Source organism: Accipiter gentilis, chromosome 14 (assembly GCF_929443795.1).
Source record: "Accipiter gentilis chromosome 14, bAccGen1.1, whole genome shotgun sequence".
In the NCBI taxonomy this organism is placed as follows: Eukaryota; Metazoa; Chordata; class Aves; order Accipitriformes; family Accipitridae; genus Astur; species Astur gentilis.
Genome location: NC_064893.1, coordinates 24,256,933 through 24,401,111, shown reverse-complemented (window position 1 = coordinate 24,401,111; position 144,179 = coordinate 24,256,933). Strand labels below are relative to the sequence as shown.

Below are 144,179 nucleotides of genomic sequence, written 5' to 3'. Positions count from 1 at the left end.
ACTTGCTCCAAATTTATACAGTCAAGTATTACATATACATAAGGTTTCTCAATATGCAGCAACTTGCTCCAAATTTATACAGTCAAGTATTACATATACATAAGGTTTCTCAATACGCCTATACATATGCATGACCTATCCCCACTTCATATTAAAATTAGTCCCAAGGAGTCATTTTCATAAATTCCTCCTGACTGCGCTTGCGCAGCCCCTCCTTGTGGTGGTCGTCGGGGGTCGTGAAGATGAAGGCAGACAACTCCTCTTCGTCACTGCTAGTAACCTTTTACTCTTGTGCAGACTCAGATGTTCCTTGGCTCTGATCCAAACCACAGGGTCGGTTTTAGCTGGTTCTTAAGGCAAGTCTCTAGTTCTTCTCAGGAACTGTCCTTTGTGAGGAACTGTAGGACTTCTTGCCTCAGTTAGTTCATACAATAATTGGCAAAACATTAAACCCTATCAGCTTGATTCTTTGGGCTGCACAGCAATCTAGATTATTAAGCAGTGTTTTATCTACTAAGATTCCCTTAACCCCTCTTCTCTCAGTCCCCCCTTTTCTAGAAAAGTAGTAAATTCTTCTACTAGACCTAATTCTAATACAGTGTTTCCCTATCTAGCATTCTCTCAAAATATTTATTAGACTCAAGTTTCTATCATAATTGGTTCTTCTTCCATTCACTGTAGGAATCAATCTCCTGTGTTCTGAAAACACCATAAACCACATCAAACTGCTATACAAAGGATTATAGACAAAAGGATTATTATTATCTCAGTGGCAAACAATTGCTTTAACCACATTAAGTCTGGTAACCAAGAGGTTAGCTCTTCCCACAGCTCAGAAAATCCCCAAGAGGTGTCATCTTGAGTTACTTCATGCAGGATTTTTGCTTGTTGCCTGATCTCCCGTAAGTCATCAGTAATTCGCCCACTCTGGTCCACATACATGCAACAACTAACATTGATCACTGTGCATACCCCTCCTTGTGAGGCTAATAATAGATCTAGAGCCATACAATTTTGTGATACTATTTTTGATAAACCAATAGTTTCTTCTTGGAGCGCTCCAATAGCATCTATGGCTTTATTCTCAATTATCTCTATTACAGCTGAGATGTTTACTATAGCCTTTTCTAACTCGCTAACCCTCAGAGATGGGATTAGCCATGGCACGAAGCTATGATACCCCATCGGCCTTTCTATTAAGGGGTTACTCGTCCTTCAGTTTGATTGAAGCGGCTCTTCGTTTTCTTCTCATGGGATTCCGTGGTTTTTTATCAATAATAGTAATGTTGGGAACCAGGGCACCTAAAGTACCTGCTCCCTGCCACCCAGAGGCAAAGTCTTCTGGGCTGTTGTACCACATAACCAATACCACCCTGTTCCTAACGGAACCGGGAGGCCAGCGTAATTAAGTAACTGAAATGCTGGGTCAATAGTTGTCATGTTCAATGAGATGGATTTATTGCAACTTGAATATTCCCCAGCAAACGTACCATTCCCTGAGCTTAACAGGCAACAGACTCCTGACATATTGGCTATTATTGTTTTCATTTCCAACCTTTGGCCCCACTTGGCTTGGGGATCTTTCCTGAGAGTGGTATTTTTCCAGAAAGTAACATTTGTCCAAGAGACATTCAATGGCAATGGGACACCTATCAAGGGCACTCCATGACCAGAATGCCTTGGCATTTGGGTACAAACCCAACAATCAGTCTTGTTTATAATTTGAGTAATGTTCCGTGTCAATTGTACATACAAATTCTCTTGCCAAGCAGCCACACTAATTGCCTGTAGGTTTACCAGGATTATGCAAATCTTAATCCACATTCTATCTTTGCAGTTTGAGCTTCAGGGGTCCCTGGACTTCAGAGGTGCAAACCTTTCATGGAGCTTTTTTTAATCTAGTGTGATGTACCCAGGCATTCTGTTCTTTGATCTTGATTGCTGTAAAGGAGGTGAGGAGTACCTGGAACAGTCCTTCCACTGTGGTTCCAGAGTTTTTTCTGTAAGAGGCTTTATATACAAATAATCTCCAGGTTGTATATTGTGCACAGGTCCATCTAAACCTCTCCCCCAAGTCCCAATCCCATGCTTTCTGATTCTATTGAGCTGCTTGCCCAATGCCACCATGTAGGAAGTCATAATTTTGTCCCCAGCTTGTACGGACATCCCTCTCCGTATTCCACAGGGTTGTCCATACAAGATTTCAAAGGAGCTCAGTCCTTCCTTCGCCCTTGGTCTTGTTTGTATGTGCAAAAGGGCTAAAGGAAGAGACTGAGGCCAGGCCAAGTTTGCTTCTTGTCCTAATTTCACAATTCGCTGTTTAATTAAGTGGTTCATTTTTTTCCACTTGGCCACTCGACTGAGGGCGATATGGGGTATGAAGCTGCCAATCTATGCCCAAATGATGGCTAATTTGTTGTACCACTTTTGAGACAAAATGTGGTCCTCTGTCAGAGGATATAGTTGCTGGATATCCAAAGCATGGTATTATCTCTTGTACTAATATTTTAGTTACTTCCCAAGCTTTAGTTGTTCTGGTTGGGAATGCTTCTGGCCAACCTGAAAAGGTATCAGTTAATACTAATAAATATCAATACCCCCCCTTTTCTTGCAAGTTCTGTAAAATCAATCCGCCATTGTTGTCCGGGCCTATTTCCTTTCCCAATTTGGCCCATTTCTGGCCTGGGGGTATTCTTAGGATTAGTCTGGAGGCAAAGGTCACACTGTTGAGTCACCTGTCTCACCTTCATGTACAAATTTCTGGCCACAATTTATCTTATTAAATGTTTATACAAAGCCTCTATTCCCCAATGTCTTTTCCTATGTTCCTCCCATACTAGATACCATAGTAGGCAAGAGGGAATGATTAGTTTCCTTTGTGGGGTATGAGCCCACCCCTCTTCATTATATGACCCTTCTAGATCTGTAAGAAGCTTCTGATCTTCCTCAGTATACTCTGGCTTACCTTCTAGAGAGATTCTCCTGTCAGGGACTAGAGCCCCTTCTGTTTTTACCTCTGTTTTAGCTCCTTGTTTTGCCTCTCTGTCCACCAGCTCATTTCCTTTTTCTAAATCTGAGCTCACTTTCTGGTGTGCCTTAACATGCATGATTGCCACTTTCTCAGGAAGTTGGACAGCCTCCAATAGCTTCAAGATTTCTTCTACATGTTTGATATTTTTCCCTTGAGAGTTCAATAATCCTCTTTCTTTCTGGATTGCTCCGTGTGCATGTACAACCCCGAAGGCATAGTTTGAGTCTGTATAAATATTCACAACTTTGCCTTGGGCCAATTCCAGGGCGCAGGTCAGGGCAATTATTTCTGCCTTCTGTGCAGAGGTATTCACGGGCAATGGCCCCGACTCTATTATTACTTCTTGACTGGTAGTAATGGCACATCCCACACGTCACCTACCACTAACTGCTTCTGTCTGTGAACCAGTTTTCTCCGTTTTCCATAGGCCTGTCCCTCAGGTCTGGACAGCTTGCAGATGTTGCTTTGATAGTTTCCAAGCAGTCATGATGCACCAGTTCTCCTGTGTTTCCACTGAGGAAAGCTGGGTTGACAGTGTTAGTAACTACGATCTCCACATCATCCTGTTCTACCAGTATAGCCTGATATCTCAGGAATCTCTGTGGAGAGAGCCAGTATCCACCCTTTGCTTCCAGTACTGCTGATACTGTATGGGACACCAAAACGGTCATTTTCTGGCCCAGAGTGAACTTCCAGGCTTCCTGTATGTTCAGTATCACAGCTGCAACTGCCCGCAGGCATCTAGGCCAACCCTTTGCAGTCGCATCTAACTGCTTAGAGAAGTAGGCAACTGGCCATCGATATGGACCCAGATCTTGTGCTAATATTCCCAGGGCAATGCCCTGCTGCTCGTGAGAGAAAAGAAAAAACAGCTTACTCCTGTCTGGGACTCCTAAGGCCGGGGCTGACATCAAAGCCTTTTTCAGTATCTCAAAGGCTCATTTGGTTTCCTTATTCCACTCAAGGTGTTTCTGCTCAGTGGCTGTTAGTGCATACAGTGGTTTAACAAGCAGTCCATTTAGATCCACAGTCAGCACCACCCAGTCATCCCCAGAAAAGTCCGTAACTCTTTTACCATCCGAGGTCTCTGGGTTTGGCATATTGCTTCTTTGCGAGCCTGTCCCAAAGTTCTTTGTCCAGCACTAATTTCATAGCCCAAATAATTCACTTTGGGCTGCATCACCTGGGCCACCTTCTTAGATACCTGGTACCCCTGGAGCCCCAAGAAATTCAGCATCCAGGTCATACAGTTATTTTCTGTTTTGGTGGCAATTGGGATATCATCCACATACTGTAACAATTTTCCTTCCTCAGATGGGATTTCCCAGGATTCCAAGTCTTTCGCCAGCTCATTGCTGAAAATGATAGGACTATTCTTAAATCCTTGTGGCAACACTGTCCAAGTGAGCTGGGTCTTCCAACCATTCTTGGGGTTTTCCCATTCGAATGCAAGTAATTTTTGGCTGGCTTCATGGAGAGGGAGGCAAAAGAAAGCATCCTTCAAGTCTAAAACAGTAAACCAGGTTAGTTCGGGTGTCAACACAGTCAGCAAGGTGTATGGATTTGCCACTACCAGGTAAAGGTCCTCAGTTATCTTATTCACAGCCCTTAAGTCCTGGACCACTCGATATGACCCATCAGGTTTCTGAATGGGTAATATAGGAGTGTTGAAATCAGATTCACACTCTTTTAATAATCCTAATTGCAAAAGTTTTTCTACTACCAGCCGGGTTCCTTCCCTGTGTTCCTTCTTTAGGGGATATTGTTTAATTCTCACCGGTTGTTGGCCTTCCTTGAGCCTGACTTCCAACAGGTGGAGCATTTTTCACTCTTCCAGGTACATTGGTGGCCCATACCCCAGGGTACACCTGATCTAAGACTTCCTCGCTAATTTTTCCTTCTGAGTGGAGACTGGTTAAAGTTAGACTCAATATCTGAATATATTGCATATCTTTTACCTCGAGTAATTTCTCCCTTCTCAAATACAATCTTTGCCCCCAATTGTTCCAACAAATCTCTCCCCAAAAGTGCCTTTGGGGAGTTAGGCATATACAAAAATTTGTGCATGCCCCATTGTTTTCCTAATTTATATTCTAAAGGCTTACAAAAATATGCCTTTTCACTTTGGCCAGTCACCCCTTTTACCATGACATAATCATCTCCCAGGGGCATCAAGGCTTAATTCAAAACAGAGTACGTTGCCCCTGTATCAACCAAAAATTCTACCTCTTGTTATTTCCTCCCTAGCTTAATTATAACCAGTGGATCCACTAGGATGGATTCCCCAGGCCCCTGTCAATCTTCCTTCACATGGGCTACTGTTCTTACTGCCCGATTGCTTCACCCCCTCTCCTTGTTCCTTGGACATTCCTTTTTCCAATGACCTAATTTCTTACACAAAACACATTGATCTTTGCCTAGTCGGGACACGTCTCTTCTAGGCCTCTTTTCCTCCTCTTCCTGGATGACTGCCATTAGTTTCCTTTGCCCTTGACTATATTTTTCCTCTCTCTACTAAATACCCTCCATGCTTCATCCAACAATACTTCCAAATTTCTACTTTCTGTAGGGCATAACTTCTGGAGTTTGTGCCTTATATCCCCTGTGGATTGACCCCAAAACAGGGAGGCTAATTTTTGTATCCCTACCTCTGACCCAGGATCCAGCAGTGTGCTGCGGTGCATTACATCCCTCAGTCGATCCAGGAATTTGGATGGGGACTCAGAATGACCTTGTTTGACTGCATATAAAGCTGACCAATTTATAGTCTTGGGGATTTCCCTCTCCATTCCCTCCATGATCCACTCCTGATACTCCTGCAGTTTTTCCATATGCGCAGATCTATTAACATCCCACTTCGGATCTTGGAGAGGGATATATTCCTCAACGTCCCCTCCGGTAATCCTATAATGATCTTCAGCCAAATTCCCTGCTGTTTTTAAAATCAGTTGTTTCTCTGTCTCAGTCATATATTCTAATGATAGCTATATGTCTTTCCAATCAGGGTTACGCTGTTTTACAATAAACTGGAAATGTTTGGTTACGCTTACCTGATCACTCCTGTAATCCTTTGCAGCCCTTTTCTATTCCCCTAAATCAGTGGTGGAAAAGGGTACCTTGATTAGCATCGTCCCACCATCAGGCCCTACCGCCTCTCAGAGAGGTGCTTGGCAAGGCTGTTGCGGCAGATTTCTTCCTATTACAGGAAGATACAGGACTGTCCGGGGGCTGGAAGTTCTGTCCGAGTCCGCCTCCTGCCCCTGTGGTCGAGGGGGAGCCTTACACAAATCGGTTACATCTTGTTGGTACCTGGTGAATTTTGTTTGCTTTAGTACACCTTTGTCCAATACTACATGCCGAGCAACACCACCTCAGTTTACCTCTAAGCTCTGTTATTTTCTCACTCAAGTGTGAGTACCATGATGGGGTCCTGTGGTGGTACCATCCCACAGTTCCTTTGCCACTCTGGATTATTTCAGAGGGTAAAAAAAACATATCTGCATGAGACTTCATCCCACTTTCCTTCTCTCCTTAAAAACATCAGTTGCAAAAGAGTATTATAATCAATTGCCCATTGAGTGGCCAATTAGCTTCGCTTTCCAATTTATACAAAGGCCACCATTAGTTACAATATTTAATAAGGGTCTTCCTGCTTTCCATGCCTCCAGTCCTGACAACAATACCTTTTCAATGAGCGAGTACACACCCTAAAAGACTCTTTTCAAAATTCCCCCTTGAGTGTTACCCATTTTATAACTTCTATTGATTCTTACTTTTGCTCTTGCTAATTCTTTTAGTGAGTTTCCACACAAATCGCTTCTCACACTTCCTTAGTTTTCTCCCAGTCCTCTTCCCACACATCCCAGATTTCTGGGATCAGATTTTCCTTTCCACACACCAACATCACTACTTCAGATTCTTGTTGGGTTCTTTCCCAATTATGAAACTGGGGTTTGGGGAAAGCACTTCAGGCACTCTGCCTTCTGCCTACTGGATATACAATACCACCTTTTCCCACAAAATCTGCACTTCAACAAAACCCAAGCATGGTGCCAGATTTCATATAGCCTAAGAACAAGCCCACATGTAAAGCAGGGAAATACCCCTATTTGTCCACCAACACTGGAACTTATAGACATCTGAAAGCTGTTCCCAGTCTAAAGCCACTTTCCACCCCACAAAAATAATATATGCTCCCTTTAAATAATACTGCTCATTCCCCCTTTCTATCCAATGCCCACTTTCATTCAAATACTCCCAAGGTTCAAGTCCAAACCAGGGAAGGAGTCATTCCTTTCACCCTGTTCCTTCATCAACATATATTCATAAATTATCTAAACACAAACAGAAAAACATGATTCAAATTATACTATTCATCATCCCAGTTAACATCCATCCAACAGCTGCAAATATAAAGATACACCAAGCGCAATTGCGAGGAGGTCCTCTTACCTTTCTCCTGCCTCTTTTATACCACTCATCGGTAGGTCCATCCTGGCTCCCGGCACTGGGATGCAGCAGTGAGCTCAGATTTGCTTGATCTGCTCCCAAGATGGCTAGCAGCCACCCTATCAGTCAGCAAATCCCCTTGTTAGTATACAGGGTACCCTCCTCCCATACGGGGACTATGCTGCACACCAGACGTCTCTGCGTGATTTACCAGCTGCCCCGGCCATGTGTATGACATACAGGCTTCCCTTGTAAAACATACCGTGTTTAGTCCACGGCTTCAGAAGGTTGTTGTCTCCTCCTGCGGTGAGCAGCTGGGAGCAGAGGCTCCTCCGAGAGAAGTTCTCGGGGCATGCCTAGGGGCGTCCGCTCCAGCGGATCGCGCAGCCAAGCAGAGTCTCCTGCCTGGCTCACCAAACTGACATGTTGAAAACAGATTTCACAGCCTGTGAGATTGTAAATTAAGTATGTTTATTCAGTGCTGGGCAGCACAGGGGGTTAGTCCCACCAAAGTCATGCACGCCTGACGAGGCAACTAGCTCCAAATTTATACAGTCAAGTATTACATATACATAAGGTTTCTCAATACGCCTATACATATGCATGACCTATCCCCACTTCATATTAAAATTAGTCCCAAGGAGTCATTTTCATAAATTCCTCCTGACTGCGCTTGCGCAGCCCCTCCTTGTGGTGGTCGTCGGGGGTCGTGAAGATGAAGGCAGACAACTCCCTCTTCGTCACTGCTAGTAACCTTTTACTCTTGTGCAGACTCAGATGTTCCTTGGCTCTGATCCAAACCGCAGGGTCGGTTTTAGCTGGTTCTTAAGGCAAGTCTCTAGCTCTTACCAGGAACTGTCCTTTGTGAGGAACTGCAGGACTTCTTACCTCAGTTATTTTATACAATAATTGGCAAAACATTGAACACTATCTATCAGCTTGATTCTTTGGGCTGCACAGCAGCCTAGATAATTATTAAGCAGTGTTTTATCTACCAAGATTCCCTTAAACCGCCCCCCCCTTCTCTCAGCCGAGCAAGCCGCATGCCTGACCCTGCCGCCCATCAGGTCTCCCGCAGTCTCTGCACCCTCCGCCTCGGCAGCGTCCTGCGAGCAAAGCCCAAGGGAACAGTTAGTACCGGGCCCCGCAAGTGCGTGGGACACAGCGGGCGCTGCCCTCTGGTGCATCAGACACGATTTGGCTTGAACAGTGAGAAATCAACACTGTCGCTCTGACGGGGAAAAAAATGTCATCACGTCCACCAGAGAGGCCCCGGGTGGCCCACGGCCGCACACCCGCGCCACGCTCCCGCCCCCCCCCCCCCCCCCCCGGCGGGTCCGGGTGACCTCGTCTAAGACCTCCCCGGGAACGGCGGCCGCTCGTCGGGAAACAGGGCGGTAGCCCAGAGAAGAGCACTTGGGGACGGGGCCCCCCAAGGCGGAGCCGAGAAGAGGCGGCCATGCTGCCGGCCCACACCGCTCCCTCAGCGAGCGGGCGGGTGACGAGGCGATGCCGGCGGCCGCCAGAAGCCCGACAAGGCGGGGTAGGGGCCCCAGCAAGAAAGGGCAGAAGGGGATAGCCCGGACCCACCATCGCCCGCCCGCCCGCCCCCCCCCCAGAACCCGACCCACACTCACCTCAGCCACGCCGGAGCAAGAGAGCGATGGGCGCCGCGCGAGGGCTTTTATAGGGGCCGCCGGCCCCGCCCCGGGCCCGCCCACGCTGAGGCGGGAGGGCGGGCGGGCGCACGGCGCCATGTTGGGCGGTGCTGCTCGGGCAGCCGGCGGGAGCAGTCGTTTGTCCTGCCCTCCCCTTTCCTGCCCTCCCCTCCCGTTCCCTGTGGAGGGGCTCCCGCTCCTAAGGGAGGCGATGGCGTGAGTCGTTCACTCCGCGCTCCGACGGGCTCGGAGCCGGTAGAGGTGGCGCGAGGTGCGCCCGGCAGCGGGGCCGCCATTTCGCGGTGGAGGGCAGGACGGGGCGCGGGGCGAGCTCGGCCGCGCCGCTGCTCGCTGGCCCCGTTCACCTCATGGCGGGGAGCGCGTTTAGTGCCTGCAGCCCGCTCCAGGGCCGGTAGGGTGCCCGGGCTTGATGTAAGGAGAACGGGTGAAGGCGGGCGCGGCTGCAGGCCTACCGCCGGGCTGCGGCACCGCGGGGCGGCACTGGGCCCCGGTGTGGGTGTAGGGGAGGTCCGGAGATTGAAACTGGGCAAGTGCTGCCTGTGCCCCAGGCTTGGGGCATCGGTACGTCTACCGCGCTTTGCCAGCGTCGGCGAGTATGGCTTTGGAAATTTAATTTTCTCTTCGTTTTCTTCTTACAAAGGAAAAAAAACAACCCCGGCGGGTTCAGAGGTGTTTAGTGACTTGTCCAAAGGCACGTGCAAATGCAGTGGCAACATGAAGCCTGTGACCCAACCTTAATCCAGAGCAGGAGCCCCCAAACCATTAATTCAAGGACTGCCCACTTACACCACTGTATTTCTGCCAGCTCAGGCTCCCTGCTGATGGGCGACTGGGTTGCACCTCAGGTTTGTGTCACTGGGGGGATGCCTACCGCAGTTTGGGGGACCCTCGCATCACAGTAGCAGTTATTTTACTATTGGGTGGCCCTAGACAGGCAAATTATGTTGCATTAAGTAGTTTGCCACTGAGTAACACGAGGAATGGAATAGAGGGCAAAGGATGTGTCTTGAATGAGAACAGCCTGCCTTGTAACCTGAGCGCTGCCATGTGCAGTGATTTTGGTAATCCAAGCACTGCCACATGCAGTGATTTTATAGCTATAAATTCACCTTGGAGGGTGAATCCAGTCATCCATATCTAGTGGAGACCTGCCACATGACATCTTTGAAAACACATTGAAGGTATTTTCAGTGCCCTACACTCACAGAGTGTGTACATCTATTCAGAGAGGTCAGTCAAGCACAGCATTTCATCCCTCACCAGTGGTATAGCAGGGGATACCACCGTATGATTCAGGAATAAATGTTCTGCAGCCATGACCCCCCCCTCCCAGCACCTCCTGGGGAAGGTAGGAACTTTTGTCACTAGAATAAGACCAACTAAAGAGATGGGGTTGAAATGGAGTCAGAGTGCAAGAGGCAGGGGAAGGCACAAAGCCATATGCAGTTTTACATAGGCAGGGTGGTCTTTTGGGCTAAACACAGGAGTTCAACAACCCTGTGTTCTGCAGTAAGCAGCTCTGGGCTAGGCTAGCTCAAAATCATGTAATTGCTGCACTCTTTGGGGTTTTTCTGTTTGTAAAATACACACTGGTTACACTAAGGCACCAGGCATAGGTGTTCACTTGCTCACTCTGACTGGTATGAGGTGTTAGCATTGTGTGACTTGTCACATCAGTGCTTCAGCAATCCAGCTGTTACTTTGGTATCAGGCTTTTACTAATTAAATAGGGATTCAGTGACAAGGGGACCAGATCAAGCTGATGGCAAGGTGAATATGTCCTGTGGGACCAATGGAAGGGGTAGTTCAAGGATAGTGCTTGAAATGCGATGAGAACAAGAAAAGGCACATGGTCGATTTGTCAGCTAGTTTGCAAACATAGAGCGAAGGCTCTGCAACTCTGCCTAGAGAAGCCACAGGAGGGATTTCAGACACCCTGAAATGAGTAAGCCTGTCTTGTTTTATTCACCTCCTTGTCTAGTAGTATCTACAGACATACATACTGCAAGTACATAAATAGGCCTTATAGTATGTTTGGCATAACACTGCATAATTCAGCTACCATTAAAATGCCTTTTCCAAATTAAATGTGTTTGTAGGCAACTAATTCTTGAAAGCAGCTTATCAAACATGACTTGTGGAATAAATCTCAATCCCATTAATCCAAGTTCCAGAACACCAAAAGATGAAAAGACAATCGAAGGACATTTTAAGAGGATTACAGGGAAAACTAATCTTGTTACACTGCAAACCCATGTCACATGTACAACGCAAAAGGAACTGTAAATGTGATTTGTGTTGCCTAGCTTGGCAAGGAAGGAAAAATGGGAAGGTCTGGGATGTTAAAACAGCTGCGGCAGAGCTTAGTATCAAATTTATTTGATTTCCCTGGGTTTTATTCTCTTTGGCAGAACCACATTGAAAATCTCTTTAGCTAGAGGAGTTCGTCAACTCAATCAGGACTTGTCGCAAGCCTCACTGAACTCTGGAAGTTCCTCAAGAGGTGGCTGAAGTCAGGACATACTCAACTCCCAATTCTCCTTGTTATTTGCTTGTAGAGGGACCTCTTCCGTGGAGCATTGCTGGCCAGAGCAGCCAGCATGTGAAAGCTTTGCTTCACAGCCGATTAGCAGGAGTTTTGGCCGCAGGACAGCTACGTACTTTTCTTGCACAAGGTGGTTATTCACTGCAGCCGCAGGCAACAGCATGCTGGGCTGGGCCTCTCCAGTCTTGTGTCCCTGTGTTTGCTCTTGTATGAGTCATGCAGAAGCAGTTACTCTGTCTAACTTTACAAGACTGGCCAAAGTGAAGGTAAAAGGTTAAAAGGCAGTTAGTCACATGCATTTTTTAAAAGTACCACAACTTCTGAAGAATGCTTTTGTATTATATGCCAGCCTTCACAGGCACACATTTTCAGCTTCTTCTAAATGCCAACACTGACTGCTAGCACAGAATCATTCTTTTCTCTAGGAAGCAGAAACCTGATGAATGAAGAAATGCTTCTGAATTGCTAAACAAGACCTTGTTAATCTCATAGGATGATTAAATATTTTACATGCCAGCATTTAACTGCTACATTGTTATGTTCAGGGTTGTTTTTTTAAATCAGAACCGAATATGAAGAAATGTAAACTTCAGTTGGGATGTAATTTCTGACTTCCTGACATAGTAACCTAAACTAAAAACCCAGCACCAGATGCCTCCAATATTCAGGAAATTTCTTATACAGTTTGTAATTTTCCAGCATAAAATTTTGTAACAGAATTAAAAAAAAAGGTATGCATCAAGAAAGCCATGAAAAGATCTCTCTGAACTGTTGGGTCAGCAACTTCACCATGGAGCACTATGATAATCAAAATAAAACAGCACACTGACAGGGTATTGAAAAGAATCTTTGTGAGCATCTGCCAAATCATACACACTCATCTTCTGGCATATGAAAAATGCTAAACACAAAATTCACGGAATGGATTAAAGGGCAGTAAGAAAGAAACTGCCATAATTTAGTTGTGGAGCCAGAATTTTTCTAGCCTGCAACTAAAACTAGAAACAAAGGAAGACTGAATGACCCAGCTGAGTTTCAGGAAAAGAGACCCAGCAGGAACATGTACTCAGATTTACAAGTTTAATAGGCATTTTTGCACATAAATTACATTCTCTTTTTTTTTCTTCCTACAGACTGTCACGGGTTTCCTTCCAAAAACGATAGAAATGGATCACAGCTACACTGTGACTGTAGCAGGAACTTTGGGCCTATTTACAGCAGCAGGTTTAGAGGTCGGTAGCTATGGATCACCAGGGACACAAAGCACACTCAGGGAGAGATGCCAACATTCATTTTCTGATGAACACAAATCTTCCTTAGGGATGCTGCAGATTTTTAGGGTATGACCATTGCAGTGAGTCTTAGGGTGAGCCAGAACACTCCACCTTGCAGGACTGGGTCCTTTGCTGCTTTTATGCACCTGTTCAGGTTTAGCCTTAAAATTGATCAAAATGTTTTAACAGTATTTCCAAGCTCAGATAAAGCATTTAAAACGTGGAAACAATAAATGCCTGTTAGATGAGCAACTGCCTTGTTAACAGCTTTGTACTAAGGATACAGCAATTTCTGATGCTGTGTGACACCAGTAAGAGAGTAAGCCTCTTTATGAATTAAAATCACTAGCAGGAAGGGAGGGGTGAGCATGCCACACAGCTAAAGGCTAAATTCCTAGAAGAAAGTGCCAACAAAAAATACCAACAAGAAAATGGGGAGTAATGGGAGCATTGACAGGGAATTTGGAAACATCTGTCTGTGAACCACAGGGTTCATTCCCTCTCTCCCTCCAGAGGACCATGGGCTCAAGCACTTTGAGACACTGTATATGCAAGCTTGTGCACATTCACAGTTTGAACACTTATCACGTGCTTGTTTGCAGTGGGACTAGCTTTAATATCCAGCCTAAACAAAACCACACCATGTTCAGCATGTGGCGAAAGGCCGTTAAAATCACTGAAGTTATATCCAGTTGACTGATGAATGACAAGAGGTCTGCATTTGACCCAGTTTAAGTATCAGTTTAATCTAGGTACATCTTCCCTATCTGCATACAATTATGGACCAGCAGAATGGAGAGGGGTTAGACAGTAAAAGGTCTTAAATAACATTTTTTCTTTTAAATAAAAATCAGCATTGGATTTCTACATCAGCCCTTTAGCACATGGAAATACAAAAAGTTAAAACACCAGTTACCTTTGAAGTACAGTACAAGAGAAAGCACAACAGAGTTATTGCTAAGAATGCTTGGAAGAGACAATTATTTAAATGTATTTAGCCTTTGTGAGTTTGAAGTAGCGTATTTTCTTCAAGTTTTTATCCACTTTAGTTATTAAAATAATTTGGTGTCTCAACATTTTAATACATAAGCTCCTCTGTATCTACTTAACAAGCTTTAAAGGAAATTTACACACTTCTTATGCAAATGCAGTGGCAGTTTGTAGGACAGTTATACCAAATCTTATTTACAACAAACTACAAATGGATTTATTTTTCCAGTGATGCCTTCCTTGCCCAATTGTTTTTTTCCAGGCAAGAGCCAAATAGTCATCTTGGTTAAAACCAAGCTACTGTGTGAAAACAATGAAAGCCATACTTAAGCAATCAGACCACAATATATATCCCTAATGTGATGTATTTGCTTGTGGCTTTAAAATGGTAGAAGAGCAGTTTGAGAGATTGCACCCATGAAAAAATGGGAAATAGGGATTAGTGTCTGTAGAGATGCCCAGTTGTCCCCAAACAGATTTTGCACTTGGACTTTGACATGAAACATATCAGAGGTTTTGTCCCTTAACACAGGGTTGGGATTACCTTCTTTGGGAGCACTAATCTCCCTTCTGAAAAGAGAAAAAAAAACCCTGGCATTTAAACATAAAAGATTATCTTTTGGTTGGAAATAGTAAAGATAAATGAAAGAGTGGTAGGAGAGGAAAGTACTGAAAGCATAATCTGAAGAATATTTTCTGTATGATTAACATGGGACATTTAAAAATCTAAAACACCATCTATTAGCAGGATGTTAAAAAAATACTGTGAAATTTGAAGTGGGCTTATAAGTAAAGGTTAAAAGCACTATAATTTTTTCATTTCTAATCAAATACAATTTTGTTGCATTAGGATACTCCCTTACAAAATAATGTTTTGTCAGAGAATAAAATACACTCTTGGATAAGTATTATTCACCATCTGTATGCTTTTATTTAGTTCTAATCCAGAGATTAAATGAATACCCTAGAGATTTTAATTTGCTCTAACAACTTAATTCTTTCCCCCAGCTTCCTTCCATGGGATGTTCAGGTTCTTGCTCAGAAGCTCCTGAGTATTAATTAAGCATATGGATCCAATCAGCAGCTAAAGGGAAGCAATACAGCATGTCACAGCCACAGAGATGAAGCTGAGTATTTTCAGATTTGTAACCACCCCTGGAGCAGCATTTCTTTGAGCTTAAACAGAGGAGTTGTCTAAATAAAGCCACTTAAATATAGAAGCCCTTAAGGACAATATTACATTGATTCACGCTTTTTCTGTTGGTTTCTATCTGCAGACTTTCAAAATAAAAGCAGTAAACCATTACATGGTTTCTTTATAACAGAAGATTAATGAAGCACTATACACACATCCTATCCCTTCCTGCAGTTAGGCACTTTTGGAACCTCCACCATTTGTCTCTATACATTAGGACAGAATAAAACTATTTTTAACTTTGATCAGTGGGTTAGAACAGAATTTTGGTTTGAACCTTAGGTAACATAATAAGTGCAGTGGAACTCCAAGTACAGCTACATTTAACTCTGTTACTAAAATTTGGCCAGAGAATTAAGAACAAGGGTAACTACCCTGCTGACTCCAGACTCGGCTAGTCCTTTCAGATAGGATTTATCCTAAGGAAATATCACCTGTCTATATCCTAAAAAACCCCAACAAAAAGTTATGGGAATTATTTTAATATTATGGAACAAACAGGTATCCCAGTGAATCCAGGTTGCTTCTCATTCTGTAGACACATTTTAGCTATCCTATAGGTCAGCATTCCCCAAAATAAATTTTGCTCAAATCCTTCTTTTCATTACGATCTCCAACCTGTAACCAAGAATGATGGATCATGAAAAGTCATGTTTCTTCCTTTGGGGAGCCAGGACTTCCTACTAACAAATAAAATATTCTGCTTTAAAAAATTTCCTGACCAATTTTCATTATTCCCCTTTAACTTATGTGAGGCAGTTTTTCTCTCAAGCATAGCAAACTGACCTATTCAAGAAAGCAGATAATATTCCAAAATCCCTGGATGAACACGGACTACCTTCCTTCTTTTACACCAACTTTAGAGTGCAACTTGTTACTTAGGAGACTTGAACAGCAGCCTTTAAGCTTGGTAAACCAGCACTGGCAAAAGCTTCATTTGTCAGGTTTCAGATCCAGCACATCTACAAAGCCACTCTTCAGGTTCTTGCACATTATACAGGGGCATTGCAATGAGACATTTGACTGCACCTCTTCAAACAACACTGGCACAGTATCATTCTTTTGAAAAGAGTCATTATTTGTAGCGTAGCTGTATACTTGTTTGAGTAAGAAAAGGCTTGAAGGAAAGCAATACAAAAGCTACTAGAATTTAGAGGTTGGCTTAAGGCTTTGAAATTTGAGAAAACAGTACTGAGTGCTATCTTTCCAATACCAGAAAATAACATGAAGACTGGAGTCTCTCAAAGTCTAGACATGTGAAGGAGTACAGGCAGACAGGACATTTTCTTTGGTGAAGGAAAATGTATTACCTACACTGTCTGGTCTCTGCTGATCTTATTTACAAGCTGAACGACTGGAAAATGAACATAACTATTTCCAGAATCTGGTTTCCAAACTCTTCAGCTACTTCCTTTAAGCCTGCATGCTCCACATTTGGAAGCAGGATGGGCAGGCATTAAAAAAAGGCTCAAATGAACAAGACTGAAATGCACTGAAATTCAGTGACTCCTTCTGGCACATCACAGCTGCTGTTCCCCAGTAACCTGCCTCCTCGGGAATCGCCCTCAGTTACAAGTTACTAAATCAGGAGTGGAAGCCCCTTAGGATCAGACCTCCTTTCTCTGCCCTTCGAAGCAGCGGCCTAAGGGCAGCCCTACTTGCAGAACACTGGCTATAAAACTTACTTAAGAGGCTGGGACAATAAAGTGGTAAATTCCGAAAAGAAACAAGATCACTCTCTCAGTTGTTAGCACAATAGTTAATGAGCCTGATAGATGGGACTACATACTTTGTTCCCCTTACGCCCATTTGAAAGTGATTAAAGGGAAGTTCTCTGTAGCTGAACAGAACTCAGTATTTTGAGTGCAAAATTTCACAATTTACTAAATGTACAGCAGATCCTGGAACACTCAGATTAGTACTGCCATCTTGCCAGATACTTTTGGAAACATAGGAAAAAATGCATTAATTTACTAAAATGTTTGTGGCAATTTAAGCAAAGTCAAGTAAGATAATGGGGAGAAAAAGGCTTGGTGAAATGTGCTTGTGGGAGAACAACCCTAACCAATTAAGACCTGAATATGAGAAAGTAATTTTGGAACAGACCCTATACTTACAGTTTTCTATAATGGGATCATTACTGAAATGAAGCCTGAGTTAATGTACACTGATACTCATATTCAGAAGCTCCTGCTCATTCACTTGCCATCAAAAAGTTTCTTAAGATCAAAAACAAAATTTAAAAGTTCAAAGAAAGAATCCAAAAAGGCGAGGTGTCTTGCAGACAACACTTTGCTAGTATTCAGAAATGTATACTTTGTACCAGTACTAGCCTGCTAGACTACTGCAGTCAGAGAATTTCACCTTCACCTCAGTTTTCTCATATATGTATTCTTTGTAGAACACTTCAGTATCTGTTGAACAAAAGCATCAGATAAAGCCTTCAGGTGATTACATATAATATGTAGTCATTCTTCCTAGCCATTGCTGCATTAAGCACAGAGGAGACAACAGAAAAAGCCAGCAATTATAGTGCTGTAGGAAAAACACACTTTTATCTAGAACTCACTTCGGCTTACCTAGAATCCACATAGTGACCCGAAGTCTTCCATCGTGAGGCTGTGATTACAAGGTCTTTCACAAAAGAACCTTCTCTTACATAGAACCTCCAAGATGATAGATGCATTTAAGAGTATTGAAAACAGAGGTATCTATAACAAAGTACCTTAATTCAGGTTCATATGAAACATGGCATTATCAACAAATGAATGCTGCAAAATAGTCAGAAGAATAGGCTCTAGTCCCATCCAGTGAGAAAACTCCTAAGTAGCAGCGGATAAAGGTAGGGACACCAATTACACCGCTATCAACGTGGTATCTGTTTTCCAATATAAATTCTTTAGTAAGTAGTGTCTAAGTTGTAAGAATTTGCAATACAAAGCCTCAGCCTAGCAAGTTTCTTTTAATTTTTAAATGTACAACATTTTAGTTCTACAAATGTAAAAAAAAAAAACAAAACAAAACAAAACAAAAAAACCCAGAAAACCAAAAAACCAAACAAATGAAAAGCACCCCCCCAAAATTTACAATTGTTTTTCACTTATAATGATCAAAACCAACTTGATTCAATAAAATTTGGTATGCAGTTAATGTGGCCCAATTGCTTTTGATAATGCAAATGAAATGGCCGAGACATTTAGCTTTGAGACACAGCATATGCAGTAACTGCTTTCTATGACAAGAGTTACTACACGCACTGCAAACAGGCGTTTAGGAAGTGCTGCTACAGATTACCAGTTAAGTACACACTGAACGTAGTTCACATCCAAATAATACACTGTCATGTGTCAGTCTACGGTGCCAGTTTTTGTTTCTAGAGGGAAAGTTTTGTTTTGAAAAGTACTACCCCCCCAAATTACTAAGTGCAAGGCAAGGTTATGACTCAAATTACAAGCAAACAAGGAAACTTAAAAGTAGAGACTTAAACTTTGAAATCATACCAACCTGTTGTGCCAGGTTTCTTGTCATAATCACAACTTCAGTTTAAGCTCCCATTAATACAGTTGCACTAACACACTGTGGCACAAATAACAAAATGTACCCACATTACTTTTGAATTTCCTTGACCTTGCCAGGTTTTCACATCCTCCACATTACTAAATAGTAGTTATTTATATGTAATTGATAACCATTGTACAGTTACTCCATAGCTTTACAATACTGCCCGTACTATATCACAAGCATTACAAATCCTATAAAAAAGCAGCCCCTGTAGTGGCATACAAGAATAAATTAACCAAAAAAATTTAGTATTACCATTTATTGGTGACAAACACTACGTTTTACTTACATTCCATGGGGAGAAAAAATTCCAGCGTAAACAATGAACTGAAGCAGTACTTAACTTGCAAGGCTATCGTGCTTTACCTGGACCATATGCAAAAAACTTTATTGCGCACAGTTCAGTGCGCAATAACACAACATCAAAAGCAACACAGTTTATATATAAACATAGGTAATTTTTTTCAGCCCTACATGGAGATGTAATTAAACAGTATAAAGCACTCAAGGAAAATCAATCTGCGGTTTTATATGCACTACATTGAGATCATATCCTGTAATGTAGTGAGCTGTGTGCCATCTATACACACAATCCTTAAAACATAGATCAGAGATCATTTAAAGTCATGTTGCATTCAAGTTCCCCTACCCCCCACTCAAGAAAACTAGAAATTAACCAAAAATGATCAAACAAAGTTTAAAATGCCTAAAGTGTTTTAATTTATTCAACCGTTGGATAATTAAGCTAGGTTTGCGAAAATATTGGACTTTTTAAAATGGTGGGCACACAATTTGTTTCCAGTGAAACTTTGCTATTTCAATAAAAACAAAATAACCACATACATGGATATGATCTTCCCAAGTTAGTTCACAGATAACATGTCAGTCTCAGAAGACAAAGTTTCTAAACTGTGCTATTGTTCTAGATACAATTAAGAAACTTTTAAATGAAAAATTTATAGTGTCATTTCAATCAAAACAACATAATGAAACTAAAAATTTATCACTGTTTGAAGAAAAAGCAACGGTTATGATTTAGACACTACAGTAGGTTGTAAAGACTGTAGCACTCTAAAACAGTTAGGTTACATTAATAGGAAGCATTTGATTTTCTCTGGTGCTTTCAGGTTTGGGTCCAGTCAAAAGCCTTTTTTAGGCAGTGCTGTCCAGTGTTTGTCCCAAAGTGTTTGAGTTAGCCGGTTTGAGAAGAGGGTCACTTTCCATTTCTTGTTTCACACATCTACAAATGAGAAAACACCTGTCACTTAGGCGATAAAAGACACTTTCCACAAATACAATGCTTCTAAATCAGATACAAAGAATTTGAGGTGCATATAACAATTTGTTTCCATATAACTGACCTCCATTTTTAATCAAATAGCACTTTGTTAATTCTACCATTTTGACAGCTTATTATCTAAATGAGAGGCTAAACTTCCCCCCCCCCCCCTCGCTCAAAGGGAGTAATTTGCAACCCCTTCATGTTTCTGCTGAAAAGAAGCTGTAAAACCTATACATTGTTTACATTTTACATACTGTCTTGGTTTTGGCTGGAATAGAGTTGATTTTCTTCCTAGTAGCTGGTATAGTGTTATGTTTTGGATTTAGTATGAGAATAACGTTGATAACACACTGATGTTTTCAGTTGTTGCTAAGTAGTGTTTATACCAAGTCAAGGATTTTTCAGCTTCTCATGACCAGCCACCAAGAAGGCTGGAGGGGCACAAGCAGTTGGCACAGGACACAGCCAGGGCACCTGACCCAAACTGGCCAACGGCATATTCCATTCCATGTGATGTCATGCCCAGTATAAATTGGGGGGAGTTGGATCACTGCTCAGGAACAAACTGGGCATCTGTCAGCGAGTGGTGAGCAATTGCATTGTGCATCACTTGTTTTGTATGTTCCAATTCTTTTATTATTATTGTCATTTTATTATTGTTACTATTATCATTATTAGTTTCTTCCTTGCTGTTCTATTAGACTGTTCTTATCTCAACCCATGAGTTTTGGGGGGTTTTTCCCCCCTGATTCTCTCCCTTATCCCACTGGATGGGGGGGAAGTGAGCGAACACCTGCATGGTGCTTAGTTGCTGGCTGGGTGTCCTGGTTTCATCTGGGATAGAGTTAATTGTTCTCCTAGTAGCTGGTGCAGTGCTGTCTTGAGTTTAGAATGAGAAGAATGTTGATAACACAATGTTTTGTTTTCAGTTGTTGCTAAGTAATGTTTAGTCTAAAGTCAAGGATTTTTCAGCTTCTCATCCCCAGCCAGCGAGAAAGCTGGAGGGGCACAAGAAGTTGGCACAGGACACAGCCAGGGCAGCTGACCCGAACTGGCCAACGGGGTATTCCACACCATGTGATGTCCCATCTAGTATAGAAACTGGGGGGAGTGGGGGCAGGGGGATCGCTGCTTGGGGACTAACTGGGTGTCGATCGGTGGGTGGTGAGCCATTGCACTGTGTATCATTTGTACATTCCAATCCTTTCGTTACTACTGTTGTCATTTTATTAGTGTTATCATTATTAGTTTTTTCTTCTCTGGTCTATTAAACTGTTCTTATCTCAACCCATGAGTTTTACTTCTTTTCCCAATTTTCTCCCCCATCCTACTGGGTGGGGGGGAGTGAGTGAGCAGCTGCGTGGTGCTCAGTTGCTGACTGGGGTTAAACCACAACACATACAGAAGATTTCTAGGGAGAGAGGAGCAGCTACAACACTTAAACACACTGAAAAGTCACACTATTTGCAAATGTATGTAAAAAAAATAGTTTAAGCAGAGGGATCACAGTCAAAATTACTCTGTATCACAGCCCTTATGTTTTATGCACTTGTTCCTGCTTAGTAATTTGCATTTGACACATGAAAATTACAAGCTTGGTCATAAAACCTACCCTCTCATCCTTCTGAAGAAGCCAACAGCCCTTGGCATTTTAACTTTTCTGGCAAAGAAAAAAAACCCTCACATTTTATTTGTTTATACAACATCACAGGGTTAAAGGTTTCCATTAATGCAAGGGAAAGTCAATGGGTCACACTCACACAGACATTGGTCCATTTCCTGTTCTTGGCATCTCTGTGGTTTGTTGGTCCAACTCAGACAGCAACTTTAAAATATTCAATGCAGCCTAAAGAAAAGAGAGAGCATTCAGCAATTCAATCTGAGTCCATTTCATTAATTTAGTGAAAGCAGGACAGGGACTCACTTAAAACAAAGTAAATGTTCTAATTTGGGTAATATACTTTTTAAGATGAATAATTATGGTGGAAAAATATGCAATAGTGTAGAATTTCACCTTGCTACATTAAAAAATAGAATGGTGCTATGGCTAGGGGATTCCCATTGCATTTGTTTTAGCAACGGGGGAAAATTAATTCAGCAGTACTATTAATATCAAGGGAAAATACATTAAATTAGTAATGGCTCCAACTGTACAGAGCTTAAGACAAAGGATACTAAAGTACACAGAACCAAAAAGTCCTTTGCAGAAAATGAAAACAAGCTGCACAAGAATAAAAAAAATACAACACAGATAGGCCATGTGTGACTGTTTAGAAGAAGAGTCAATGTGACATGGCTAATGCAAAAGTAAGTCACCTCCTTTGAGAACTGACAATTTTTTTTAGCTTTATTCAGATCAATTTCAGGTGCACCTTTTCAGAATATCCCTGATTAGTTATGACACATGCATTAGTGAAAACTGAGTATCTGAACAGAGGAAGGTTCTCACATTGGCCCAGTCGCAATGTTTAAGCTCCGAACTGGCTGTCCTTTTCCCTTCTACCTACTGCACTGACTTGTGTGCTTAGTCTTACAGGAGCTCTTTACAGCAGAATGTAGAGAAATGTCAAAATTAAACAACAAAGATCAAAGAAATCTGTATCAAATTACAGCTATTAAAAATTACTGCAAATTTTTTTTAGTATAAAAATCAGTAAAATCAGGTTTTCCTAAGTGTATTTACATATTGCAAACTATTACTTTAGTCTGCAGTCAGTACTCAGGTCACCACTGGATACCAGAAGATCAAAACTCTTCTCAAATTATACACTGTATACCTATTGTTAGCAATATGTAATGTCTTTTATAGACAAAGTCCCTTACAGTTTACAGTCCAGAAGACTCATTCTTCCACAAAGAAATATTTCAGCTACCGTTAATAAAAGATGTTATTTTTAAAGGGAGCTTAACAGATTTAGAGTGTCTACTGCTATCTAAAGGTGAATTGCATTTCTTCCATTTTGAATTCCGTTCCAGCAGAAAGTCTGGTAACGTCAACCCAAGTATTACAGTTCCCATAATGATGAAATATCAGCCCATTCTGTTACAGAAAATAAGCTGATATGCTCTTCTGTTCCTTTTCATATGTTTTTCTTTAATATGTGCTTATGCAAATAATATTAAGATAAAGAAAATGTGGGTTTTGTAGACCAAAATTGTAGGCATACATTAAGCATTTTAAAGGTTATCTAGATTAGATTCTGGTATTATTAATCAATTATTTCAGCAACCTGTGAAATATTAGAAAAAAAGATGAGCCAAGGAATTGTACAGCATTTAATTCATTGCTATCCAGCAGTAATATGAAACCTTGGTCTATCTGCTGCATCCCTTAGTTCACTGAAGGCCAAAGAGAAAGCATTTCAGCAATATTCATCATACCATATCGTGGCAAGATTCTACATCCTTTCCAATTCCATGGCTGATCAGTGGTGGCTGAGAGGAACAGTTTATAAGAGATACAAACTCGTTCTTGTTATTTTTTGGAAAGTCTTTATATTCAACCTGAAGTAAAAAGAAGGATTTAGTTCTTTCCAGTTAACCAAGTACAGGAAATATATCACAATTGCTATAGATTATTTGCCTACGTATGAAACTGAACCTTACTTTTAGTCATTGTCAGTCAGTAGAACCATTTACTTTGAAGTTTGACTTCACTTGCAATGTTTTTTAGTAATCATGAGAGCTCTGCAAGCCTTCTGAATAAAAGTGGCTACTTAATAAGAATTGTTGCTGGGACCTTTATTCTGATTATAGCTATCTGCATTTAAAATTTTCCCTATTATACTTTTTAATCCACTGAGCTCCTTTAACATATTAATATAGGAACTTACATGCAATTCTGATTAAAGGGACCAAACACAAGAAAATGTACAGCTTAAAGCAAATGTTAATGTATGAAACATTATTAAAAAAAGTGATTTCAGATCAGCCAAGTTCAAGTTCATACTATGTTCCTACATCGTGACAATTTTCAGAAAATGCTACTTTCAATTTTATTCTTCCAAGACTTCAGAGCAGCACTGAATTAAGGCTGAGGATGCAGTACAGAAATGTACATTTGAAAACTAAATAAAAAAGCCCTAAAATTCAGTACATTTCATAGGTGAAGTAAACATTTACATGAATTTCAGCTTAACAAGCAGCTTCAGAATAAATACATCAGTCACCAGCAGAACTAAAAAGCTTTAGAACAACAGGTTGGACCAGTTTGGATAGCTTTGGAAGAAATCTTGCAAAGCTGAACATTTACCTGGATTCCTTGAACATTGGAAAGATAGTCCAGCTGCTCAGAGGGCCTAGTAAGTGGTCCATGGGGTACGTGGCCTGATGAGTTGTTATTCTTTAATATGGTCTCAGCAGTAGGAGAAGTACCACCATACAATAGCTCTCTAGCAATCATTGCTGTTACTGTAGCCTTGGCAGGATTTGGGGCTGCCCTATTGAACTCTTTGGTGTGGTGTCCTTGGTTGGCTCCTACAGCTTGTGCAACCTCAGGGACCATGGGAAGAATTCCAGCAGGAAGCTGCTGATGGCTGAGATAAGGCATCCTAAATTCATCTTCTTTATTACCTGAGAAGAGAGAGGTACATGCTAAACAAATGCTAGCTATCTCTATGAGGCCTTCTGCTGGCACATGAAGGCATATATAGGCATCAAAAGCCGCTTTTGAAAAAAAAAAAAATTTGTTTCAAATTACTTTTGAAACACTAACAAACTTGGCAAGCTTGATTCACCTTTGCTGGGTCAGAGATTCAGCATCATCAAGACAGAGTTTGGCTATTGAATAAATGACTCAGTGCAACACCTGCTTCTGCCAAAAGGAGCACCTGTACCTCTGGGAGCAGTTTCTCCAGGTTAGTCAAACTTGCAGACACCTCAGTTGCAACCACATTTGAGATATATCTTTCGGTTTCAGAAATTTTTATTTCATCATTTAAGCCGTAGGAGCAAATAATGAAACCATAGAATGGCCAGAGCCACTGTTCACTGTTGTAAAGATAGTGACAGATAGTCCACAAAGTTTAAACTGTATGTTGTGAAAACATAAACAGGTAGGTAAGGTTAAATGTAATGTTAGCACAGTATGAAGAAGCAAGAATGACTATTTAAAAATATCCAACGACAGTGAATCGAAAGCAATTCATTGGCATTATGGCATAAGTTAGCTTTACGAGGGATAAGAACAGCTTTTTATGGGGAACTCACACAGAAATGTGGAGAAAAATTAGAGATGTGCTCAAGAAAGGTAGGGAAGACAGTGCTACGGAAATAAACTGAGGAGTCAGTATTATAGCAGAATAGATAAATGAAGTTCAGCAGGACTGAGCTGTTTCAAGTCTAAAGGATTTAAGTCAAAATTTGTAGATGGAAGAAAGCAGGGACAGCAAAGTTTGAATAAGAAGTCAAGAAGTTTACCTAAGATCTTACGGATGCAGTAAAATGTTACTGAAGTCCAAGTCAATCCCAACTATTTATAATTTAAACAACAAAATGATACTTAAACACATAAAGCACCTGAAACATACTATCCAGAACAGAAATAAGTTGCGATAGACAAACTTTCCATAATGACTCCTCCCAACGGTTTACATTAGAGAAAGCCAATGCCTGTAGACTTGGTGGCCAAGTTTGGTTGGGGATTTTTTTTGTTCCAGCCAGTCACCTGTGGATCTGACCACTATAATCATCAGCTGTCTGAAATAAATGCAGGCACAGTTCCTTGCTCTCAGACATTAGAGACCAGGCACAGATGAAGAGGTTGTTCTGTACTACAGGGCCATTCCTTCTTTCTCCAACTCTGCTTTAGGAAGACCAATTTCAGTTAGTATTGACACCCTTTCTCATCTTCATCCCAGGAACGGTCTTCAACATACTGCAGTTATTCCCTCAACATCTGCAAGGTGATACAGCCAAACTTAACACAGCTAACTCTGCCTCAACAAATTCAGCACCACCCCTTGCTACTCTGCCTCAGGCTTAAAGCGACATTTCTGGGGCAATCTTCCAACCTCCGACCACTCTTCCAAATCTAGAAGGCTGTTGCCAGGTGGCAGAAACCCCAGCCCTCTTCCCAGGGAATCTGCTGCCATCCTCATTTGGACCTTATACCAGAGAAATGTTCTGCTGAGCTGATCTCTCCTCCTCCCCCAACCTTTTCCCCCACAGAAATTGCCCCCACTTCACTCCTGCTGTTGGTTGAAGGAGCCTGGTCCCTGGATCAGAACCAAGCTCAGTCCTAACATTCATTCTTGTCCTAGAAAGCCCTAGACACAGATTAAAGCCTGTCCCTCAGATTGAGGTAAGACAAGCCCAGACACCACACAGGTAGCAGCAGCTGCAGCTCCACTAACTGCTCGACCGACCCATTAGCACACACATACTTTTAGCTCAGCCATCTACCCCCTTCACTGAGCAGATGGCCAAGCAAGCTGAATACTGTATGATTTGGGAGGAATAAGCTCTTCAGGATCTGAACAAAACCTTCCCAAGGGGTAGATTTAGTTTGCAAGCCAGCAGCTGCACACCTCTGCTCATTACAGTGTGTTAAATGACACTATTGAAGGGACTGAGAAACATATCTTACATACACACACACCCCAACAGGACCATGCTTCCTTCAGTAAGGGTACTTACTAGTTGAAGTCTCTTCAGAGCCTGGCTCAAAGAAGGTTACTTTTCTTCCATCACCCGGTTTCTTCACTGGTGTCTTCAAAATAGAAGGAAAAAAGCCAAACGCACAATATCCCTTTAAAACTTCGCCCCGCCACGTTTTAAAGTTTTCAAGATGCAGGTGATCTGACTAGTCAAAATTTTACTGAAAAACTTCTTATTCAAAAACTGCAATTATTACAAAGCTACCAAGAAGAGACAAGTTCAGTGATTCTTATTCACTGAATGACTAAAACTATCTACAGACCAGTGAAGTGGTATTAAGAACACAGATATTGAGAACTAGATACCATTATAAAGTCAGTTAAACTAACATTAGTTATTGGTATTGCTGAGGACAACATACTGGGCACAAATGAGCATGTACATGAAAAGGAGAAAACTAAAACCAGACTTGCTCTTTTAACTTGCTAGTAACACTTGTTGAATCAACAGGAGAATGCAAGGCTCTTTCCCTGCTAAGGGACCTACCAAAGAAAGAGACCTGTAACAAACTTTTGACTGTAGTTGGTGATAAGGCTATATAAAACTATTGCTACCACAGAGTCCTATAACTTATATGTCTGCAAGTTTCTAAGACCAATACATCAATTATCACAGGTTCTGAGCCATTCTATAAAGAATACATTCATTTAGCCTTCTGATGAGACTTCGATTTACTTGCAAAATTGAACCCTTAACGTATCCAAAACGCACGATTTTTTAGTGAACAGTCACCTCAGTACACCTGCTTCCTGGCTAGGGCAGAAAGCATCAATTTACTACACTGTTACTGCCTTGCAAAGCTGCTATTGTTTCAGCTCAACTTTTGCCATAGTATTAAACAGTGGTTGATTCTTAAAGGCTCTTACCTTCTCTTCTGTCTTTAATGCTGGCTTTGGAGGTTGAGGTTGAGGGACTTTGAAACCTAAAAGTTCCAACATATTTTCAGCTGCATTGCGTTTAGCAACTTTTTTGTTTGTGCCCATTCCTTCAGCTGTGTGTACACCAACTTTCACCTGGACAAAAGAGGAAGAAAAAAACAAATCAACTCTTAAACAGTAGTATGAGGATTCACTTATTAGTGATCTGTGTCTCGAGCACACTATGAGTCACAAAATAGTTCAAGTAATCATCATTCTAAGCAAGTTGTCATTTATTATCAATGATCATTGGCTTCCAAGCACAAAAAACCCAAACAGAAGTCACACAAACAACTATATTTCATCATCTCACCTTGTCAACAGCCTAAATGCTCAAAACTGGTACCACAGCAGATATAAATTTTCCAAGCTAAAGTTACAGGTTTAGCAGATTTACTAATGCAATGGAAAGAAAGCAAGTAACTTTCCTGTCTTGGCAAGGATAGGAGGGAGGTCTGGAAAATGCACTTAATTATGAGAGGCTAGTAGATACTCAGTATTAAAAATACTACTATGCTATTGGGATTTGCAATGCAGAGTGCAGAAAGTGCTGCACTCTAAAGCAACACATGAAAGCTCAGGGGAAGGAGGAAATGAAGGATACCCAGGTTGGTGTTAATGAATCCTACATTACAAAATATAAGAAGCTCAGTATCTCTTAAGAGAGTATTAATATTGCTGTTAATTAAAACATTAGTCAGTTACAACAGACCTCTGATGCCCTACGCAGTTTGTTTTTAAACATGATTCAGATCACTTTTCTTGAACTTCTGTCTTCCCTGAATGTATCCCACTAGATATTTTCTTAATAAATTTAATGGAAATTTGGCTGTAATCCTGTTAACTTTGTACATCATCATGACAACCTGATTACCATAAGACAAAAAAAAAAAAAAAAAGGCATCACAGCCATGCAACTAGATTCCTCAAATTAACATACAAACCTGCATAACAAACTCCCTGCGCCTTGGAAGACCACGTTCTGTGATGAGCATGTATTCTGGTTCCTTCTCTTTCTTGGCCTGCTGTATCTGGGCAAGTCTGCTAATGGGATTCATTCCTTGACCATACTCTGGACTTGTTTGCAGCTATGCAGAACAATGTTTAGGAAATAAACCAAAATTTGTGAATATTTGGTTTAATAGACAAAATGCAGCGTGCCACTGAATTAATTAATCTCTAGAATTTAAAAACATTGAAATAAAAAGTTGCTTAATGAACCACCGTCACAGCCGAAGAGAAACACTCAATTTATTTGGCTCTGCTGTCACAGTTGACCACATATAACCTACCACTGGTAACAGTTTTACAAGTTCTAATACTGCTATATTAGAAGAGACAGGCTTGCAGGAGAATTTGCACAAGCAAAATCATGCAAAACCTGAAGCTGTAAAGTCTAAGGCTTGAAAGTCAGAGCTTGATTTTTATGTGCCGCTCATTCTTTTATAAGGTTTCTCTTTCATGCTGAATTTACTGATAACTGTTGTAAAAGTGGTGTCAGAACCCCATTTAGAGTGGGAGCAAAATGTCATTTCATTTGTAGTACCAAACTGCTGATAAACATTGAGCAGTTGAAGAGTGTTTATAATTAACTCAGAAATGCCTCTCATCTGATGATTAGTTATAATAGTCAGATTTCCAGTGTGTTTGTCTCTTACCTTCACTATTGATTTTGTTTTCTTTTTGATTCGTGGCTTCATTTTCTCAACCGTAGGAAGAGGTGGCAATTTTTTCAGTTCTTCTAGGACCGCTATTGCAGCATTTTTCTTTGAGATCTTCTTGCTCTTTCCTTCACCTTCACCCATGAATTCTCCAACTGACACCTTGGTTACAAAGCTCTTCATATGGGGAGGACCACTTTCCTTGGTCACCTGTTTCAGAGGGAAAAACTGAGTGAAAGCGTGATAAACACTTATTAAAAATGGTAGGGCACATTGTTTATAGCAAACTTCTCTCAAGAACTACGGATAAAGAGATTTTAGATTCTCATACAATCCAGAAAGTAGAGAAGTAAATCATAACTCACTCCACTAACATAATCCCACCCAAATAAACATATACTTTAAAAAGATCAGATGCAGCAAGCAGTAAACAGTATTTACATATGTCATTAATCCATCTTATTTAATTTACTGATTTACTCTTTCATTATTAAAATATGACTGTTCTATTTCATCAGTGTGTACTTCCACACAGTTAACATCACCTCATTAAATACATCATGTTACAGTAATAGAACATTACAGAGAAAGCAATTCTTTAGCATCCAGCATTTTAGTTCAGAAATCAAGAATTCTGGAGACATCTAAGAGATAGCTGCCTACTACAGATTTAGTCTTTTAACTCCATTCATAACACATCATACTTCAAAATATCCATAAAGTCAAAAAGTAAGAATGAATTAAGAACTTCCACCCACAACTGGCTTTGTGTGACAGTATGTTTTTACCAGTGATGCTCAGGCTAACCTGCAATAATTGAAAGCTTCACGTAAAATTTCATAGAACGGTTTTAGAAGCAATATAGGTACACACAATTGCGTTTTCTTACTATAATAATTCAGATAGTTGACTTAAATGTTACTCTGCCAGCTCAGGAAAGCAGCATGATAAATTAATATTTTAATGAAACAGAGATGCTCCTATGGAAGCTATTGATTTAAGATAACTAAAATGATCAAGGAGGGGCAAAGAGGCAGCAAGCAGCCAGGCCAAAGGGAAAGGAAAGCAAGATGCACATGAGGTCACCCCATGGCAAGAAAAGAAACCTATTCGTGAGATTGTGCAACTTGCGGGTAGTCCACATCAGTGCTTAATTAAGCAAATACTTCCATAAATGTCTTTCAGAGTGAGCTATACTCTTTTGCCTCGACTCTGCACTTCAATGTTCTAACCATTAACGTGGGGTTGTGTTTTGTTTCTTCACTGTAATACTAATTTTTCAAAAAGCTTGGAAAAAAGATTGCACAGACAACCACAGCATAGCTGTTCACTCATGTTATGATTTTAGTGCATGAATTTGTGAACAGGTGGATTTTTCTTGTTTTTTTCACTTCACCATATAAACTCCAAGACAATCAGGGTGACTGTCAAAGGTAAAAGTGTATTCACAACTAACAAGACATGTTAAAAGTCAGTTGTTTGGGTTATCTAGAAGAGACTCAACTTAATGTGTACCCTTAATATTCTAATAAAAACAAATCTAGAGCTTGTAAAATAAACATACCTCAAAATTCACAGGCAAGTTCCTTTTAAGTGCAATCTCAAAAACTTGGCTTATTTCAGATTTATTGAGATTTTCATCATCTGGTTCTTTTCCGTTAACCTAAAAGAAGCATACTCTATTTAAAATAAAGATCCTATTAAATTGAATTTTATCCATCCAAACAGTTACTGAACTCTCAAAATTTTAAGTAGTCTAACCTTTACTGCCATTTTACATGAATGTGTAGAAATGCAGCACACATACTACAGAATGGAAACTTAAGAAGTTCATTTAATGTGTATGTGTAAAAGCTAGCAAACCTTCACATTTTCATGTGCTTGTTACAGGAAAGAACAAATGGGATAAGGGCCAATAGGTTTAAAAATCTATCTATAGAAAACCAAACTGAAGTGTTAAATGAACTGATTTCCAAATGGAAGTACCTTTATGAAATACAATTTTCATATACTGATTGGACATTTGTACCAAAAGCACTAAGACAGTATCAGATAAGAGAAAGGGCAGGAAAAATAAAGATTCTGAGAATGGGACCAATGTGAATAAAGGATGGCTAATTAGACCCTGGCAGAGTCCTGCCTTTTAACATGCTCCCTTGTAAGTGCTTCATCTACAGATTTTTTTTCTCATCTGAAGAATATACTATCAGGAACTTGCCTTAAATCAAATGGTGTACATCTCTGAGAACTTACACCTGCTAGGAGGACAGCAGTGCCAGGTGAAGCTTACCTACAGGCACTTCTACGTATCTCCAGGTAAAATTTTGATTGTGATTCCAAAAATGTCTTCACTGATGTTGGGATCAACATGAACTAAGAGGCATGGTAATAGCAACAGAGAAATTTTAAGACTAAGTGTCCAGCAGTGATATTGGAAAGATTATGATAAAGATGAACAGCAACAATTTCACCAATTATATCACGCCACAATACTAGTTATGCAACCAGGTAACAGAAATTATTTAAATATTTTATTGGAGCAGTGGAAATATGCTAGAGAGCTCTCATTGATTAAAACTAGTTTTGATGGTATCAAGCATCCCCAATGTCTCTTACCAACAAGTTAGATTAAACCATGAAGGAAATTTTTTTTCCCGCCACTTAAAGCAGCCTCTTCCCATCTCAGAAAAAAATATTAGTAAAATTAATCTGTGGTTTTCACTCCTCCCACTGTCCCATCAGATTTCACACTGTTCTTATGGGCTGACCTTGTATTTCAGGTTTGAGTTGCAAACATTTCAGAAGAGCACATATAGCCCAACACCCTTTTACAATGCTAACATCTGATACTTCTCATCCCACTACTACATCCAGTCTCCAACCTCTACACAGAGGTGTACATAGAGCAAGCTTCAGGTCTGCAAAAACTGAGACCACATGATGGCACCACTCCCACAGGAGCGAGATAGATGCCCTGTGCATTAGACTACATAAGAAACGTGGAGGCAGCACCTACATGAGAGGAACCATACTATACCTCAGCAGAAGGCACAACACAGGTAAAAATTGGCAAAACCAAGATTGAATACAGGAGTCAAAAGTCTTGATCATCATATTCTAAACCTATTTCAAATGCAATTGGTAAGTTCAAAAGGAACAGCATCACATACCCAGAAAAAAAATATCTGAACTACTAAGGTCTTACTTTATTACAGTCTAGGTGTTACAGCAAGTTTATTACCAGCACCTCTAGGAATGCTCTGTCACCACCCTTACTATCAAAACATTAACACAATCACTTCACTACAAAAATTCGTCCCCTCCTTGTAATTTCAGGTATATTCTAGTTTTTCAAATTCTGACATTTTTCCTTGCGAAGATGACCAGGACTTCTCTTTATTGGATTAGATTTTTCCCATGTAACATTGTTTCAAGAGAATACAAATGAATAGTATGGAATTATTTGCCATATTACGGTGTATATTCTTGACATACTCCAAGTCTGTTCACACGGTGTAAAACACAGGTACTTTTCTTCAATACCTTTATCTAAAAAGAGTAAATTAATGGCAAAATAACAATTAACAGTCTATAGCTATTTTAGCAATTATTCTGCCTCTACTTGAGTTCTGGATCAGTTTATTTTATAACTCAGAAATAATCATACACACACGCTCTCCCTCTTTCTCTTTCCCTGCACACCTCAAGGCAGATGATCTATAAAGTCTGCTTTTAAAGTCGTTTGCATGTGTGCCTAAACTAAACTCTCCAAGGAACCTATGCCTCTAAATCAGAATGAGACCACGAATATAAGCATTTACCACTCTTAGCTCTCATCAAATTGTTCAAATCCATCTCTAACAAGTGAAAAAAAGTCACAAAAGGAAACAAAAGTGGTAGATTAAAAAACTCCCAAGCAAACTGTAAAAGTAATAGACTCCTTTAAGAGGGATTCGCCATTTTCTAGGAACTCTTTCAACACGCACTTCCTCAAAGACTGCTTATAAGCAAATTCTAAAAACCAGTCAAGTGGCTGATTAGAACTACATTGACTTCAACATAGGTACCAGTCTATTTTCTTCCATGTTAAGGGTATAAAGAGCAGCTGATATTTACCAAATAAGTTGGCCAAAAGCATAGAAACAATTCTGGTTTTAGTACTTTCAGGCAAAAGTTAGAATTTCTGTTTAAGAACTGGGCTAGAAAGCATAGCTTTCTAGGTTTTCTAAGCCTTAAATTGATGCTTTATCATCTCTGTCTTTGAATATGCAAAGTAACCCCATACTGCAAGTTTGTCAGTGTGTCTTAACTCCAGTTATCTTAATTTAGGTGGGAAGGGACCTTTGGGGGTCTCCTACCACAGTGTCCCACTCAAAGCAGAGCAGACTTTAAAACTAAATTAGGTTATTCAGGCAGGGCTTTGTCCAGTTGAGAGCTAATATTATGAAAATTTTTTTCCTGCCACTTGCTGCTACATTTGCAGCCTGAGAAGATCTGGGAAATGGTCATTCTTACCCTTAAAGTCTAATCATTTTATTCAATTATTTCTTCTTAAGCACTGAATATTTTCTAATTTAAAAATACAAGAGTAAAATCCTGTAAATACAAAAATCTGTAAAATAAAAAAAAATTACAAAATTACCTCCCTCCCCCCCCAAAATACAAGAGTTCAAGCTTAAGCATATTTTGTTTACACACACACAAATGGGACACACAAAAATAACTACATTTAAAAGGAAAATTACTGGCAACATCAACTAATAGGTAGGAAGTATCAGGATTATGTCTGCTTGTGAAATCTTAATTTGCCTCCATTGTATACACACATTGTAATAGCACCTCTTATGATCTTACACTACTGTATCCTTCAAGGACCTTGCCTCACTGATTGGAAGAACAAACAGTGCTCACTTAGTCATAAAATCTTCCTTTTTTTATCTTCATCCTGTCTAGTGCAAAATGCTGTTACAAAAACAGCAATTCCCTCAGACATTCCTAAAGCTACAACATTTGAAAGCCACAAATATTTATGAACTTAGCATTTATCTACCAAACTTTAAATTAAGATCTGATTTATCCGAGTACTCATTATAAAACAGCACACTCTGTTCAAAGGATTGCTCTCCTTAAGCATAGCTGCATTTCTTACTGTTCATTTTGTAGACAAGTCAAACATAAATAGGAAAATAAAATGACAAATGCATGTTTCTCTTGAAAGTTTAAGTGACTTGCCCAGCATATGTATAGCAGGGTCAAGACAGCATTCAGCTCTCAGCCAGCTTGCAACTGTTTTATTCATAAAATTAATTCTCCCTTCTTGCAATCTCTTGCATCATTCACAACAGTATTTCCCTTATGTCCTTAAAAAAAACCCCAAAACAAACAGAACAAAAAATGAGAAGGAGAGACTCTGTACGTTTACTTCCTTTACTTCTTGATTTACACCCCTTACACCGAATGAGACATCCTATAGAAAAGGATACATGGTCATATAAAGACAATTGCAGTGTTTGTTCTGAAGACCTCACATTACTCAACTTTAAACACAACTCTACAAATATTCAGAAAGTCACTTGTACAGAAGCATTTCTAAAAAAGTGAACAGAAAAGAATTCAGTTACATGTGATCCTATTATTTTCTGCAGAGTTGAACTCCTTGGATCCAGTACACAGAACTTTGCTACCTGAGGCAGAAAAATGTGTGGTGACAGTAGGTTACCTTTTAGGAGAGTGAGTGCAAAAGGAGGATGTTATGCATCACTGACACAGAATGAGAATGGTCAGGAATTTGGGGTCCCCCTGTACTGAAGGGGAAGATCCCCTTCAGGCTTGACCTCTCCTACATGAAGACCTCCAGCTTGTCCCTGACCACACTCTGCCTATCACCAGTTCTAGATTTCAGTGCAGAACTTATCTCCACTCTTTCAGCTTCTACTCGCAGCATTAGTCTCTTCTCCTCAACAGCATTTGTAATCCCTTGACTTTTAGTACCCTCCATCATTCAATAATCTACATTACTCCAGGAGAGCTTTCTGTCACCTGAACCACTACCATCAGTGCCTCCTAGGCCTCTTCCCTGAACCATCAGATCCAGTGGTTTTGCCTAATTATCTGGGCAATAATTCCCACAAACACACTTGGAAGTTTTAACTCAATGTCCCTTGGCTTCACAACACATTCCTCAAATCTCTTGCTCTGCCATTCCTGGTAGTTCCCAGCTATTTTTTTTTCCCCAGTCTGAGACCCCTTGTTACCTTCTTGCCCAATTCTTCATTTTCCTTCTTTCTCAGCACGTAGCCAGACTCTGTATCCAGCAAGTTCTCATGCTCCCCCAATTCTAAGTTATCAGTCTAACCTCCACATCCTGTTCCTCACCTCTCTGACAATGTCCTAGTCTCTCTTGCTTCTAGGTTTGTATCGCATGGCCGCCTCCTCAACACGATCTAGATGCCAGCATGGAGTACATCAATAGACGTACTCTTGCTCTTAGTTCTAACATCAAGCCCTCATAACTCAGACAAAATGGTATAATAAGCCCATAAAGGAAAGACTAAATATGCTCTTTCTAGTAGTCTTTGGGCAAAGCAGTCAGACAAAATACAGAGAAGGTGCACACAGTCAGTCCTAAAAGCTACGAGTAACTTTTGTGCACACAATGAGACCTTCTGCCTAATGCAACTTAACAAAAAAGCATGAAAAAACCCCAATAACAGGGTCTTGGAAAGGAAAGTGCTGGGCAGCCATAAATATATGGAGGGATAAAAATTTGCTTCTTATATTCATATCAAAATGTGTGTATGAGTTTACTACTTCCACGAACTTCCTGCTTTTCCAGAACTTCCATGGTTCTTTCCAAAATCATGTAGGAATTTTGCCCAGCAAGCAAACCCATGTCTGATTTCTATGTTGCCCATACAAGAATGCAAGTACCCCATTTACACACTTCTTCAGAAGTTTGTATATGATCTGTACCTGATAAGATATTAGTTCCTATCTACGCTTCCAGTGCTCATATCTGACAGAGGTCTATAGCATTGCTGTGGAAAAATATGACAGCAAAAGAATTAATATAACTTCATTTGGGAAAACTCTAGTTCCATAGAAATCTATGTTTTTAAATCAAAGTGTTGCTATTGACACAAGTAGGTTAACACTACTACACAGAATTAAATTTCACAACTGTCATCTTCCTCTCAATAAGGAAAAAATCTACAACAATATCTCAGTTTATCACAGCAACTTATGCTTACAACAATAAGATTAATTCCCACCTCTGGTTTCTCAGGCAAGGGCTCATTCTGCAGTACTTTCAGTGCTTTAGCAGCTGCATCATGCTTAGCAGCTTGTCTTGTTCTTCCTTTCCCATGAAACTGCTGCCCTCCAATTGAAAGCTCAACTTGATAAAGTAAGGGCCCAACAGGAAATGGGTAAAAGTACCTGCAAAGAGAGAGATTTAAATAAGCAAATAGTTTGGCCTACAAAGTAAACAGAAACATAAATTATACGTGGATGAATCTCTTGGGTATCAGTAACCATGACTGAGCACTGGAGTACTAGTATTAAAAAGCCAAATTTTGATTTAAAGTCTAAAAGATTTTAGGGGGACGGCTTTGAAACAGAGTATCAACATTTCTTGTTTTACAAGACCAACACATTTCTAACCAACTAGAATACAGAAAGACAATGTAACTTCATTTTTATAGACTTGGTGGCCAGTAAGTTTTGAATTCTCAATTCCTATACCCATATAAAATTCTTTAAATGGAAGCTTTAATTTAAATAGCTTTAGAAAAAGCATCACACTGTTTCCTCCACTTTTGCTTTTACACAGAAAGGAAATGCAAGAAATATTTAACTAATATTTAGCTAGTCACTTCATGAAGCTGGCTATAACCAAATGCCCTCAAAAACACTTCTTCATCCCTTTCCCCTCCCCTCCAAAGGAAAAAAAAACCCCAACCCTTAAATAAGACAAATTACAGATATTAATGGGGTCTACTTATCAAAACCTTTTGCCTCATAAGCTGGCTATGTTTCAAGCTGAATATCCCTTTAAGGGACCTTGTATTTTTTGCTAGTTTTCAGAAGATAGCATCAAAGCACTCAGATGATGAGAGCGGATGTTCAAAGATAGGAGACTGCAAAACCAAAAAATTAAACAATACATACCGTGGAGGATAAGTACCACCTCTCATAGTATAGTTGTAAGTGGATCTCATCCCTGTATAAGGATCGATAGGTTTGTACATAGGTTTCTTTCCCAGCTTCATGCAAAGTGCATTCAACTCCACTGTGGGGGTTACGCTGTCTAAATAAAAAGGCATATAAAGAGAGTAGTCCAACTGTCAAAAGGAACTGAAACAATCTAAACATTTATGCTCTCTCAAAGCAGGGGAAAATGAGCTCAAGTTTTGCCATATGCAGTATCTTAAATGAATGAATTTTCAATAGAAATGCTAATGAACACGAAGAAAGTAAGTCTACATGATGCATATTAAATTAGCAGCCTAGTGGGGTTGTGACAAATCCTTTTTTGCTGGGGGCTTTATTTTTTTGTTTTGTTTTGTTGTATTTTGCTTTAAACTTGTGAAGCTACCAATTTATTGATTTTTACAGTGTATCTAATAATGTGGTCTGCAGAACAGAATTTCCTCTTTCCTCTTTCTTTAAGTATTTTTAAATACTTTTAAATTAACAGACATGCTGCATACCTTCTGTGTCTGTTGTTTACTGAGAATGATCAAATATTTCTCTTTGTACTCAATGACCTAAGAAGGGTTTTTATGACTCTTCACTTTCAAATTGTAACTGGCCTTTTCAAAAGGAAGGTATATTGCTACTGAGGACCATAAACATTTCTCTCAACACAGATATCGTGTGGATGAGAACTGACTCCCTGACTATTCTCATTTGAGAAAGTATAGTCATGTAAATGTAAGTTTTTCTATCACAGGCCTCACTGGCTCAAAAATCTGTGTATTTTAGTACAACAGTGTTTTGTTATAGGGCAATCGTCAAAAGAAAATGAAATTATGGAACAGATTCACAGACAAAATAAGTTATTGCTAGCTTCTAATATTTTCACTGTTGACTGTACAAAGTGTTTCTAAAAAAAGAATTTAGGTGATAACAGAATACAACTGGCACAAAAAATAAGTTTTAATCTTTGCTGAACATGCTAATGCTATCCCAATAGTTTTGAATTCAAGTGACTAAGTAAATGCAAAACAATCACATGTGCAGCTGAGATGTGAAGCTAGTTCTTAATTAATTTTATATATTAAATATAACTTAAAAGCAACCTTAGTAAAGTAAGAAGTTCCCTAAACATAGCAAACTAAAACTTTTATACAAATCAACATCTATTTCTCTTTAAAGAAGTACAAATTATGCAAATTCCAAAGTTCTCATCCAATCTCTCAACAGAAATTTAAGTTTTGTTTTGTTTTTTTAAATTAAACATTTCCGAAGAAATCTTTATTGTCAAACTTTTGAATTATCCTATCGGAATTACCAAACACATTCATCTGCCCATGCAAAAGATTATTCTTTGCTGTGAACAAATTCCTTATGGTTTTTTTTTTTTGTTTGTTTGGATTTTTTTTACTCAGTTTTCTTTTTTTTTAAGATTAGGATAATCATCTTTTCCAGGATTTCACCAAGTGCTATAATACTAAACAGTAAGTTAAGCAGTGGGTTCTTCAAGCCTGATTGACTTGATAGAAAAACCCTATACTTTTAACTTGTTAATATGATGATTCTTATCATGTTGCCTACAAAAATCAAAGATTAAATCAAGATGATGTTCTCACAAAACCTGACAATTGCCATTGTTAAATATGCAGAATCACTGGTTTTATTCATCCCTATGCAACTTTAAAATACATACCAAAACCAGAAAGGTGTATTCTATTTTTTTTTTTTTAATCACTTTGTGTGGCAAATACCTGGATTCTTGCCTTCACTACGAGATGGACGAGCTGTAGGCTTAGGGAATTTTGTCCCTTCTAAAGCTTTGGCAGCTGCCGCATGTTGAGCTTTTTTAATACTAGTTCCTTCAGCTTCCCAGTGCTGGTCCCCAAGAGTCAGTTGCACTGTAAACACCTCAAAAATAGAAAACATGAATTTTATTACAAGCTGCTTCAGAATTCACATCATTTATTAGACCCTCTTACACAAAACAATGAGTCTTTTAGTGATGTAAAAGTTGAGAATATCAAAGCCTTCCTCAAGTACCATGTCATCTCCAGATTTTTTGAACACTTGGACGTCGATAGGACTTCCCCAATTACTGAACTAAGAATTTCACAATAACTGTAGCTAGCAACTTTCCCGCATACTGCATGAGATCATATAGGCTAAAAACCCAAAAGACACAATGTGTATAGAGGTGACAGCTACATGGATAGCTAGTATGCCAACATTACTTGGAATGGCAGCCTTGAAATTCAGACTTTTTATTCCCCATAACTCAATCCTTGCTTTAATACTGTGGGGTTTTTTTAATTATATTTTTCAGCAGTTTAAAGACAGGTAAGTTCACATCGCACCATAAAAGCTCCAACATGTCCACAGGTGAGCAGATGCCTATTTGATTACATAGCAAAGCTCTGTGGTTCTGCTTTTTAAGTGTGTGGGGTAAGGAAGGGTATATATTGCCCTAGATGTTCACAAATTAATCAGACAACAGCAAGCCAAGGTCTTCCTGGTAATTAAATGAAATTTAGTTTCAATCAGAATGAAAACACAAGCGAACAGATGCTCTGAATGTTATTCCAACACTTTTTGTAAAGGCAAACCTTGCCTCCTTTGCACATTAAAGCTGACATTACACATACTTTGGTCAAAAGATTTTAGTTCTTAATATTATTCAATTCCAAGGCAATTCGTCTAACATACAACAAGCACTATTCCAGGAAACACCTTAAGGAGATGATGTCAGATTAAATAGACACATCCCAGGCTGATTTTCCTTGTATGCCTTGACCTCAGTTCTCATACAATAGAGATCTTTAATGAGGATTAAGAAGTTTAATAATGCTAAAACTCCCTTCTTCAACGTTCTTTGAAGTAACACAAACTGCTCGTATATTTGCTGTATTCCTGAAAAACTATCTCTCTGCATATGAACAGAACACCAAAGGAATTGTGTATTACCAAGATTTTGACCCACTGTAAAAGATATGTCATCATATGGAATGCACACCACACGCTGGTCTACCCTCGGCATTCTTATAAGCCGAGCGTTCTTCACTCTGAAGAACTAAAGATTCTTTTGCTAAAGTAAGTGTTCCAGAACAGATGAATGTTTAGTGCTGTTCTATCATACTGTACTTCAAGCATTAGAGAACATATACCAAGATCCTTGTTTTCCAAATATTGGGCAATTAGGATAGAAAGTTTCATTTTATTTACAACTAAAACAGAACAACAGCAAAGCAACATTCAGTTATGATGTGGATAAGAGAGAAGAACTCTTAATTTTAAGTAGTAAAAACTTATACCAGGCATATCAACAAATATAGATTAGTACCTTGCCAACTACATAGACACAAAAGCACTACAACTCCTTATGTAGCATTTTTCCTAAAGAAACATAATTGCCATAAATCTTCCTGCATCTCACAAGATAATTTGGACTAAGAAACTATTTTAATCTTTTAAAGTTGGTGGGATTAATTTCAAAATATTAAAATGCACCACAGGAAGAACACATAAAATTTGCAGAACAGGCAAAATGTAGAACAAAAGCTTAACATCATACCAGAAAAGTGACTGTATAAAGATCATCCATATTTAATACAAAATTTTTTAGCAAAGAGTGCAAGGGACAAACTTTGCTTTATAAAATGAAAGTCAAAGTCAAGCATCTCATAATGGAGCTAACATAACTAACTCTTCAAAAAAGCTAAGTAGTTTAAGTTAACAGGTAAGTTCAACTTTATGTACTATGGGAAACCAACATTTTAGTACACATGTAACAGCTCCACACTTCCCTACCATCGGTACTTTGGTGAGCTTCCCATTGCTCTCTATTATTCTGTATTATGTTGCACCAAAAACTTATACTTTGTCTTTCAGCTTATGAAAAAGCATGAACAACAGCAATAAGAAATATTTACCTTAGAATGAGCTGGACCTTGCTCACTCAAAAGCTTATACTCAGGCTGAATCTTGTTGAAACGGGCTAACTCATTCACAAGACACATTGGGGTTTTCTCTTTGGGGTTTGCCATGTTTGAAGGAGCTGAAAGATTACATAAAATCAGATAAATGAACAGGTAGCTAGAGACTCTACTACAATTTTTAATTAAAAATAAATAATCTCATTGGCTTAGCATTTAGTTGTCTGCAATACACCACTTCTCAGAGAAGATTTGCTGGAATAGACAGCTCTGCTCATTAGCCAAACTGGCAACAATCTACTGAACTTTGGGATTTCCAAGTAACGTGCGTGCCTAAAAGACATCATCATTAAATTTAATGTTTTAATGCAAGCCAGAAGTACAAAGTTAGGAGACTCCCACATTTAGCTTGCATCTTATGTAGTACATTTCAAAGAGCAAATCTTCTAAGTATCCATCACGGTCACTTGCTTTGAATAATTTCAAAAAGTCAGTTAGTTTCTTTTTCCTTCTCCTATTTTTCCCTATTATCTATTTTTTATGTATTACCTTTTACTCACTCTCTTATATTTTATTAGCACAATATATTTATCATTAAACTGGTCATAAAAGAACTAAAGATAATAGAACTAAACAAACTGTTTCAAACAACACATTTTTTATATTTAAAACAAGCTACTTGTAGAAAAGATGGATAGCAATGTTTTAAAAATTCAATGTTATATGATTTGAAATATTCTTTACTATTACAAACATTTCAATTAATTATTAGAACTTCGTGGAAAAGTTTGCTTCTGTCCCAAAGAGATTTCATTCAATGGGGAGAAAGCATCACAAGCTATTGCAGTTGGATAAATATCACTGTTAAAGTATTTGTAGGTGCAAGACATCAGGAATATATCATAACAAAGTATAAACACTAAGAATATACACACTTATTAACAGACACTCAATCTTACCTGCAGCTGCATTGGTGGATGTAACTGACGCAGAGGGTAAAGCAGAGTTTTGGATAGGTCTACCTGCATTTTCAGAGGGCAAAGAACTAGTAGTAGAAGGAATACTCAAAGGCTGTGAAAGAGATGGGTTTTTATTCAATATTTGGCTCCCTGCAAGGGCAGCAGAAGGATTCTGAATTTGAACTTGAGACATGTTCACTTCCAACCAGAGCAAATTACTGTAGGTAAACAGCTTTGAATGCAGGCAAACTCAGTGTGATGAAGCCAAATTGCTGACCTAAAATACAAAGATAAAAAAAAGATTATACTAAATATTTAGCATTCTCTAACTAACAATCTGTTGAAATTATTTCTCCATCAGCAGAAAGGGGAAAAGGGGAAAAAGCGTTCCATCAAGCATCCATTGTTTCCGTTTTGTATGCAGTAAGTCACTTATGCATCCAGTTTTAACAGCATATTTCAATCTATATGCCCTATCATTTAAGCTTCAAATTTCTTTCATTTATAAAAGAGAAGTAGTATAGAAGCTTTATTTATGCTTGTTCATTCAAGATAACTATCCATCTGTTTTCCCCATCACTGAATCCACTTACAAAGCATATCCAGTTACTTAAACCGATAGCCACCGCTTATATACTAAACAAAGAGCAACCTTCATGAACAGATTACATTTCGTGCATTCTACCATTTGAAGTCTAAGTTTTTAACTTGGAAGGGCAAGCAATAAATGCAGTCTTTACAAAACAACTATTGAGAGCATGCAACCTTTATTATAATCATATACTTTTTCCCTCCCCAGGCTCACCAAGAAGAATGCCTAGCCATTTATGAGGGGAACACAACTGGTGTCCAGCAGAAAATCCCGAAGTAGCTATGACTGGGAAAAGTGAAGGTGTAGGAGTTCATAAACTTCATAAGCTACATGCATTTTGAAGGTTACTCTATTTAAGCTAGAACATGTTCAGTCACAGTTCAAGCATCAATTTAGAGCCATTTGGCCTTGCAACACTGTAAAGAAGAGTTGAAAGTTCTCATAGGCATCCATGTTCATTTATGAAAAAACGCTTTCAGGTGATGAACTTGCACCAGCCAACATGAAGTATCGTGATAGGTCTTTCTTCCACCAACAAATTAGTATTGGGTTTCTCCTACACACGGATGCAACATTATCTTCATGCTCAAACAGTTAAACCTAAATATACACTAACAGGTTGCCAGTTTGAAGGCTATCATTGCTGCCAGAGCTCAGCTGCCCATATCCGCTTACGATACACATATCAATTTATTTATTAAAAATAAATTTTACAACCAAGTAAATACATTTTGCACAGAAAGGCATGCACACATACACTGGTCACCTACAGATTTTATTAGGGCAGCAAACAAGGGTTTATTCTTTCACAATTTATAGATGAAAAGAAAAGAAATCACTGCTCTAGATACCACTAGGGAGCTATTAGTAGCAACACAACTCCACTAGTGCTCTGTAAGCTTCAAATTCTGAACCTGTGAATGGACTTCCAAATGTAAGAGGAGCAGCAATGAGTCAGAGTGAAGTTTTTAGCTAGTTACTGACAAAACAAACCTAAGAGGAGAACCCAGGTTAATACATTTATGGGTACAAAGATTGATTTGTTTGTTTATTAAATAACAGGAAAGAAGCTACCAGAAAACAACAGATACACCAACAAATGTACCATCTGGAAAATTTTTACTTTGAAAAAACATAAACATGTCAGACTTATCACACTACCGGTTGGGTAACTTTATTTTTTACTAGAGAGCGAAATTAGTTCAGAAGACCTATATGTAGATTATACTCAAAACAAATCCTGTATTTGACTACTAAATTTGCAGAAGTTACACACTGGGTGCATTCTAACTGTGAAAATGGTATTAGGGAGTCTGTCTAAAGGAACTCCAAGAAGTTGTAAGACAAAGATGAAAAGTATGTAGAATAAGACTCCAGGGTAATAATTTTATAATCACAAAGTTTCATTCCCAGGAGCATCACTAGAAACACTGAAAATTTTTAAACATAATACAACAATAATAATTGCCTGGAAAAGACTATAAAGTCTCACAGTGCAATAAAGCAAGCTAATTCTCCTTTCCTGCTGAAGTGCAATGCCCTTCAAAGTAATTGAAGTTAAACAGTTTCTAATCCACACATTTTGAGAAGATGACACCAAAAGTTTTTACTTTGAAGACAGTAACATCAGGATCTTTCAGATCATGCTGGAAAGGAAGTCTGAAATTCTTTTCAGAAAACTCTGCCTACAAGTACTTTCCTTTTAAAGCAAGGCACTATCCTCCATTTATTTGCCATCACCTGGTTTTAGGGAACACAGAATTTCAGCTCCAAAATACATCTGTTAAAGTGCTTTTCTAGTCATACATACAATGCAGAGAAGAACAGTATACCAATCCCTAGTAATTTTTTTTCTCCCAAGAAGGGAAGTCCCTGACAAGGGTATTATTAGTTCCCTTGCTATATTTACAGCAGAGTACTACAGAACCTCCCAGCCGTACAGCTCAGGCTGCTCTCCACCCAGCTCTCTCTCCATCAACAGTTACAGCCATCAGTGTTCAGCCTGAAAAAGCTTTTCTTCAAACACCTCTGGTTAGAATAACATTCTAACAGACAATTCAGCCGTTATTCACAAAAATCTGCGGAGACTTGAGGTCACATCCTAGTGCTTGAAACAATAAGGTTTTTGGAAACCGATCCAATTTCAAATAGACTTCAGCTGTGCACATTCGACGACCAGACAAAAAAATTGCTGCAGACACATCCATAGCTCATAACCTGCTTATTCTCAGCATAGAGACCAATTGCCCAACTTCTTTGGCAGTCTGGCTGCTCAGTCACATCTAAATGGACGAGTAAGGACCTAGGAAAGTGTTTGAAGCACACCTCGCTGGAATTCACCACACCCTCCCCCAACCTTCCAACAAACTGCAAGAGTTCAGCCCTCAGGTACCTTCTGGGAATCCAAAAGGCTTCCAACCTCATAAGAAACCAAGTATTGAGAGCTTAAGCACAGCTCATTTTATGCATCTGCAAGATGGTAACAATCCCACCCACCCTTCTTTGCAAAATGCTTTGCAATTACAAGTGTAGCCATGATTTGATGGCCAAAATTACCATACAAATACCCGGCCTCTGGAGCCATTAATTTAGCAAGAAAGAAAAGATGCACTCAACAGGATTGTGTAGAGTGCTCCCTTCCATGACTGTTCCTAAAGGTGGAGGAAGGAAAAGCTGCAACGCCTAACCAAAAAGAAATTTTAAGGAGTCAATAAGCTGTATCTTTACTTGAAATAGAAATCTGAAACCTGTAGAACACTGCTGTTCAAGGTTTATCCCCAAGACATTCGAGTAGCTGAGTATCTGGTCGTGCTGCTCTTTCACCACAGCTGAACAGAAATTTATTATTAGGAAGAGAACTGAATTGCAATGAAAATAAAACTTTTCCAATTAATGTATCGTTTTTAACTTAAGCGAATATAATGCTTGTTTCTACATAAATTGCTACAGCATTTCTGTGTAAATTGCTACATCACCATCGTGTTTCTCTCTCCTCCGCCAATACACCCATCTCACATGTTTTTATATTCAGATCAAAATCAACTCTACATCCTGTAAGTTATCACCAATTCAGAACTATTTCAGAGTTCATTAGATTGAATCTAGGCAGAACCAAAACTAAGTAGGCATTAAAAACATCTTATGAAATGCTGAAATTCCACTTGACAAATTTCTGACAATTTTAGACACTAGGTAGTAACTTGCAAGATTATACTTTACAAGTTTATATATACAAATATATATGATGTTTTCTTTTTAAAAACACTTAGCTCATACTTTGACAAGCAACTTCAAAGAACAGTCTGACAAAACAAACTGGAATTTTGTTTGTATTTTTTCAGCTACCTGTGAAGTTTATGATACTGTAGTTGATTTGTGTGAAGTATTTCACTAGGGTATAAGAATTCACTGTCCACCAGTGCACATTTAATTATAGGTTATTCGGTGATTATAAAAGGGTTTCCAGTGCTTTTACAAAGTAATATGCCCTCTACCCTATAACAGGCTTACAAAATCCTAACTATCTGAGAAAAAGCACCATGATCTAGAAAGCTGAGGCTAACAACTTATAAAGGCTGTTTCAGTGGATAGAGAAACAAAGAGATGCCAGTATTTCACATGATTTTTCCATGTAATCAGGGGTTAGCTACTTCAAACTTTTCAAGGCAAATACTAGCACAAATAAGTGACCCCTATACAATACTCGAGGCATTGCTAGAACTTAAAACCACTCGCAAACATCGAAAGATAGGTGAATGTTGTACTCATACCATCTTAGCCAGCAGCTAATCACATAACTTCCTCCTTTCCCACCTTTCCACACTTACTTTCTGCTAGCTCAGACATTAATATTTTAAATTTTATTGAGACAATGTTGCACTAGAATATTATCCTCAGGATGGTAATGGTTGCCATCAAACAGTTCAATGACCTATGGACAATAATGGAGATGGATTTTCAGATGACAGAGCACTGTTCCCCACTCCAGTTTTTAGAATTTTATTTTTGTTTTGGCGCACCAATGCCTGGAAAATTCCCAGAAACCTTTGAATACATTAAAACGCAAAGTTCAGAAGTCACGAAGGTAACCAAAAGGCAAACAAAGAAATGCACAAAGATGTGAACATAGTCTCAGTCCACTCGGCCAAAAATAAATTAAAATCTTCCTATATAAAAGAAAGAATGTAGCATTTTCAGATAAAAGTTCTCTTGGGGCTTTTTTGTGTTATAATTCTCAGAGGCATTCAAGATAGAAGCCAGAGGATCAAACAAAACCCTGACACTTCCTGTGGATAATCATGTTTTACCACAACTTGTGGTTTCTTTAATACAATGCAAATAAAAGGTAAGAAACTTTAACGTTTTAAGAAAGTTTCCTGTACCTTTAGGAGATCCAGAGAGTGAAGATTTGGATTTAGTTCTGAATAGGATATTTATGATGGAGAATGCCTAAAAGGAAAAACAGAGAGTTAGCATTCTGCTTCCTAAAGCTACAAAAAGATCTTCTGTAGTAAATGCCTCACCACTACATTGAGTTTGCCTCATCCGTTTGGATGACAAGAATTTGTATGACTATTAAATTCTCACTGACAGACTGCTTAATGGAGTTATGTCTTTCCAAGCAGAAATTCCAACCTGATCCAAGAATCTTCTTTCCTTGCTCTTTCCCCAAACCCAAGTGATTTTTCTTACACAAACAGTGGAATCTCACAATAGTGCTCTTTGCAGGCTTGTAAGAGTCATTTGCAAATTTTCTTTCTGTAGTAAGGCTTCCAGTTCTGTCGAAGTTAACCTTCGTCCTAACAGCCCTAGAGATCAGCTACTGAAATTAGACCCAGACCTTAATTCACAAAGCCAAACCAAAAGCAAGCCAATAACCTGAGAAACTCTGGCAGCTATTAACTGCAAAAATCTGATATAAATTTAACCATTTGGCTGCATTTCCAGTCTAATGATTTCACTCATAAATAGGCATATAAAAAAAAAAAAATCAACCTAGCTAAAACCATTTTAGAATAAAATTGTTTCAGTACTGAATATGAAACCTGTCACTGCATGGACTGCTCTAAATGGAAATCAAAACGTGTTTTATTCTGCTTACAAATATAGCACGAAGTGTTTAATCCTTCTTTTCCATGACTAAAGCCAACTGCGCGCAGATGCTAGCAACATTACTACCAGCAACAAAATGGGTAAGATCTCAATCTTGATTAGGGTTAGAAGAGCATGTAGATAAACAAGCTCTTGAATTTACTTCAGACAGCCATTTCAAAATCCTACAATGAATCTTAGAACTATAACCAGTTATCTTGGAGGAGCTGTGCAGAACAGATGAGGATACAGAGCCTGGAAAAGGCAGACACCGTGCCTATTTTTTCATCTGGAGAGTGAAGAAGGGAGACAAGAGGATTACAGTCCTATCAGTTCAACTTCTCTTCTAGCAGTTTTTCTGAAGGCTTAATTAAGCACCTGGAAAACAAGGAAATGGATAATACTCCCAGACGGGATCAAAACCAAGTTGTGTAAAGATACCAGAATTTTCTCCGGCCATCTCTGGTGGTCTAACCAGGCTCAGAAATGAATCACTTGATCTCAGCAGGAACAAGTACAAGGTTCTGGGCAGGCACTTTGCTGATCAAACACAGGACAGAAAAACCACCAACTGACACCAGCAGAGTGGGAGAAGAGTTACAACCAACATAACATCGTTACCTAACACAAGCCAATGCTGACAGGCTCTTTTAGAAAAAGCAATCATCATACGAAGGTGCAGAAATGGAAGAATAGCCTGAGAGCTATCTGCAGTAGTCCTACTCTGTATTCAGTGTTACCGAGCCTTCAGCTGGAGCACTGCATCCACATACGGGTACCGTGCTTCAAGACAGACGTGGACCCAGTTAGCAAAAACAAAGTAGGAAAAGCACAAAACACTCAGCTTTAGAAAAATATAACCTTCAAGAAAAACACTAAAGGATTTGGGCTTGTGTATGCTGAAGAGGAGAGGGCTGGCTGGGGCCTGACAACCAGCAGTCTTCAAGTACATAAAAGATTTTTGGAGTGGAAGAGAATAACCTGTTCTTCACGCTTAAAGCGACAGAACTAGAGGCAAGAGGCTTAAAAGTGCACCAAGAAAACGCTTTCCTATAGAATTGGTTGCAATGAACTACACTGCTTTGGGCAACAGAGGTGACTTCACCGCTGGCAAACTTTAAGTAATTGATAAACGTCCATTTAGAATGAGGCTGGCATACCTGACACCGTAGAGGGATGGACTACTTCACTCCCTCAAGTCCCTCCTAGCCCGGATTCCCATAACTGCAAACACACTTTTGTGTACTTGACGGTAACAGCACATTTCCGTCTCCGATAAGAGGACGACAATGGCCTTGTTAAACAACAGGTTTAGCAAAAAGGGGGATCTCACATGGGTCTTACCACAGTCTTGCTCTGAACTCTGACAAACGACTTGAAAATACAAGAGAGACTAAATCCTCCAAGAAACAGGTTTTTTTTTCATTGTCAGGACCAGAATATGGAAAGGTGTCCTGTTCCTTAGGATGCACACATTCGGAAGGCTGGAAGTTATGACGTTCTCATTATGCGATGTGTTACGAACTTGCATGCGTACCCTGCTAAAATTTTCTTTGCATTCATTCATGACCCGTCAGCACCAGGCAGGAAGGGCTGTTTACGGAACGATAACAGAGTAGAATGAGAAACAGAACAGATACCAGATAAAACCATCAAGATTCAAATTACAAGGACTTCTTGACATCGCCAACTAAAAATCATGTCATAAACAATATCCAACAAAAAGTTCTAGCTATAGGAAATGAGGTTTTAAATTAAGCATTAATTTATTTCTGAAAGGCAGATGCTTCATAACACAGTGCATCTGAACAGTTACTGACCCTTCAGTCACATAGCAGGGAAGATTAATTGTTCCTTATCAACAACAAGCCCTGTTCTCAAAGCAGGAAAGTTCGTTTATCCCTATTTCACAGATGGGCAACTAGAACACAAAACCCAAGTCCTATCCCTGCAGAAGGATGGAGGTATCCGAGGTGGGGGCTAGGCAGCACTGAAACAACTAAGTGAACTGTGGAATGCACAACATTTACTCACTAACCCCTCTGTCACCTGTATTTTTAGATGCCCGTAGCTCTATTGCCACTCAATGTCAACCAACCCGCATTTGGGTAGAAGCGCGGCATTGCAGTAGCACTTATCTGCCACGCAGAAACAATCTGCTGAGCTGGTCTGACGGAGGAGGCCAATCCCCCCCAGCTCAAATCAGAATTTATGGTCACATCAAAGACAGACCCACTGTTCAACAACAACATTTTCACCTGTTGTTTCCAGACTGGGGAATATTACAGGACATTCATTATCTAGATAAAATATTGGTTAGAAAGATTCCTCCTCTCCTCCCCTTTTTTAAAGGGGTTTTAAATAACTCAAATGTGGTGGCTGAGGCTCCTTTGTCCCACACTCGACCATTTTGGAACATGAAGAACAAATTGCCACAAATTCTAGGAGGTTTGTTGAGACGGTTTGTTTCCTAATATACCTTTGAAAAAGCCACATCAGTGGTGGCTTTGTAATATATAGGGTAAAATTCTAATGCATTTGACTGCTGCAACAGTGTTCAAGAACAACATCAAACTATTTACAATCGGAAAGTCTAATTAAATATTCACTACCAATCAAGATAAAAAGACTACAAATTTTACAGACTTAAGGCTATTTACACAAAATGTAAAACACTAGCTGAACAATGTTTTCTTCTTAGACAAATCTTTGTCTTATAATATTTGGGCAAGACAAGGTACATCTCAAAGGCAACACTGACTGTAGAAAAAGATGATGCTCTTTTCGAGTACCAGTAAGATGAATTTTCAAAGGCAGAAACACTAAATATTAAGCAAATTAATTCGGGAGTGAAAACATGGATTATTAATAAGAGAACAGGTGATGAAAAGCTAAAATTTGAAAGTAAAATCTGAAGGAAAAGAGGGAACTAGCAGATGTACACATAAACCAGACAGTTCCAAACATAATGCAAAATAAGAAACCGGAAAGTGATAAGTCAGTCATGAATAAACACTTAAATGCTTACTTCTATCTGAATTAGTTAATACTGTGACAAAATATTGAATGAATTTTTTTTTCCCTGCAGTAGAACAGGTCAAAAAAGCCCACTGATACTGATTACAGTTAACATGGTAATTAGTGCACAGATCTCCTCTATTGTTCCAGCTGCATCTTCAAGAACTCTTATAAAATAATCAACCCCTCAGCAAGGATCCTAGACAAAGCGATTAAAAAAAATTTTTTTTGCAAGTTCATATGACTTCAGAATAAAGTTGCTGTTCTTCAGTAAGATCTGAAAGGCACAGAGCAGTTTTCAATTTCGCTCTAACTTTGTACAGTTACATCACCCGAAATTTACTTCGACCTACGAATACTTTAATTTTGCTACAAAATATCTAATACTTTGACTGACTGGTACTGACAGTGAAAAAAACAATTAATGCCAAATGTTATGAAAAGTTTCAAACAAAGAAAGAGCGGCTGCTTAAAATAATAATTAAAAAAGAATTGTAACTTGCATACATCCTTTAAGGAGAGTTTTGAAATGAGATTCTGATCCAACATCAGAAAAATAGAAAATATAGTAAAAACTTCCACCCATTGGCTCTTTAAATTTTCATTAGGATGTGACAGACATCCGGTGAATACCTCTGTAAAAATCTGAACATCCAAATTTGTTGCATATATGAGATGATAAATAGACAAATCAGAGATCGCTTTATTTCATCACAGCTATAGCTACATCATTAAAAAAAAATATCACGTTCTGATGTTCACTAGTATTTAAAAAAAATACGTTTCTGTCAGTTTGAGCAAGGGAACTATGTAGTACGCTTGCATGTTCTAGTTAGAAGAGAAAAGATTTTATAAATATACTATTCCAAAAGCAGACAAAGGACTTCATTCAGGTATTTTATTTCACTGCTATATATATACACCTAGCCTTCATCTGCATTCCAAATGATGTTCCTCCCAAGTTTGCCTTAAACCTGCCAGAAAAGCAATGACAAGAATACCCAACAGATGAATAAATCAGAAAAATGGCTGTCAACACATACTAGCTATAGCATCACCTAGATGGGCAACCCAAACGAAATCAAACCCCGTATAACCTCTAGGACAGACAGAAGCAGCGTAAAGATTTAAAAGGAACTTGTTGCCGTTACGTCTCCCGAAACACTAGCGTGGTGATCAAAACACAGCGAAAAGAAAAGTGAGCCTGGCGCGGTGATGGCTGCCAAAGCCAGCGGGCAATGAGGAGAAAGTGCGATGATGCCAGTGTTCAGAAAGAAAGCTAATGCTGCTAATACCAGCTGTCTGAGTGTTTGCACTGTAATCTGTAGAAGGAGAAGGCTGGGGGCGTCTCCTGCTGTTGTCACCATATCTCCACCTTTTATCAGAACAGTCAGACAAGTCTAGTTCAGTCTCGGGAGTTTTCCCACCGCGATCGTGTGCCCCTGAGACTTTGCAGAAGTCTGCGACTGTTGTCACCCACTCTGGGCAACCCGGGGAAGGAGGACGGCTGCAGCCACTTTCCTCCAAGGGGTTCGGAGAGCCTAAACCAGCCGTGCTGCCGCCAACCCCTGTGCCGGGGCCGGGGGGGGAGGACCGGAGACACCACTGTCACCCTCCGAGCCGGAGCCGGGAGCGGGGATTTTGGGGCCGAGCGGGATCGCCAGCATCACCTGCCTGCAGCACCTGGGGTGCCTGGAGCTGCCGCTCGCCCCGCCGCACGGCCTCGGGGGAGCGCAGCCCCGCCGCTGTCACTTCCCTCGCTAGGGACGGACAAGTCCCCCCGCCCCGCCGCCGCCCCCACCTCTCGCCCCGCCGGCTCGGGGGGCGCCGCGGCCGCTGGGGCAGGGAGAGCGGGCGGGCGGGCGGCCGGGTGCCCGCGCTGCCCCCCGCCAGCGGCCCCACCGAGGCTCGGCGGGGACGGCTCCGCGGCTCGCCCGCCGCGACCTGCCCCGCTCCCCCGCCTTCCTGCACCCACCCACCCCACCCCCCCGCCCCGCACCGGGCGCTCCCCCGCGCCGGGCGGTGGGGAGAGGGCCGGGGGCTGCCCACCGGGCCCGCCGCCGCCCCCGGGAGCCGGGCAAAGCCCCGGGGGGGGGGGGGGAGGGGGGGAGGTAGCGGCGGGGGTTGGCGGGGGGGGGGGGGGAAGCAAGGAGCTGGGAGTGGGGGGCGGGCCCGCCCGCCGCGGGGGCTGGTCCCCTCCCCACAGCCCCGCCGGCACGGCTCGGCTCGGCACGGCTCGGCGCGTCCCCCGCTAGGCCCCGCCGCCGCCGCCGCCGCCGCCACCCCCCGCCCCGCTGCCTCGGCGCCGGGGGGAGCCCGGGCCGCCTCCCCCCTCACCTGGCTGCCTGGGCTGCGGCTCCCGGGCCGGCTGGTGGTGCGGGCCAGCGGGCGGCTCAGTCCATGGGCCGGGTCCCGGGGGGGGGCCGGGGGGCGACCGCGGCAGCGGAGGGAGGCGGCGGACACAGGGCAAACACTAAAGAGAATGAGCGGGGCCAGCTCCGGCCGGGGAGGAAGTGACGGCACCGCACCGGGAGGCGGGGCAGGCGGGTAGCCACTGGAGGGCGGCCGAGCCCCCGCGGGCACCGCCCCCCTCCGCTCTCTCAGCCAACGGGCGCGGGGACCGGCTGGGAGCACCGCCTCCTTCGCGACGACTACAAGTCCCGGCGTGCCCGGCGGCAGAGCCGCGGCCCGCCTCGGGGCGGGGGGGGGGAAACTACAGCTCCCGGCGTGCCCCGCGCACGCCAGGGCCGTCGCGCCCAGCCAAGATGGAGGCGCCGGAGGGAGGGAGGCAGCGGGTCGGGCTCCCGCCGCCGGCCGCCTATCCTCCGGGGCCCGGTCCACCTCCTCTCTCCTCCCGCTCCGGGGCCCGGCAGCCCCCGTTCGCTCTTAAGCGGACGAGGGCGATCCCAGGGCCGTGGCCTCGGCGGCGGCGGAGGGGCGTCGTGAGCGGCCGCTCGCACGGCCGGTCCGCGGCCGACGGCGCCCGCGGGGGCGGGTGCGAGGCCCCGGGGGCGGGGAGCGGAGCCCAGCCCGGGGCAAGGCCATCCTCCAGCCGCTGGGAAAGCCGCCACGTACGAGGCGGCGGCGGCGGCGGCTGCGGCGCGGCTGGAGGCCGGCGGGGCGGCAGCGGTGCGGGTCGAGCCGCCCGCCGGCACTCCGCGGCTCGGCGCCCCGTCCGCCCCTCCTGGCGCTTGGGCTGCCTTTCGCTTTAGGCGAAGCACGGGCGCGTACGTCAAATGCCCGTTTTCTACTTCCACCCCTGCGTTTGTGGGAAGGGAAGACTGTGACACGAGAGAAAGGCAGAACTCGCTTGCTTCCCCCCGGGAAGCCTGGTCTGCCTTCACGGAGAGAGGAAAGGAGGCCGAAGGCGTACCTGCATTCAGCACGGTTCAGGTGAAACGTCAGTGTAAAGTTACTTTCAAGTAGGGAGGCGATAGTGAATGTCAGCCAACACAACTAGGGAAGAGTATTTTTTTTAAAAAATAAATCTGAAATTTCAAAACACAGGCGGGTGGGAGGGAAAAATCATGCTGAACCCAAGGAGAGACACAGGTAAAACCGTTAACTACATACATGCAAAATCCTTTCAACAGAGAGTGCCCAGGAAAAAACTCCACAGCTTGTGTGTACAGCTGTACCCAACTGACATTATTTAAGTCAGCAGCTAACGGAGGTACGCTTAAAGTCAAGCTCTACACTTGAATCTAAAGAGTATATGTAACAGGTACGTAAGGGAAATCTGCTTCGTTCCTATGCACAGCTGTAATTTGCCTTGTTTGCATCTACCCCCCATTTCCCAAAGTCCCCACCCAGCTGCACCACCTTAACCATGGCTCTCAGCAATTCTGTGATTGTTTCTGCTGGACTGTTGAAATTACTAGCTGGAGTGAATCCATGTAGATGAGCTAAGTCAAAGCCAAGATATGAATGTATTTATTTTACATTAAGAAAGCAAAAATTCCAGCATGCCACTACTGAAGGCTATAATTTCTAGTAATTTCAGACTTTTCGTACACATTGAGCCTTTAAATACTGTTACGTTGCTTCAGATACCGTAGCTCTTGAAAGAAGAGTGAAAACTATGTTAACAGTAGCATGCAGCTGTCCAGTGAGCTTCTGATGGCAGAAGTTTCCCTTCCTGGGTCACTGTAGCAATTGAAATGCCCTACAAGATTTAAATAAATGCCATCAATTTTTTTAAACTTAAGTATCATTAAGCATTTTAAAGACAACACTCTTCCTAACCTGTATGATTTCTTAAAGTTTTTTATAAACAACTGCTTTTTATAACAAATCTGCACTAGCAAAGAAGCTAGCAAAAACTACAGTACAATATTAAAGAGTCCCCAGCGGTTTTGCTAGAACAGGTCAATCCCTTCTGTCAGAAAAAGATACTATGAGAACTTTTTGTTTTAGAAATATTTTATCTTTCTTAATAGATAAAAATACATTTTAAGTTACAAGGTTGCATTTAAACCCTATGGCACCATTAAGTTGCAAGTCAGTAATTTCTGCCATTGTTCAGCAAAAAAAGTGTCACCCAGCCTACAACATTTACTAACTGAATACATGTAACTTAATGCTACAGTAAATGCAAAAGCCTTCATATTTAGTGGGGAGAATCACAACTACAACATCTAAGCAAAACCAAATTAGAAATAAAAAACAATATACCTAAAGCTCCATATCCATTTCTGTATTTAATACTGATATGGATTCCAAAAATACCATAAAGAAAATACATCATACACTTAAAATCAATTGACAATATAGCATTTAAAAGACATTCTCCAGTATATAAGTATATAGATATATGTCCCATATCACATTTAAACACCTATTCATATGTTCTTGTGGTCTGTTGCATAATAATATGTGCTGTTAGATGCTTTAATTACTCCAAGCCAGCAACAGTTACATTTCAGAAGGAAATGAAATTTCAACTGTTGTGTTGTAATCACTACTGCAAGGCTTAATGTTGTCTATAACAGAAACAACATTTTCGCAGGTTTTTTGTAGAAAGTTAGGTGAAGACAGGGAATTACAAAATTTTCTTTTTTTCCAGATTGAGTTACATTAAAAATTCAGTTTTGTGTTTTCTTTTTCCAGAAAATCATGAATGTCTGGATAAGTGTAAAATCTGCAGGACTAGGACACAAAGTAAGCGCAGCCAGATGATGAAGTTGAACATAATTTAAGCAAATACTTATGTAATTCAAAAGTCCGAGGAACACTTGGCACACCACCTCAAATATCCAACACATTTGTCCTTTCATTTGGAATATATTTACTCCTCTTATTATGTGTATGATTATTAATTATTCAAAAATGTTACAGAAATTTTCCACTCTTATTTATGCAGCAGCTTAAACAAAGACTTATTTCTAGCTAATAATTTGTAAAATATTTGAAACTTTCGTCTTCTTTTATGAAGGAAGCAATAATGTAATTATAATATTTTCAGATGTTCATGTAGAAATCTGATATGTTATTAATATATTTTCTTTGTTAAATACTTCAGAATACCCCTTATATCAGGCACAAAACCAGTGTGAATTTCTCTTCACAGCTTTTAAAAATGAAAGCTTTTTACTAGGAAGCTAAATATATCAACTAAATGCGCTAAACCCCCTTTATTCTGCTTTTCTGACATGTTACTCATTTGTAACAAATATCTTACTTTCTATTAAGATTTATTACTTTATTATTAAAGTACTTTCTTCTATTCTCATCTTGAATACAATACAGTAAGTCCAGCATAAGCTTTGACCTCATGTGAATTAGAAGATTATTATTTTGAGAGAAAATTTTTAAGCCTATCGTCACTTTGCAGCTAGCTGTCAACAGAAGTCACTAAGCTTTTCATGTGTTAGCTGGTACCTACTATTATAGCCCATATTCCCCAGGAACACCTCAACTTTCCTCTAAGTTATATTAAAGGCAATAATGGCTTCATTTAAATAGGTAAGGGTAGAAAGCTAAGGGCAAGTAAAGCATTTATCCTACTTCCTGATAGCTGGGTAGATTTATAGATAGATTTAGATTTTCAGAGAAGTCATGCCTGGAGCGTATTTTTGTCAGTTAACAACTGCACAACTTTAAAAGCAAATGCTTGAAAGAGGAGAAAATGTCTTTGTAATACTTCTGCTGAGGGCTAGAAGAACATGCATGACTCTTCTCATCTTTTTTTTGTTGTTGATGGAATTTTCAAAACAGGTAACAGGTATTGAGAAATACTATTGTTTATATGAAGAAAGGATTAAGCTGTTTTAAGACAAAAATCAAGGTTTGACACTGAGGAGCTTTGGTACAAGGAAACCGCCCAGCCATTTTGGAGCATGGGGTATAGCTGTATCCATACTAGCTTTCCATGAACTACTGTGTACAGTCTAGCAGAGGCAGCTCTGTTTGTCAGGTGAGACAATTTACTCCACCAAATCTAGCTGGATGCCTAAATCTCCATACTGCTACAGCCAAGCTGTTTTTATTATCCAAGCTAGTGCAGGTGTATAGATGCTGTGCTGCAAACTTCTTCCAAAGTTTTGTCAAAATGTTTTCGAAGTGATTCACCAGCATTTTAGCAGCATTTTTGACAGCTTGAAACATGCACTCTTGGGCCTGATAAAGGGAAGCTCACTGAATGGTACAAGAATGAGTGAACATCAGGGAAGGGTGAAGAACTGTAAACAAATGGATTGCTGTGATCAGCTTTGAGCAGGAATCTCACACAATGCCTTATGGTTAACTCATGCTGGTGACAGTAGAAAGACATGCTCTGACAGCTTTAATCTGGCCTACCCCTTCTTGACAATACTACAGCTCTCAGGAAGGCTGTTCTGGAAGGAAAGGTCATGGAATGAGTACAAAAGTACATGCAACAGTCAAAGAAGTGCAGCCTGATGGCAGGCACATTCAAGCAAGCTACTGAGATCCTAAAGAAAATCAAGTTTTCAGAAAGCAGAAGTCAGCTGAGAGAAAGAATGTGCTCTGTCTGGCCTCATCAGAGAGTTTTTAGAATTAAATGCCTGGTTTAATGAGAGGATAACTCTTATCTTAGCATATACTTATATGAAGAAATAGAGAAACAGAACTTTGCTTTAGTATGTGTCGCCAACATTGCAGGAATGCTGTTAGTATTGTGGCCCATTCACAACCCACGAAAACAAGAATACATATTGATCTTGAGGGCAGTGGCATTTTGGTTTGTTTTGTTTTTTTCTTAAACCAACCATAAGGTATTTCTTCTGCTACAAAAGCCTCAGACCATTTAGAAGCTGACAACCACAAGTCAGTCAGTAGGGTCCAAAAAAGGACATTAGACAAGAGTAGTAGAGTTCTGTGGTGTCAGAAGATCCCGAAACAGGTGTCCCTTTGCCCACTTTATACTCAGAAAGGAAGAAGTAATCTTTTTCCCGTTGAATCTGAATAATCTACCTTTTATCAGTTGCAAGGGAGAACTGGCTACTTATTTTCAGAAGTGTTTCAGAAGAAGATCTCAGGTGATGGACAGGAGCTGTCTGTCTAACATGAAATTAGATGGTCCCAAGTCCTCAGAAGATCCATTGACACCAGGTGTTTCCAGCCTGAGCTTTCTAGCTGGTGGAAACTGGTATTTGCCTAACTGTTTAACAAGGGTGGCCTAGAGAAGTTCAGCTATCTTGCAAAAACCTGTTACGACATGGCTTGCATCAGTTTCCACTAAAATTAACAGATAAGTATAGTTGGAACGTTGTACTGCCTTCTGAATCTTGGCAACAGGAGGTGTCAGAAGTAGCAATAAGGTCTCCACCTAAATGAAGGTGAGGGCACTGCCAATAACATTTGCCCGTACTCTGAAGCAGAGATGCATCTGCTTGCCTACACTACATTTGAAAAGTTCATTTCCCTGAAAGGGTAAGTGCTCTATATAAACACTTGCATGCCTTATGAAATCTGCAGAATATGTCAGGACTATATAACATGTCACTAACAGTGTCACAGCCACATCTACAAAGTCTAAGTTACTCAACTCTGACTGAGCTAAAGGACAAGTATGCCACTAGTATTTGTTGATCTGAAGTCACTTAGGCACTTATTCACAGAGAATGTCTGTCCAACAATGAAAAGTCACACATTGCAGGAAGTGCAAGATAGTGAAAAATCAAGATTCACTAATGATCTTCCATTCAGAAGAGCCAATTTTTCTTTGGCTACCTCTCAAAAAGGTTCTGGCTTGTTGCTGTAAATCCTGTCCAGTTCCATCTATGTTGGTACTGGTGAGATAAGAAACATCTGTTTACTTACACATCTCAACAACCTGTCCCCTAAAGAAATCTTGCTTAGAACTGCAAAACTAAGATGGTCTAATATGAGCCCCTTCATATTGCATAGTGCTGAAGAACCCCGTTTCAGCACAAGATTTTTATGCATGTATGCTAGACAGGCTGTCTACTTGAATAGATGCAAAGGTAGCATGTGAGATTACATGACCACCAGTACCAATTTAATTTTGGTTCTTTGAGGCTGACAGGAAAAAAAGGTCCACAAGTTCTTTAGAATTGTTCTCCCTATCATCCAAGGAAAAAGACAAAGCTGCAGAGCAGTCAGAGTTCCAAGTATCCTTTTGGCTTGCAGGTTTTGAATGACCACAGCTCAATTAACACTGACATTCGAGGTAGGCATTCAGATCCTTACAAATGTCAGACATCTCCCATGTGGTTTGAGCCTGTCTATTGAAATGCATTCTGCAAGGCACTTCGACAAACTTTTAACACACACCACAGTCTCTCTTATCAGCATTAAGGCAGATGCTTTTCATGATCACCACTGTATTATTTCACTCTTGAGAACTGCTTTCATTTCATACCTATGAACGAAGAGGGTCTGATACTGCACAACAGACCAGATTCAAGAAAACCTGTTGATGCTGACTAATACATTTTTAGGCACTTAGTAGTTTAAATCCATTGTCTAACAAGCAACTCATTTCTTTATATATTAAGAGGTATGGCCAGCATGCACTCACACAGCAGCCACAGATACTAAGGAAGAACTGAAAGACAGCTGATTCTGCCCTATGTTTCACCCTCAGTAAATTCAGTAACTTTCTTGATACAAGGCCCAGCTTCAACAGGCATTCTAACTACAAAAAACCAGTCCTGATTCAAGTCATCTGCAGAATTTCTGTGGACAAGTAACTAAAAAAAATAATAATCTGTCCTGTATGAAATTGCTTGATATCACAGAAGTCTGAGACTTCACTTCTACTCAGGAGTTTTTCAGTCTCTATAATTAGATTTATTTATATCCCTGCAGTACCAGTGCTCTAAAAGCCTATGGTCTAGTAGTTTGGTGCCCAGGCCATCTGAGAATGCAGGCTCAGGCATTTAACTAGTCACTTAAAACAGCCATAACTATAAGCTAAACTGATGCATTTAGAATTCAAGGCTACCAAACCTAATCAGTATATTTATGAGGAGCCAGGGAGAACATCTGAGTTAAGTTTAACTCTTAAGATCACTGCTTCAGTTTTAATACATCACTAAAAATCCACTTTGAGACCAATACCCGCTCTAAGAGGGTATATTACTTGCTTTCACTGCACTATACTGACATGTCTTGTTCAAAGAGAAGGGGTGCACCTGTTGATGAATATCAAGAGTGCTAATAGCTTTGGATCTTCTGCCAAAGTTTCAGATTTGCTCTGTATGATCCTACAATGTATTTAAACTATTACTTAAGAAAAAGAAAATCCTCACAGTCCCACTATTTTACATTCTATCCTAAGTTTAAAGCATTACCTTTTTTTGAACCAACTACATTCTTCTAAAACAGTAAGCGCACATTGACAGGCATTTTAAACAAGTACTTCTTATTTATTCACAATTTAGATAAAGTTTAAGGAAAGACAAAAGAAATACAAAGGACAACATCAAAATGAAAAGGAATTTTAGTGACCGAAGTGAGTTTCTACAGCCAGTGCTCTCCATACATTTCAAAATGTTATCCAAACACTGCAGATGCAGATTTCAAATAAATCCCATAACAAACTGCTATAACTATTCCCTTTGAAATTAAACTGGGAATGGAAGTTAGCCACCTTTTATCTATGAGTACACAAACCACCAAATTCTTTCAGTTTCTGCTTAAAGCCACATTTATCTTTTACAAGATGGATTCTGCAATACATTTTCAAGTAGCATTTTTCATTTTGTCTGAGCTCTGCTATAAAAAAAGTCAGTGTCAACCTTCTGCAGCTTTTGATCTTGCTTGTGAAATATATGCAATTCAGAGCAGTGTCACACTTGCAGCTTGGAGGTATCCTTGGAGATACTGCAACGCTTCTGCATTCAGACTAGTACTCAGCATTGATGGAACCTTAAAACATGATAAAGCAGAAGTGTAAATGTGTGTATACATTAAACTACTCCTATAACCTGTTAATCACTGTGTCAACATATGGTACAAAGTCAAATGACATCCCGAGAGCAGCAGTTTTTCATTGTGAAAGCAGTTGCTGGAATTACAATTCCTGATGCTGACAGTTTTATGTACTACTTATCTGAATCAAATATGAAAGAAGAGTAGAGAAAACCTTCAGTTATTAAAGCAGATATTTGGATGCAGCAGACATCAGATCTCAGGCAATCTTTACTTACCAAAGTCTTGAACAAAACGAAGACCCTACAGGTTAGAATAGTTACCTGTAAACTTAACTTGTTGAATTTAACATGAGCTGCCTGAAATTTCCCAAGTACATACAACTGAGCTGGAGATTAAGTAGTAGTTATATAACGACAAGTGGATAAATTTTCATTTAAGAAATGGCATATTTAAGCTTATTGCTAAAATAAGTAACATGAAAATATGGCTCTTCTAACATTACTAGGGAAAAAAAAACCCTTACAAAAGCTATATTCCATTAAAGAATAAAAGAGAGCAATACCTTGAATTCCGGTTATGACATAGTTCATTTTGCCGATTATCAAACATTAGCAAAAGAGACCCATTATCAAAAAAAGCATTTCTTCTCTGTAGAATTTAGCATTAGCATGCCATGTATAAAAGTCACCTACCCTGCCTGGGCATGCTGTAGACAGTTTGTGAAGAGACTGTGCCAGATGGATTCTAGGATTGTTCACCATTTGACCTACAGGATCGTGTTCTTTTTTTCCAGCAAAGGCTAGCTGAGAGAATGCAGTCTGATATCCTGGAGTATCTTCTATGTCAATGAAGTGTTCTTCATCAGGGATAGTGTCATCCTCAGGCAGTTCAAAGAGGCCAATGAGGGCCTGCAGCAAAGCAGTCCTATATGTAAAGAGGGGAGGAAAAAACCTGAGTGCTTAAAATATGTTAGGACAGGGTGTATTTTACACAAACGTTCAAATTACTTGGAACCCTTTACAGTTTAGCCCTTGCAGGTACTTGCTTAGCTACTGAAATTGTAAGTGCCCAATCTAAGTTGGACTTGGAAGAATTGTGGATCTATGTATTTTACAGCCATAATGGAGGTGCTCACATTAAAAGCATGAACAATGTCTTTATTTTTTATCAGGTCAAATTGTCATGAAACATACCTAAGAAAAGCAATTCTTTTTCCAGATCACACCTTTTCTCTATTAAAAAAAAAAAAAAAAGAAAAAAAAGAAAAAAAGAGTTCTAGTTCAGGCATCCAGTTATTGTCATTAAATTCAGGCTACCTGACATCCTAGACTGGATTACAATCTTCCCAGGTAGCTATCCCCAAAATCCTACTGTCAAGCTGAGAATTTACAGTCTCTCTGTCAGGTTATGAGTATGCTCAGGTCTCCTGACTAGCAGAACAGTTACAAGTCAAAACTGGGCCTAGCTTTTCAGAAAGAATACAAGCTAAAAGAAAGTAGTTTATTTTCTTAAATGCAGTCCTAGCTAGCCCAGTGAGTGCTACCTCCATCACAAAAATCTCAAACCAGTTCCGGCATCCACTTTGAGAAGAGTTTTATTTGTTGAGAAAAGGAAGTGGTAAGAAAAGCCTGAAACTCAGCCTCATAATAGCAAGCATGCAGAAATCACAATGGAGTTTATCTGAAGAATAGATTTTGATGATAGCTCCCATTTTTAAAAAAAATAATCAAATAGCCTCACTTGAAGAAGTAGTCTACATACCACAGCTTGGTGTACTCAGTGTCCATCATAGGAGGACATTCTGTTAGTATTTTTGTAATGCCAACAGCACAGATTTTCTTTTCAACTTGACCAGACACTTTCTGGATTTCAGGAATTATAATTTTCTCCAAAACCATTCCAAACATCCTGTTATGACATTAAAAGTATTAGAAAACCTTATCAGCCTTACAGTGACAAAAGAAAACCAGAAACAATATGAGTCACTAGGAAAAAGAGAAAACCAAATAATTCACTGTTGCAGTGGATGCCTAGTAGAAATTTGAGCATACAAACTTTTCACAAAGGGAAAGGAATAAAAACATCACTATTTCCTTTTTATGAGCTGCTTAGGATATTAATATCTTGAACTATCAGTGAGGAGCTGTGGGCAGCAAATCAGAAAAATTGCTAGATGACAAAGTCAATCACATTAGAAGAAACATTTGGCTAGTCAAATTAGTGACAAATGCAGTCTAATTTTAGCTGAAGGAGACAACTATTTCCTACTTTAAAAGTAAAAATTACACACCAGTCTTAAATAATAATAATAATGATGATGATAATAAACAATAATATAATCATACTAACTTTGGCTGTATGCTGTCAAATATTTCCTGCAGAGCTAATGGTCCATATTTTATGCAGTACAAGTTAATGAAGACTAAGAAACCTGTAACAAGAAAAAGGTCAAATTAGAACTTGACACAAAACCAAAAGAATAGCTTTAGAGTCAGCAGCAAAATACATTCTAACAAGTTTTTCAAGAGTACAGAAATGGCAGTCTTTATAAATGTTCAGATTTAGTGAAGTACATTGACTTTCTACCTTGAAGTTTGCCTAAAAACTGCTGATCTTTTCACGTACTGCAATGCACTAAAACATGGCAGTAAGACAACTAGGACAAGATTCAGTCCTTTTCCCTCTTACAGCAGTTATAAAGCATTAGAAAAGCCATCTGCAAATTTTTCAGATCAAGGACCAAAATAACTCTCCAATGCTTTTAGCTGAAAACTTCATGCAATGCAGTTTTTCAGATCAGTTGTGAATCCCTTTGCATGGCCTTTGTACCAAAGCACAGATGCAATGCATTAAAAGCACCACTTAAAGTTTGTTTGTGGAAGACATTATAAGCAATCCTATCTTTCTTGCTCCTATCAGGTGGCATTAACCAGATTTTATAGGATTAAGTAACAGACACTGCATAATTTGTGTAGTAATAGTATCATTAAAATAATTTAATCAGTATGACAGTAATCTTCCTGTTATAGCAGGAATAACCAGAATATGCATTTCAATAATTTGTCACAGCTTTGCTAGTTCAACATAAAACCTCATCAATAACTTAAGTCATATTAAGGCAGAATGACACAAATTTATAGAATATTTAACTGTAATAACAACTATATGTAACAAAAGGAAGTGCGATCAGTATTACTCTGTTGTGTGACAGTGGAAGTTTGCTGCTATTAGTTGAAGATTAAATGGAGACACTTTCAGATAATGATATCGTGCAGAATAAGAAAGTAAGAGGAATATACAAGTTGGGTTTTTTTCCTTATTTTAGTTCTATTCCTTCAGTTTTCATGAAGTAAGTGTCACCTGCTGTGGCAACTGCCCTATATGTCACCCTTGGTTACACAAATAATTTGAAGCAAGTCACTGATGTTAAGAGTCACTACTATCCCTTCATCCACATAATCACAGGACATGACAGGATACTTATTCAGTACAGCCGCATGTTCTAAACTGTTGCCATGACCAGCACTGAAGCTCTTCACATAGCAAGGAACTTACTTTTAATAAATTTTGTTGTTTTGGAATTTTGAAGTCTTTGGAATAGAAGAATGAAGATCTGCTTCCTGTACTGGTCAACTGATTCACTGGAAATTTAAAAGAATAGTTATTCAATTCATACTAGGATTTTACTAATGTCGCTTCACAGAAAACATGTCTAGATTTGTTCAAATCTATTTTACTAATAAATGTGACATTTTTCAGTTGTTTAACTACGAAGTGTACAAACGTACCAAATATTAAAGTCTACAGAAATTAGTTTTGAATATAATTTCAACTCATACTCACGGAGGCATATGCTCTATAATACTATTTAGAAGATAGAATCCTTGATGGTCATTAGCTTTAGAGGCAATCAACTTCTGGAAGACACCTAACAATCCAGGCTGTAAACAAAGCAGATGTAAAACTCTATACAATAGTTCTTCATACACGACCTACCAGAAAGTTGGCCCTTACCATCTAAGCCAACACAAAAGCTTTCATAACCTAAACCAGGATTCTGTTTCTGCAGTTAAGGACAAGGAAGACAGATTTCTGTTGGGACCAAGCGATGTTCCTTTGAGCATTAAGATTAACTTTGAGCAAATGAACACCAAAGCCAATTTGAACATGCATGTCTGCTTCATCAATGGCATTGTCTAATCAAGTCTGACTATAGCAGATCATGCAGCAGAAGTAACAGAAGTTAAGTATGCAGAATAAATCTCCCACTGAATTCACTAATCCTCACATCTCCCAGCATTTTGGCTCCTCCTCACTCACTCTTCTCAAGACTATTCTGAGCAGAAGCTCTCAGAGTTTTCCTGATCCACAGGTGTTCAACATGAGGCAAATGAGACAGGAAAATGGTGAAAACTTACCTACTTGCAAAAACTAAGTGCAGGAATTTTACATCTTAATTGACTTAAGCATGACAGTCTAGGATTTATATCTTACCCACATAATGGAAAAGCATCCAAAAAGCCTGCATTCATAGTATTTTTTTGTCTTTCTACGTAAGCACCATTAAAAGTATAAGCACAGATTCTGCACAAATCCAGCTATTCACTGAAGGAGAAAGTTCCTCATAATTTTTAATCTTAAATCAACATGTCTAGAGGCATACACTGTGACTAAATCAATCGAACTTACAATTTTGTCAGCAGCAGCACTTGCTATTGTATTGGCACCCCGCTCTAAATAAGCCTGCAGGAGTCGGACCAAAGGAGGAATGTTTCCTGTCCTTTCCCATAATACTGGCTGAAGTAGATGAGGAAACAATGCCATATAGGATGATGGAATTTCATTTTTATGCATTTCTAGAAGTAGGGACATCACTTGAAACACATATGGAATGAACTCTGGAAAAGAATTGATGACATTTACAAATTCAACAAATACGGTCACTGTTAAATCCTAGGAATCACTTATCTATTGACTGAACCTACAATTTTATGATATTAATTCAAAGATTCCAACAAATAAAACCTTTGAGAAATGTACGGCTTCCCAAATGTAATTATTAAAAAAATTTGCAAGCATTGTATATATGCAATTTCTATTTGTTGATGTTTCAGATTATGGAAAACAAACCACTAGAAACAATACAATATAATCAAGAAAAATAACAGGAGGCTTTAGAGTAGTAATTGTTAGGTATTTTAAAAATACAGTGTGTTTAAAAAAACATTAATACAGTTGATGTACCCTATGGAACAACTCAAACACTTACTAAAAGTGTTTATTAGGACTGTGAACACGCTGTGTTCTCACTTGGATTTCCTGTGTTACAGAAAAACTACCATGAAGTAAATCATAGCCACCAATTATAAGACAGCACAAGCACTTACTGATTTTAATTTACCTTGCACATCATTCTGTAGTATCTCAGTGAACACCATAAACAAAGCCTCTTCAAAGCTTCCAACTGCATCAGGGTTTGCTTTGCACGTTATCCTTATCGACAAGCATATTGATTCAAACATGTAATGGTTAAAGTGAGGTTTGCTTGGATTCTAAAAACAAGTTATAAACAGATAAATCAACCCAAACTTGCAGCCAAGTAATTTATTTAGCAACCTATATTTTTTCATTTCAACTGAAGTCTAAAGTAGCAATTGGGAATAATGATACTTATGATTTATTTATTAATATACTAATGAAATTAATTCCATAGACAAAAGCAAGCATAAAAACCTTTAAAGCATAAAGGAGGGGTGACTTTTATGAATATTTTAAAGAAAAGAAGTGTTTTCCAGCTCTATATAAACTAGCAAGCAGTTGAGTATCACAAAACAAAAACTGGAAAAAATTATTTTTCAGTCCTGTAAATGTCTAGTCAATTCTTTATTGAATGCTTCTTATACTCTGCAGCTAAGTTTAAACTATACATAGTAGAAGTTTTTTGGATAGTTGATGAAGGTATTTTAAAGCATTCCCTACTGTCAATGTTCAAGAATATTAGCCCAGCCTGAACAAAAAACTAAGAGAATTGTACCCACCAAAAGCAGAGTAATTTATTTAATTTATTCCTACATTTCAGTGCCTAAATTTAGTATTAGCCTCAGAAGCTTCATGGAGAAAGAATAAAAGAGTTGTGAGAAAAACAGATTACTGTCATGACGGCCTCTGCACAAGCAAACCTTTATGCTAGAACAAATTAGTATTACAGAATTACAGTATTACAGTATTACACTGTTTCCAAATTTCAGATGAGAGCAGGGGAGAATGATTTGAAAGTATGTCCTAGAAAGAAAACAGGACTTCACTGGAAAGCTGTTTTAACTTATTTTAGTCAAAAAATATTGAAAAGTTTACAGTATTCTAACAGAACACAAACAACAAGGTATATATAAATCTTTAGAAAGACTACTCTAAAAGGTAAAAGTGAACATTTTGCTCAGATAGCCTGTTTGTTTACCTTACTGACAGCCAGCAGTTTCTGTGTAAGCTGTGTGATGACAGAAGGGATATATGGAATTATGGATTCCTGTAGCAAAGAAAAACTCCTCATGATGGCTGCAAATAAATTAAAAGTATTATCTTCGGGAGACAAACATACACTTCTGTCATCCATTATATGCCTAAATCCTTTACCTTTGAAAGTAAAATACCTATTAAATCAGAGCTCAAGGAATTAGATACAGTAAGAAAGAGCATCTGCTGCAAAAGTAATCAATCTATCATCATGACAAAGGATAAAACAAAGCCTCATTATCCCCATTCTATTGACTAAGCACAGAAGATTAAGCAACTTTGGAAGACCATCATTCATCCTGGGCAAGTCTCAAATCTTAGCATACTATTAGCCGTAACCCACTCAGATCTCCTACTGACACTGCTCAGGTAGCTGTCCCGACTACAAAGACTACCATTTGAGAAATAATTTGTCACAATACCATTAGGTTTAGTGTTCCTCTTTGGTACCATAAATTTAGTCAAAGATGACTTAATATAGCCCGGTAAATAACTGCAGGCTGTGCATACCTCTTTAGGATGTTTGCATAAATTAGACGTTTCAAATAATAATTTCAGTACCCTCTAACTATAAGCCTTTACCTCAAGTCAACAAAGTTACTCTTATATTACAGAACACATGAAGCATTTACCTTTCATAATATATTCATTTTCAGATGAGCCAGGGAGTGTCAGTGCTTTAAAAAGGTTTGTTAACAGCACTTCTACGAATGGTGCCATTTCTGCAGCTGTAATGCTGTTAAGTAAAACACAGCTTTTTAATGATTAAAGATATTCACAAACTTCAAGCATTTTACAATATTGTAATAATAAGAAATAAAAGATCCACTGCAGATATTTCTCATCCTTAATGGACAAAACCTACGTAGCAATGAATTTTTCTGCTTGAAAACTTACAGGGTAGTATTATTTGTCCCCCTCATGGTAAACAGTCTTTCAAGAGCATGGGCTGCATAGGTATGGACCACAATACTTTCTGCTTGAAGATGATTGATTAAGAGAGGAACAGATACCAACAGTTGTTCTTTAGGTACCTAAAAAAATATAGCAACAAGTTATACATATGTTACATAAAAATACAGATGGTTCAATACTACAGCATAACCACTCTCAGCTCATCAGCTACAAACTGAAAGCTTGTCAGAGGAAGAAATCTTAGAAGGCTTCTCCAGTTGCTAAATTACACCTTGACAACCAAGAGATACCCATTTCTGTCATCACCTGTATACTTCCCCCAAACATCAATGTTACATTTGATTGTCAGCAAGTGCATATATTCCTAATGCATATTTCTTTTTCCATTTTACTTTGTCTTAAGAAAGACAAAGTAAACCAAGTTTATCAAGTAAGTATCAAGCTTTAAAAAAATAGTCACAGATATTCCCTAAGAGATGAATAAAGAAAATCTAAAATTTAGAAAGAATACACAATGTAATTTCTTGCTGCATCTCACAAACCAGAAAAAGGACAAAGTTGCTGTATGCTCTTTAACAACTACTGCAATGATACAAGCAATCAAGTATATTTAGACTAACATTCATTTGAAAAAAAAGTGTGTCACAGAACTAAGCATGCTAAGATGTTCAGTGCTCCCACAGCATATGAAGAGCATATAGACTACATGTTAATTGGATATTTATAACAATATCATTCACTTTCAAAACTGAAAATTCAGCATGAAGTGTTATATATGACTATCAAACACCTGTTGAGTTAACATATGGCCAAGTAAGATAAATTAGGCTTGGCAAGCATAAAGTAACAAACTACAATATGTTTTTACCATAAGACTAAAGGAAAAACTTACTTGGTTTCTAAAAATCATGATATATTTGATACCATCTGCTTTTAGCACAGGGAATTCATTCACTGCAATAGAAAAATATGTAAATTTTGTTGATCCTTTTCATATAAATGCGATTATGGAACATATACTATATATAGAGGTGACATCAAGTCATGATTTTCCCGCTCAAAAATAACACACACAATGTTTTTCTACATTGCTTAGTTTCTGCATTTCTGTACGGGCACTGTTAGACAGAATCTCAGTTTTAGGCACAAATCGCACCCCAGCACCATTAAGTGTAGAGTCCAATTCCTTCACATTAAATTTCTCCTTCTGGCTCTGATTTTAACAGCCTCCAATTACATATTCCAAGACAACCCACTACGTTCCAAATATCGTAAGATAATTGCTGAAGCATAAAATATGTGGCTTAAATCTAGACATCCATAATCTTATCAATATGGGCTGATACAGGCTACGACCTAGCCTTTAGTATTTTAACTTCTCAGGGTTTTGTATAGCACAGAAGTTTGCCATAACATCTCGAATACAGAAATCAAATTACTTCAATTCAACAAGTTTAAGCACGTAGCTGACAGCAATCATGTGTGTACATGCTCTGATCTTGCGGATAGCATGTGGTAATCCACCTTTGTTTAAAAGCTCATTCATTGCTGGCCAAAAAAATTTGAGTAACACCTGACCCACGGGAAGTAAAGTCTTCTGCCTCAGAGATTATGCTGATATACGAATGCTTGTGCCTTAAGAAACAATGGTCACTGTCAAGACTGTAGATATATCACAAAAAATGCTGTATCAAAATTAACATTAACTTACCACTAGCAGACTTTAAGTCGGGTTGAATGTGATTCACAAAGAATTCTGTCAGATTAACAAGTTCATTGGCTTGTGTTATTCCATGCTAGAAAAACAAAAACCAAACCAACTCTGTTTTTAGATGCTGACCTTCAGCTCATTTTCTTACTCATTTTTATGTGCTTTTAATAAAAGGAATCTGAAATGTGCATGCACATGATGAGACTGTTGAAACTGCCTCTTTAGTAGAGAGCTATCCAATTTCTTTTTCTTAATGTTAAGTATCTAGGTTTTAGCTGTAGCACTACTGAGGTTCAGAGTTACCAGCTCTGAGCTGAGGAATAATAGCATTTAACACAGTAATAATCAACCAAAATTTTACACAGAAAATATCTTACTAACTTAATACTTTTTTTTGTGATAGGCCTTTTAAAAAGGAAACATTTAGGAGTCAAACTCCAATTCTGAATTACAGCAGCAAAATAATGACTACTGAGTTTTCTCTCATGAAAAATGCAACTGATATTTAAAACAGGATTTTCAGATGGGTATGTATCAATCAAGTGTTCTAAGTGATGCTATCCCATATTTGCCACGAAGTAGCACAGAAAAAGAAAGATGTACAACATAGCAGTTTTCTAATTGCTAGAAGACTCTGGTTCACATCACGCAACACTTACAGGTAATTGCTGTGCAGTAGTATACAACTAGACTTTCAGGAAAAGACTGAGAACCTTCAGCAAAATTGCATAAAGATGCTGTACAACATGTTTTACTATGTTTGCCTCAAATCTGTCTTGTAAAGCCACTGAAATTTGAACTGTAATAACATTTAAAATATTTATTAGTATATTAAAATCTGTTCTGTAGGACATCTGATACAATGCTAGTTTCCAAATACAGTTTAGCTTAGGTGTGGCTTTTCAATATATCCAGCCTATTAGTTGCTTTCTCCCAAACAAGTAATGAGATCCATTTCCAGCCATCATTAGTATACACATACCATTTCCAAATCATAAACACTCAAATAACAGGAAACATTGGGAAATATAATGACAAGAACTGTAAGAGTCACTTAAATTCCTTCTAGTCTGCTTAACACTTCTGATCTTCTTCTGTAAAGCTAAATTTGGCCTTCCACGGCTTACAAACTCTGGCTCAGTACCATTTAGATGCTCAGCGGTTCTAGAATCAAGCTAATTTTGTTTCTTCATATGGCTGCTTCATACATGCTAATAAGACCTGCCAAACGGTCACACATGGCTGTTGACTTTGCCCAACCTATCTCAAGATCAGATATCACCAAATTACAAACTGTGATAGGATTATATAATGGACAACTTTTAATCTTATCAACATTAAACTACTACAAATAGTTACTCCCAAGCTGAAGCAGCATAAAATAAATTGCAGTCCTCACGTACACTATAATATTTGAACGCATATGGATTAAAACAAACAGAATGTAAAAGTACCTTCTGCGTTTGAGCTTTGGATGCCAAAGACGTAACAAGGTAAATAGCTGCATCTTTGTGCTTCCAGTTAACAGATGGATTCTTTGCATATTCTTGCAGCATAGAATTAACATATCCAGAAAAAATCCCTGTCACAGGTCCTTCAAAAAACTTGCACAAGCCTCTGACTAGATCACAAGCTGCTCTACGCCTGGTGTCAATATCTGCATGAGAACCAAAGATTCTTTGGATATGAGAAAGTATACAGCTTTTCATATTAATAAACATAATAATAAAAATTAATAGTAACATACAGATTCTCAAGTTACAGCCATACCTTATGTTAATTATTGCAATCCTCCACACTGATGCTTAAGAACACATTTAAGTTTTTTACTTACTGTCATAATAGGGACTATTTGTACAACAAAAAGAGGAATGGACACCTACCAATACTGCACGCATATTCACAGGGTTTAGTGCCCTCTAAAGAAAGTTTCTGTAAGAATGCAGGGAGAGGCTTTTTACTATCTCAACAATTATGCACCCGAATGTACTGGGTCTGGTTGGGATGGAGTTAATTTTCTGCATAGCAGCCCATATGGTGCTGTGTTTTATACTGGTGACTAAAACTGTTGATAACACCCCAGTGTTTTGGCTGTTGCTGAAGAGTGCTTGCACAGTGTCAAGGCTTTCTCTTTTTCTTGCTCTGCCTTCCCAGCAAGTAGGCTGGGGGTGGGCAAGAAGCTGGAAAGGGAAACAGCCTGGATAGCTGATCCAAACTGACTAAAGGGATATTCCATGCCATGTAATGTCACGGTCAGCAATAAGAACTGAGGGGAAAGGGGTTTTGGGGAGGTAGCCATTGCTCAGGCACAGGCTGGGCATCAATCTGCTTGTGGGAGATGGCAAGTCATTGACTTCCCTCTCTCTCCCCACTCCCTTCTCTTTTCTTTCTCTCTTTCACTTTTTTCACTTAAACCCTCTTTATCTCTAGCCTTTATCTCTATCATGAGTCTTCTCACTTTTACTATTCCTATTTTGTCCCCCATCCCATTGCAGCAGGGTGCAGAACGAGCAAGCTGCTGTGTGGTCCTTAGCTGCTGGCCCATCACACCAAATCAGTACATTTTTGCTAAAAAAAAAAAAAATAAAATAATCTGTAAAAATTCCTTGTTTCAAGAAAGGAAAAAAACCCCAGTCAGTTGGCCTTTAATACAATATACTAACAGAAGGGACAGAAGGAAAATAAAGCAAGTCAATTTAAATGCAACAGAGAACATTTCTAAAGTAATCTCTCAAGAACACAAATACTTCTTGCCTTAATTCTCTTAAAAGCAGAAATAGCTAACAAAGAAAAGCTTCACAAATACCTAAAATGCAGCCAATCCTGGATAAGAATGGTATAATGTTTGCTTGAAAAAAGTTCAAAATCATTTTCCTCCAATTTTTTCCTCCATTGCATGTGTACAGTAATTTCTTAAATCTATCATGAAGTGTCATTAATCTAGAAGTCTCCATCAGTAAATTGTTAGTGACACAGAACTGCACATACAGAATTGTCACACAGATCTAGATTTGGTTCCTTTGTGCTTTGACCTGGCTGAAGACCAGACAGCTACAATCAGAAAATCAAGTAGCTCTGTTCGCACAGCACTGTGTTTTCAGGACAGTTACTGTATTGGTTTGAACACAGTGCCGGCATACAAGGGCTGGCTGGTGCCCAGCTGGCTTGATCACAGATTTGTATGCAACACCAGTCAGAATTTCAGTTTAAAGATGATAGACTACTAAATGCAGGCACAGTCTCTCCATGTTATTTAAAACTCTGCACATAGGAACTAAATACACAACACGGCTACTATTCAGCATTGACTTACAAGCTATATTTGCTGAAATGAGAATGTGTGCAGTGCAGAAGACATACCAATCCAATTAAGGAAAAAACCCTATAAAAACATTGTTCAAAACAAAAAGACACTGATGGGCACATCATTGACAGTAGACTTTATCAAAAACTGCATAAAATCTATTGGGGGGGGGGGGGTGGGGAACCTTCCCAATGTAAAAAATAAGTTATAAAAGCTTCAGTAATTGCTTCAGCTCTTTAGAGCTATATTTAAAGACCAAGTATTCTTAGTATAAATCTGTGGATTACCGGATCCTTCCAAATCCCTTCTTATATATTCTTCAGAATTATCTTCAAATGCTTCTTCATCAGCCGCTGAAAATACAAAATACATAGAACTTTACATACTGAGGTGTCTGGTTTTTATGGTAAAAAGGTGTATTATTATTAACTTCTATTTTTTCCAAGTACTTTTCTATAACATTAATAGAAATTAATCAGAAATATCTAGCTAGACTAGCCTGTTCAGCTTGCTCCTGCCCGAAAGAAAGAAAGAAAGAAAGAACATGTTCAACACTAAGTGTATGCAGAGAGGCTTCCAGAGGCATAGACTTAAGAGTGAGAAGCTTCTTATCACTGCATTTTAGATACTAGGATCAATATGAGCCCATCAAAACTTGGAGAAATAGACATTACAAATTAGTAGGCCTGATATCCATGCCTATTTAGACTCCCTGAATTATTCTGATACTCACTTTAAACATGAAAACTTATTGGTGGCACATGACCTAGACTTCCTATACTTTTCAATTTGAGATCACAGTAAGACAGAACAATTAATAGCTATATTCATACAATTCTACAAAGCCCAATAGGACAGCAATCTATTGTAGAAACTTTGGTTTGAATCTAATACTAAAGTATACAAGAGGTAATCCTCAATTCTTAGTACTGCAAAGCAACAAATCATTACAATTACAGTTAGATTTTATTGTCTCTTTGAAAACTTAAGTCTCAAAAAGTTACCTCTAAATTCCATATTGGGAACAATAACTTTTTCACAGATGCTTGTCAACGTGTTCTGGTCTTCAAACAGATGCTTGTAATGTGGCCTCTCACAAACTGAGGCCAGAAACTGGATCGCATTACTAACCAGCTAGAACAACACAAACAGAACACATACAGTTTTAGCATGACTGACCAATTTATAATTCATTACCAAACTTGACAAGATCAGTTTATAACAACTTACCAAGTCATATTTCACTTCCTGGCCTGTTGTGACTAACAGATTCCAGATTGCTGTTACAAAACGTGGCAGGTAGGGCTGGAATTCTTCATCGTATTTTTGAGCATATAAAGCAGCATTATCACAAATTTGTGATTTCAAGAGCTCCAGTAATCCAGCTTCCTCTTCATCCTCACATAAAACAAAACTAAGAACTTAAGCATCCAAACTTCAACACTACTAAATATTAAAAGTATCAAACATATCTGAAGGAAATATTTACACTGTTATTTTACCACGTTCTAAACAGGTCTAAGAAACCCCTCTCACGCCCCTAGAATTAATGTATTTTGCTGATTTGTACCAGAACTGCACTACAAGTTATAAATCATACCTATATTTCAAATGAAAGTACTATGCACTTCAAATCATTTAGACCTGATAAAATTTGTCATGAAATTAATTTACAAACGTAATAAGAAAAAGACAACACAAGGCATTGAAAAAGTATGCTTAGAAGACATCGTATCTTGCTACTTTAAATTAGAATAGTTGTAAAAGTAGTTCCCTCTCCTTCCCCATACCAGCACACATACTTGTGGAATCACAAAGCAAAGTGAATTGGGAAATTGAGCTGGAATAAAAAAAAAAAACCCGAACAAAAACCAAAACACACCAACCAAAAATCCCCCAAATCCAACCAAACACCACCCCAGTTATGTCTACCTCTCACCCCCTAATGCCCACCTTTCAGTTTTAACGCATATCACTTCCTGACTCAGTTCAGCACACAGCTGCATGAATGTCTGTGCTGGGCAACAGCCCACAGACACAAGAGAAAAGAGCAGCAAAGCTTCTTTTAGCAGCAGCATTAGCCTAAAACTGTGAAACTATAGCACAGGATACACTTAAGATGCCTCCCTACATATTGTAAAGAACTTTATGGAGTTGCTTTGGCTCCATCATGTGGCAAACTATTGTACTGTAGCTGGAAGACAGAATTTAAAATGAAAAAAGCATGCACAAAATTAATTTGAGCTTTGATGATCTGGTATCATCTGTCTCCTGTGAAAGTAGTAATTCTTATAATTAGACAAAGACAGCAAATGCTAAACTAAAGTACTTAAGGATGTCATGCCTTCTATGTTCAACTGTTTCAAGTTCTTTAGGATACCCTGTTTTCTAAAACAGTGTGTGAACCAGCTGCAAGGTATAGAAGACCTGAGCACTGTGACTAATTTAATGATCAGGTTACTTCAGCAGACATCCTTGAAACAATCTACTCATTGATGAGTATCTGCAATTTGATTTCTGTGCACAGTTGGGTATACCTGTAACTGAGATACAACTTCAAGAGCTCAAATCTCTTAGACAACAGGGCAACTTCTCTTAAATCCCATTTCCTTATAGTCATTCTACTCCTTTGTTTACCCAACAAAGAAAACATTGCATTGTTCAGAGTTAGACCTAAGTTCTCAGGCAATCCTCTCCACTACAGAGAGACAAACCAGGAGGTTTATGCAGTACTTACATCAGTCTGCAAAAGTTTATTATCTAAAGTTAAAAGACTATGAAAATTTGTCATCCACGTTTCCATGTTATCTTCAAAAAACTCCGGAAGATCCTGTGAAGGAAAAGCATAAATTTACATTTTAATTTCTGATTGCACTGCTTAGATAACATACCTACATTGTAAGTAGTATGTATCGACCTTATAATCTACTGAGGGACAACAAAGTGTGGAAAATAATCTTCAAAATGAAACACTACCCCCTCCCCCCAGATGAAATCCCTCCAGACAGAGGCTTTGGAATACAGTATTTCCAAATAAACTAGTTGCTTACACCCTATACAACCTACAGTTTTATAAAGAATGAACCTTATTGCCTCTTACTCTCAGAACAAGAAAGCACAAGCCTCCCTTTTAACTCCAGCTTGTTCTTTTGCCCAATATGGAAGAACAGCCCAAGCAATCAAGGCATGATCATCACACTTCACAGACTTATGTTTGTGTTGAGACACTAAATATATGTCACCTCAGCAAAGCAACTTTTTACCATTTTCATATTGTGCATTTATTTAATAGTGTTACAAATTTAGATCTCATTTCAAAACAAAAAAGCCCCACACTGCTACTAATAGCATCACTTACCAGAATTACTTGCTACTATAGTGCTATGGAGCTACTAGTTTTAACTGACTTTGATCTACAGGACTGAGTTCATGTCAGTACGGACATATTTATAAAGCAGCACAGTTGAGTACAAACTCAAGCATTTGACTTCTGTCTTTCACAACTCATACTTGGAGAGTTACCTATAGAATACCTCCTTGCTATGATAGGAGCTTAGACTCTCTTGAACTTTAGATAGGGCCAAGCTAACATGTTAATTAACCCCATCCTTACTGTGCCTTTACTCCAGCGTTGATGCAGACTGTCAACTTTTATTTTTGCGATAAAGCATGGCCTTAAAGGCTGCCTCAAATGGATCCTATAAATAAGAGCATAACAGCTTCGTGAGATCAAAGCAGAACTATTAGAAGAGCAACGAGATTCACCTGAAAATTTAAACTGTAGAACAGCTTCGCAATTAGAATGAGAGAAGAAAAGAGAACCTTCAAAGCACTAGCATCATTTGCATGCGTGCTGCAAAGTTCAATAGTGGCCTAGAAAAAGACATAAGATTCAGTCAAGTAACACACACACACAAACCACGTTGACAAGAAGTATTGAAAAGTGTCACGTAAATTATTTTTTTTTAAAGCTAGAATATATAGTTCCTTTTCTTCCCCTTATTGATCCTGTCAGGTCTCATTTCATGACTTTAGTTTGAACATCATTAATAGTTTCAAAGCAACTATTCTTAAGTTTTCATTTTACAGACATTCAAAACAAGCAATTCAGAATGTTAAAATTGGTTTAGAAATGATTCAACAAGAAATACCTTGAAGAGATTTGTCAAGGGCAAAGCAAAAGCATCAAGGACAAGTTTGATCTCTGTCCACAATTCATTTGACTTAAATTCATGGCGGTACCTGACAAGTCAAAGAGAAATACAAGAAAAATAGAATACGGTTTTCACATTTATTATGAAATTAACTTGCATACAATTAATTTTTTGTGCTGAACCTTGAAACAAATACTATCAAGTAAACAAGAACTAAACAACACAGTTCAAGACCATGCAAGGTGTACTATTTGGTAACCACTTAAAGTCTTTTTAAAAGTCAACAAGCATAAGTAGAAGCCACAACTGTAGACTTTGTAAATCTACAAAATTAAAGTCATATGGTAAAAGTTTAGAGTTGAACAAAAATTTTACAATCCATATACTAACTCCCTTATTTCCAATACCTTTTAAACAACGAGTGAGCGGTGCGAAGGACCCCATTAATGACATGGAAATCTCCACTTTGAAAGCGATTCACCATTTCTGTCAGTAAGTCTGGCCATTTCTGAGGAAAGTCTTCCCGACCAATAATACTAATAGCATCACTTAACTGGAAAGGAAACATAACCATTGCACAATACAATAGCAGACTCCTCATTACAAAAAACACAGCAGTCATGCCAGATGTTGCATGTATCTGAGAACATGCTTGTTATTCTTGTCAGATTCAAAAATCATTGGGTTAAATATCTACTACTTTTCACCACAGATAAATAAATCTCACTTTAAATTCAATGAGTACAGCGTCTCACTTTCTAGCATTACTGTATTTAACTGCCTAATGCTAGAACTTACCTATAAGATTATACAGTAATTGCCTTTTTAAAAAAAAAAAAAATTAAAGTAGGTGGAAGTAGCTATAACAATATACTCCAAGTTATTTGGATTGGGATGACTTCATTGGTAAGGAAGCTGAGCTCTGCCAATCGCCAGAGCCTCTAGACATGCTTAAAACATTCCAAAAGTCTCATGGACACAATCAGGAATTGACATTACCTGCTTTTGAATTTGTTCTGGGCTGCTAAGCATCAAGGGCACTATGTTGGCTTTAATGGCTATCCTGTCTGATTCACATATTTTGTTCGGTTCATCCTCAATCTAAAATTAAAACAATAATTAAGTCATGGGCATATCAGTATACTCTAGGCAACAAGCAAATATCAGCATTCCAGAAACCAATTGCTTATACTGAGTTATGTAACTATTACATTATTAAAGAAACTAAGAAGATTTGTTGAAGACATTGCCTACAATGAATCTATAACAGTAGTACCTGAAAAAAGCTGAAAGAAATTACATCTTTCTGTAAAACCTTGAACTAGCTTTTTCTCTAACAGTGACTTTTCAAATCATCAATTCAGCAGTTGTAAGGGTGGATGCATATGCCAATAACATACAAAGTTTAACCAACAGTCTGCTCTTCCACCACACCAAGTCACATCTCTGTCCTCACTTCTGCCAACCTCAAAGATTTACTTTGCGCAAGCTGCCTGAAGCCATACTTTCTAGAAACTGTACATGAAGATGGAGGTTACACAATCAAAACCGTAACATTAAGAGTTATCCAATCAGTTCAAAGTCCAGGCAGTCAGTAGTGCCAAGTGGTAGTAAATTACAAAGTTTCTACTAAAGAAATAAAATAAGAAGGAGGCTCGTCACCAAGCAGAAACAGCAGCGATAGTCATATTATCTGTGATGACAGCACCGAAGTTCAGAAACCTAAAAATTATCAAGCAATTAAAAGAGGTAAGCACTTCCAGAGAGTAATTCAATGATCTTAAGATGCCTTAAACCAGATGGCACTACTACTATCCTTCTCACTTCCCTTCCACCATCTTCCCATAAACTTAAAAAAAAAAAAAAGTAGCAATTCCAAAATTCGAGTTATGCTTAGCTGTAACACCAGTCACAAGTGGTGCTCCCCAGGGCTTAGTACTGGGGCCAGTTCTGTTTCATACCTTTATCAGTGATTTGGAGGAGGGAATTGAATGCACCCTCAGTAAGTTTACAGATGACACCAACTTGGGTGGGAGTGTTGATCTGCTCAAGGGTAGGAAGGCTCTACAGAGGAATCTGGACAGGCTGGATTGATGGGTTGAGGCCAACTGTATGAGGTTCAACAAGGCCAAGTGCCGGGTCCTGCATTTAGGTCACAGCAACCCCATGCAGTGCTACAGGCTTAGGGAAGAGTGATGGAAAACTGCCCAGCAGAAAAGGACCTGGGGGTACTGGTCAACAGCTGGCTGAATACGAGCCGGCAGCGTGCCCAGGTGGCCAAGAAGGCCAACAGCATCCTGGCCTGTATCAGAAATAGTGTGGCCAGCAGGACTAGGGAAGGGATCACCCCCTGTACTCAGCACTGGTGAGGCCACACCTCCAATACTGTGTTCTGGTGCAGGGTCTAGAGCACAAGTCTTAAGAGGAGTGGCTGAAGGATCTGGGGTTGTTTAGTCTGGAGAACAGGAGGCTCAGGGAAGACCTTATTGCTCTCTACAACCACCTGAAAGGAGACTGTGGTGAGGTGGGTGTCTGTCTCTTCTCCCAAGTAAGAAGTGATAGGATGAGAAGAAATGGCTTTGAGTTGCACCAGGGGAGGTTTAGATTGGGTATTGGGAAAAATTTCTTCAGCAAAAGGGTTGTCAACCATTGGAACAGGCTGCCCAGGGAAGTGGTGGAGTCACCATTCCTGGAGGTATTTAAAGGACGCACAGATAGAATCATCGAATGGGGGTGTGTTTAGTGGTGGACTTGGTAGTGCTAGGTTAACGGATGGACTTGATCTTAAAGGTCTTTTCCAATCTAAATGATTCTATGATTCTCTAAACAAGCAGTTATAAAAATAAGACAGAGAACTTGCTTTTCCTCTTCTATCACATTGCACTGAATCAGAAGAATGTACAGAATCATTATATATACATTAAAAAACACAAAAAAGAAGATAAACTTTAAAACCTAAGCTTTACAAATTTATATGATGTGAAAGGCATCAATAACTACCAGGCAAGCTCCGAGCAGGGAAGCAGGACTTACTGCTATACATTTAGATAGAGGACAGAGGTGGTAGAGAGATCAGCAACAGCAAATCCTACTATGGAGTTAGTTATGAGATTTTTCTAAGAACTTAGACCTTTTTACAAAACATGAGAGGCAGCACATAGAAAAGTATTTGTACATACTTAAAAAATAAATTAAAAAAAAGCAAACTCTTCACTCACTCCAGAAGTGCCCTGTACATCTGACTCTCCAGGCTCTACCAAACTGAAGTCCTTGAATAGGCAAAACCCTTTTACTTCCACTAAACTTCGTATCAGTCAAGTTCAAGGCTGCTAAATTAAACAATGTAATCTAGGTAAGCTAGCCTCATGGCTGTATTTTATGCTCATGCAGCTGCTCTTGAAATGAAAGCTCCAATTTTGGACAAAACAATGTGCTTGAAGCCACACAGCAATCATAATAGCCCTCTGGATGCACTTACTGCATAGCATCTCCACCTACTCCAACACAAAATCTCATCCTAAATTACATCAGCAATCCATAAAAAAGAAGCCACTTACAAATTTTCCATAACAGAACATTACTTCTACTTACAATATACTACAGATAAAGATGCAATTTGGTAGAAATGGCTGAGAATACAGTATTACAGAAACAAAGTTCTAGAAATTTCATGCCAGACTGAATGTGCTCATCTGATCAAACATATAACCAGGTTTAGGACTGCTATAGCTTCTTAATATTAGTATGAGGGGGAGGGGAGAAATCACATGCAAATTTGTAAATAGGTACCAGCCAAGGTGTAATGACAGAATACTTTAGCTAGTTTCCCTGCAGTAAAGCAACATTATACATTTGATATTTTTCAGATACAAACAGTACTTTCAGTGAGACAAAGTATAAATAGTATCAACTAAAACCTCTCATCACGGAAGCAGCTGAGCTCTCAAATGTTAATATTTTCTACCATAAATTAAATTTCATGAATGCTGAAAGCTCTGAATCAAGCTCTGACCTCTTCAAAGCAAAGGATAAAATGGGATTAAATGGCAATACTTCTATCTGACATCTACAAACACTTCTAAGTGTTAAACTGGCAAGGCCACCAAAATAAACTGTCCCACACTAATCTATGCCGCAGAAGCATTTACATGAAAGAAGCTAGTATCATCACTTTCAGCTGCAGTGCTGGCTTGAAATGTTTGTAACACCACAACAATAGATCCAGACCAAATTGGCCAGCTCATGTGTATAGACACTTCACAATCACTTCAGTTTAAATAATATTACTGTTAGTTAAATGAGCTTTAAATGTTGTGCTTCTGCAAAATATGCCTATAATATTAGAGAATATTATTTGTTCATCATTTTACCACCCAGGTCTAGTTTTTTTAATAGAATGGACCCCAACAGTCCAGGTTGTAGTCCCTCATCAGTAAATTACACCTTGTGTTTGTTCTCTGAATGATCTACTTTCTTTCACAGAGTACAAACATACACACATTCTTCAAGGTTACTGCAGAATACCTTATTGTAGCTTAAAAGAATTACCAAATCTTACTCACTAGGATACCTACAATTCTCCAGTTCCTTTTAATATAGTTCTTGAACGTTACAGATGCACAAACTTTGATGACATTTTCCTGTGATTTCTCCAGCAGTGTTAAGAGCAACAATGGATAATTCTGGCTTCCTTCAACTGACTCAAGAAACTTTTCCGCTGTAAGAGAATATACTAAGGTTAGCAAATGCTGAACTGATTTTTTTAATGGGAGTCCTATGATTCCTCAAGTGTCTATTTAAAATAATCGATGCATGAACACTTCCCCAGAGTTTCACAAGAACAGAAACACAGAATAAGTCTGACAAAAGGTACTGTAGCTTCTTTACTACTAAGCTGTTTAATGCTTCTGCTATTAACAAAAGCTCTCAATTCAAAGCAGAATGTGGAAATACTGCCTCCTCACCATTTTTAAAAGCCATAACCTGACAGAAGTAAATCCTGGTTTAATGTGAACAGCAGCACTGTTTTAAATAACAACGGTACAAAAAAAAAAAATAAACAGGAATACAGGAAAATAAAATTACAAAAAGCAAACAAAAATTTATATTTAGAGCCATCCCTCATTAGTTTTTGCGGGTTTTGTTTTGAAAGGATACTGAGTTTGCTATACAGAGACAGAAAAGCCAAAAAGAAACTAAGCTTTTCTGGTCACTCATGAGAATCACTTACCAGGACGCCTTATAGCAGGATCTGGATCTAGTGTTTTCTTCAGATACTCAGTTAAAGTCTGTAAATTGGCATCACTCAGCTCCATTTTGGCAGAACCTAAAACCCACAGGTAGTTTTGTTATAAATACAGACACACAAAAAAATCTATCATATAAGCTACACATATGCAAAACTAGATTCCACAGAAGACGCACATCAGCGCTTTTTGACTATACCTCAGAAGGCACAGTCCTACCTTGTACATCTCATCCAATAAAACAACAGCTAGCGTGCACCAAGCACAAACTAGAAAACATTACATTTCTTCAATGACATGTAACTGTTATTGTCTAGTTTAGTGAAACCAAACTCCTTGAACAGGATCACACGTCCAGCAAACCACCAGGTACAGCTATAAGATGATCTCTTGCCCTTTCAGGACAATAAGAGTTTGGTTTTGCTTTTGAGAACTTCTGTCAGCCCCAGAAACCTGTTCCCGGTTGAAAAAGCTGAATAGTTCTGCCCTATGTAATTGTAAATAGAACAATTCAAAGTGTATTGGAGAGTCAAGGCTTGTTTAAAATTAAATACTCATTATCAAATAAAACTCTCAACAGAAAATTATTTTTTTTTTATAAAGAGACAAAAGACTGTGCAAAGCCAGAGAGTTTCTCCACCTTGTAAAATTAACTTAGATTAGGGTGGGAGTTAATTTAAACTGCAATACTTATTACAGAATAACTCTGTGCAATAAGTCTAAATTACTCCTCTGTAGTAATCCTCCCACATACATTCTCCTACTTACCACAGTGATATATTAACTTCACAGCTTTAACTGGAATAATTAAAATTACAGTAACACTAAAATAGCAGCAAGACATGCTTTAATGGGCATGTTGTTGCTCAGGATATCATCATCAATTCTGCCCATCTTTCTTACCACCAGCAGCACAGTTCACTCACTACAAAAGTAATGAGGAAGCAGAGATTTCCATTTTTTCTCTGGAGTTTCTAATTAGTAAGACAGACTGAAATTTGCCTGTCCCACTTCGGATTTGTTTTATGTTGATTATCAGTGCAACAAATACAGTTTATTTTTAAGCACGCTTGCAAAGGCAATGAGTTTTAGTGACATGATTTCTACTTTAACTATAGCATCGATATCATTAAAAGAAATAGCAAGAGTATCTTCTTGAATTAGATGAATGTTAATAAGTAATTGAGACACCAACATATTTTGCAAAAAGTAAAAATCCACCTAAAGAGTCCTGCCTCCCATGTTTCACTCCCCTTCCTTTTTGGGATTACTTGCCTGTAGTCTTGTTCACTAATTCACATCAACCAACAAAATTCCAATAAAGTACAGCATAAGCAAACAGCACCAATAATAGCTGGCTCATCTGTTCTACAAAATAGCCTGTGCATCATTACTATGATGTTGAAACTAATACTTAAGTCTTCCATAACTAAAAAATAAAAATTATCTGCTCCAGGGAAGTTTGTACAGCTGAGGTGCAAACCAGTGCAGAAATCACTTATTAAGACTAAACTTGAGTCAAATGGGAAACCAATCTGTAAAAGAAAACGATAACCCTGAATGGCCTTTTACAAATCCTTCACATACATATATATAATATAGAGGCCCATGCAAAAAACAGACACCTCAAGCTGACTGAGAGTTTACTCTGAAGGCCAAACACAAAGATTTGAATGCATTACTCAATCTCTCATGCAAAAGGATAAATATTTTCACCTGCTACCTACTTACTCTTAGTTCCTTCTCTTCCTCTAGCTATTCACCTAGTTTGTTTTCCACTACAAAAAAACTAGTGGTACTTGCTAAAGCGATATGATGCTTTTTGCTGTGTTGTGACATATGCCTCCTGAAAAGGCCACAAAAAATGAGAATATTTTCAGACCACCTCTCCAGAAGAAAACCCATAAGATGTGCCTAATGCACTAACTGCTTTAGTCAAGTTAATGACAGACCACCTACGGAAAAAAAACCAAACAAAAGAAAAACCCAACCAAAAACTTGCTGTCCACCAAGCCTTACACTATGAAGAACTTCAGATAGCTCTGTTCCCGCATTCACTCACCACAGCACTTACCAAACACCGTCTACGTGGCCTAAGGATGTTTACGGTCCCGATTTTATGGGAAAGATTATCTTTACACCGTACTGAAGACCTTAACGCTCGCTTTCCGCTTCGCCGAAGCGCAGGGCTCAGGAGACGAGCACCAACCGGCCGCGGGAGCCGGAGCCAGGACCCACCACGCCGCCCACTCGCGCCGCTTCCCTACAGCCCAGAGAGCCAGGCCACCCCTGACGCGCCGGACCGCCGGGACCGGGAGAGGAGCCCTCCAGGCCCGCCCACCAGCGGGGCTGCCCCCGCTCCCACTCCCGCTCCCCCACGGGGGCGGCCCAGCCCGCTCCCGCCGCCTCAGCCCAGCCCAGCCCGCCCCGGCGCTTCCCCCGTCCCATCCCCGCCGCCTGCCCGGCCTGAAGCCGCCGGGCGGTTTATCCGCAGGACGGGGCCGCTCCGTCCCGCCTGCCGCCACCGCCGTCGCCAGACTGCGCCTCCCCCGCGGCGGCGCTCACGCTATCTCATGTGGCGGCGGCCCGGCTCGGCTGCGGCCCCCGCAAGGCGGGCCCAGGGGCAGGCCCGGCTGCCTGCCCACCCCCGCCGGGCCGGGCCGGGGGGCAGCGCGGGCTGGCGGCCGCGGCGGGGGAGCCCCAACCGCCCTCAGACTAACTTGCTCCCCTCCCCCTCCCCGCCACCTCCAGACTAGCAGCGGCGGAAGCCAATGAGGAAAGCAGGCTGCTCAACCCCAGAGACCGCGGGCCAATCGCGAGCCGCGGAAGGCGGGCCGAAGCACCCCAGCATGGTGAGCTGCGCCTCTCGCTGCGCCGCGGGCCCAGCGTCTGAGCCCGGCGCGGAGCGGAGCGGCGGCCGGCTGCGGACCGTGCGGGCCGCCGGGCTGCGGGGCCGCCCCACCGCCAGCATCGCCGGGCGGCGCGGCTCAGCCTCACCTGGCGACTCCCCCCCGGCGGCAGCGGCGGCGGCTCCAAGAGCTCCGGCTGCGCTTCACATTCAAACTGCGGTGAGAGGGCGCGGCGGCGGCGGCGGCACCGTGACCGCATCACGCAGGGCGGTGACACCGTTCCGCCGCCGGACCAATCAGCGGCCTCTCCTTCTCCGACGCGCTCCGCTGTGAGCCAGTCCTTGCCGCGCTCCCCCACGGGGACGGCCGACCAATGGCCAGGCTCTTCCCACAAGGCCCCGGGGCATCTCGGCCCCGGCCCCCGGGCGGCCCGCGACGGGGGCGGGGCGAGCGGGCCTGAGGGACGCGAGGGACGGGCCGGGGGTCCGGGGAGGCGGCCTAGAGCCCGCAGGGACCGGGCTGGGGGCAGGAGCCCTTCTGTTGATAAAGGAAAGGGGACAGGGCGACGGAGAGGAAGAGCAGCCAGGAGGAGTGAGTGTGTTAGAAAAAAAAAAAAAAAAAACACCACCCAAACAACAAACCCAAAACAACCAGCCAACGGCCCTACATGGGAAAGGCCCCTGGTTCTCATCAGTGATCTAGTCTCATGGGGAGGAGAGCAGGCTGGAGGCTTACAAGCCTTCTAATCAACTGCATGACGACAAAACCAAGCAACACTTCTTAAAACTTTATTGATTTACCACTTGATTAAAGCATGGAATATTATAACAGTATTATACATAGTATCTTCATGTAGAAAACTTTACATAGTTTTTCATATTATATAATTTTGGTATTCTCTCAAAAATGTATACATCCATAGGGCAAGGAATGCTCTTTTTTAAATTATTGATATTAAATGCACTTAATACGGAGATCTTCAAAAAACTTAGGCATTTTAAATACATGAAAACATACATTTTACACAGAAATAACATTAAAGGTGCTGAACAAACTGAATTTACATATTAAAGGGAGCTGCGCTTTTGACAGAAAAAGCTTAGTTCTACTTCAGACTAAAAGTTACTATTTTTAATCTTTCTCATTTTTAATAGTAAGACTGAGCTAAAATTTGGGGGGTGGTTGCTTATATTTGTGGACATTGTTTCAGATTGTTCTGTTTACAGATGGGAGATATGGATAACAAAGCACTGTAAAAATAATATTTTCTAGTACTGTAAAACACAATAGTCAACATGAAAGGGAGTTTTCAGGGTTTTCCTCATTAGCATCCTCCCCCTGCCTAACTATTTCCTAGACGGTTCCAAAATAAGAAGTAATAGCAAATATCATGCAGTCTCCATATTTATACCATTATAGGTAAATCAGTTTATAGTTTAACTTGTTGCATAACACTACTTGAAAAGTCTAAGAGGTTACTTTTTGTTACTTCATGTATTGCACAGATGTCTCGATCTCTACCAGGATATGCTGACACAGAATCTTGTTCTCAGTCATAGTTCCACTGAAGCCAGTAAAACCACTACAGGCAGATGAAGTCTATGTCAGCAGAGTCAGGACAAGATCAGAACCAGCAGTGACTACTGCAGGAGTTTTGGCTCAGCATTTTTAGCTTCATTAAGATGTCTATGGGTTATGGTCTTTCTGACTGTATAAGGGAAACCAAACACCTGATGTGAATACAACTGTTTCAGGTATTACACTTAACATACCATTCTTATTGCTTTAACATGTACAATCAATTCCAGAAAATTGACAGGATTAAGGCTGTTACAATCCAATTGCATTCCAGTCCCGCTTCTCTTTCATGCACTACAGAGCCTAGGATGTTTTGATGTCACATACCTAATTTCAGCAGTTTATAAATGGTATAAATACAATAAAAGCTTTACTTAAGTAAAAGAACAGTCTCAGAACTAAGGCTGAAGGAAAGGGTTGATTAAATGCCCTTATTCTATATCCAGAGATAGTACAAATGTTGCATGTTACAGTAAAGAAAGCCCACAATGCAACTGTAAAGTAATGTAAGATGTGAAAATTAAGAGACTTGTTTCAAGACATGAGTTGTAACGCTTTCAAAACTGTACAATACAGAAAAAGCATGCAACTTTAAGAAAGTTGTGGTTTTGATAAGAGATAAGGGTATACATTCAATGAGACAGTGACACATTCAAAATCTGAAGAACAAAGTTTCAAATATTTTCTTTAGGACCATAAGAAAAGGAATAGACTACTCTTACAGATTTAAATAGAATTAAAATAAATACTTCATTTTTACTGTAATTGATGAAGTGACATTACCAGGGAATGAGCAACTATACTAAATGCAAGCAAAAGGACATTTCAAATGCAGCAAGTTAAATATCAGCATTGCTTATTTTTCAGTCTTTTCCTATTGTAAAATATAGCCATATATTCCTTTCTACTAAATATTAGTGTATAGATTTTTATCTAACGGGTGTTTAAAAGTTAAAGAGCCGCAATCACCATTTATTTTTCTTTGGTTAAAAGTAAAAAGTAAAAATAAAAATGTGAAAGCATTATCACTACTATTGACTGCAAAACCATTCCCAAACAATGCCTATGTGGAACAAGCCAATTTACTGAAAAGCACCATATGAACCCTTTGGAAATAGTTCATAAAAAAGAAGAAAAAAAAAAAAGGAAAAAAAAAAAAAAGAAAGAAAGAATCCCAACAGCTCTTAGAGTGGAATAGCCCAAAACAACTACAACTAAGGCCACCCTACCAGGAAACTCAATTTAAAAAGCAAAATAACAGGTTAAACACTTAATATCATTCAAGTCGGTTGTTTGGTTGCTTTTTTGTTTGGGTTTTTTCTTTTTTTTTTTTTTTTTTTAATACTGTTATATTTTAGGTTTGCTACTATGGATAGCACAGCAGTTAATGTAACACTTCTGTCTACATTATTTTAGGAAGTGGAACCTGTCCGCCAATCCTGCCACACTCTTCCAGTTTAGAGAAGTCTTAAAACATGAAACTAAAACTATTTCAAAGGACAGACCTCAGTCCTGCAGTACTTCAACTGTAAACTGGTATTCTGTCATGGAAACAGTTGTCACAGGAAACTGATGCATTTCAAAGAAAGAAAAATCTCTAGGGCAAATTAAGCTGCAGTGCTAAGTCACATTTGCATCACAGATACCAATATATTTCTATGCTTTGAAGGTAACTCTTACAATACAAGAATGAACTTGTTTAATTTTGCTAGAGCAGTTTCATGGCAATTCAATTTTTATTTTCTTTTTAGATCACAATAGGAACTAATAGCTGAGAACACAAATCATTTGGACAAAAAGACAAATCATAAGTTACAGATCTGCAGTAAAGAGAGACAGAACCTCATATGTATTAAGGACAGGACTTCTTGCTAAACAGACTTATTACTACTAAATACATTGTACTCAAGGGTAAAAAAAGGTGGTTTTATTTGTTCTGAACCTTGTTTATAATACTATTGTATATGCTCTGTCCATGATCTGGCAATGTATGAAAGTAAATGGAAAGTTTGAAGTCTTTTTTTTTTTTTTTTAAAATGTCTTTAACTCAAGACTAACAAGCTAAATAGAGCAGATGTTATTGTGTGCTGCTCATGTAAAACCTTCTGTAAAAACAAAAATAAATCTCAGAAAATGAAGCACTGATATTAAAAAAAAGTTTTAAAAATTACTTGCTAAACAGGAGGAAAACCCTTTCCCCAAATATCCTACAGGCTGTCCACTTCAAAAACTCTAACATGCTTCCTGGTCTAGTCATGTACGCACAAAGAAAAACCCAGAATGATCTTAGGTGGTCATTAGCCACTGCAGTATAGTTTATTATGAACACATGTGCTAACATCACAAGGCTATACAACTATATTCATTATTTCCAAGGGGCATAATTTCTATCGAGGAATCCAGCTGTTTTATCAGATTTAGCTGGGATGCAAGACTGAACAATTGATAAAGGACTAGAAGAGACAGACTTGATCATAAGAATGACTAGCATTGAAACAAAGAGGCTTTACATCTACTGTATTAACTCTGTAAGCAATAATTTAAATAAAACTGCTGATAGTTTTGTAGGATGGACAGAACAGGATTTTCTTCTTCCTCCCCAGATGCCATTGTGGTAAGAGTAACTTGCTGTGTTGATACACCAGGGTTCCATTTTTTTCCCATCCATTTTAATCCATCTCTGGAACATAGCTTTATGTACAAGCTGAAGTAACCAACCCTACTTAGGGCTACCATGAAGGTAAATTCATCCCAGTTGTCCGTATCTGCTCCTCTGTTATGCAGATTTTGAACACAACACCTATACGCAGGAAGAACTTCCGTAGCACAGCTCGAAGCTCAGGAATCAGGTCAAATTGCATGATTTCACACAAGTATGGATAATATGTTGAAGCATGTGCCCTAAACTATCAAAGAAGGTATGAAAAAAGAACATTACTCTCTATTACTATAGGAAAGCACAGAATTTTTCCACATTCATGGCTACATCAGCTTGTTAAAACATGAGGTCTCACTCAAAGGCCCTCCTGGATGGCCAAAGGGCCATCAAGCTCAGTGTCCGTTTTCTGCAGCAGCCTGAGCAGATGCCTACAGGAAACCACACACAGAGCATGCATTTGGCATTACTTCCCTAAAATAAGAGTCAGACTATTTTGTGCCTCAGGGGTTTCTCAGGCTAGAGGTAGTATTAGGGACAACTTGTAGAAACACTGCCCTCTGGTGTGAATTTGTCCAGTTGCCTCTCCAGCCTTTTAAAAATACCATCCACAATACATAATGAAGCCTTACACAGCTGAACCGGTGTGTGAAAATGTATCTCCATTATGTGTGTGTTTGGTCCCCCCCACAGTGACTTGCCATCTCCAAAACTCTCATTCACTGTCTCTTACAGTATAATGATTCAGTCCTTTCCATCTCTTCATGCTAATGACTTTATGCAGCTCTCATTTTTATTATTTCTTTTCTGGATAACAAAATAACTGAGTAAAAGTCTAACCTACATACAGTTCCATGTATGGGAACCAGTCTATATCCCTTCTTCCTGTTACACTCTCCCAACTCTTTTCCAGCTCCATTATACACCTTTCAATATGGGGGATCAGAACTGCAAACAGGATTCAAGATTCAAATCTGTCATGAATTTACACAACAGGAAATATGTTTTGTCCTCTATTCCTTTGCTCAGTATCAGTTAATCAGGAAGGTTAATGGAACACTTTCTCCACAGAACTTTTACAATAAAAAGATAGCGGGATTGTGTACTAAGGAATGGCCAAGTTGCCATTTTATCTAGAGAGTTAAGACTATTCTCACAACACACCATAACCACAGGGACATTACTGAATTGCTGCAACATGGAGCAGCCAAGCCACCACTACTACCAATTTCTTAAAATATTGGTAAATTGCAATAAAACATTCCAAACTACACAAAAGCAAAGTGAAATTACACACTTTACAATACAGAAAAAAACCTACACCAGGAAAACATACACTTCAGAAAAAGATGAAGTTATAAAAAAAAAAAAGCGGTAAGCAACTTCCAGAAGTTTCTCTATATGTTCTAATGTAGTGAATATTTGCATTCACCTTTTCCTCAAGACAGCCAAGATCCTCAAAATTATTTTTTGCCATCACTGTCAAGGAACCAGAATTCCAATTTTGTACTGGTGAAATTTACCTCTACCATTCTTGTGCAGCTGTAATAACAGCACAAGCCCATCCTTTATTGCACAATATTTGTGCTTTTATGTGAAAGCTCTGCAGTAATTCTATCAATATTTCTATACAGCTGTGAATTTCTTGGACACAATCTGATTTTTACAATGTAGAATGCTTGCAAAAGAAACGGATATGTAACAATCACTGTATTTCAAGGAGAGTACGCACTATGTAAGCAAACTAGCCAGCTTGCAATACTGATGGTAATAAAGACTGAATTCAACAGAAGCAGAAATGAAAAGATACCTGAATGCAAACAGACATGACTTTCAGCCTGTTCTTACCTTTTCATCACTGATTTTTAGTGTTTTTGTTAAGAGCAACAGCAGGAGATTGGTCCAAGCTTCTCTGTGGCTTTCTGAGTTCACAGTAATAAAATACGCCAGGGCTTCACTGCATACACTAAAGAGATGACACAGTTTGGACAAACCATAAAGAAAACTGATTAGAAGTTTTTATAACAGGCACTGTTTGTCCTCTCAGTGTATTTTTTTTTTTTTTCAAACAAGATGCATTCCCATAGGAAAGGTTTCAATCAAATGCAACAACTTTAATTACACGAACTTGTCTCGATTTTTCTGTTAGAGTAGTTGTTACAGATAACTGAACCGAAATAGTTTTCATGTTGTCAACAAACAAACATGGAGTCAGAGGCAGAAGAGTCTGATTTTCCTCATAAACATTGTGATTAAAGTGTTGTCACCTTCAACCTGTAAACATTATTTCCTGATCCTTACACTGGGACAGCTTAGGCAACAGCAACATGAAAGAGTTCTCCCTCCAAATCCAGACTGCTTTAATGAAGATCTGCAGAGCTCAGCATCACAGATTAAAGAGGGATTACTATTGTATTAATAAATTTTTGGTCCTTGCTGTAGACTGTCAACACAAGGTACAAACAGTACCACTTAATAAGGCTTTTTTGGGGCACTACTTTAGTTAAAGAAGAAATAGAACCTCCCCTTTTGCACATTAAAAAGATTACTATGTCCATAGATGCTGATAAATCAGATTGCTACTGAAAACTGCTACTTTAGTGCCAACAGCAAGCTTAAGAGTTCCTCACATTTGATTAGAGATTAGTACTCTGAACTTCCATATACCAACAACTCACTTCTCAAATAAAGGGGACACCACTACCTTTTTATATTCATTTAACATAATTTTCTACATTTACCTAAGTTCCAGGTATACAGCAGCTTATACTGCACTCTGTTTAGATTACTGTATTCTATTATACCTCTAAATATCATCATGTACTCAGATGTGAAGAGTATTCATACACCACCACTTTTGTAAAAAAAGCGCTTATCTCAGACAAGAAGGTGCTTCATTTATTCCAGGTAGGTTGCTTCCTTATTGCTAAATTAACTTTTAATGAAGAATGGTCATATATATATTTTTTATATATATATACACACACACACATACACACATCCCCTCCACCCCTGCCCCGTCTCTCCATATACTTTTCACACTCTGCTCAGCAACTTCAAACATTTGTATACAGGGATGCACCATATTGGCTGAAAACAGAACACTTCAGAACCACGTTGATACTTTTACCTAAGCAGTCGTTGTTGTATAGCATCCCAGGACTCTCGGCGGTTTTCATCCACGTACATTCGAAAGAGTATTCTCAAGCAACAAGCCAAGCTGCTGGTCTCTTGTTTTAAGAGATTGGGTTTTGATTTACCCTTGAACCCTAGAAATCAGTTACACATAGGGCGAGAGGGAACAATCACATTTGTAGTTACTAGCCAAGAGGTAAAGTTTATCAACAATACTTCCACTAGTGAACAGTAATGATTTCTTGTCCAGATAGTATCTCCTCCTCCTTGATTTTGATTTGACACCTCATCTGTTTGTAAAGATATTTAACTACATAGTACCAACTGTGTAGCTCTACTTTAATCAAAAAAGCAGGTAATTTAGCAAACAACTATTCAAGTCATCAGGAAGGAGACAAGTAATAAAAGCATGCAACACTGTCACATTAACTGCAGATTATTGCAATGGTATACGTTTGTATCTCTACAGCTAAAGCTGCAAGTGCAGCTCAGTATTTTTATCAAAATAAAAATAAGCCTCACCTGCTCTCCATAACACAGTTCGCTGTTCATAATTTGAATTAAAGGCTTTTGAAAATGAATGAGACTCTTGCAGACAATCTAGTAACTTAAAGAGGTGATGTGAAGACATATATTTATACATTCCTTGGTCTTCTGTGTCAATGTGGATGTCTGCATCCAATGCATCTCGCTAAAGGGGGGGAGCAGAGAGAGAGAGAGCACGCATGTGCGCAAGAGAGGCACGTCAATAACATTCTTTTTATATAAACTTAAAGAGACTTTGATATTTCACAGACCATATACCACTAACTCCAGATTCCATTTTTCGGTACAAGTGAAATATTAGTGCAATACAACACAGCAGAATGGTCCTGTCAAATACCAGGGTTGTACTCCTTTCAGCAGGATATTTTAAAAGAGAGCAGTTATGATCTATCCTAGTTATTGATAAGAAAAAATAAATAATCAAGAACAACAAGGTAAGAACCTCCCTTATCAAGGCATTAAAAAGTCATAGCAATATAATATAGAACATTTCCTCTCCTCCAGGAGCCGAGTAGGTCTGCTGAATTCTGAAAAACATCAAAATGAACCACAAAAATAGCGCAAGTTTAAGTGTTGCATAGTGTAGAAATTCCCCATCTTTGGCTAATGTCACATTTCATGAAAATTGCTCAACATTTTTAGCTAATTTCATTAGGAATTTAACTATACCATCCCCAAAACACTACCTGAATGCACTAGCCCAAACTTCTAGCTTAGGGCCTTCACAATATCACCAAGCAAGAGCTACCTGGCACTGTTCCCTAGAATCAGAATTTTCAGGGTCTAGGACCTCTATGAGGCAGGTAATGAGTTAAACCTTGACCATTAACCTTACTAAAGTTCTGCATCTCCTTCTGCATAAACACCTAGAGACTGAGCAAAGCCTCAACTGTGGCTAAATGAAGACACTCAGGCTAAACAACAGAAAAGAATGCTCTCCCCCAAACAAACAAAAAACTTCCTTGATGACTATGTATTCATCATAAAAACAATGGTAATACATTACATTGATAATAAAAAAAGGATAATATAATAATCCAACAGGCAGACTGCCAGGAAATACTGGACGCAGTCAAAAAAAAATAATCACATCTTAGAGTAATGACACACAAATTCAGAGTACCCCTGAGAGAAAAAGGAAGAGACTATATGCTCTATTTCGTAAACACACTTCAGACTATTTGATAGTCTTTGTACTTTACTGCCACAACAAGATTAAATAAGTCTGATGGTACCTGAGCTGCAGCCATGTGTTCAGCATCTTCCTTCTTGCTTGTTGCTGGATAAAACACTATATTATCAATGGTCTGTATTAGTTCCAGCTGTACCACACACTTTATAAGGAGGCCAGCAAATAGTTTCTGGTCTAATGAAATGGAGTAACACAAGTTTCAGAAGCAACTTATGACAATTCATTTACAACAGACTAGCAAAACACTACATTACCATTAGCATTTTTAGTGATATTTAGTGATGCTGTGAATTATCTTACAAAGAGAAAATTTCTCTGCAAGGCATAAACACAAGTTTTAAAGATGTACCCCAAGTTTAAGTGCCCAAAAACTTTCTCTACAGAACTACAGAAGTAGACCAAGAGTGGCTATAAAAGGTCATTTAATAAACTTGCATGTTTTCCTTACTTGTATAAGGACCACCTTTCCAGCTCTCGTCTGTTGGATTTGAAAACTGACTTTGTCCTCTTTCTGAAGCATTTTTATCCATGCTGCTTAAAGACTGGTGATCTAGGTCTAAATCCTAGAAGAAAATGCAGAACAATTCTAGCAATCCAAAACACTAACTACCAACCAGCTATCAGTTTTCCGATTACTTCACTAATCTTAGATTCAAAGGCTTCCTGCATCCATTCTTTGTATCTTATTTTACAATGACACCAAATACAAGCTAATGTCAATTCCAGTATTTGTGGTCAAGTCTATTTACTACAATAAAGTATTTCAAAAACTAACTTAACATGAAACCCTTCAAGTTAGTTTGTTGCACTGAATTAACTCTTACCAAGTGTTTTTCAGCTGAATCTTCCTCCATTCCCACAGGCCTCCACGTTAGCAAGCTTCACAAAGTAAAAAAAAAAAAACAAACAAACAAACAAAAAAAAAAAAGGTAAGTATTGTTGCTCTGGAATCAGGTATTAGTATACGAATTAAATTTATGAACTTACACATGAGGAATAGTAGTTTTGAAGATTTCTAGCATACAATTGCAGGTTTGGCCCCAGACTTCAGGGCTGAATTTCTGTCCGTTTAATATTACCAGGTTTTCTAGGCAGTTTGTACCTGATCGAGCCAACTGCTCATTATCTGTGAAAGAAGTGTTCCATATTTATCAACTTCTACAATATCAATGAAAAAATAAGCATTGTCTATTACTGCTCCATTAAACATTTTTACCAATATTGTGAAACACATGGTATCTTAGCTCCAAGCCTACTTATAAAGTATATTACAATAATATCAAGCTTAGGAGCCTACTGAATTAAAAATAGTGTTTAAAAATAGACTTGATGAGACTGAAATCCAAACAGTGAAGACAAATGACAGGAGAGAAGCAGAAAGAAAGGAGAGACAAAGGAAGGAAAAGCACCAATTAGAAACTTATGATTTCCTGCAAGGTAGTCACCCCACATTTCATGCTAGCAATACACAGGATTTCAGGCATAAGAGTTGGAGCTCAAAAGAAAATACATTCTTTAGAAAGTCATATTTTAAAGTACTAGATGGTTGGCAGGGGGAAGAAAAAAATCATAACTCATACACGTGTATATATATATCTCTGCCAATAAATGAGGTTTTTTATTCATGCATTGAAATGGAGAAAGGTTGTCGGTAGAAGATTAAACACAGCTCTTTAGAAATTTTTGCTCTGTCACAATAGCACCATAAATACATTAACAGAAGAGCTGTCTAACCAATTAAATAGAATGATCCTCCAATATTTAAGATACTGCATCCATCTATTACCTAACATATTGTCCTAATGGTAGTTTTTACTCTTCCAAAATTCAGTTAATTTTCCTCTTCTCAAGTAATGAGAATTTAAAAAAATACATTAATCAAAAGATACAAGTAAATAAACTACCTTGTTTTACACACCAGTGTAACTGTGCAAGTATGTCAGGAAGAAGGATCTCATTTAAAGCTTCATAAAATTGTGTAAATACATCACAAATTGCATAAAGTGCATGGTTGCATGTAGTGGTCATCCATTCAGATTTCTATGAGAAAAAATGAAAAGTCCTTATTTTTATGTGGGTTCTACTATGATGATAGCACTTGGCTTATACATGGCTATTCAACAAAGGACGTGGCCTCCGAGGAGTAGAATTTAGATAAAACTAAAAAGCCTTACTACTGCAGACATCTTGTCAGAAGCATTTAGTTGGCCACATGAATATTGTTCAGAAAACTATACATTTTCACGATGAAGTGTGAATATTCTCCATGAAAGTATTCAGACAGAACAGACAGATAAGTCACTGGATACGATGACAAGTTTCATACATACCACAGAATACAGCAGAATACAACGTATCCTTATGTTTGGAGCAGTATGGGGTAGAAATATACTGACAAGACAATACAAACTGCTGCCTTGATTGTCCGAGTTCTTAAAAACAAACTCATTTTTTGTTGTTGTTTTGGTTTTACCTCTGTTTGTTGTTCAGGCAGTTTCATATTATCAAAAATGCGAAACACAATTCTGAACAGATCTTGCCACCAGTGTTTTTCAAAGGTATGGCCATAACTCTTCATTATTTCAAACATCACTGTTAAGCCTCTATAAACAAACCCAAAGAAAAAGAGGAGAAGATGTTAAAATGCATACCTGTGATCTTTTCACTAACTGAATTAAAATAAAAGCTTTATTACCTTGTTCGAACATCTAATTTGCAACGATTGATGATACAAGAAAGTTCAAATAAAATGGGAAACCATCCTCTGACCCATACTCTGTCCCCAGGAGCAACATTCATGTCATCACTCGTGTATTCTCTTAATACCTTGGAGATGGGCAAGAAAAAAAAAAAGATTTTAAAAAATAAACAAATCTCAAAAATCTTTAATTCTGACAGATTTAGATACTACTAGTGGTACAGACAGACTTAAATTAGCTCAGTTTCTACTGTAACACTCAAATCCTGTAAAATGTAAATATAAATGAGACATATTTACTTGTGAAGATGTTGGGAAGAAAAATATGAAAAATAAGCAGTTAAACCCGTTGTACTTAATTTCTGCTAAAGGCTTTACAGGTTGCAGAGGTCTGAACTTTAGGAAGCAAGTTTAACAGTGACAGGCAACAATTACATAAATATAGGTAATAACGAAATCTAAGTTTGGCATAAACCAGTCTACCCTTTGCTGGCATATTAGATACAGCATGCATGTCTTGAAACGGTAACATATGAATGCAATCCAACTCCAGGCTCTTTTCAGCAAAGTGATTATTATATTAAGTCACACAATAGACCAATGTAGAAAAATATGCATGTTTGTAACCAATTTAACTAGATATAATTAGGGTGATAGAACAAGAAATATTTTTTCCAGGTAATCCTAACATCATAAAAAAAAAAAAAAAGGACTATTTCATTCAGTTATTTCCAATTTGGACTGATGAGACTTAAAATTTTGTAATTAGTCCTAGTTTACTGCTTACATAATACCAAAATGACTGCTAATTCTGAATAAGCTTTAAATACAAACACCTCCTGCTGGGAAACTGAAGTTTGAGTCTGAAAGCTCTCTCTTAGTTAAAAGATTAGTCTCAGTTTAACAGTAGAAGATAGTGTAAAAATACACAAGGGTAAAAATTAAAAGAAAATACCTGTGGCCTTTCTGAAACATATTTAGCACAATACCGAATAAGTCTAATAGCTTCCATGCTGGTGTCCGGAAATGCAACATTACAGGCAAACTCAGAAAGACATTTTACTGCATCCTGAAATGAGTCAATTGCTGCTGGAAAGTGCTGTTGAAAAATATTTGCTGCAAAGAACAAACAAATACACTTCATAAAATTTACTGATATTGAAATCCATATATAAACTGGCATTGATCTACAGATGTCAGCCACGGTATACCACTACCGAATGGACAAACGTGAAAGGACCAGGTCTTCTGGATTAAATACGGTTCTCTGCCTTCCCTTGCATTCTTTCCCATCCCACCCCACCACCCAAATTTGTCAGCATCTCATTTTCTCAGGTTGGGTAATTACCAATTTTATAAACTAGGATTATTTTATGGCTTCTTATATGGTTCAGTTTCCTCTCACAGCATATGCAACCCAAAATTCTTAAGATATGTTGGGAAATAACAGCAGTAAAGCTTGATGTTATCTTCTCTGCTGTGAATGAAGTTACCTAAATTTACCTAAGTTACCTATCCTGTAGCAAGAGAGGAAAAAGTAGTTAGATTTCGACTTAAGGGCCATATAAAATACAAAACAAATCCAACATGTACAAGCTTTTGAACAAACTACAACTCCCAAGATCTATGCAATTCAAGTTAGCAAAAAAAGTTTTGTCACTATTTGCATGTATTAATACCGTCCATAGCTCTTTTTCTTCCACATTATTTAATGGGAAGAGGGCAGTTTCAGCACATGCAAGAAAGCTACAATCAATACCGAAGGTCCATTTCAAGAATATTTGAGTTGATTGTATTTCTTTGACAGTGGCAGTAGTATGTTGTTCAAATAGACTTTTAGAGCAGGTAGCCTGTACAAAACTCTACAAGCAGTCACATATCAGAGTCACAAGGTTTATGATTCCCACCATATGATACTGAATTGGCATAGAAGTTCGTGAAATGTGTTCCTTAATCCAGAACAACCTACTGTGACGGATGGAGCAACATACAAGTTTACTAAATCTATTCCAAACATCCAAAGTTCTGTAGCAGGATATATATATATATCTAGTTTTTCCTGTCCATAGCAAATCAGAAGACTTAGCAGTTAAGACCTAGCTGCAGAGTTTGAACAGTCTGGCTGCAAGATCTTGTGTTTATTTATCTGGAAATATGAAAGTCTTATTCAGATGGGCCTTTTAAACCAGAATCACAGCAGCTAAGCTAGTTTTGGTACACTCATCTGTCAAGTATTACTTACTAACTATGTGTGCTGTAGTTTGAAAGGCCAGCTCCACAATATTCCCATCATGGTCTGATGCTGCTTGATGAAAGACTGCAAAGATATTCTTCCAGCCTGAACGAATATTACCAGCTTGAGAGTTCACCATCTGGGCAATGCAGCGTATTACCATGTCCCGAATAGTTGGAGATCTTAAAAAAAATGAAAAGTAAGAATTTCATAAGTGGCACAATTTTACACTGGCACAAAGTAACTGTGCCGCTTCCATGTACGTGACAATCTAACCCACACCAAGTAATATCTTTAAGTAGGACTAAAGCAAGCTAACACAAACATTGCAGTGCATCACACCTGTTTTTCTTCATAATATGCTCAAAAGGCCTTAGGAAGTCTTTCTGGAAGCGAAAGTTGGCTAACTCTCCCTTCTCAAGAAATTTCATTGACAGCTGCCTTAACGAGTCTACCGCAAAGATGGCGACATCTTCATTAGGGTTGCATCCAACCTAGAAGAAAAGCATATTTTCAAACACTTACCACCTAACGTATTACTTATATGAGTAACAAATTCATCATTCAAGTTTCGTGTCAGTCCATTAAAAATTGCTAGCACGTTCTAATTTTTAGATATTTAGAAAATACGGGATTACTTTTGGAGAGGGCTTTCTCAGGCATTTGATCCAACTAAACAGACCCATGGATTTTGTATGCAACAAATGCAGAACTATAATAGTGAGCTAGATGCTAAGAAAAAAAAATAAAACAAAAAACTTAGGTTAAAAAATCCCCACCCAAATATGGTCCTATTTCCTAAAGAAAATAACTGTTGTTCCGTGATCACCTGTATATATTTTAGAGAAAAACTAATTTGGCATTTGATCAGAAGGATGAGACAATGACATAAAGAAAAATTACAAGTACAAAATGATATAATGAAGTGATTAAAAATCATTCCCATAAACAGTTCCATTTCTATTTATACACTTTAGATTTTTAAATAGGTGGTTCCTTTAGGTGCCTTTACTGGATTTTATTATTTTTTTTATATATATCACAACCTACACAACTAAGAACATAAAAGGAAAAAGCTGATTAAAGAAATCCTGCTATTCATGTATGTTCTGTAACTTGATTTTTAGAAATACCTTATTGAAGTGATCCCCAATCACATGCCAAATCCTTGACCACTGCAGCCTAATGCGATTCATGTTGTAATACGATATCTCCACTATCTTCTGCAGGCTGAACATCCGTGGATGGTGTGGGGAAGCCAGCTCATCCATAGAAACAGCACACAGCCATCGGACAAAATCAACTGAACATTAAAACACACTGCTGTAAGTTCAGGATGTTACATTGCAAGAGTTCTTGTAACCCAGCAAATGGTCAACATACATACCTATTGCATTTCCATCCAGCCTAGTTGATCCTGTAAATATCCTATGGAACAAATAAATGAGTTGCAGTTTTAGCTGCGCATCCACAAGAGTCAATCACATCTTAGTGCTGTAGACAAGTGTCAGCACATCTCCTGGAGGTACTTTACAATCCTCCATGCCATGAACTCTGCGACTGCTTTACTCTTATTCCTTGGCAGCAGGTCATGTCCTTCTGCTAGTCTAAGCATTCTCTTCCCTGCTGCAAGTCACAGTCTACTATGCTCCTGTCCCACTGCAGGAAACAGGTGCAGGCTCACAATTTTATCCAGGACAAGTAGTACTGGAATAGTCATTTGGATGACAGTGTGTTAAATTTCATTGGGAGAATAAAAAGACATGAAGAAAGATTTGCTGCAAGACTTTACTGGATGCCAGCCACCTGCTTGATCTTTACATAGTTCAAGAATACTCTAAGTTGTGGCCATCAAAACAGACAGCAGAAGGACTATGGATGCACCATTTTCCATTCTTGAGTCTTGAGGGGAGTTCAGACCACTGATCGTGGTTCATATAGAACACCGGTAAGCGGAAAATGTTCCCATGTCTTTTAGACTTTGATATGGTAACAGACATTTACGTTACAATAAACACTACAAGTCTGAATGTATGATTCTAGACTTGCTCAATATTTTCAATAATGATAGAAAAGTCCCCTTCCAACACATGGTTTATGATAGAAGCATCTCTTTAGAAAACATTTCACAAGGACAGATGAGAAAGATAACGATTTAGAAAAGAATGCAGCAACTAACAAATAAAGAGCTGAAGAACAGCAACTAAAGAAATGCCAAAATACTGATGTTTACAAGACCAAAGAAAATGCCATAATTTACTAGAATAAGGGCATTTATTAATTTCAGATACCTGTCCTGTTCAGCCTAAATTTAAAAAAAACAAAAACAAAAAAAACCCCAGATACACAGAATACATACACATAAGTTAGAGACAGTTACCAGATTTGTAAAACAAAAATAGCTGAACACTGTTAATACCAACCTAACTCTGCTCTTCACTGGCTTACTCCAAAGAAAAGGCGTAAAAACACATGAATACACACAGTGCCCCTTCTCACAATACACTACATTAGTTATACTGTTATTTCATGACAGTCTTTTGTTTTATGACTATTACATGCCTAAAGAGATACACTTATTGGGTCCGGAGAAAGCACCTAAGTATCAGCAACTTTCTCACAACAGAAATAGGCTTCAAGAACAAAAGTCCCTGTCAAGAGTCTGTAAATAAAGTGAAAATGATCAGTAACTTCAAGTTATGTTTTCCCCAGAAAGAGATTATATTCTCAGTACCTGTCTACTGCTACCACTACACTCTGCGAACTGGTCTCTCCCACAGACTCTTGAATGCTTGCCATATGCCGTTTATCAGCTCCACTTCCAACGAGGTTACCTGCAGTAAAAGCCATTAAAACCCAGTATTTAGCATCATGAAATCGTGACTTATATTAACCCCAACTTTACACAAGTAGACAAAGACAAGCGACTACTGCTTCCAATTAGCTTGTAATTTATACGGAGAAGATGCCAGATCTGTGCCAGATTATTACAAAATTAAACATCCAGTAAGTATGGGTTTTTTTCCCCTTAGGGCATTGTGTGTCAACCATCATGTTTATTAACAGATGCAAAGCTGTTAATAAAAATTGGAAATGATAAAATATTATTTTAAAATATTAACTCTAAGTCAGATACAAGTAGTTAATGCCAGGCACAGTTCTGTTATATTCAGCATCATCACTCTGTATAGCACTAACTCCAGAGTATTTTCAAATTAAAGTGTGTCCTTGATGGTTTTCCAAAGATTGCGGCAACTTGCCTCGTCCCTCTAATTTAAAGCTTAAAAACTAAGGTTTGTTTCTTGTACATTATGCAGGAACAATAGAAGCTGGAACAGCAAGCCCAACATGCAGGGATAAGAAATTAATTTGGAAAACCAATTATCAATCACTGAAACATCTATTAGTTCCTAAAAATAAGTGGCTGATGTTTTTACTATTAAAAACAGAGCAAAAAAAGAAAGAACTGATAATAACGGTAACGAAACCATGACTTAGTAAGTATGGTAAAACAGTTTTGACAACATGTTCCAGCAAATAAATCTGGAGAAGTTTTGTTAAATTGCTTAACCCAATTAAATTACAAAGTTAGAACATATTTGGTAGTTACTAATACATCTTGAAATATATGGTTCCATTTTTTTAAGTTTCATTAATCCAATATAGCTTCCCCGGAAGCAAGTAAATAAATTTTAATATTTTAGAACATTGAGCTTTCTTAGCCATCATAGTTCGCTTATATGTGCATCTTTGTAAAGTCCAAGATTATTAATCTCACCTAATCCCAGGCCCATAAACTCTTCCCCTCCAGATGCATAGCCTTTAATGCTTCCTTCCCTTTCACGCCCAGAGCCAGATAAATAACGAGTTTTCACTCCAGTTCCTATAAGTTGTGCTAGTTCCAGCTGGCTAATACACTTCAAGATCTAAAAACAAAAGATTTTAAAACATTGTGTTTCTTGACACCATTATATTTTTATTCTTAACAACTATTTTATATTTATATTTGATATTTATAACCTTCCCAGGTTCTCTAACCTTTAAAACAACTTTGACAATGGTAACAGTTTTGATGTAACTGAAACATTACCAATACAACTGGAGATAAAGTTGAGTGACTCATTCAAGAGCACCAGCTGCCACCAATCCTTCCAATATGAGACAAAATAAACAGTACCCAAAAATCTAACTTGGATCTCTAACTACTAGAGGAAACCTTTTTATTACTTCTTATAGCATCAAACTTCAAAACTATAAACAACTTGGGAGTTCATCTTCTAGAGAGTTCATTGTCCCAGAGAGATGAAAAGACAGAATTTTTGTAGTGATGATGTTTCAACATAGACAGTGAAAATGCTAAAGTTGTGCCTTGCCATCAGCACAAAATTTACTATCTCTTCTTTCTTACTCCCCCACTGCAACATCCCTTGGATTGGCACAAGCATTTGTGAGGGTATGCTGTAAGCCAGGTCCAAGTAATTTGTCAGCAAGAGAATACTTGGGTCATATTATCATGTAGCCAAAGACTAGTGCCAAAGAACAGAATGCAGCAGGAATGCCCCTTTTAGCAGCAGCACAGATTTAGATCTGATTAAAGAGCTCCTGGAAAATATGCTGTAAGAAAATACATATGATCCTGACAGCCTATCCTTACCTATCCCCCACCAAGTTATTTTAGCCCTAGTTTTTCATGTGATCATGGTATAGATGTTGCCAAACACTGCACAGACAAGTCTGGACCTGTGAGCTAGTATATTTTTGCATTCTTGTTCACGTAAACAATAGTTTCTGTGCAGAATTTTCTGAAGTCAAATGATATTTTAATATGGTTTTAATTCCATATCAAAAGCACCTACAAAAATTACAATATTGGTCACACAGCGTCTATAGGGTCTGCCAGAAAAATGCAGTGCATTTTTTTACATATATGTACATACACACACACATATATAAACCACTAACATAATAATGCACTTGAATCCACATTTTAAACAGTGTTCTGACACATGCTGGGAGCTAATTCAGTTACTAAAGAACGAAAGTAGTAGAAGAACAAAATCCTGAAAGTTTTCAGAGGACAACACAGTTGCACTATTTAAACTAATCAAGTTTTTACCTCATGCCAAGAGTTCCCAAGATAATTGCCATCTGTGTGAGCGACTGTAATAAGTGTCTTAATGGTATCTATGTTCTTCTGTTTCATTTCTGTAATACTGGAACTGGCGGTCAACAAGGAAAAACGAGCAAGGGCCTGTACATAAGCATCTCGTTCGAGCTACAAGACAGAGAAACAAGCACCATAATCAAGTCCCTGAAGAGCTAGAGAAAGCTACTTGTCCAGCATGCCTACACAATTGCCCTTCTATGTATAGTTGGCACTATTAGAGCACTTTCCAGCTGAAGAGGAGTGGGAGGCAAGTTAGTAAACGCTCTTAATAGAAGACTCAGCAATAAGAGAAAAGCAGAGTTGAAAAGCTTGATGAGATCAAGATCTTAAAACAAGCTAAAATGAGACAGTAATATTTTATTTTACCATTTCAAGACAGTAGACCAGATGCTTCGTTTTCTATGTGCAAGTTGTTTGTAATTCTTCATCTCCTTCCCAAAGCCTACACTGCCCTTAGCAAGCCCCGCGCTAAGTCTTATACAAACCTGCATTCCAAAGATACAGGCTATTCTAATTGCACATCGTATTCCTTCCAAACAAAGGGATGCAACTTCTGTGTCATCACAGTTCTGCAAGCCAACACTGTAAGCTGCCAGCAATGGAGTCCATACAAGCTAAAGAAAGAAAGAAACTAAGTTCAGAAGTCTATTTTGATTTTAACCCAAACACTAGGTAACTGAAACCAAATAGAGCCCAAGAGTCCACCTGTTGCATTACCTAACTCTTCAGAGTAATTTTCCACTTTTACCCATGCTTAAAACACTTAGCAATGAAGATACGAGGAGAACTTCACACTCACTTTGAACATGGGTCTGACATGGTCCAGATGAGTGGCACTAGTAAAAGGAGCCTTTGCATGGCTTACAGCCTCCATAAGGGCTTTAGCCGTTTTAGCCATTTGTTCCATCTCCAAGTTGTACAACAATCTCCGCTGCTTTTCATTAGCTACACCTAAGGGGAACACCACACAGTGTGCATTGGTTTCTTTTTTGTGAAATCACGTTCCACATCGTCACATAGAGCATCACAAAATGTTAAAGGTATTACAAATGAAATCTAAAGATAAAAATCTTCCAGAATGTTAGAATTGAGAAGGCTGTCATAGGTTGCAAGTAAAGAACTCCAGCACTAAAACCCACAACCCAACTTAAGACTTTATTCTATACGAAGTAACTAATTCAGCCCTTTATTATATGCCACATGTTATGACCTAATCATTGGAAGTCAGAGAAGCATACTCTATTAAGTCACTCCGCCTGTAAAAATGGAAGATCCTTCATCTTCTTAGCCTGACATCCTCAAAAGAAAACTAGCCCTCACTAACTTGATAAATAAATTAATAACTTAGTGTTTCTTTACCCTTATAGTAACGGTTGCAACTTCCATTTTCAAGCAAAACAATTTCATTGCTATTTTGATCTAGGAGACTTGCAAATAGCATGGAAAACACTGAAAAAACCACTATGCTGAAGACTCAGAAGTCACTGATTTGAATTAAATCAATACCAGCTATTCTGAGTAAAAGCAGAGTCCAGGTGGGGATCCTGGTTTCTAGTGAACACTACATACAGAAGTCCTCATTTGGTCTAGATGAGGATAAGTGACTACAGACCATGACTAACTCTCTGATCTCTCTCTTTTTCGGATATTATCACAAGAACTGTGGCACTTACCAGCCTCTGAACTATGACCATGCTACTGATAGGGAGACAAAAAAACCCAGCACAAAACAAAACCCCACCTGTTGTCTAGCACATAGAAACAAGAAGTTAACTTGCAAAGTAAGTGCCACCTTCAGTTATTCTACCATCTTCCCCCCACACTTCCGTTTCAAAAAAAACCCCAAATCTAGTTTCCAGTGCCTCTCTGCAACAGTGCCAGATGCACTTACACAGCTATGTTTCCATCACAGCATTGTTACTTAACTGAGCCAGTTTCATTCCAAATATCTATACTAGCCATTCTGAAAGTAACTTATGTACTGCACAACACATTTTCAAAAAGGGATCTGAACTTCCACTACACCATCCTGAAAGTTACTGCAATAGTTCAAGAGCACTGTGGTCTTTCAGTTTCTAGTTCCTTCTTACTTGGTTTACTACACTTGGTTGTAATTGCATATTCTTTTGTCTCTTTCATTGCAATTTTCTTTCCTTCTATTTCTTCATAGATTGTGGATAAATATTCTACTGGCAGGTCTTTACTGTCATTGATTCCTCGATTCATTTTAATGTATTGCTCCTTTGTCATTTTATTCTTTACCTGTAAAAAAGAATGGAAGTCAGATATCAGATTTTGAATGCAAGTTTCGGGGAAATTTGAACCTCTACAAGTTTACTTTTTTAATTTCTACCTGTGGACTGTGCAAGTCTGTAGTCAGCATTATAATAGAGTATGCCAAAACATAGGCAGTGTCAGCACTAGCAAACAGTGTTTGCCTAAGGGAGAAAAAAAAAACAAAACAGGTTTTTAGAGCCCCAATTCCTCAATCCATTAACTCTATTTCTACATGCAAGAAAAACACCCAGAAGTGCTATGCATTCAACCAAATAGCTAACAGAGCCTGAAATTAGTCTTTAGAAACGCATGAAGCCTTAAGTGTTTTAAAATGCAAATAAAAAGGGAAACCATATAAAAGCATCTTCTTCACAATGTTGAAAACTAGCAATGACTGGAATTTTCAAGTACCTTCCCAAAAGATTATACATTATCCTTTTTTGGGTAATCCTACAAAAGGTAAACAGCAGCTTATTTTTCACTCCCAGGGTTTCATAAAGAACTATATAAAACCAACCCAGTGAGGCACCAACTGGACTGAGAAATAGGAACCAATTAAGCCTGAACACCTAGTTAAACTTCAATGCTAGTTTATTACATTAGAAACAATAGCAACACTGCCTTCTTGACACCAAATAACATATATACATTTTGTTCAACGTCTAACAGGCAAACAAAAACATGTGTAACATCTTATTAGTTATTTATGCCATGTATTTTGAATTTTATCAATTGCTACTTCTTATTACTGTTGTTTACACTTGACTGATCTACATTTGTTTTAAAACAGAACGGCTTATACAGAGACAATTGAACATACTTAGGGCATTCCTGTTCCAATAATTCATTCTAGCAAGTATTCCGGATTTAATGAAATGCCAGCACCGGGATACTTTCTATCCAAAGTTTCCATTGCACCTAGCTGCTGAAGAGCATCAGCACCAGTATTAGCAACAAGATCTGCTCCTCAAACAAGTCTGTAGAAGTTCCTGACCTAGTATGAGTGTGAGCTGCACCTTGCCCCTAACGGCCACAAACAATACAGCCATTCTTCAGGCACTTCTCCAATACAAAGGTTTTGAATTACCGTTGGTTGCATTCAATATATCTAGCAGCAAACTTCTCCATTAATCTATCAATCTTCTGGGCTTCACCTGGCAGACGAAAACCTTCCAGAAATATACGCAGAGCAGAGACAAAGTCTTTTCCACAGAAATCAAGCTGGTCTACATAAGCGTACATCACTTCCTTGTTAAACTTGTTGCTTTCCCCAAGAAATTCCCCTACCTGAGTCTAAAAACACAAGAGACAGTTATTAGTGTGTAATCCAACTGCCAACTTTGCAAGAAAATTTATAGTACAAGAATTGCACAGCTGTCAGTTTTGTAAGACTGATACACTTCACTGAGCAGGCAGAGCAACCGTTAGAGGGATGACAAGAAACCAGTGCCATTAGAAATGCCTTTAGTCTGCATATTCTTGCTTCCCTCACTTCCCAAGGCAAGATCTGCATTACTGTAGAGCCAAGGAAAGCTGAACTTGTGCCCTATTTCACATGCAGAAGAGAATGCTTTGCCACTGCAGTACATTATATTCCTTTGCTGGCAAGATACTACTAATGCAGATATGGATAAAATGCATGTTCCCATTTATGGGGAATCCCTTCAGCACCTTATTGTAAACACAGCTACTCTAAAAAGCCTGGGACAGCAAGTAAATAGAAAGTAGCATTGGTATTAAGTACCTTCATTAGAACCCTTACACTTTCAGTTATCTATTAATGAAATATGAACTGAAGAGTGAGTGCATACAGACATCAGAAGAGAGGGAAGAAGATGATAGGGGCAAAAGTATTCGTTATCTTATGTTGCATGTCATCTTACAGAACAGAGGCGTTCTTCTTGGTGCAAAAATTGTGCAATGTCCTCTGCTGTAGTGCCAAGCATTCCCTGCTCCTGTAGATATTGTATTCCTCTCTTTGGTTTTTTATTAAACCTATTCAGACAAAAACATGGGGAAATTGAGACATACAATTGAAAAACATCACAGCCTATAAAATTTTAGTTTTATAGAGCCCTTCTAAACCAAAGATTCTGTGCTGTAACTCTGTATCTCTCTTTTCTAGTTAGAAAAAAGTCAAAGAATAGTTAACACAATTGTTGCACATATCACTCCATAGGCTACACCTCATAAGGTACATTCAGATGCTGATAAGCTTAAAAGTTATTGCTGGAAAACTTACTTAAAAACTGACCTTTTTGAAATATTAAAAATTAGAGAATTTCTATGAAATGTTAAAAATGTTGCTGTTTAAGACCTTCTTATAGTATTTACAGACATAAAGATCTTCAAACTAATGAAAAAGTAGTAAGACATAGCTCAACAATGATTTAATTCTCCAAACTCAATGAAAGACAACAAATGGTGTAAGAGCTGTAAGACAACATTAAGCCTGCCTGCTCAAATCAATTTCTTCCTAGGTATACACACGCTTTCCTCTCTTGTGTGGCTGAACCAGCACAAAGGAAAGCTGTGAAACCACCCTCCACTCCACCCAAGATTTTACTGAATTCCTTTTAACTACAATAGCCTCCAGTGTTAGCTTTTACAACAGCAGGCAGGAGTCTTCAGCATTAAGATCAATTTGTAAGTGTCCCTAAAGGTTTGATGGTGTAAGATCATAAAAAACAATACTGTTGTACACACAGGTTTTTTTATTAGTGAACTTCTATATTCCTGTCATACTGGACTTACAGTTCTATCCCATGTTCAATTATTTCCTTTTGTTGCTTGATGACTTCAAATTGCTCAGGATCATCTGGGACAGCAGTCTGGGTACCAACACTTCCAACTCCTGATGACACAGTGGAGTCCAAGGAACTGACACTACTCCGTCTCCCTCCACTCTCAAGGCATTTACCTTCAGCCATTTCCTGTTCAGATTGTTTATATGAACCTATTTATAAACAGGGCAAGACTTAAGTTATCCTGTTCAGTCAAAAGCTTTTAGTTACAAAACTTTTTAGTAGAAATTTATGAGTCAATATTTTTATTTTATCACATATACTTTTTGGCAGTCTACACTACATGAAGATGCTATATTGATGCAATTCTAAAATAATCCAATGAAAGGCAGAGAAGAGCAGCAGCAGCTGCTATGGAGAAATTGTGCTTCAACTTAGTAACTGCAAGATTTGTTACATGTCTTGCTCTACATAAGCCAACTTTTATAGTGTAGACAATCGCCTGGCTAAAGCTCTTAAACAGAACTTGGTTATTTGAACCAGACAGTTGGAGAGTTGGTTACTGCAACAGCATTAACAATTGTTTATAAAATACTTCATTTGTATAAACAAATCATTACATAAAAACATAGCATCCACACTTCTGGAGTAGCTTCTAAACACTGAATAAACACAAGCACAAACTTATTAAACAAAATAGTCTCTCCATAAGGAAACAATCTTACCCAAGCTAGCCTGATGATTGGGGTTCACATAAAGGTCTTTGCTCCATTCTACCATACATTTTAAAATAGAAACCAAACATTCAAGTCCTTTTTTCCTCAGGCTTAGTTCCTTCAAAAAAAAAAAAAAAAAAAAGAAAAAAAAATATCAAAAAAATCACCCAAACAAAAAAAAAAACAAAACAACAAAAACCCTCAAAAAACCCGAAGTGATATTGATATATATATATATATATATATATATATATGTCCACAAGTTTTTAGAAGGCATTACATCACACCATTCAAACCTTAGAAAGTTCATCAGTTAGGGAGAATCTATTGGTTATAGGAAGTTTCTGCCCCTTGACTATTTAGGTTGGATACATCCAGGCCAAAAGCAACCATAACCAGACTGACACACATTCCAGCTGCTTTAAGCAGATGGTCTATTGACAACTGATGAGCACAACCAACGAGCAATATACACCAAATCCTATATGCAGCCCCTTTGTTGTATGAATGATTATGACCATCCAGTAAGTCTCTATAGTGCCAGATCTCTCCACAAGCAAGACAAGTGTCTTACTACCTTAGCTGTACAGTAAACAGTTCTATTCAAAATCTGAAACAAAGGTCTCCTGGTTTTTACTTGCATTTTCTGGTCAAAGGACCATGGGGGAGGGGGGAGAAGTGTGAGGTGCACTCAGTTCCGAGATCAACACTGGCACTAAGTTCACTTCAACCCTGAAAGCCATTAGGCTGGGCTAGAAAAACAGTGCTGTAGGACAAGGCCAATACCAGAAATAACTCCTCCTGCTGAAAGCAGTCTATACTCCACCCTTCCTCTAATGACTGGGAAAGTATAATTTTAAAAATAAAATACTGGTGGTGTAGATACAGCACAAAATGTTTGTGCTAAGCAAACAAAAGATGAAGCTACTGCTGGTTCATATACCACAGAAGGGAAGTCATTTGAGTAAGGCAGAGAAAGGCTCATTTGCTTCTCTCTCCCATGGCAGACCAACAAAAGAGTCCAGAACCAGCCTAGCGTCACAATGCAAATATACGTCAAAATCACAAAGTAAATTAATCGTACTGCTTCAGCATCCAATTGCAAAATTGGCTAACTAATAAAGTAAGCAACATCAGTACATTAAGGACAACATGAACCACTGGAAATATCAAAAATGATCCAGAGATGGCACCATTTATGGGAAAAAAAAAAAAGTACCTTACCTTCAAAGGTGCTTTTCTTACCTGTAAAGGCGTCATTCCCAACTCATGCCCACTTCGTCCCTGTGCGATTTTGGACAAATCATTTACAAGGCGTTCAAATATATTAGCAGCGTTTAAATCACAATCATAGTTAACATAAATATCCACTACACACTGGGCATCTTGAAAATAAAAGAAAATGCAAATATTAGGATTCAGTGTAATAGCATTTTTAAATGGAATCAGCCAGTTGGAGCAGGCAGTGGGGATGAATCCAGACATTTAACCCAAGCACTACAGGATCAAATTCAATTTTTCACACTTAAACATTACACGTGGCATTTGCCTTCAAAGTAATTTTCATCTGCTGCCAGAGGAAGTGACTGCTTTTCACAACAATGGAAATACCTGCACAAATTCTAGTTAAAGTCTGAATCACCATCCATTTGTGTTCAAAGGAGCTTGAAGAAGTCTCTAGAATATTCAGGAAGATCTCTTTGAAGAAAACCTGCAAAATAAATGAGGTAAAGGACTTGATGATCCCAAACTTATTAGAACCATGCCAAATGTACAAATTCTTTTCTATTCAGTAATTCCTCTTGAAGAGTATCATCTCATGCATATTAGAATTTGAATACAGTAGTAAAATACTAGTTTAGTAAGCAAACAAAACTAAGACATTGACTTCTATCTTCCAGCTGGCGTTTTAGCGTTACAGTATTTTTATTTGAGAACTAGAGCATCATACAAATGCTAGATAAAAGTCTCTCACCTCAATCTGCATTTTCAAATGGGTCTTAAAATTCGAAAGCAGCGTGAGAAAGATGGCAAGAGAGAGCTCAAATACATCAGGAACAGAAGAGACTCCATTTTTAGATAATGCTACACAAAGATATTGCTTGATTGCATTGATGAACATTTCATGTGTCCTGAAAACTGGGCCAGCATTCTGCAGTACCGACAGAAGAAGCTGGAGAGACACTATCTTAGACCGTAATTCATGGGATCTAGAAAAAATTCAAAATTAAATATATTTTTATTACATTTCTGAATACATACTTGTATTCAGCATGACCACTATGGCATTTCTTCCACGTCAAGAAGAAATGACTGCTCTTTTAATTCATTTCAAGGCACGGCACAGGAGGGGTGGAAATCAGCCTGCAAGTGATTTTGGACACCATCTACCATCTTAATTTGGAGATTTTCCAGAAGTATTAACATCTTAGACTAGAATTATAATGCAACTCAGTGCTACTAAGACACATTCTCCCACTCCCCCATCAAAAACTCACAAATACTATAGTCAAGGCCACTTCAACTGATAAGATTAATAAGCCTGTTACAAAAACCCCCGCAACCCTCAAGTATTAAGTTTTTAATAATTTGAAGCAAGTTTCAACCCTAGATTCATCAAACTAATTGAAATAAGGGCCCAACAGGTGAATTCTGAATACTTGTTTTACTGTACAGCAGCTACTTAACTGTCTCCAAAAGCTACCTGAAAAGGATAATGTGTAATAACTACAGTCTCATTACTTGGGATCTGGTGGTCCATCACCAAGTGGCTTCATTGAGAGCTTGCACAACGACCTGAACACAAGGAAGGCATCCTTTTGTAGAACATGGGAAAATTTGGAAGCAGCTTGATGTCCAGATACATCTGTTTCCTTGACAGCAAGAAACACATTAGATCATCAGTGAGAGAAAGGAACAGAGCAATTAAGAAGATTCCACAGCTCCTCTAAGAATTAGCTACAGATTAAGAAAAAACTGTACATTAGGCGAAGTTTAAACTAAACCTGAACCTGCAGGTGATCTGGATCTTTTCACACATGTTGACAGACTCTGCCCCTCCGCCCCCACCCTGTATTAAAACACAAATAACATAATCAATTTTGGAACAGTTGTTTTCAATATCTACTTAAATTGCAGTTGCTGCTTCCTTTTTGAAGCTAAGCACGACACACACATTAAAGCTTGTGTCCCTTCCCTCCCCAAAATCCCACTGTATTAGTTGGCATGATAAAAACTTATCACCTTTCCTAAATATACATTAGCATCCGGTGAAGTTATTTACCAGATTATCAGTAGAGGAAACAGATTGCCTGTCATCTGGAATCCCGTTTGTTTGTACATTTTCATTACTAGAGCCAGAAAGAGCAATATCAGCAGTCTCTAATGCAGGTAGAGCCTTAACTGTTTCTGTTACTTGCTTTTCTTCCGCCACTAAATGGGAAAAGTAAAATCGATTAAAATCACCCATTGAGCTTTTTTATCCCATGACTTTGTAAAGCTCTAGAACCAAGCTGAACAGAAGCAGCACTGGTAAACTAAAGTTTCTTGGCTACCAGCAAAAGAAGAATATTGAAACAATAAAAACTTGTTCTTACTGCCTTAGTAGGTGTTCTTGACAAGATACTTAGTAACAAAAAGAACTTCCATGCTTTTATAATCACAGGAATAAAAGTTTGGCAATACACATGCATCTATTTTACTTTAGAAGATTTTGTTACCTTTCACAGCTGACGTGACCACATCTTCCAAGATGCCTTTAACCATTTCATTTCCTCCATCAGATGTTTCCTCTAATGAAACACACAAAGAGATAATTTTCAATTTAGTACTTTTGTTTAGGAAGAAGATGGAAAGAAGATACATGACAGAAGCAGGAGGTTTAAAAATTAAAGATTTTCTTTAGTAGTTCTCCTCTAAAGCCATTTTCAAGAAGTCATACAAAAACATTCATTGATATTATTTCCATTGTTTATAATAAAACACTGATATTTCAAATGCAGTGATTTTGTCATTTGCATTTATCAACTGTTATGAACTTTTAGTTTTGGAATACCCTACGTTCCTAATTTGGATACAGTATATGCTTATGATAAGGTCTTCATAATACACATTATTTTTACCACAGGACTTCAATTACCTGAAAGCAATTCTGCCACTTCCCATGTACAGTGATTATTCTCTTCCTTTCCTTCCCCTTTATCAACCTAATCAAGTCAAATCCCATTACAATTCTATATACAAAAACTATATATAGTTGCACTAGAATTCTAGGGAAAACATGAGCCTTTCTTCAATGGTTATCATGTTGTAGACAAGCTAAGGATGGCCTGTATACTCTGAATCACTACTGAGAAAACATAAGCATGAGTTGAGCCAATATCTCCAGTCAGTTCTCCCCAAAATAGCCTAAAAGAGCATTTTCCAATAGGAATATTGTAACTGAAAGCAATAGACACAACCTATTCTTGTTCACCTGATGCTGAAAGAGTCAGATCCTGCTCCAACTTCACCTCTCCATTTTCTGCCCTCTCAGGCTCACCGTTTGTTAATTCCACACTTACAGGAACAGTGGGTTTGCCTTCCTGATAGCCATGTTTTAACTGACCAATCTTCGGAGACTTGGACACCACTGGAATTGCAGGAGACTGGGATTTTTGCTGATTTGTTTTTTCTATTTCTCTGGATTCTTGTATCTTGAAAAAACAATATGAAAAAGTTAATCTAAGGCACAAAACATAGGGGAAAACGGGTGTCTCTGATGACTGACGTTCCTTTGTGAATTCACATGTTAACAAGAAAGAAACAGTGAGGATATCACTTGGCCAGTCAAATTAAAAAGATGCTCTTCATGCTTATTTTAAAAGCATCCCATCACTTTTTTATACAAAGCCATTTGGCAGAAAGTACAGTGTGAAACCTTGTTATCAGCAAAAAGCTTCATATTTTATTTTTAATCAGTCAGTATGCTTCAGTATGCTTCATTGCAGGATTTGACAAGTTTTATAAAATTACAAATCAATAGATATCCAACTACAATGACAGACCCATTAAAAATAATTTTAAAAAAGTTTTCTGTTCATTTTTCAAGCCTAAACATTTGAGATGAGCAAAAGTAACAGTTACGTACAGCTTGATTTTCCATCCGTGTAAAAATGACATTTAACATCTGCGTAAGGGTAGCTTTGGCAGTTGTCTGATTAATAAGATTTTTACTGGCCAGATAGATGTTGTAACATGTTCTAACAGTCTGAAGAATTGTTCCTTCATGGATTTCTATATACGGAGATGTTACTGCAGTGAGGAGAGCCTGAAAAAGTCCATAGCACAGTAAAAATGAAATCTAAGCAAGTAGGCAGCAATACATTTCATGCAGGTCTTCCATAATAATCACTGGGTTTGTTATGAAACACATGTATCTGTTTATAAGACTTTGTAAGGAACTTCTAGTTCTGTGAAACAAGATTTCAAATCAAAGAAAGTTTAACAGAACTTCCACATATCTGTTCTCTCCCGAGCTGTTTAAGTGTTTTATCACAACTAGTTCTCCATTAAGGGAGATATTCAACCTCCACATGAAACAGTTATTATATTCTATGGCTTAATTTCTGTGAAAAGGCTAATTGCTCTACACCACCATCAAATTAGATTACTAGCAGGTTCACCACTTTCCAACCTTGTTCTTGGTAGCCCAAGGAGATTTCAGAACCAGAACACACACCACTGGGACTACTACACTTCGTTGAGAGCATATACTGCAGATGGGCTACAGCAGCAGGCCACGATACTGCATCAGAGTTACAGTGCCTTCAGCTGAAAGCTGATAGCAATTCATTGGCCTAATGAATGTGGGCATTACTAGCCTAGAAGATGAACACCCAGCTGTCTGCAAGATAAAGTACCCAGGCCATGGATCATCCCATAAAGAAGGACAAACATTTACAAGTTATTCCCTTATGTTCTGCTTACCAAGAGGAAATACATTTCACATACCAAGTCTGACCTGGTGACAGCCTCCCTAAATTCAATGACATATCTACCAGTGTAAGAAATGGAGAAACTGGGCCTTAAGTAGTGCTTCGCATTAAATTTCTTTCAGTTACAAAATCAGAGAAAGCAAATTAACATTGCACCAACCTGAACCAAATAAAATACCTTAATTATCTGCAACTGTACTCCTTCATCTGTTTGAGGACCCTGAAAGCAATTGCAAATGGTTTCAACTATTCGGTCAATCAGTCGTTTTCCAGGAGCTCCACTGTCTGGAGCATTGCCAGTGATATGTCCATACGCAATGAGTTTCTGTGTAGAAAGAATGCAGGTTAGAAAACAGTATACTGTTAACTAAAATACAGTAAGTATATCATAAAAAGGGGGGTTTAGACAGTATACCTCACTTAACCAGTTTTAACACAAAAATTTAACACCATCAATAGTCTGGCTACCAAATACTTGGGACTGTTCACACATCTAGACAAAACAAATTTAGTAAGTGATACATAAGCTTTTTCCACCCAGACCTATTGTAACCAGACAAAATTTTTTATCATCAAACTTTGTACCTATTAACAACAGAAAGGTTCTGCCCTTAAGGTGAATTTGTTTTTTCTGTAAGAATCTAAGGAGGATCAAGGTAGAAAGACTCCAGAGTTTAACCTCCCTACAAGCACTACAAGAAACACCATGGTAAATATTCCTTTTAGAGCACCACAGATGAAACATCTTTACTGAATAATGTAAGCATTCATGAGTTTCAATAAAGGCTTAGTTCACTATAAAACAACACCCACACATTTCTGACTTTGACAAGATGCGCTGTCAGCCCAGTCTGATAATAACTTATTTTGCATGGTTTATGCATCTAGGTAGCCATAGTGGGTATCTTCATCACTGTATGTACTCAGACAGTATTACTTCTTCACTCTAAGAATGCCAACATCACACAAGATTTTTGTAACTGCATGTTTCTCCATTTCACTCTGTCCAAGTTTAAACAGAACAGTTACCTGTAAACAATCCAGGGAAGTACTGACAATGCGTGGAGACTTTGACTGGCAGGCCAGTTCAAACGGGAGGAAATACTTATCTGCTTCAATGAAGTTTGCTTTTGGTGGAGCAGCAGTGCCTTCTCTAGGTCAGATAAGAAGGGTTATTAATTATTCTAAACATGTATATCACAGCAAACTACGCTTCCTCCTTTTCTAAATTTAAAGCTGAATGGTACATAGCAGCATACAAATGTAATGCAAGTTTCTCTCACACATACTTTTAAAAGAAAGTTCAGCTTTCTTTAAAAATCAGTATCACATCTTAACTTTTTCATATATTCTTAAACTTAACTCTTCCCTCACTACACTCCAACACAGTCCCGCTACCTGAAATACTGGGAACTCCTACAACTTAAATGATAAGTCTATCAAAGTTATTCTGAATTAATTAAACAGGGGCCATATGATTACTAAGCAAAGAGAAACACATTGGGGGCTCATTTTAAATCACAGCAGAGTGCTGGAAAAGTGTTTTCAAATTTGGATTTAAGTAATATTTAAATTGGTATTCTTGATCTAGGTAGTTAAGAGCATACACTGTCAAACAGAGGACACCTATTGCTCTTTATGATCTCCTATCAGGCTATATTAAGCCCAGTAAAAGGAAGTGAAAAACTAGCATCTTTTAGAAGTTTTGCAATTTTTTCATAGTGAAATTCAGAGGCAGTTATGGCTTGAGTACCCACATCCACAAACATTGTGCAATTAGAGCACATGGGCCATATCATGTTTTCAGCAGAAAGGTGTGTAACTAGGTATTCACAAATTCATTGCCATAATGTATATACACTCTTACATTTCACTATCACATTATTCTGCTTGCTGTTTAATGGCATAGTTTACAGCAATTAATAATTTACCTTTGCTTTTCCAGCTCCGTTTTTATCTCATCTGGAAGAAAGAAAAAATATTCAAAGGATTTAACACCCAACATAAGTTATCGTTATCAATAACACAAATAAGGAAAAATGCAATAAAGCAAAGCTGTTTCAAACCAGAAGTATTACACTTCAGTATTTGCTATTCCTTTCCTTTAACATCTTCAGCTTCAGAGATTGTGGACAGTCACACCATTTATTGGAAGGCATATCTCTCAACTTCTACATGAAAAGGCTAATTTTTCCAAACATTCTTAACAAGAGATATCCTTAGAAAACAGGTATAGTATGCAATTTTTATTCAAGAGTAAGTCTACATCAGAGAGCTCAGGTCTGCAGAAGTCTAAGCCACTGCATAAACCATTAGTTCAATGCATCAGACCTTCCCGTTAACTACAATGCTAGTTAGCCTGCTTTTGTTAAACCTCACAATATGACATCAGCTGAACAAACTCCCAAGAGATAAGAAATCTTAAATGCATGGTGTCATTTTGCCAGCAAAGCCTTTTTTTTTTTTTTTTTTTTTTAAGTTACACTTTTAAAGGGAACTACTTTTAAAACTAAATACAGGAGGGGGGGGGGGGGGAAAGTGTTTCTTTCTCATTTCTGTTGCATACAGCAGCTACAACCATTTGTAACACCATGTGGAATCCTGTCCTTTCCACCCTATTTCATGCATCTGCAAATTATCATGCCTACAAAACTCATTGCAATTGCAAAGTTATTAGAAACTGATCATTCACTCAATACTTGTTCTCCACAACTCCAGAGAGGCACCATTGTCTGGGATTAGATGTTCAGAGTTCAGATGACTTCAGTGCTGCCTGTGAACATCAATAATTTCTTCTCAGAAGCATAAATACACAAAACATACTAACGAACAAGGACTGTAACAAACACGTTACAGGTTTTTGCACTGTCCTATTGTTCAATGAATGTTGCAAGAATTAACCTTGCAGAGTATGCCTATTTTGTAACATTAGTACCCCTACTTTGTAGAGAAAATGGAAGCAAAATGTGGAGGAAACCTGTATAACTGCAAGCTGTGAGTGATAAGCTAAATCCAGGACTGGGACTTGCTATTCCGTCTGCCATAGTCATTAATGAAAGCCAACATAGCGAGCAGTCAAGAAAGAAGCAGTATGACATCCGTTAGCAATAAGTAACGTAACAAGAACTGAAGGAACATTATCCACCGTATAGCCAACAAAAGAACAGACAACAGAAATATTGACAAGTCTTAGCCTTAAGGAGACATGATCGTGCCCATCTTCACTGATAGTTATATTAGATCTTGCATTGGAAAAATGTGCAAGAATAGCATCCCATATTAGAACAATAACAATTTCACTCTCAGAAATACTCCATAAAGTAATAAATAAAGAAATCTAACCAAGGCTTGACCAAGTTCCCCACAATTTTATTTAATAAAGGCTTTTCTAAAGCCATATAAAAATATCTGCACCACAACAGTATTTTAATAGATAATACTGGCAGAAAATAATAAATGAAAGGACAAAACCAAGTTACAGGCATGCTTCTGCTACTGATTGCATCAAAATAGTTCGGAAGTCTGCACATTTTAAGCGCTCATTTGGTGGTCTGACCACTGAAAGCGAGCGAAACAGAAATTGTTGCCTAAATGAAGTCTGTTGCCATGATCAGCTCACCAAGCCCCGACCAGGCACAGGCAGCTTCCAGAAACCTACTGCCACTGTCACTCTCCTCTTCCAGTCATAGAATTAAGGGGCACAGCTAAATTCCCTTCCACAGCTACAGAACACAGTCTGAATTTTGGCCAATGTCTGGTCATCACAGCACAACACTGTCCCTTCACTTGGTGTTTTCAGTACTGGAGCTACCTGCTACTTCTAAGGCCAGAATGTATCAGCATACATCGTATCTACTTCAATCAGAAACATCTTCAACTCTGGGTTCTATGTGTGCTGCCCACTCAACGCAAGCCTTTCCGCATTCCTACCAGGCAACACAACTGGACCAACAAGCAAGGCCTTGCAGCAATTTCTTCCAGAGCTTCTGGCCATAAAAGCAGGATGAAGCTCATGCTGAAACTAACTGCCTTTCTACATTAGATGGATGGTTTAAGTTTGCTTATATTGAAAACCATATATTAAAATGGAGGAAATAATTGTCTGCCTGCTATTAGATGCATCCTATGTTAACGTGCAATCAAGTTTGTCTCAGTGGAAGCAAACCAGTTCCTGTGCAGAAAATGGCATAGCTTGCGTTCGCACAAGGACACATGCAATGTCTTTCCATAGCATGTCAGAACACCAGGCAGCAGTGCCAATACAAACACATGGAGCAGCAGCAAAAGCTTCCCTTCCCCCAAACCAGTAAAGTCTACTGCATTGCCTAATTCCAGGCTGCCCTAAACTTAAATTAAAAAAACCCCAACACCCACATTTATTGATTCTATCGACCTATAGAGAACCCTTTAGAAAAGGCTGCCACAATGAAGCAACGCTACCTCCTCTTTGCCCTAGCGTTCTCAAAACGTGCTAGCCAAGAGGCTACTAAGAAACACAAACTTTAGACATCTGTCATTTATATCCAGAGACTTCTTAAACACACAGCTAGATTCCTAAGTGAAGGCATGATTTAAGAGATTATTTTATTAAACTCATTAACAAGCTAACTAAACAAATTCTGTTGTTTACAAAGCTCAAAGATATGTACGTGGCAGTCAAAGAAGGTCACATAACCAGGTTGTCTGCACAGTATGTCATTAAAAACAGTCCTAATAGGGCAAGAGTAATAGTTTATATGAAAGACCCAGGCACACAATTAGCATTAGACCAATATGAACTGCTGTGATACACACTGTCTGTGTTCCACTGTAAATTTTTCAGGATAGAGATTATTTCAGTAGATTTACTAAGAATCATGTGTGCCTAGACCTCCATGTGAATGCTTATTAAGCAACTATTTTTATACAATACACTGGTTGTCTGTTGAAAACAAGTTTTCTTAAAAACAGTTTTCTAAAGCAGAGCAGAACAGCTGCTCTGTTTAAAACCTCAATTTCTCCCAATCTCTCCTGGGGCTTACTGGCACCAAGAGTACAGGATACAACCGTTACACCTACTGATGAAGCAAGAGACTGAATGAAGGAATCTATTCAAACTCTGCTTACTCAACATTAACACTGTGTATTTCAAAGGAGAGGGTGGACAGAGCAAAAAAACCAAAACCCCAAAACACCACCGGGAACTGATTTTGTTTGTTTTCTTCAACACTTCTTTTGTTTACATCCCGTTTGAGCCTATGTTACTTCTCATTTCTACAAAATCATGAAGATATTTTGCAGTCCAAAACTGCACAGTATTAGTCTAGTGAAAGGTATATTACTGGGAAAGGAAGATAAAAAAGGCTAAGAACAGTTTAAAATTAGAACGATTAAAACAATTAGAACAGATTAAAATTAGAATGAAAGAATACCTATATTTCCTACATAGGAATGACAACAATTTTCAGTAGTAATTTACTTAAGCTCTCAGGAGTTGAACACATTCAAAACAATAAAGAACCTATGTAAAAGAAAACAAGAGCATCATTCCCACAGTTAGAAATATATTTCTCTGTCTCACCAAACAAAAAATTTAAAGCATATGTAATTAGCAGAAACACTACTGCAGTAACACTACAGCAGAAATTGTAGAAATAGTTGCAGGTTAATTTTTATTAGGAAGTTGTAGAATAGACCAGTTCCTCTCTATTGAGAAAAAAAGATGCATCATAGACTTCCCTAGCACCAAGAGCAGGTATCATTTACACATGACCCGTGCCTGCGTTGACTAGTTTATAAATGGTACAATACCTCCACACTCCATTAAAAGGGCCATTGTATAAATAAGACAGCAAAGCAAATGGAATTTAGTGAGAAGCAGAAGGAGATTATTCGAAGTATGACACGGAAAAAAGACGACAACAGCTGACACAATTACCAGTTTCATAAAGTTAACTTCACATTTCTCTCAAACTGAATTAATTTTACTCAGAGTTAACTGGACTTTTTTATTATTACTCAAAACATGGAAGCTTCTTTCATCCATAACAGTTTCCATAGATTACAAAGTCTGGCCTGAATTCCTCGGACTGCAAGTAATGTTCTTCCCACATTTCCTAGCATATTTACTATTGTGCAGGGCTTGATAATTAGAGCTGACACTTTTGAAACTGAAGTCATAGTCTTAGTTAATATAAAGTATAAGCTTAATTAAGCTTAAGTGTACGTAAGTAAAACTGATTTTTTCATTTCAGTAAAAAAGAGCTTAACCTAAACAGAATTAAGTTTGGGGGGGGGGGGGACCAAACACACGTAAATAAAAGAAACCACATTCATGTTGACAACTTAAAATGATACAACATTCACCAAATACAACAGAGATCCTTTAGTACAGTAATCAAGGTCCTGCTAGGGCAGGACGGTTGGGCAACAGGTTATCTATTCATGCTGACCTCTGCTTTAGTCCAGGAAAGCACATGGACTTCTTTTTTCTGAGCAAGATTAGCAAAAAAATGTCCATCACCACAAGCATTAAACTACCCTCAAATGTACTATACCTTAAAATATGCAGACATAGAATAGTTATAATCCAATATGCAAATGATAATAGGTGCCTATTGCACAATACCCCTCTCCCAAAATCATAATCTTCGATGTGTTAGCAAACAAAGACCTTCACTAGTCATCTTTCAAGAAAGTTCCCTTTCTCACCCTTTAAATATATTTACATAGCAACAAAACAGGTTCCCAGTCCCGTAAATGGGTTGGGTGCATGTTGGGGGAGAAATCAGGAAAAGGAATTAAGTAGGAAAAGTAGTCTCTAACTGCTGGGGCACGTGTTATACTGCTGCTCACAATGTCAACTTTTAATAACAACAAAAAAATACCCTTCTATCTGGTTAGCTTTCTCTGGATATATTATCACCACAATTAGCTCCTACAACTTTCTTGAAGGTAAGGATTGTGGGAAGGAAGGTAAAAACCACAGCTATTTTTCAAGCTTGCTTTCGCAGTGCATTGGACAGAACTTGCATCTGCCTAGTTTCCTTACATACTCAACCTGCCTTTTCTTCTGTTCTGGATACAGTAAACATTCCCAAGTTAAAGGAAAAATACTGGTGCAAAGCAACTAAAACTGTAAGCGGTATGTCACTTTTGCAAATTCAGAAAGGCCACAGAAAACTCCAACTGTAAGAGCTATACTTTAGCTTTACCCAGTTTATTTTTTTTCCCCTTCATGATATACCATATGTTCCCCGAACTTCAACACAGAGACCTATATCATCAATTTGTACTTGCAGGGGTTTTCAGGACCAGTCCGCCAACTTCACAAAAAGTATTTTCAGTTCTGCAAGACACCACAGGCATTGTATGTATTTGGCTACACTGCTAACAGTTTTTAGCCAGTCCAGCCACGAGCTGGAGATAAGATGCAAGAAGATTGCTAGTCCTGGAAGACCTGAGACTCCGCAAGCCGAGGGCCTTAAACAGCCAGTCTCCTAGTTCAAAAGTTTACAATTAATTTTCTGAAATTAAAAGTGACAAGGTTCTAAAGTGACAAGCCCCACCCCCTTTTGCTTCATACCGAGACCAGATCTTAATAAAAGGAGATATCTAGGGGTTTTCCCCTCGTACTTGCTCGTCAGGTATTAGAGAGAGAACTTTCCCCCCCCTCCAAAGTCCCGAGCTCAGCCAGGGCCGCGGCCGGCAACCTCCCAGCTGGGGGCCCGGGATTCGCTCGCTCCCCGCCGGGGATCCGACGTGGCGGAGGACACCAGCTGGAGCGGGGAAGGGTAACACCGCCTCCCGCCCCCGCCGCACCGGGCGAGCGGGGATTCCTTCCTTCCTTCCCCCCTGCCGCCAGCGGGACCCTCTGTCATCCCCCCCCACACACACCTCCCAGGCCGGGGAGGGGTGGCGGCTCCCGGCCCGGCGGAAGAGTCCCGCGGGCCGGGCCGGGCCGGGCCGGGCGGACTCACCCAGCGCCACCTGACAGGCTCTCCGCAGCTGTCCGTGCGGGGGCCGCTTCGCTTCCTTCTCCGCCAGGATCTTCTCCAGGGCCCGCGACACAAACATGCTCTTGGTGCGGGCGTCCTGCTCGCGGGCCGGGGGCTGCATGGCGGGGCGGCCCCGCCGCGGGGCAAGGAGAGGGGGTCGCCGGGGCCGGCGCTCAGAGCCTGCGGCCGCGCCGCAACCCCACCATCCGGAAGAGACGCGCCTCCTTCAGCGGCTGCCACCCCGCCGCCGCCACGGCGCCGCCATATTGGCACCGTCACGTGATCCGGGCTACCACCCCCCCGCCTTCCCGCGACGACCTCCGACCCCTTCCGCGGTGCCGACGGCGACCCGGGCGGCCAGGGGTGGGCGGGGCCCGGGAGGGGGCGGGGTCGCAGGCGGCCCCCTGGGGGCCGGGGCAGGGCCGTGGCGGGAGCCGCCGTGCGAGCGGGGACACCGCGGTCTCGCCGCTGAAAAGCGAACCGCTGCCTGCAACTAAATAAAATTAACGCCACCTCCCCGCGGCTGCGGGCTTCTGGCGAGCTGCTGAGCTAGTTGCGGGCCGTCAGCGTGCGTCGGAAACGCTGCTGCGTGCGGGTGTCTGCGGGCGGGGCCTGCCCTGCATCACCAGCTTCCCCGGGAAACGCGCTGGGCTCCTCCCGGCCTCTTAAAAAAATTGGCCCCTTTTCTTGTCCCTGCATTTTCTGGGGGCAAAACCCGACTAAACTCCTTGCTGTAATGCCAAATGCTTAAGTGGCAATCGGTCAGTTGCGTCTCGGGTACGAATTTCAGTATCGGTGAGAACCGAAAGTCAGTTACTGCTGCAATTATCTGTATTGATTAAGTTATAATTACCAAAAGGGAAGTCACCTTAATATAATACTCATTTTTATAATGCTTCTAATCTAAGCGTCTCAACATTTGCGTTATCACCGTTAACTTTCACGGAACAGGTCCTATAAAGAGGCACTAAGAAAGTACACGTGTAAAAGACCTAACGTCGTACATTAAGAATCACTAAAAATTGAATTTCACGTCCCAGGAATTGAGTCTCCTTTAATAGCCTTACGCCCAATTGCACCTTCTCTCTTCACCCTTTGGCCTATGCGGTAGGGTACCTTACACCCAAAATAAAATTCTGGACTCTTTGAAAGCCGGTATAATCTTTGGAAATAATCTGTAGAGGTAATTTACTCCATTGACACCCTCCCCCATAATCTGGCAACCATCACTGGGACACAGCCATCTCTTCTATGTTGTTCCACAATGGACTTAATCAAATTAAGATGACCACATCTAACTGAGAATACAGAGGCACATTAGACTGTAATTTTATTTCCTTATTCTCCAAGCAGCTGGAGTCTAATTCTTTAAAATGTCATTAATGAATCCTTAGTGTCAAGTTGTCAAGAGCTAGAAACCACTAACAAATGCTCCAAACCCAAACACCTGTGCAAAGCATTAGTTTAGTATTATTTCACAGGGAAAATGGACAGGTGCTCTGTGATCACCTCTACTGCCCAAAGGTTTATGTGGACTGGTTCATACAGAGCTGAAGACTCCACTTGTATGGAAAAATATGAGTTAGAGGATGGGAAATCAGAAATTACAACAAGGCCGGATAAGAAGCAGGGAAGGGCCTGTGTCTGGAAACAATTTTTAAGGTTTGTTAATACCTGAAGACTTTGGTTGTTCAAGTATGGGTGTGATAGAAGTGTGATTTCATGGTTTGCCATTAAATCACAACTTATCAGAGTGTAACTGCCTCAAAAATCTGCTAGTTATATCTGTTCCCTTGACAGTATGTTCTGCATTTTCTGCTACCAGAAAATGTACTATGTAATAAAGGTGAGAGACTGTTGGAAGGTTCAAAGTCCTTCTGAGTGTCAGCTGAAGCTGTCATCAGACAACTGACTTGAACTTTACATTAAGTGAATAATGTACGTTCAGAATGCATCGCTATTTCAGGTCAGAATCACAGAAATATGAGGCTGGGAAGCACTTCAATAGATCATTTAGTCCATCTCCAAGCACAAAGGCACAATGTTGCCTCTTCATGAAAAGCTCTAATACAGGAGATTCAACAGCTTTTCAGTTAGTTGCCCCCAGTGTTTCACTAACTATCCAATTAGGAAATTATTCCTAATATCTGGTCTGGATGTGTCGTGGTTTAACCCCAGCCAGCAACTAAGCACCACACAGCTGCTCACTCACACCCCACCCAGGCCCCCCGACCCCCAAGTGGGATGGGGAAGAAAATCGGGAAAAGAAGTAAAACTGGTGGGTTGAGATAAAAGCGGTTTAATAGAACAGAAAAGAAGAAACTAATAATGATAATGATAACACTAATAAAATGACAACAGCAATAGTAAAAGGATTGGAACGTACAAATGATGCGCAGTGCAATGGCTCACCACCCGCCGATCGACACCCAGTTAGTCCCCGAGCGGCGATCCTCCTGCCCCCACTCCCCCCAGTTTATACACTAGATGTGACGTCCCATGGTGTGGAATACCCCCTCGGCCAGTTTGGGTCAGGTGCCCTGGCTGTGTCCTGTGCCAACTTCTTGTGCCCCTCCAGCTTTCTCGCTGGCTGGGCATGAGAAGCTGAAAAATCCTTGACTTTAGACTAAACACTACTTAGCAACAACTGAAAACATCAGCGTTATCAATATTCTTCGCATACTGAACTCAAAACAGCACTGTACCAGCTACTAGGAAGACAATTAACTCTATCCCAGCTGAAATCAGGACAGGATGTTAACTGCTATCCATTAGCAGATGGAAGGACTCTATTATCATGGTAATGGGAATATCAAAAAAATAGAGACAAATAATGTAGAAATCAGGTTATTAAATGTTTTGGGTTTTTTTTTTTAATGAAGACATTTCCAGATCGTGACTATAGTTTCATTTTTGTTTTCTACTGAAAGTGTCTTACAGTCTGTTTTTTCCTGTATTTTGTTTGAATTTCTAGTCTCCTATACAAAAGACATTCATTCCTATTAACATATAGATGTCTGACTTCACTCTTCTTGTAGCCTCAGTGACATAACTGTTTTTACACTAAGAGTAGATTTCATCCTCAAGCTTTGTGCTGATACTTTGTGTATTAATTTCATTGCACAATATAGTAAAACCATGTAATGTATGCTTCTTTAGTGGCAACTAACTCCATTAAATATTTAGAAAAATGCAGCTGATTTCAGAATGCTGAAGTAGTCCATATTTTTTCCTGGTGTTTTCCTGTCAGGATTCAGTATGCTACTATTTTTAAATAGTATCAGCTGTGTAATCGTTTTATATATTTGCTGTTCATTTTTAAAGAATGTTACACATCTAAAAGTGTTGGGTCTAGTATTTTGTGGGAGATATCCAGTTCCATGAGATATTTCATAATATCCTTTGGGCTTGTGAATATCTTAAGGTTTTAAACCCTATTTGTATATCTTTGTATGCCTGTGATCACTTAAGTATGCCATTTCGGAGTAAACCACTTCGGGTATCTGGGGGTTGAGAGACGGTTTGCATGCCAGGTGGTTAAATTAATTTGCATTAAAGACTAAAATACAGATAGTCTTCTGGGGTTTAATTGTAGTTTTCAAAACCTTGTTCCCAAAAGGCAAAGTCTGAAAAATAGGCTTTTCAGGTTAATGCTGATTCAGTGTGTATCTGGGAGGGAATTAGGAAGGTGGCTTGCTGTGCATCTCATGAGTCAGCTGCCTCCTTCAATTCCTACTCCCAGCTCCACTGTAGCTCTGCTCTACTGCAGGCTCTTAAATCCTCTCCACACTATCTCACTAACTGTCTTACTGACTAGGCAACATCTAATTTAATTTGCTCTGTTCTGAAGGACAAGAAATTCAGTATAAACCTTAAGAGCCTCATTACTGACCAAAAAAGTGACAAAAGGAACAATATCAAATTTCTTCTGGCAAGTTTAATTTAGCACATCCAACATAAGAAAAGGTTTAGTATATCTCTCTAATAATGCCTGTCTATTAGAAAGGGAGAGATGGAGAAAGAGTACACAGGAAAGAGAGAACAGGATCACCTGTCACAGAGTCAAGTACTGACATTGAGAGCTCAGAAGTCAAAAGACAAACTGATTGTGCTTGGACTCAAGAGTCATTTCATTTCAGTGCTGAAATCTACAGTCTAGGTATAGGTAAGAATATGCCTTGGAGAACACAATGACCAAGTTAGAAGGGAAGATTTGGTTGATAAAGGATAACCACTAGTCAGACATAAGTGCAAAATAGTTGTGTTGGGAAGGTGACAGAACGTTATTACTTCCACTAAGTTTTTATTCTAAGTAGCAGTCTTAAGGAAGTAAGACCTATCTCTTGAAAAGCTATGAGTTCAGCCATAACAAGATAAAATGTGTGGTTATTAGAATAAAAAAAGGAGCAGAAAGCCTAAGCATTAAGGGGTGCTTATTCAAAAAGCGGGAGGGGGGGCTTTCCTTTTCATTTACACTAAGGGCTATTATGATTATTTACATTCTCACAGGCAGGTCCTTTTTATACTCCGAAGCTCCCAAAGAACCTCATCCCTTATTGTTACAGGCAACGTTCAGGTAAGTCTCTGCAGACCTTTGTTAGCATCTAAGATGGCCTTGCCTTGCCTGCCTTTTATTATTATAGGATAAATGAGGCAAAAGGAAGCAGATTCCTGACACAGACTGATTGTGCACAGAACAAAGCGTGCACAGGTGCCACTATTGACCACACTGTTGTTTCAAACATATGAGTTTATTCAGTCCGGCCTGAGAAACACATACATGCAAGATATGTTGTCAGAGCTAACTGGGTATAGAGTGCTCCTTGATCCACTAGTTCTAGCTTCTGAAGAAGCTGCCAAGGAACAGCCTCCTCCCTTCCTCGTCAACTCTGGGTCCCAGGCACAGTGGCAGATTGTTCCAATTGCTCACCCTTTTTTGCAGAAATGTACTTTTCACCTTGATTAGGCTTAATGCCTGCCTTTGATTTTTGTATGATCATGTAGAATCCATATGCAGTGAACAGATAGCTTCTCATCTATGCTAAACTGTCTCCTTGCCAACACTGAGGATCTCTCACTGCCCAGGAGGTCTGGGATACAGACAGAATCTTTCTTCTCCTTCCCTAAATGCTGGTGAGAGACCTTTGTACGTCCTTGAAATGTAATGATGCACTGCAGTTTTTTGACAGGTTGAGGGGCAGGACATAGCAATACTCTGCTCCATTTGGGTGAGCAGGCAGAAAGGACACCAGTAAATGTACAAAATCTATGAAGAAAAAGAGAGTGGAATACCTTGCCTGTGGTATCTGCCTTGTTACATGAGACAAGAGTTGGAAATTAATCATGATCCTTCTTTCTTGTAGGTGCAGCCCACTCAGAAATATCCTGATATCCCCAAACCAATGGAGTCTTGGAAGATGACACAGCATGTAATATCCGTGAGAAAACAAAACAAGAAAACCCCCAAACCCCATCCTTCTCAGAGAAAAGAAAACAAGAAAACCCAAGCCCTATTAAGATGTTTTCTGTGAATCATGCTAAGGTGCAGATGGGCCTTGAGAATGACAGAGAAAAATATGTCCATGGTAGTCCATAGAAACTGAAACAAGGGCTTTTAATGCTTTTTTAGTTTTCAGTTTTCCAGGCTGGTCCAGTGGCTTGAGGAATTGCCAGCAGCTCAATGCATCTGTGTTTAATGCCTCTAGTCAAGGACTTTTACCAGAAGGTCAAAATACACTTTGATCACAATAACTTGAGACGCTGCAGCATATTCAGCTCACTCCAAGTGCAATGATACCAATTCTTGTCTATCAATTGGCAGTAAATGGCACTGACGGGCAAGACTTCATGTAAGGATGGAAAGGTTAATATGAGAAGTAGTGAATGTCAGGACAGTTTATTTCCAGGCCAGCAGCATTAAACTGATATCCTGGACTTCAGATTTCTGTGGTGGGGCTTAACATACCACACTGATCTGTTTCTCTTGGCTGAAGTAATCAGCTGTTATCATCGAAATGTGAAGTTCTAATCATGTTGGAACTGCCTGTTCACTGGTGTTGCATACGTGATAGCAATATTTCTAATATATTTTTCCAGCAAAGTAGTTAACCCATCAACAATTGATTGGATGCTGTGTAGCCTAAGACTAGATTATATGAGAATTAACAGATAAGAGACCTTTCTGCAATGTGCCAGTGCAAGTAGCCAGATCATTCTCAGGACACCTCCTCAAAAAACCTTTTGTTTCCCTTTTCATTTATCCCCAGAATTAGTGCTCTGGGATGTAAACTGACCAGGTTCTCTCACCCGCACACAGTTTTATTCAGATGCTACTTCTGTCTCAACAAAACCAATCCATTTCTGCTAAGGAAGCTTTCTCTCTATGTGCAGACAGTGGAAATATAGGAGTAAGACATTGATTTTTGGATTCTATCTCCTTTAAAATGCTCGTGGTTGCAGCCTCTGTTATCAGAGTTCATATTTATCTTACCTAAATGCAGGAGTTTAGTGACTGTAGCCCCTAAATCCAAATCCTAGGTCAAAATGTTATAGGTTCCTCATTTAGGCATATCAATTAAGTGCTTAGTGATAGGTGGGATGAAGTGAGGTACTCCTGGGTGAAGTACAGGTTTGGGTTCTTATTTTATTTTCTAGGTTTTATCATATGTAATGGGCATGGAAATGATCCTCTAACATTTCAAAACTTATTTTATTTTAATGAATAAATAAATAAATCATTTTAAAACTAATTTTAAAAATCTAATGATGAGGAAAGAATGGAGTAATCTAAATTTTCTCATTCAGTACTTGAAACTCAAGCAGCACATCATTACATTGCAAAACAATGAAATGTACCAAAATGGATGTAAATAGTAATAAGCAACATGACAAGGGAAAGAAAATTAATAGGTTGGAAAAATCATTTAAGGCATTATAACTACATAACATAATTTCTTATAATTATTTTTTGTTAGTTTTGGCCACAAATTTTTAGTCTCTGCTGGAATGATTTAACTGAAGTATCAAATATAAGGCAAGTTAATAAACAGACTTTTTAAGTGAGTGGAATTTAGCAAACCTACCTCCTAGCTGTTGGAATTCAGATGGTACTTGGCTGAGCACAAGGCCAAGTCTATATACAAAGTGCTTTGGCAGTATGAACATATCAGGATAATATGGAGGTAATTCTAGCAGTGATGTTAATGGTGAAGGTCTGAAGCAATGAATCTGCTAAGTTTGCCCAACCAGCTTAAAGACACAGCTCCATGACATGAGGTATCTACTATCTCCCTCCCTGATAAATTCACATGCGTGTGGTACCAGCAAAGCATTCCTAGGATGAACCATTAGAACTGCTTTGCTGGCAATTTATTCTAGCTAACAGCAAAGTATGGTTTTGTCTTTATAATGTTAACCACAAAAAGAAATTTTGCCAGCATAGCTATATTAATCACAGATTGTACCTCATCGCAATTCTTGTTAAGCATAGACCTGACCTATTTAACAATAAGACTGCTGTATAACATCTTCACTGACCTACCCATTGTAAATTATAAATGTAAATTGAATTCAGTGGACTTTGCGTTTACAGCAATATGAAATAGAGTCAAATTTAGCCCAAGGGGAACCATTTTGAGCTTTCTTATAATTGACGTATCTGCTAAAAGGTTTAAGTAGTTGATTCCCCTCCCATTCTCGAACTGTTTTCCAGAATTCATTCATCTGTATATTTAATTGAATTTTCTTTAATTTTATTTTATTTTATTTTGTTTTGTTTCATTTTGTTTTAAAGGAACTGGGACAGATCATCAGCTGAGCTAAACTTAGATATATTGTTTGGTGTCCCTTGTACAAATTTGTTTGTTCGTTCACCTCCAATATCTGCAGTAAAGAGCAAGCGTATTCCCCTGGAATTTAGTTGCTGACTGTTAGAAAGACAAGTTCTGAAGCCAGCTGAGTAGTTTCTACAGGATTCTGCTTAATGCTATATAGGCATCCAGTGTTTGTTTTATTGTACTGATACATTACACCTCCACGTGCTTGTATTTTTAGATGCATATTTTTCAAATATGCTTACAATTAGAAATGTGACTGCAAAAACCATCCCCCAAGAACTTCCTACATTTGCTATTGCTGTCTATACATCTGATTCTTCTTTCACTTACATTAGTGTAAATCAAGGGTAATTCTACTGCTATCAGTGAAATTACAGTGATGCAGAAGTGACATAACTAAAAGGCAGATAAGGCCTTGAATCTTTTTTGAGGGATGCTGACTTAGTTATTGACACAAAAAAAAGCTGTAATTACTGTGAGCAGCTTGCAGAACTAATTAAGCAGCAGAAGCTCTTCATGTATTGTCAGCCAAATTATCAGTTCTGATTTTAGGATTTTTGTTGTGGAACAGGATTAGTGTTCACGGGAGAAGCAAAATGGATACAGGCTAGTTTTTAGGAACTTGATTGAACCGACAGTTTTACAGAGATATTTTAACTTGTATATCAAACAGAAAACTTGTCTTTCAAATCATATAGCAGTATCTGAATTCCTAGGTGTAGAGTTACAACTGATATTATGGTTTGGACTTAACAATAGTCAATACTAGGCTTCAGTTACAATGAGCTCTTTGACTGTTAGTGGCATGTGAAGAACATGAAGTTGGTGAATGGCAGGCTCTCCTATTTAAAGTTTGGTTTATAGATAGGCTTGAGTTTGAAACTTACTGAAGTTAAAGAACAGTTATCTATGGACTTTCACTGAGTAATAAGTGCTCATACTGGGAGATGGAGTCTCTAGTTTTCAGACTACCTTCACCTCCCCTTGTGATTTGCAACAGAATCATTACTGTGATTAGGATTAGGGTTGTGGAGCTAAAGTTAGATCTGGAGGAGAAGGCACTCTTGAGTATAGTGAGTATGTTCTCTCGTAAGAGAGAAAAGTTCCTGTTAGACCTGGTCTCCAAGCATCTGTTTGGCTAAATTTAAGGCAGGAAATGTCAATAGGTACTGAAGTATATTTCGTTTTGAACTTTGTTAAGACTTGAGTTTTGGTCAGGATTCTCGTTAGGACTGAAACTCACTCGGTTTTTTGGTAGGCCTATTTTACAAGGACAAATTTGCATTAATTGAGGGCTGGTATCATCAGTGGCTACAGACATATGTTTGTCAGGCTGAAAGCGGTTGCTTTCTTTAAATTAACAAGAAAATTGAGAATAGGTTTAGGATTAGGATGCAGGTTAAGCTTTGGGTTCTGACTCCTTAAGGGAGGTTAGGCTAGAGTTTATAATGGGTCTCTGGGTTCACAGTAGTACTCTTACCACCAAGGCTTGCCAGTTACATTCATCTTTGGAAGTGATAAAGGTCTTTTCTTAGCATTAGAATTATGGTCAAGGTAGAATTAGGATTAGGGTTCAGGCTCATCGAGGGGTGTGAATTAAGCTTAGAGTTATCAACAGGAGGATGGAGCTTAGTTTAAATATCAGTAAGGTCATCTCTTAAATGTTAAGGAAAATGCATTTAGTGCATGAGCTGGAAGATGAAGAGGGTCTTAAAGTTTTGCACATAATTAGAGTCAGAGCTTACAAGGGACAGTTGAGTTTAGTCCTAAATTTAGGTTGTTAACTGTTACAAGTCCGCAAAACATTAGTTTGGTGACTCACATCTGTTTAGCAATTCCTATTATGCAAGGCACCAACATCATCATTATTTTAAACCAAAAGAGACAGTCAGTCATCCATGCCAAATGGAACATGTTGCAGGAAACGGTTTTGCACATGCAGTATAATCTGAAAAAAATAATATATGCCACTCCTCACTGGATGCCATGTGCTGGAAATATCGCTATATAGAAAATTTAGGCATCTGAAACAGATTTGCAAATTTCTTTTCTAGAAAGAGGCATAAAAAATATTAGGTGTTCTTTTGTCCCTAGCAAATTCTTTGGATTTGCCCCAGGAGAGTACAATGGATCCTGTATGTTGCATACAGTTTGTTTATGGGACCTGTTCTTTCTGCTTGACTACTCTTCAGTCTGATCCATTTTCTCACTAGTTTGCTTCCCTATTACTTTTAAGGGCCTAAGAAAACTTACTGCGCTGTTTACTCACCAAAGCAGCACACCTGGTAAGAATCTATAGCTTATTCTCACAAAAATAATAAAATAGGAAATTTGAGGAACTGAAATGTGATCTGCAGCAGTACTCAAAGGTAGATTAAACCCTTTCAGCAATACCATAGTTTACAAAACCTAGGGGACAAGATAGGTCTCCAGCAGAGGGCTTTCCTCAGCCACAATAAAAGTAACTCAGAAATACCAGTATTTATGCCATAACAAGGCACTCGCCCCCATGATGATGTTCTGCCTAGGTTGGGGTCCATGACAAAGAATAGCAGGTCTGTTATTTATATGCTTTCCTATTTTATTATTGACCTGTCTCTCACTTGTTGGGCTCTCACAGGTCTGCTACTGTATGTGACAGGGATCACATGCTAGGAACTCCCACCCACGACCCAGAACCACTCTCATTTCTGTTTTCTTGAAATAGATCCCTCTTCCTCTTTGTTTCTTTCTCTCTTTTCCTCTTTCCTAGAAATTTGAGTATTTTTAAAATACAAGCACATTCCTTGATAAGTCAGCTAAAGAGGAGTTAGCATGCAATTGGATATAGAGGCCAAGGATACTTGAATCATTTGTACCAAACTAATGAGTTCACCAGATCAAAGACTGCTTGAGGATTCAAGAAAGAAAATGTGGGAAAGGTGGAGAATACTTCTTTTAAAAATCTGTAATTCAAAAGGAAGTGCAACCCCATGAATGCAGCCTTTATGAGAGATTATGACCTTTTTCCATTATTCACAAGCAAAAAAGGTTAGGCTGGGTATTAATCTGAGGTGTTCCCTGAGGTGATGTCTTCTCTCACTGGGTAATATTCTGGGCACACGTAACTGGAGACAATTAATTCCCACAAAGCATTTTCCATGCTCACTTAATATAAGGACAAGAGCTGTAGAAAGATGGGTCAGTTCTGGGTGGGACCTTGTCAGAGTGTTGGAAATTTAAGACAATGAGCTCACACAGCCAGACTGCTACTGAATTAAAAATGGTGTCTGCATGCAACATTGGCCTTTCAAAAGGCTCAGATCTTTCTTCTCATCCCTGCTTGTTTGAAGTATCACTTATTGCTAAAGAAACTAGTTCTTGCTCACATATTTACAGTTTTACTTTGCCCAGCTGGAGTCCATGGGTGTTTCTAGTTTGTATCTTACGGGGCACTTCATGTCTTCTTTCAAAAAAACAGTTCAAGCTGCAGCAAGTCAGCAGGACTGATCCAAAAGTCATCTGGAGGGTATGGTGCAGGTTACAGCTACCCAGGCACACTGAGTGGTTTAATATGTTCTTAAACAATCTGTGATCAGGTGTTGTGAGACTGCCATGTAAATGGAAGGCCACAGCCAGTCTTGTGGCTGCTATTCAGAGGTGACACAGATTAAACTATTTAGTTTTATTTGCACAAAATCCTCAGAACTCCTTTTCAGTATTCACACTGGGACTAGTATGCATTTTATTGGAGAAAGCATTGCTTGACACAGCTAGAAATTTTCCCTACAGCTTCTTGACTAGAATGCTTCAACAGAGGCACTTCAGTGGTACAGGGAGGGATCTGCCTGCACCTTTGCAAGTAACGCTACAAAAATGCAATGAACCAAAGGAAATGAAATGCGAATAAATTCCACTCAACGTTGTGACATGCCAACAATCCACAGCATGGCCTGATTCTCTAGGGTCTGCAGGGATTGCACAGTGCAGAAAGGAAAAGCTTTCACATTTTCTAAAACACTTTACATTCTTTTTTATTTGCTACTCGTGCCTGAACTGCCCTTATGGGTTTTCAAACCACTTCTGCTGAGTGCAATCTATTCATCCAGCTAGGGAATAGAAACATTTCCATGCCATTTACATAACCAGCTAACATGATCAGCTTGAATTTCAAACATCAATTGTCAGATGGAGACAATGACAGAAAGTGACAGATAGAAAATGATCTATTGACAGAATATATATATTTTTTTCCCCTCACAAGTGTATCATCATGAAAACCATGCTTCATTTCTAAATCCCACTTCTTCAGGCACCATAGAGAAAAAAACCCCACATTATGGAATCAATACATGGAGTGAAAACCAAGCCCTCAAACCTGCAGAAAACAAATAGAAGAATTTGAAAGACTGCCTAAAATCACATCTACTTGGGAGCATTCTATGGGAAGAAAAAACAGGCAACACCCATGAGCAAAGCATTCCCTCTGACTTACTTGCTAACCTTTGCTCATAGCTCCTACTGATGTCAGTGTAAGGTTACAACTAACTGGCTCTTTGAAAATCAAGCCTGTTTAGGTGGTCATAAATGCTATTTGAATTTATCCTAACAGTTAGATGTCATAGCTTTTGCATTCAAAGTATTGTTAGTAGCTGGGAGCACATCTGCAGCGGGTTTACTAATTTGAAAAAGCCAAGAGAGCTAGACGCCCATGCTGAGTAAGATGCACTGTTTTCGTTTAAACCATTGCTCTCCTTCGGAATTGTGCGCTTAGGTTGGTTCACGCTTTTTACAATTTTAGCAATTGTTTAAACCAGTTTTCTTCACTTGAGGGCGCTAAAGGCCTAGCTCCGGAAAAGTTGCTTGCGTTCGCAAGCAGTACTGCTCAGAAGTATCACAAGACCAAAAAAAAAAAAAGGGGGGGGGGGGGGGAGGGGGAGGGGAGGAGGATTGCTACAGTGTAAATAATTATTTTTAGTTACATATACTAACATGATGAAATCTTGGGTGCTAGAGATGGAAAGAAACTATTGTCATACAGATCATAACAGATGGCCATGTGCTGCTGTCTGCCTTGGATCAGAAGATGACCAGAAGCAGCTCATCCAAGAGAAGTGTCCTATCTGCTTCTCTGTGATCAATACCTCTTCCACACAGGTGAGCAGATAGATACAAGCCAGAGTTAGCCCAGTAAGCTTAACAGGGACCTGAAGATTTTGTTTGTATTTGCCTCAAACAGATGTGTTCTGCTTCCCTCCCAATCCACGTATGTCCTAATTCATAGCTACCGTTCAGCTCGGTTTAGTTCCAGGAGTTAATATTTAATTCAGCAGCAGATCTGGTCCTCTCACACACTTAAACAGTTCACTTCTTTCAGATTATCTTTCTCTTCCCTCTGGCTTCTCCTTTTCAAAAAGCTTTTTATGGCATTAATCTACACAGTAGTCTTTTTTTTTTTTAAAGATCTATATAAGCAGAGCATCTACTTTCTGTCACTTCTTCACAATTGAATTGTCATTCAAGCTGTGAAGTACTAACTAAACTCAAGAGGTAACAAAAGCAATATTCCATTGATGTCATAAGCAAAGCCACTTTTCATAGCTAAATCACATATGACTAATATATTGGTCATGCTGATGTGCTGGGTTGTAGTTTAAATGTTTCTAATGACGTTCTGTAACTATTTATACAACTACTGCTTAAGAATAATCTGGCAGTTCATTTGAAACATTTACAGTCTGTTTGAGCTAGAAAACTACTTCCTGCCATGGGTTCAGATACTTTAAACCCCTCTGTCCTCCTGGAATTTTTCAGCTGTAGCTTGATTTTGTTTGCAATACTATATAAATGATAACACAACAAGACAGGATGTGTTAATTATTACGCATGCAAAATCAGAGCCTGAATGAAGGGCTGCCATAAACTGTGGGTCCTTTCAGTTGATTTCATTGCTAACATTCTTCTGCTACTGATCATAGCACTTTAGCCCCCCTTTCTGAGCTAAAGGCAGGCATATGTCCCAGATGACCCTCCTTCTACTAATCTATGCTACTAAAAACTAGATGGCTCAAGTCCCCGTGTAGTCAAGCACAAACAGTGAGGTGAGCATCTCAAAGAGTAAGTCTCGCTCCTTCATTGTGGGGCTTACTGCCCATCCTACTGATTGTCTAAAAAAAGCAATTTGTCTCATAGAAGCTAGTTTCCCACCCACTAGCTATGAAATAATGAGCTCTGTTTGGTCACCTGAATTCCCAGGTTTCACTGAAGTGGACATGGAAAGCTGGCAGGAGATTATGAGCACAAAAATGGTTAAAACTGAGAAGCATGAAGGCCCCTTCTAAATGTGCTTATATGCCCTTTGACAGGTGGGAGGTTTGTCTGCATTTTTTACTAAGCAAAGCATTTCCAGAATGTCTGTGATTACGGACAATGAAGAAAAAAAACTGTAAGGGAAAGTGGCAAGAAAGGGAATGAGCTAAATCATCTGAAGATTCTGAACTGTCTTGGGTCTCTTGGGAAGAGAAAAGTGAGATACTCAATGAACATGCCCTCCTGTACTGCACACAGGGAAATTAAGACAGCACTGTCAACAGTGTCTGTGTCTGTGATACTGATGACAGTGGGGAACATAAGCAGAAGCACAACCTTGCCCCTATTACATGACATAGAAACCACACTGCAATAAATGAGGCCAGAGAGACGGCTACATTCCTATAAACCTGCAATATACTGGACCCTGTCTACTGTGAGTTCATCTAATCAACATTCCTTTTAACTCCAGTATTGATCAGTGACTTTTATTTACCCAGTAATTTTAAACCAACTGAGCTGATTTCATTGTCACTCATGTCAGCACATATGAAAAAAGACAAGATTTTCAGAAGAGTGTATATCTGATTTGCATACATGGTTATGGAGGCAGCACATATAAATCATCAAAATTTACCATCACTGGCTGCTTGTAACACATTTGCTAAACAAATGGCATGGGAATGCCAAACCTGAACCAAATGTCTATTAAGTATCTTGCTTGGGGGAGAGAAGACAGACTTGGAAAAAATAAAAATGTTGCAACTGTGTACCCAAATTACACTGTGCTCCATGCCAGGCACTATAGAAATATACAACAAAACACAGATTCTGCCTCCAGTTACAGATGTGTGTAACAAAAATTGTGATCCCTTATCAGTGTAATATGGCTGCTTTCTTACAGTAAAATGCATAAACTCCTGCACGATAAAGCACTGCCTTGTTCTTAGTATATATCTTTCTGTTTCTAAAAGTTTTAATAGTTCCCAGATAAACAGATACTTGATCTCATAATAACAGACAGACACTTAACTTTTGTTGGTGTCTTGTCCCCGCATCTTTCAGACCACTATGCATCTATGATGTTTTATGTGTTATCTTTGCGGAATATATCAAATGCTTGCAATGGCTTCGTATGCTTGTCATATTAAAATGCAGCACTGGGAACTTAGAAATCCATGTAGTATAGGCATATGGATAAGTAATATTTTACTATAAATAATAAAAAAGCAGAAGGAGTAAGAGATTTTTAAAAAAGAGAGAGAGAGAGAGAGAGAGAAGCATTACATCCTTTCTGTACCAGCTAATTCAAACAAGGCCACAACATAACCAACACATTTGGAGACAAACAATTTCATTGCATTATGCCTTTCAGTATGGTCAATCAGATGGCAAAGACCTTGAGTAACCTCATTTTCACATGCTCAGAAAGCATGGAGCATTGCCACTGCTCTGTGAAGAGGCCACAAGCCAGGTCACAGTGTTAATCACTCAGAGAGAGAGCTGTGAGGTCTGAGCATAGAGATCCACAGTCACAAGAAAATAATGTGCACACTGGTTTCATAAGCAGTGAAATCCCCTGTAATTTTGTTGCATGCATTCAGAAGCTGAGAAAGTGGAAGTCTGGGGATCTCGCTAGCATTCCCCCAAATCTGCTTTGTCTCCTACACCAATTGCAAGACCTAACATTTTGCTAGCAATCCAGTTAGCCAAAGAGAACTACAACGAACAGTACAGCTGGTTGTGAGTTAATGAGGACCCACTGCTGTGTAATGTGAGTTTGCCTCAGCCCAATACAACCATTTCTAGACTCTGCCGGCAATACAGCACACACTGTAGTTCTGTTCAACCATGGAGAGAGCTTGAAGTGAGGCAGAATGGGAGAATGGTTTATGCCAAAGAATTTGTTGGCCAGGGCTGGTTTAGATCCGGCTTATATTTTGGCTGAAACCTCAAAATTTGTTGATAACATGGCTTGGATGACCTTGATTATGGCTTATCCTTATATGTCAATGCCCAGCCTGTAACATATCTGTTTCAGCCCTTAGTGGCTTGGGTTGTGTTTTCCATATGCCACAACCTTATGCTGATATGTGAGTCTACAAACTATTTTACTCCAAATTAAGGAAGGAAACAGAGAACAAATACAGGTCTCTTACATGACCTCTCCTCTAACACATACCTGTAAATTATGTATAGAACAACCTCCAGCTTCTGCCGGCAGATGGCAAGCTGAGGTTCATTTAGAATCATCTAGGTTGGAAAAGATCTTTAAGATCATCAAGTCCAACCATCAACCCAACACCACCGTGGCCACTAAACCATGTCCTGAAGTGCCTCGTCTACGCATGTTTTGAACATCTCCAGGGATGGTGACTCAACCACTTCCCTGGTCAGCCTGTTCCAATGCATGACAACCCTTTTAGTAAAGAAATTTTTTCTAATATCCAATCTAAACCTCTCCTGGTGCAACTTGAGGCCATTTCGTCTTGTCCTATCACTACTTACTTGATAGAAGAGACCAGTACCCACCTCACTACAATCTCCTTTCAGGTAGTTGTAGAGAGCAATAAGGTCTCCCCTCAGCCTCCTTTTCTCCAGAATCAACAACCCCAGTCCCCTCAGGCACTCCTCCTAAGACTTGTGCTCCAGGCCCTTCACCAGCTTTGTTGCCCTTCTCTGGACACACTCCAGCAACTCAATGTCTTAAAGATACAGAAAGCAGAAAATAGGATCAGAATCTGTTTCCTGTTCTCACATTGTAACATGTATGAAAGTTAAGCACAATATACAAAGACAAATATTAAATATGTCCCAGACTTTGCTTTCTGTACCAATGCGAGACTGAGTCAACAAGCTCTGGTAAGATTACTGTGGTAGCTAAAGAAGGTACTTTTCTACAGTGAGAACCTGCAGCCTTGTTCACTGGTTAGCTTTTTCTACAGTGCTAAATCCAACATTTGTGAAGCAGGAACACAGCTTCCCATACTATCAGATTACCTTAAAAGGCATGAGATTTTACAGAATTTAAAAATGGTATGTTAGCCTTCTGATTGTAAGGATACATGTTTTTAAGATTTTCACTCCAATCTCAAAAGCTATGCATCCACTTGAAAATGAAAGAAATGCTCTCACAAATCACGGCTACTTTCCTAAAGCAGTAGTGGCATATCCTCAATGACAGGATATGTGAAGCCAAGCCTAGAAATTGCTTGTTTCTAACCAGAACGTCACTCAAAATAGCTCTGACTAGGGAGACTGAATTAGAATGATTTCATCCAGAGATCTCACAAAAAAGTGATCACATACTCTTTTTCATCCACTCTTCTAACATCTCTGTACTTTGATGAGAAAACAGGAAATACATTTATTTTTTAAATGACCAGGACAGATAGGACAACATTATGATTCCCATGGTTAACCTCTATGGAACTTAAGAACAAGCAGGACAGGGAAGTAACACATCAATCTTATTTGCAAATAACCGTTTATGATCCCAAAAAAGGGAAGAAATAATACACAGACTTCAAACTTAGTAGCTACCAACCAGGTAATCAAAGTGCTAGGAACAGCACAGTCAATATGGTAGATACACATACAGTTGCACATGAATGTAGTATGTCTATTTTACAGTCTTCTAAAGTAAAAGCAAAAATGTAGAAACGGGGCCATGAAGTTGGCCTGTCAAAGAATAGCCATCAACATAACAGTGGAAGAGACTAAGAACTCTGCCCTTTACATGTTTAGGAGTGCTTTTGGTTGATGGTTTGACATGATATTAGTGGAGCCCCTTTGACCTCCTGATAAGTCTGTACCTGCTCGATGTATCATAAAAAAAAAAGTTTTAGTCTACATTACATTCAAACAATGCCTCACTGAGGGCTTCTTTTACCTGAGCACCAAATGCACCTGGGCTTTCCAGCACATGGCATAATGTCTTAATGTCTTCCAACCCACATAATGTCTTAATCTCCCAAGACACACAGTTTTAATGTCAAATTAGGCACACTCAGCAAACAGTGCTCTCATCACACTGAAATGAGATTTTGCAACTAACTGCAGTGAAAGAATAATGGGTTTGATATTATTCTCAGAACTATTTTCAAAGTTTTTTAATTATTTTCCTCAAAATATTTTGAGACCACATTAGCTGATTTTCTGAGGGGAGAATGTGAGTTATTTGGCTTATTCAAAAGCAACATAGACTAGCTCAACATTACTACTGAATATAGCACTGTGCTGCATGCAGAGTTTAATTGCATGATGTGCATTCATGGTTGGAAGCATACAAGGAAAGAAAGCCTTTCAAATAGAACAGAAGGCAGATAAACGGAAAGAATACATGTATCTGCATGTATGTGTTTGCAAGTAAATTCAGTGTCAATTACAAGGATTACTATTAAACTGATGTAAAGAGCTAATTGTAGCAAATATGTCTGTAGTGCAAGACATAAATCAAGAGCATACAATGCTTAACAGGTGGACACAGTTCACAGTTTGTGTAAGCTACTTCCTTGGCAAGAAGCTTCTCTGGATTTCTGCCCAGGGGCCAGGTGCTCCTCACTGATTGACAGGGCTAACCTCACCGCACTTCCCCCACTGGCATATTGCTACGTATTTTGCATTAGGAAGGAAACCTCACTCTAAAAAAAGATGCAGAATGGACAGGAAAATTCTTGGGAAAACAGCACTGGTCTGTACAGTAACTCAGTTCCCAGTCCAGCATTAGCAGAAATTCCTTGTAGATCTTATTTCCCTTCTGCTGCCCATTTTTAATCATCTCCATAGGGACTGATTCTATTTATTCTGCTTGGCTTCTAGCTGTTTTCTCTGCTGTCCAGTAATGTACTTACTGGTGGATTTCCCAGGGGACTCCACATTTGATTCACTGTCTCAGCTCTCTAAATTTTTTCCAGTTCAACACTGCATGCCCTAAAATCAATAAATCCAGATGGTAAAGAGTTCTCCCATTGCTAACAGTATAATTGAGGTAACTGAAGGATTACTAAAACAGATTATTAAGTGGTTATTCATACAAGTATTTGGGTGGTATTAGCAAGACATTTCATCACGAGGTTTATAT

The 144,179-nt window shown here is 39.1% G+C and overlaps 3 protein-coding genes, 1 long non-coding RNA gene and 1 other non-coding gene across 14 annotated transcripts; all 5 read right to left on the bottom strand.

The window, feature by feature from the left end:
* Window positions 1-7,929: 7,929 nt before the first annotated feature.
* LOC126045691 (uncharacterized) lies at window positions 7,930-9,765 on the bottom strand. Its single transcript, XR_007508128.1, has 2 exons — window positions 9,118-9,765; window positions 7,930-8,586 (listed from the first exon to the last, which is right to left on the bottom strand). It is a non-coding gene; the product is annotated as an uncharacterized LOC126045691 (long non-coding RNA).
* Window positions 8,658-8,746, bottom strand: LOC126045937 (small nucleolar SNORD12/SNORD106). The gene has a single exon (XR_007508172.1). It is a non-coding gene; the product is annotated as a small nucleolar SNORD12/SNORD106 (small nucleolar RNA).
* Window positions 9,766-18,968: 9,203 nt separating the features above from the next.
* On the bottom strand, window positions 18,969-53,530 carry STAU1 (staufen double-stranded RNA binding protein 1). Of its 6 annotated transcripts, XM_049816604.1 has the most exons (17): window positions 53,364-53,530; window positions 47,300-47,366; window positions 42,326-42,602; window positions 41,364-41,488; window positions 39,189-39,345; window positions 37,411-37,549; window positions 36,513-36,678; window positions 30,806-30,904; window positions 29,239-29,451; window positions 28,525-28,668; window positions 27,530-27,676; window positions 26,643-26,715; window positions 24,259-24,578; window positions 23,388-23,510; window positions 21,767-21,852; window positions 21,619-21,666; window positions 18,969-19,964 (listed from the first exon to the last, which is right to left on the bottom strand). In XM_049816604.1, the coding sequence occupies exons 3-17, from the start codon at window positions 42,516-42,518 to the stop codon at window positions 19,877-19,879; spliced, it is 2,121 nt and encodes a 706-aa protein (XP_049672561.1). In that variant the 5' UTR covers window positions 42,519-42,602; window positions 47,300-47,366; window positions 53,364-53,530; the 3' UTR covers window positions 18,969-19,876. The 6 variants fall into 6 exon arrangements, with proteins under 6 accessions (XP_049672561.1, XP_049672555.1, XP_049672557.1 ...); XM_049816598.1 differs by lacking the exon at window positions 21,619-21,666 and having other exon boundaries at window positions 29,239-29,469; XM_049816600.1 differs by lacking the exon at window positions 21,619-21,666.
* Window positions 53,531-60,859: 7,329 nt separating this feature from the next.
* Window positions 60,860-86,334, bottom strand: CSE1L (chromosome segregation 1 like). Of its 4 annotated transcripts, none has more exons than XM_049816558.1 (25): window positions 86,229-86,334; window positions 83,216-83,311; window positions 82,560-82,702; window positions 78,985-79,086; window positions 78,393-78,538; window positions 77,983-78,073; window positions 77,597-77,704; window positions 76,569-76,661; window positions 75,062-75,229; window positions 74,836-74,965; window positions 74,119-74,184; window positions 71,982-72,184; window positions 70,528-70,612; window positions 69,709-69,770; window positions 68,799-68,935; window positions 68,534-68,637; window positions 67,846-67,943; window positions 66,790-66,940; window positions 66,078-66,286; window positions 65,232-65,329; window positions 64,944-65,029; window positions 63,738-63,819; window positions 63,150-63,296; window positions 62,081-62,312; window positions 60,860-61,382 (listed from the first exon to the last, which is right to left on the bottom strand). In XM_049816558.1, the coding sequence occupies exons 2-25, from the start codon at window positions 83,298-83,300 to the stop codon at window positions 61,293-61,295; spliced, it is 2,916 nt and encodes a 971-aa protein (XP_049672515.1). In that variant the 5' UTR covers window positions 83,301-83,311; window positions 86,229-86,334; the 3' UTR covers window positions 60,860-61,292. The 4 variants fall into 4 exon arrangements, with proteins under 4 accessions (XP_049672515.1, XP_049672514.1, XP_049672516.1 ...); XM_049816557.1 differs by lacking the exon at window positions 86,229-86,334 and adding an exon at window positions 85,306-85,513; XM_049816559.1 differs by lacking the exon at window positions 86,229-86,334 and adding an exon at window positions 84,963-85,262.
* Window positions 86,335-86,852: 518 nt separating this feature from the next.
* On the bottom strand, window positions 86,853-125,292 carry ARFGEF2 (ADP ribosylation factor guanine nucleotide exchange factor 2). Of its 2 annotated transcripts, XM_049816551.1 has the most exons (39): window positions 124,956-125,292; window positions 118,929-118,959; window positions 118,027-118,150; window positions 117,176-117,322; window positions 116,151-116,330; window positions 115,497-115,716; window positions 114,742-114,813; window positions 114,306-114,454; window positions 113,765-113,895; window positions 112,998-113,232; window positions 112,634-112,733; window positions 112,268-112,407; window positions 111,032-111,140; window positions 110,317-110,518; window positions 109,446-109,557; window positions 108,650-108,855; window positions 107,639-107,723; window positions 107,376-107,547; window positions 106,085-106,236; window positions 105,771-105,899; window positions 105,235-105,393; window positions 103,897-104,044; window positions 102,853-102,952; window positions 101,506-101,546; window positions 101,252-101,421; window positions 100,461-100,612; window positions 100,128-100,300; window positions 98,841-99,001; window positions 97,883-98,013; window positions 97,661-97,790; window positions 97,092-97,227; window positions 96,175-96,313; window positions 96,012-96,066; window positions 95,636-95,750; window positions 95,231-95,361; window positions 93,972-94,140; window positions 93,445-93,583; window positions 92,163-92,280; window positions 86,853-90,564 (listed from the first exon to the last, which is right to left on the bottom strand). In XM_049816551.1, exons 1-39 carry the CDS (start codon window positions 125,092-125,094, stop codon window positions 90,388-90,390), a joined length of 5,379 nt encoding a protein of 1,792 aa, XP_049672508.1. In that variant the 5' UTR covers window positions 125,095-125,292; the 3' UTR covers window positions 86,853-90,387. The 2 variants fall into 2 exon arrangements, with proteins under 2 accessions (XP_049672508.1, XP_049672509.1); XM_049816552.1 differs by lacking the exons at window positions 86,853-90,564; window positions 92,163-92,280; window positions 93,445-93,583 and having other exon boundaries at window positions 94,024-94,522.
* Window positions 125,293-144,179: the final 18,887 nt, after the last annotated feature.

Coding starts and splice junctions, on each gene's coding strand:
- STAU1 (XM_049816604.1), bottom strand. CDS start 42,518: ATGTCTCAAGTTCAAATTCAGAATCCTTCTGCTGCCCTTGCAGGGAGC. Junction 41,489..42,325: donor ATCCACCAATGCAGCTGCAG/GTAAGATTGAGT, acceptor GTAATCTTTCAG/CTCCTTCAAACATGGCAAAC. Junction 27,677..28,524: donor GCAGGGAGTTTGTTATGCAG/GTTTGTATGTTA, acceptor TCTTTTGTCCAG/GTGAAAGTTGGTGTACACAC.
- CSE1L (XM_049816558.1), bottom strand. CDS start 83,300: ATGGAGCTGAGTGATGCCAATTTACAGACTTTAACTGAGTATCTGAAG. Junction 77,705..77,982: donor CCTTGACAAATCTCTTCAAG/GTATTTCTTGTT, acceptor GTCTTTTTCTAG/GCCACTATTGAACTTTGCAG. Junction 61,383..62,080: donor CTACAGCATGCCCAGGCAGG/GTAGGTGACTTT, acceptor TCATGTTTTAAG/GTTCCATCAATGCTGAGTAC.
- ARFGEF2 (XM_049816551.1), bottom strand. CDS start 125,094: ATGCAGCCCCCGGCCCGCGAGCAGGACGCCCGCACCAAGAGCATGTTT. Junction 104,045..105,234: donor TTGGGAACTCTTGGCATGAG/GTAAAAACTTGA, acceptor TTTTGTTTTTAG/ATCTTGAAGTGTATTAGCCA. Junction 102,953..103,896: donor GTTTATGGGCCTGGGATTAG/GTGAGATTAATA, acceptor CTTTTACTGCAG/GTAACCTCGTTGGAAGTGGA.